This window comes from Melanotaenia boesemani, chromosome 16, assembly GCF_017639745.1.
Source record: "Melanotaenia boesemani isolate fMelBoe1 chromosome 16, fMelBoe1.pri, whole genome shotgun sequence".
NCBI classification, from domain to species: Eukaryota; Metazoa; Chordata; class Actinopteri; order Atheriniformes; family Melanotaeniidae; genus Melanotaenia; species Melanotaenia boesemani.
In genome coordinates this window covers 33262514-33399699 of record NC_055697.1, presented here as the reverse complement: position 1 = coordinate 33399699, position 137186 = coordinate 33262514, and the positions used below count along the sequence as shown (strand labels likewise).

Here is a 137186-nt window from a genome sequence, read left to right as displayed (position 1 = left end):
TGGTTATTTGTGCAGGTCAGAAAGAACACTGCCTGTGTGCAAGCTGGAAGCTTTTCTTTAACACTACAACATCATCTTAAACTTTTAAAACTAATCTTAAGTCAAAAAAAAAAAAACTGTTTATGTTTTTAGCCCACAAGCAGGATTTTACTTTGATGCGATTTTCCACATGACAGGAGCCGGTTTCATCATACAAATGTTTGGGTTTCATGCTGGAAGAGGAGCTTTCTCTTCAACAGAAGCGGAGGTTAAGCTGGGGTTTTACACAACTGTAGCTGTACACAACATGCAGGGAAAACAGTGGACGTGATGCTTGATGCTTCTGGGATTGGGAGGGACTTCGTGTTAGTACTGCATGTGGAAAGGACTGGTGTTACAGCCAGTCACTCCACTCCTCCATCTGCACTTCCTGATTTCGTCCACACTCGTGTCTACTCCAATCAGGCCCAACCAGCACCTGTTGCCTATTGTTTCACCAGCACCACAGTCATTACAGGACATAACCTATGCACTACATGACTTTGCCTCGTCCCCAACCCAGCTCACGATTCCTGTTCCTCAGTCTGTTCCAGCGGTTAACCTCCAACAGTAGCTCATTCTTAGTATCACAGTCTGTTTAATAAAGTCTTGGTAATCATTCTGTCCCCTCCAAGGAGTCCATGTATAACAGAATGTCCGACCAAAACAAAATGTGCTGGAGACAGTGGCGTATCTAGGACATTTTTAATGGGGTGGCCAAGGCAGGAAGAACCTTAATGATCTGTACATACTGTGTAAATATAATCCTGCCTTTCATTTTACATACACATGGCCTAGAATTTTTAAAAACACAGAGAAACTCATGTTTACAGTTACTGAACTGTTTTATTTTTTGAATTACTATGTTGACATTCTCTGAAAGTATTGTCAGAGCCATGGAAAACATAAAAATACACAGATACAAAAATAAAAAAAACATATCTTTAGTCTTGCACTGACTAGATTTCTTCTGTCATCACACTTTCACAAAGACCATACTAGACAGATTGTGTTTGTCCATCCTAAAAGAGATGAATCCTCCTGTCCTTGTGATGACTTTAATGACCTGTCCATGTGGAGCGTCTTAGCTCTTCTTGCCTCAATGCTAAGGACACCCAAGTTGCTCAGATCTGTTGTCTGACATAGTTGTCTGCAAATGAGTTTTGATAAGTTTAAGAGCAGAGAAGCTTCGCTCACATGCTGCAGGTACTTACTGGTACAGCTATGGCTATCTTACACAAACGAAAAAGCTCATGAAAAAATGTCCTTATGAGGCTCAAGGAATACTGCAAAGTCAACAATACCCGACAATGTCTGCATTCCACTTTGCTCTTTTCTTTGCAAAAGTCTCTTGTTTGGTGGAGCTCATGTCTGAGATCTTCAATCACTTTCACAAAATCATCCAAAGCGAAAGAGCACCTCATCTTCAAGGAAACTTGTGCTTTTTGGATCCAAAGCTTGTATTTCCTCTCATTATGTCACAGTTGTCTTTGGAGAAACGCTTATCTAACTCTCCAAGAATGGTGTCTACAATGGGGTAGAAGCTAGTGTTGCTGTGGGGGCTAAAAGATAACATGTTAGCACATACCATAAGGTCCTGGTGGGGCAGCATGTATTTTGCAGAAGAAAGGAACTCTGGATCATCCACCTCAGCATCATCTTCTGACACACCATATGGAATCACTTTCACCACTGGTACCTAAAATATTAAAAACCACTAAATTTTATATATTGGTCATAGAAACACCAGTGTTTCCTTATCTTTTAATGTTTTGTAATAAAATCAAAACAATGTGTGGATACTAAGATCTACAGTTTACTGTGTATTAGCAAATTAATATTAACAAAGATTAATACAAAACAGTTTGAAGTAACTGTCGATGACAGATCAATCAGGATAAGAGAACTGAACTTATTCCCGGTTAGAGTGACACTTCACAGACCTGCGGCTGGCTGAGTGAAGTTCATGTTCCTTCACCTATGATCCAGAAGGTGACACTAGGCTACGTTTTTTTGTTTGTCTTTGTTGTTTTTTTTCATGAATTTTTAGATGGACGGTGAAAACAATGACATAGCTCTTATATGTATGTGTTCTATTATTTTGTCTTTAAAATTATTTTAAAATTCGTTTTCTTCAGAGAACTTAAATTCAGTCAACTTATTTGTAAAAGAACAAATCCATGGACAAATCCATCCATCTTCATCCAGGACACATAGAGCTACCTGAACATGACCTACATGCTGTGCAGAGGGAGCTGATTGCTCTTCATCACTGCTGCTATGCCTATATGACCTGGCTGGCTTTCTCCCTGCTGCTGGCACCTGACTCTGATGACACTTTTCTTTTTTTGAAGAAACTTTTATTATCCCCGTATCTCTTCATTGCTACCTTTTATCATGCCTGCAGAAAATTATATCAGTCACTAGATATCATTCATTGCAACATCCATCAGGATCATTGTTATCTTTGGTTAAAATCAGCATAAGAAATACGGGGAATCTTCCAGAAATGGGAAATCTTAAACAATAGCTTTAACTCTTTCCAGTGTCAAAAACAAAATTGTTAGATTTTTATTATTATTATTGTTGTTATTTTAAATAGTTTCAAGCATTGAAACCACTGCTTTGATAATGTTTTTTAATATTGGATGGGAAAAATGCAGATTAAGCAACTTTGAAATTTAAATTGCACTCTGTTACTCATTTTTAAAAGAATATTACAAAAGACATGAACTTTGAAAAGAGCTAAAGAAAAAAAAGGAGCCAATTGATACTCAGTCAATTATCAGGTATTAACAAAAGCTTGAAACATTACTCATATGCAAAGTAAATCACACAAATATCAACTAAACACATTTACAGCGGTTCGTTTTCTGTAGCTAGAAACTATTAGCTAAACTGGTGTAACGGTTCTCCACATTCACCTGCGACTGTTTGAGGCTCAGCCACAAGGTGTCTGTCAGGCTCCGCGGCATGTGGACATGTTTAAGGCCAATAGTGTTACACACAAACCCTCACTACATGTTAATATTAACTCTGGCCAAAGTTGAAAACTTGCTAAATGCTGAGTGGTTTGCAACAAGCTAGTTAGCAGCCTGTTTACGTAGCTACGTAGCCTGTTTCACACCGGCAAACTAAGGCAGTACTTTATGTTTTAAAAAAACAAACAAAAAGCAAAGCACTAGCTTGGAGTGAAGTTATATTTTAAACAACCTACCTTCAAATCTTTAATCTGCAAGTTCGCGGTGACTCCAGTGATACAGAAAGGCTTCCTATGTGCTGCTAGTTGTACGGCACGCAAACGGCAAATGCAACTTTAAGGGTTAGGGGGCTCATACGTTGGCTCTTAAGACGCTTTTGGTTCATTGTGATCCAACAGACCAGAAATCAGCTGTAGGAGCTTCAGCATGAGCATTACTCAGATAGTTTGACACATACAACTGATCCTGAATCAGCTAATTATCCACACTGCATCGTTGATTGACAGGCATTTCTTTTTGATAGACTTTGCCAAATTACCACTCAGAATTGGGGTGGCCACAAGGGTGGCCAATGAGATTTCAGGGGTGGCACTGGCCATCCCTGGCCACCCCCCCAAAATCGCCATTGGCTGAAGAGAACGTATCTTTGCAGAATTGATGCCAGACCTGGCGATCCTTCTTTTCCCACAAGATTTCAGAGCAGTTCTCACATCAGTGCAGACTTATGTGGACACACTCGCCAAGCCCCCTGGACCCCTGGTGAGGATCCGGGTGGCAATGGATCTTGTGACCCAGCTGGAAGCCAGACCAACCCTCCTCCTCACGTTCCCGGATTAGACCCAACTGGTAGAGGAGGCTTGGGAGGTGTATAAGGAGGCTCACTTGGAGAGTATGGGGTTAAGAATGCCAGTGTCTCCCCCAGCTTCCACGCCAGTGTCTCCAGCGTCATCTCAAGTCCCCTGAGCCGACGCCTGCTTTCCCGTCCTGCCCGGCTCTACAGTGTCCGACGCTACAGCCACGGTCCTTTCCTGTCCTGCAGTCTCCTGTGCCTGTTCCCCGGTCTTCACCGGCTCTCCCACGTCCGACGCCGATGCCACGGCCTGCCCCGGCTTGGCCTCCGACGGCTGCTCAACGGGCTGCTCCAGTTCTGCATCCGACGCAAGCGCAACGGTCCTGCCCGGCTCTTAAATGTCCGAGGTCAGCTCCAAGGTCCACGCAACCTCTGTCGATTCCTGTCTCCAAGGAGGTCGTTGGTCTCGACGCTCCTCTCCAGCCAGTAGCTCCAGTCTCCTAGGGGGTCTCAGAGCGAGATGCTCCTCTCCAGCCCCTGGTTCTTTCCAGCCTGTCAGTTCCTGTCTCCAAGGAGGTCAGCGGTCTCGGCGCTCCTCTCCGACCAGTGGTTTCAGTCTCCGTGGGGGTCTCCAAGCGGGACTCTCCTCTTCAGCCTCTGGGTCCTTCCTGTTTCCCTCTCCTGTCTGTGCGACCTACTGGTCACCCTCCAAGGACTTAGCTCCTGTCTGTGTGACCTCCTGGTCGCCCACCAGAATTATTAACATGTCTCTGTCTTCCAGAGTTCCAGACAGCGCACCTTCCTGTGCTCCAACTTCAGTCAGTGCGCCTCCTTGTACGTCAGCAGCTCCAACCAGCGCGCCTCCCGGAGCTCCAGCTGATCTACGCAGCACTCCTCTCAGAGACTCTAGACCAAACACAGCGACCGCCTGGTCGTCCGCAGAACATTATATTACCATCTGTTTGTTCTCCAGAGTTCCAGTCAGCGCTGCAATCAACATGCATCCCTGAGTCCCAGCTCCACTCTGCGCGCTTGCCAGTGGACCAGCTCCACTCCGGCCGTCCGCCTGAGCTACAGCCTGCACAGCCCTCCGGCCGCCGGAGATCCAGCCTGCTTGCCCGCCCGAGATCCAGCTCCAGTCAGTGCGCGCCTGCCAGAGATCCAGTCCAGGTCTGCTCGTCCTCCGTGTCCTCCTTCCGTGACCCGGCCCTGGTCTGCTTGTCCTCCTGGTCACCCTCCAGTGGTCAGATCTTGGCCTGCTCGTCCTCCCAAGATCCGGTTCAGGTCTGTTCGGCCTCCAGAGATCAGGTCCAGGTTTTCCCTGCAACCAGTCGGACATAAACCTATGCACTACATGGACTTTGCCTCTTCCCCAACCCAGCTCCACGATTCCTGTTCCTCAGTCTGTTCCACCGGTTAACCTCCAACAGTAAGCTCATTCTTAGTATCACAGTCTGTTTAATAAAGTCTTGGTAATCATTCTGTCTCCAAGGAGTCCATGTATAACAACTGGCTTCACTTATCAACGCTGAGAAACACCATGACTTCACCTTTGATTGCAGTGCATGTAGCTCTGCAACTCCTTGCAGGTCATTCCGGACATTTTTGTCCTTTCAGGATTATTTTTCCTACACTTTTGGCTCCATTTTGCTTCTTTGTTGTTTATTTGAATCCCTCAGCACTGCTACTCTTCCGGGGGTCCAAATAATTTACATCAGGCTACATTAGTCCACCAAATCCAAGTGCTCTTACTGCAGGAGAGATGTTTTTTTGTGTTTTCCTTGACAAACTTTGAGTTTCCAAATTCAGTTTTTTCTTAAAAGCCAACAGGTCAGATTTCCCCTTTCAGGTCATTAGCGTCGTGGTTTATGGATTCTTGCTCTGGTTTTATTTCTGTTGTCCTTAACTCTTCTGTTTTTTGGTTTCTTGTCTTATTTTGTAGAGCTGCAGCCTTGTATGTTCTGTCCTCTTTACTTCCTGTTCAGCACACCTGGTTTAATTAGCTGATTCGCTTCACCTGCTCTTCGTTAGTTATCCTCAGTGTATTTATACCCCCTGATTTCGGTTGCTTGATACCAAATCATTTTTTTTCTCTTGCTCTATGTCAGTTTATCAGTTGTTGCCATTAAACCCTGGACTGTTGCATTCATCCGCCTCCTGCCTCTTCAGTCCGCTGTTGGGTCCACTTCCTTCTAGATGGGTCCACTTTATGCAGTTGGGCTCATTTTCTCAAATGGTGACAATTAGACGACAAACACTCCTCTCCTGAAATCTGCTCTAAAAGCGTTAGATTCTTTCTTTTGTTTTGTTGCTAAAATACTTGAAATCAACTTCAGTTCTTTTAATGTCTACTTAAATGCAAATAAAGGGTTTAAACAATTATTATTGTTTATATATATATATATATATGTATATGTATAATATATATTTTAAAGGTCAAAATTAATGGTTTTTACACATTTTTAGAACATTTAAGATTCATAAAAAGGAGAAGAAATCCCACATCCTAACATGTCTTATTGAAAATAACTTTAATTCTATAAAAACAGTATTGACATGAAAGTAAATTGGCATTTAAAGGGTTAAAAGTGTTAAAATTTGGTAGTTTTGATGAAGAGTCAAGTTGATTGAAAGATTTGAGCAAAGAAACTGAGAAAAAAAATCTACCTGTAATGTTCCTTGGGAGAGGTCTTTTTTGACTCTCCCACTAAAATTTGGACCATTACGGCCCACTCCCACCGACCCATGTATAGGCCAACCACAATAAGTGTAGATGCTGTTTTATTAGAACCATTTTATCAGTTGCACTACATATAAAAGAAGAATGCATCAAAGTCTGATGAATCACAATCTTCATATAAACTGAGCCAAAAACTGTAAGATGTGTAAATATCTGCAGTTATTATAAAAACAAGAGCAAATTTATTTAAAACATATATAATATCACATTAAATTTTAATAAGAGCTGAAGAGAATAAATCAGATTTTCTTTCTTTAAAGAAAAACCCAGAATTCATCACCTTTGTGAGGCTGAAAGAGCTGGCCTTCCATCTGATGCCGAAAACAGACCCTTCTGGTCCTGGAATATACCAGCTCAGGTCGGGGAGGCCTGACTAAAGGCCTCTCTGCAGAGTTAGAGGTGGTACGGTGGAGGGGCTGCAGAATAAGTGGCCTCCCGTTCTTCTCTTCACATCTTAAGTGAGCAGGAAGATGAGGGTACCCTTCGTACCAGGAGTAAAACCAAAGATCCCCTAAAACCTCATGTTTTTAGTTTGGTGTTTAAGATTTCATTTAGTGACAATAATTTTGGTTTAATTGTCCGTTTGTCTCAGTTCAGGATCCATTCCTGCTGTACAAAGCTGGACTGAACTGAAATAGGCTTCATTTGTGGGGAAACAAAGAAAGTCCAGATCCTGTATCAGCAGCATCAGACTGACTGTGTGAGAGAGGAAAAAGGCTTAAAATAGACATGTACATTAAAAAGGACATCCATATCCCCTTGTTGGGATGCTGGGACTTCGTTTCAGGCATGGAGGAGATTACAGGGAGATTATGGATTGTTTATCATCCGAGGTGTCAATCAGAGATACCTTGTATGAAGAGTCATCGTAAGTTACAGCAGGTGCTGGGTCACTGCGCTGACCTTCACCACTGCTTTTATGAGGGTGATCCTATGAACTCATGTAAACCCCTACACAGAACGCCATGACGGCGAGCAGTAAATATATCTGATATGTTGCTCTTATCCAGGCCTCCACTCGCCCTCTGGCTAATTAGTGACATTAAGCTCTCTGTGTATTTTAATACGCCTCAAGAACAACTCCGGTAGTCCTCATGGAGAAAGTGTTTATATCTGTCGCCATGCTTTGGTGGCCGGAGGGTGGAAGCAGTCAAGGCTTCTTATTCTTTGTACCTTTCTTGGGTGGCACATGAGTTTTAGTGCTCAACACTGCCCCCGTGGTTTCAGGTGGTACTGCTCCGTTTGCTTCATCAGGTACGCATCTGCAGAAGAGACGACATTAAGAGACGACGATTCACATAACATAAGTGGTCACAATGGTTTCAGAGATATTTTCAGCTTTACATGAATTGTTTCAGCTTAAAGACATGAACAGACCTGAATTCTGTCCTAACTTTGTTAAAACTAAGATTCTGCTTTGAGTAACCCTCTTAATTTAGCTCCAAACTACCAGAACCCGTTGGCTGAGTTTACTTAACAAGCTTTGCAGCTGATCGCTTCACGTTTTAATGTTAATTCAACGTTTTTACAGTGTTGTTGCAGATTTCTTTTTCATTCTGAATAAAATAATAACAATTTTATATGAGACTGTAATTCATCAGGATATCTGACACACGCCAGTCATCCATGTTAAACCATCTGTCTCCTTCCCCTCATCAATGCAACAAACTACCTTCAGATTTCTACCCTGTCAGAGATACAGCTCTTCCAGACATGAGTAGAGGGCAGCCTGGGGGGCTCTGGTCTTACCGGATGGTTTGTCTTACCAAGTGAGGGGTTATCTTCATACGATGACACATTCATAAGCCATTTAGAGGCACTGCACTCAATTTCACAGCTGCAGGACTCCCCAACCTACCACCTTCAAATGAGGATGTGGGGTGAGAGAGGATTTATGGAACTAATAATAGACCGAACTAAATATATTTTCAAGGAAGAATCCTGCAGGGGCCTATTTATAATTACAGAATCCAATGAAACATCCCTCGGGGTTTAGCACCAAACCGACTACTGGCAGACCAGGTGGCTCACACACATCTTTGTAAAGATATTATTATCTTTATGGTGTCCTTCAGACGGATGACAAATATTCTAGAGGTGTGAGCTGAGAGGGTGTGTCAGCTGAATAAGGCAAGTGGGGCTTTATTTCCGACGATGGCGCCCATTTTTTGGCTTTTGTGTTCCTGATTGAGCTACTGAACTGTCAGCAAGGCGGTCACACACTTCATCGTGGAGCAAAAATAACGGGATGAAAGGTTGTTGCTTTAATGTCCAGTTGCAGCAGAGCTGCAGCTCCTGAAAGAGGACCACCAAGTCACGCGAGGCAGTGGTCTGCTGGGAAGCTTTGGGTGCTAGAGAGAACTCGGAAACAGGAACACACCCATATGGTAGCAACCTTCCAAACAGGAGAAACTGAGCAGAGAAACAAGTCAAAAACATGGTGAAGAGCTGAAGATATTGGTCTGGAACTCCGCTTATAGGAACTAGTTGTGTTGCAGTTTCTCCACCTAACCTGAAGGTGGCAGCAGGGGTGGTATCGGCCAGTAAACTCCCTGGGTCGAAGTTCTTTTGATGGTTCATTTCGGTAGGGATTTCCTGTTTTAAAACAGCAATGGCCTCCAGCATGGTTCAGTGTCTTCATGAACTTGTGGATGCAAACAAAGACAAAATTCAATCAACCTCTCATCAGCTTCATCCATTGGGTGTTGTTTTTTAAAATGGCGGTTGCTGAGAAATTCAGTGAGAAGATCCAGAAATCTGGAAACTTATAATGCCAAACCGACCAGTCACAAGGGAGTACTTCTGCATACACATCTTTTACATCTTGTACATCTTTTACATCTTTTTCATCTTACACATCTTTTACATCTTACACATCTTTTACATCTTACACATCTTTTACATCTTACACATCTTTTACATCTTACACAGCTTTTACATCTTTTACATCTTACACATCTTTTACATCTTACACATCTTACACATCTTTTACATCTTACACATCTTACACATCTTTTACATCTTACACATCTTTTACATCTTTTACATCTTACACATCTTACACAACTTTTACATCTTTTACATCTTACACAACTTTTACATCCTTTACATCTTACACAACTTTTACATCCTTTACATCTTACACATCTTTTACATCTTTTACATCTTACACAGCTTTTACATCTTTTACATCTTACACAACTTTTACATCTTTTACATCTTACACAACTTTTACATCCTTTACATCTTTTACATCTTACACATCTTTTACATCTTACACATCTTTTACATCTTTTACATCTTACACAGCTTTTACATCTTTTACATCTTTTACATCTTACACATCTTACACATCTTTTACATCTTACACGTCTTTTACATCTTTTACACTTTTTACATCTTACACATCTTTTACATCTTTTACGTCTTACACATCTTTTACATCTTTTACACCTTTTACATCTTACACATCTTTTACATCTTTTACATCTTTTACATCTTACACAACTTTTACATCTTTTACATCTTTTACATCTTACACATCTTTTACATCTTTTACATCTGACACATCTTTTACATCTTTTACATCTTTTAAATCTTACACATCTTTTATATCTTTTACATCTTACACATCTTTTACATCTTACACTTCTTTTACATCTTTTACATCTTACACATCTTTTACATCTTTTACACCTTACACACCTTTTACATCTTTTACATCTTACACATCTTTTACATCTTACACATCTTTTACATCTTTTACATCTTACACATCTTACACATCTTTTACAGCTTTTACATCTTTTGCATCCTACACACCTTTTACATCTTACACATCTTTTACACCTTTTACATCTTTTACATCTTACACAACTTTTACATCTTTTACATCTTAGACATCTTGCACATCTTTTACATCTTACACATCTTTTACATCTTTTACACCTTTTACATCTTACACATCTTTTACATCTTTTACGTCTTACACATCTATTACATCTGACACATCTTTTACATTTTTTACATCTTACATATCTTTTACATCTTTTACATCCTACACAACTTTTACATCTTTTACATCTTTTGCATCTTACACAGCTTTTACATCTTTTACATCTTACACATCTTTTACATCTTACACAGCTTTTACATCTTTTACATCTTACACATCTTACACATCTTTTACATCTTACACGTCTTTTACATCTTTTACACTTTTTACATCTTACACATCTTTTACATCTTTTACGTCTTACACATCTTTTACATCTTTTACACCTTTTACATCTTACACATCTTTTACATCTTTTACGTCTTACACATCTATTACATCTGACACATCTTTTACATTTTTTACATCTTACATATCTTTTGCATCTTTTACATCCTACACAACTTTTACGTCTTTTACATCTTTTGCATCTTACACATCTTTTACATCTTTTACATCTTACACATCTTTTACATCTTTTGCATCTTACACATCTTTTACATCTTTTACATCTTACACATCTTTTACATCTTTTACATCTTACACAGCTTTTACATCTTACACATCTTGCACATCTTTTACATCTTACACAGCTTTTACATCTTTTACATCTTACACATCTTTTACATCTTTTACATCTTACACATCTTTTACATCTTTTACATCTTACACAGCTTTTACATCTTTTACATCTTACATATCTATTACATCTTACACATCTTACACATCTTTTACAGCTTTTACATCTTTTACATCTTACACAACTTTTACATCTTTTACATCTTACACATCTTTTACATCTTTTACATCTTACACATCTTCCACAACTTTTACATCTTTTACATCTTACACAACTTTTACATCCTTTACATCTTGCACAACTTTTACATCCTTTACATCTTACACATCTTTTACATCTTTTACATCTTACACAGCTTTTAAATCTTTTACATCTTACACAACTTTTACATCTTTTACATCTTACACAACTTTTACATCCTTTACATCTTTTACATCTTACACATCTTTTACATCTTACACATCTTTTACATCTTTTACATCTTACACAGCTTTTACATCTTTTACATCTTTTACATCTTACACATCTTACACATCTTTTACATCTTACACAGCTTTTACATCTTTTACATCTTTTACATCTTACACATCTTACACATCTTTTACATCTTACACATCTTACACATCTTTTACAGCTTTTACATCTTTTGCATCCTACACACCTTTTACATCTTACACATCTTTTACACCTTTTACATCTTTTACATCTTACACAACTTTTACATCTTTTACATCTTAGACATCTTGCACATCTTTTACATCTTACACATCTTTTACATCTTTTACACCTTTTACATCTTACACATCTTTTACATCTTTTACGTCTTACACATCTATTACATCTGACACATCTTTTACATTTTTTACATCTTACATATCTTTTACATCTTTTACATCCTACACAACTTTTACATCTTTTACATCTTTTGCATCTTACACAGCTTTTACATCTTTTACATCTTACACATCTTTTACATCTTACACAGCTTTTACATCTTTTACATCTTACACATCTTACACATCTTTTACATCTTACACGTCTTTTACATCTTTTACACTTTTTACATCTTACACATCTTTTACATCTTTTACGTCTTACACATCTTTTACATCTTTTACACCTTTTACATCTTACACATCTTTTACATCTTTTACGTCTTACACATCTATTACATCTGACACATCTTTTACATTTTTTACATCTTACATATCTTTTGCATCTTTTACATCCTACACAACTTTTACGTCTTTTACATCTTTTGCATCTTACACATCTTTTACATCTTTTACATCTTACACATCTTTTATATCTTTTGCATCTTACACATCTTTTACATCTTTTACATCTTACACATCTTTTACATCTTTTACATCTTACACAGCTTTTACATCTTACACATCTTGCACATCTTTTACATCTTACACAGCTTTTACATCTTTTACATCTTTTACATCTTTTACATCTTACACATCTTTTACATCTTTTACATCTTACACATCTTTTACATCTTTTACATCTTACACAGCTTTTACATCTTTTACATCTTACATATCTATTACATCTTACACATCTTACACATCTTTTACAGCTTTTACATCTTTTACATCTTACACAACTTTTACATCTTTTACATCTTACACATCTTTTACATCTTTTACATCTTACACATCTTTTACACCTTTTACATCTTTTACATCTTACACAACTTTTACATCTTTTACATCTTACACATCTTTTACATCTTTTACGTCTTACACATCTTTTACATCTTTTACACCTTTTACATCTTACACATCTTTTACATCTTTTACGTCTTACACATCTATTACATCTGACACATCTTTTACATTTTTTACATCTTACATATCTTTTGCATCTTTTACATCCTACACAACTTTTACGTCTTTTACATCTTTTGCATCTTACACATCTTTTACATCTTTTACATCTTACACATCTTTTACATCTTTTGCATCTTACACATCTTTTACATCTTTTACATCTTACACATCTTTTACATCTTTTACATCTTACACAGCTTTTACATCTTACACATCTTGCACATCTTTTACATCTTACACAGCTTTTACATCTTTTACATCTTACACATCTTTTACATCTTTTACATCTTACACATCTTTTACATCTTTTACATCTTACACAGCTTTTACATCTTTTACATCTTACATATCTATTACATCTTACACATCTTACACATCTTTTACAGCTTTTACATCTTTTACATCTTACACAACTTTTACATCTTTTACATCTTACACATCTTTTACATCTTTTACATCTTACACATCTTCCACAACTTTTACATCTTTTACATCTTACACAACTTTTACATCCTTTACATCTTGCACAACTTTTACATCCTTTACATCTTACACATCTTTTACATCTTTTACATCTTACACAGCTTTTAAATCTTTTACATCTTACACAACTTTTACATCTTTTACATCTTACACAACTTTTACATCCTTTACATCTTTTACATCTTACACATCTTTTACATCTTACACATCTTTTACATCTTTTACATCTTACACAGCTTTTACATCTTTTACATCTTTTACATCTTACACATCTTACACATCTTTTACATCTTACACAGCTTTTACATCTTTTACATCTTTTACATCTTACACATCTTACACATCTTTTACATCTTACACATCTTACACATCTTTTACAGCTTTTACATCTTTTGCATCCTACACACCTTTTACATCTTACACATCTTTTACACCTTTTACATCTTTTACATCTTACACAACTTTTACATCTTTTACATCTTAGACATCTTGCACATCTTTTACATCTTACACATCTTTTACATCTTTTACACCTTTTACATCTTACACATCTTTTACATCTTTTACGTCTTACACATCTATTACATCTGACACATCTTTTACATTTTTTACATCTTACATATCTTTTACATCTTTTACATCCTACACAACTTTTACATCTTTTACATCTTTTGCATCTTACACAGCTTTTACATCTTTTACATCTTACACATCTTTTACATCTTACACAGCTTTTACATCTTTTACATCTTACACATCTTACACATCTTTTACATCTTACACGTCTTTTACATCTTTTACACTTTTTACATCTTACACATCTTTTACATCTTTTACGTCTTACACATCTTTTACATCTTTTACACCTTTTACATCTTACACATCTTTTACATCTTTTACGTCTTACACATCTATTACATCTGACACATCTTTTACATTTTTTACATCTTACATATCTTTTGCATCTTTTACATCCTACACAACTTTTACGTCTTTTACATCTTTTGCATCTTACACATCTTTTACATCTTTTACATCTTACACATCTTTTATATCTTTTGCATCTTACACATCTTTTACATCTTTTACATCTTACACATCTTTTACATCTTTTACATCTTACACAGCTTTTACATCTTACACATCTTGCACATCTTTTACATCTTACACAGCTTTTACATCTTTTACATCTTTTACATCTTTTACATCTTACACATCTTTTACATCTTTTACATCTTACACATCTTTTACATCTTTTACATCTTACACAGCTTTTACATCTTTTACATCTTACATATCTATTACATCTTACACATCTTACACATCTTTTACAGCTTTTACATCTTTTACATCTTACACAACTTTTACATCTTTTACATCTTACACATCTTTTACATCTTTTACATCTTACACATCTTACACAACTTTTACATCTTTTACATCTTACACAACTTTTACATCCTTTACATCTTACACAACTTTTACATCCTTTACATCTTACACATCTTTTACATCTTTTACATCTTACACAGCTTTTACATCTTTTACATCTTACACAACTTTTACATCTTTTACATCTTACACAACTTTTACATCCTTTACATCTTTTACATCTTACACATCTTTTACATCTTACACATCTTTTACATCTTTTACATCTTACACAGCTTTTACATCTTTTACATCTTTTACATCTTTTACATCTTACACATCTTACACATCTTTTACATCTTACACATCTTTTACAGCTTTTACATCTTTTACATCTTACACAACTTTTACATCTTTTACATCTTTTACATCTTACATATCTATTACATCTTACACATCTTACACATCTTTTACAGCTTTTACATCTTTTACATCTTACACAACTTTTACATCTTTTACATCTTTTACATCTTACACATCTTTTACATCTTTTACATCTGACACATCTTTTACATCTTTTACATCTTTTAAATCTTACACATCTTTTATATCTTTTACATCTTACACATCTTTTACATCTTACACTTCTTTTACATCTTTTCCATCTTACACATCTTTTCCATCTTTTACATCTTACACATCTTTTACATCTTTTACACCTTACACACCTTTTACATCTTTTACATCTTACACATCTTTTACATCTTACACATCTTTTACATCTTTTACATCTTACACATCTTACACATCTTTTACAGCTTTTACATCTTTTGCATCCTACACACCTTTTACATCTTACACATCTTTTACACCTTTTACATCTTTTACATCTTACACAACTTTTACATCTTTTACATCTTAGACATCTTGCACATCTTTTACATCTTACACATCTTTTACATCTTTTACACCTTTTACATCTTACACATCTTTTACATCTTTTACGTCTTACACATCTATTACATCTGACACATCTTTTACATTTTTTACATCTTACATATCTTTTACATCTTTTACATCCTACACAACTTTTACATCTTTTACATCTTTTGCATCTTACACAGCTTTTACATCTTTTACATCTTACACATCTTTTACATCTTTTACATCTTACACAGCTTTTACATCTTTTACATCTTACACATCTTACACATCTTTTACATCTTACACGTCTTTTACATCTTTTACACTTTTTACATCTTACACATCTTTTACATCTTTTACGTCTTACACATCTTTTACATCTTTTACACCTTTTACATCTTACACATCTTTTACATCTTTTACGTCTTACACATCTATTACATCTGACACATCTTTTACATTTTTTACATCTTACATATCTTTTGCATCTTTTACATCCTACACAACTTTTACGTCTTTTACATCTTTTGCATCTTACACATCTTTTACATCTTTTACATCTTACACATCTTTTACATCTTTTGCATCTTACACATCTTTTACATCTTTTACATCTTACACATCTTTTACATCTTTTACATCTTACACAGCTTTTACATCTTACACATCTTGCACATCTTTTACATCTTACACAGCTTTTACATCTTTTACATCTTTTACATCTTACACATCTTTTACATCTTTTACATCTTACACATCTTTTACATCTTTTACATCTTTTACATCTTACACAGCTTTTACATCTTTTACATCTTACATATCTATTACATCTTACACATCTTACACATCTTACACATCTTTTACAGCTTTTACATCTTTTACATCTTTCACAACTTTTACATCTTTTACATCTTACACATCTTTTACATCTTTTACATCTGACACATCTTTTACATCTTTTACATCTTAAACAGAGTGTTCACGTACGACTGATATTGAGGTACTTTTTTCCTACTGTTTTTATTTTAAATGACATTTATAATCTATTTATTGAATTTATTCTCATTTTACTAAATCAATTTGATATTTTATTATATTATTAGGGTTGGGACTTCAACTTTTATTAATTAATTACAAAAGAATTAATGCATTTAATCGTAGTTTTCATTCCAGACATGGAACGATTGTCAGTGCACGAGTTCCAGTACGCCGATTAGAGCGACACACACTTCAGAGCTCGGCTAAATCAGTGATGCTAACATAGCTACGCTGGCGCTACATTTAGCCAGTTTTCAGACTAGTGACTGTTTCCAAGAAGCAACTAGCAACACATCTAGAGACTTTTTTCTGGTTATTGGAGACTTTTGGAAACTGAGGTGAAAGAACTTTTACTTCTTCTCAATGAGCAGCCACCGCCCCGCCTCCTTCCACAGGCTCCTCCCCTGTCCACCGGCCCCTCCCCCTTCCATTAGCTCCCTTCTCTTCTAGTCCAGGACCAGACGGGAAGCTGCTGCTGGCTGAGCATGTAGAAACATGTAGAAACATGTAGAAAGTTAAAGTTCTGGAACATGTTGTAGACTCTGAACCAGAGAACAGCTGCAGCTGCTGGTTAAAGGACTGAAAATGACTCTTTACCTTTAGCTCTGATCATTCTGGACCAGGGATGTTTTCTAGTTTTTTCTGCTGTTTGGAACTGAAAAGCAGATAAATGTGTGTTAATGTCTGTCAGTTATCTGATTCAGTCGTCCATTAAAATCCATTTAGATAAAAAAGGTTGCTTTTTCAGGCAAATATTGTTATTCAATTAAAACGCGATTATTGGGATTAATTAATTAGAAAGCCTGTAATTAAGTAGATGAATTCTTCTAATCAAGCCCCGCCCCTAATATTTATTTACTGTGTGAAGGTTTTATGTTACATTACGAATGTCCTTCTGGATTAATGAAGTTTATCTCGTCTCATCTCGTCTCGTCTCGTCTCGTCTCGTCTCGTCTCGTCTCGTCTCACCTCGTCTTGTCTCGTCTCGTCTTGTCTCATTGTGTCATTTTGTTTCTCATTTCATCTCATCTCAGCCCATCATGGCTCAGCTGATCGTACGTATGCAGCTCTTTGGTCATGATTCTCATCATGTTACATTAATGCTCCCCAGTGAACAACAGCTGGGAGTCATGTGACCTGCTGCACATTTTCTGGAGGTTCATTGGATGCCCCTGTCCCCAGTCCTGTCCCCAGTCCTGTCCCCAGCCCTGTCCCCAGTCCTGTCCCCAGCCCTGTCCCCAGCCCTGTCCCCAGCCCTGTCCCCAGTCCTGTTTCCAGTCCTGTTCCCAGTCCTGTCCCCAGTCCTGTCCCCAGCCCTGTTCCCAGTCCTATCCCCAGTCCTGTCCCCAGTCCTGTCCCCAGTCCTGTTCCCAGTCCTGTCCCCAGCCCTGTTCCCAGTCCTGTCCCCAGCCCTGTCCCCAGTCCTGTCCCCAGCCCTGTTCCCAGCCCTGTCAGGTCCCCCAGACTTCCTCTAACCCTTCTTGCATCTGTGCAGGACAACGTGTCATGAGGGCCGATCTGCCTCGCCTGCAGCTCATGCAGTCAGGCTCATCTGATCCACCTCGGCCTCATCACCCTTTTTAACCTCCCCTCAGTCTCTGCTTCCCTGCCAGATGGTAAGCAGTAATCATTGTTTGATATCCAGCATTCTTGTCTTTAGATTCCAGTGTTCGACCCTGCTACGTTTCCTGGACTCTCTGCTGCCTGATTCCCTATCGGATTTTCCTGCTCTCTGCCTACCTGGATAACAACCCCTGTTTGGACTGACCACCGATCTCTGTCTGACCCTGTTGAGTATTCTTTGTGTTGGATTTGGAAACCACTCTGGTTATTACCTCAGCTGGACTAATACAGAGTGGCTTCCTTACCTTCCCTGTGCTCAGTAAACCCTGTTAAAACCTCAACCGCTGTGTGTGGCTGAATTCCGGCTCCTCCTACGTTAATCATTACACAACGAGGCTGTAGCTGCGATGCATGCGGGTGTAGTAAAGGTGAAGGTCTCCATGCAACACAAGGTCCGATTCAAAAATAGCTCCAGCTACGAATTCCAGCTTCAAATGAATGGAAAGACGGAACGCTGGCATCATCATTATCACCATCATCATCATCAGAACCTTTTCATTTTTCACTTCATGTTTTATAGACAAACATCTGGTTTATAACCGGAGCTCAGAGAAGAACTGTTGTTGTACGGTGGTTAGATTAAGAAACATCTTTCATGTGGATTTTATTACGACAGATTCCTGGAGAACAACGACAAAGAAAACGTTTTAAATACATAAGAGCTCATGGGAAATGAAGAGGCATTCAACTGGTTCATGGCTTCATGCTCTCGTCCCGTAGCAATCCACCGTCACACATGACAAAGTAATACTTCATTACAGAAAATGACCTACAATAACCTCCTGCACCAGCATGTATTATTATTTACCTACACATGATATTCTGTTATTATTTATTATGTTATTTTTTTCCTTTTTCTTGGATTTTTGTTTTTATATAATTGAAAATGAACTCCGGTAGCAGGAGGTGAAGTCTCTAGTTCTGGTGTCACACACACCGATAGAAGCTCTCCAGCATTTTGCTGCTACACACTGACGGACCTGAAGTTCTGTTAAAGTTAAATTTGGCTTGTTCCAGTGTTGCAGCTCCAGTTCAGCCTTCTGCCCGGTTAAACACCCCAGCATCCACCCCTAATTCCCTCTGCTGTGCTTCTTCCTGGTTCAATCGTCTCCTTTCAGACAAGCAACTTTTCACTAGGACATAAACAATGATGGAAAAGGATTTACTTTACTTAGTCTGAATTTATTTTATTTTGTTAGTTGTTTTGTTATTTAGTTATTTATTGATTCATTGACTGGATTTTTATAACAAAGAGCAAAGTTAAAGCTAAGTTAGCTGAAGATGGCACCTCGGTACCGCGCTCTCCAGGACTGTGTGTGTGGTTTTTGGTTTTTTGTGTGTCGAAGCTCATCACTTTCAGCAGGGATGAGCTTCTAAACACCAGACAGCTCAGTCTGGACACGTTTCCACCCTTCTACTCAGGCCCGGAAGGTTTTCTAGAGCTTTCCAAGGTCCCCTTGGACACCCGGACCATCAGCACGGTGCTCCCCAGGGATGTGCCCTCACTCCACTTCTCCCTCTGCACCAATGACGGCACCTCCTCGGCCCCTCTGTGAAGCTCCTGAAGGTTGCAGATGACAATACCATCATCAGTCCTATCCAGGATGATGACGAGTCTGCATATTGACACCAGGTAGATCAGCTGGAGGTCTGGTGCAGTCAGAACAATCTGGAGCCATTTTGCTGGGATGTTGGTTGCCCCTCAGGACTTAATCAGGATGAATAAAGTCTGGCATCCTTCACCCTCCGGCCTCTGATTGGTTAACGGTGAACTCACGCAGCATGTGAACATCTTGTGTCATCTGTCAGCGTGTGTTGCGTACGTCGCTGTGAGATGTGGAAAATGCAGCATGACCACATTTACCAGCAAGAGAAAAAGGCAGCTGACACGTCGGCCGCCATCGGACCGCCGGTCAGTGGATATACACATGTGACCGGACGCCAGGCATCCACAAGGTGTTTGGAAGTGTGACTATTTATTCCTTCATCTCCATAAAACTGTCTCCTCACAGTGACATCACTGCACTTCTTTTTGACTGCATGCCCTGTTTGACAAAGACTGTCTGTTAGGGAAGATGCAGCACTCTGTATGAATGAACCTGTCTGTAACTCCTCCGGTTTCGCCAGATTTCCAGCTGTTGGGAATCACCTTGTTGCTGAATTCCTGTTTTCTGTCAGACTGTCGGATCTTTGCTGGTTTCACACATGAAACAAAGAAATGGGAAAATAATATGTGTGTCAGTAACAAAAGCCTAAAAATCCTCTTTTTTCCTTTAAGTTGTTCATGTGTGGACAGGAGCTAAGTGACTTCTTGTATTTTAATGATTAATATGTTTGTGTTACATTAAATAAATTTAACAGTTGAGTTAAAGTCAGTGGAGGAAAGTTGGATTTTATCCCCATTTATCTAAAAATATTTTCTTTTCAATACAACAAGTATAACAAAGGTAGTATCCAACTTTATGTACATGAAATACCATTTCTCTGTTAATTTAATTTCATTTAGTTCAGTTTATACTGATGATCCTTTCTTAGTTCTATTAAACTTAACCTTGTCTGGAAGAAACTGCAGCTTCTTTGTGTCTCTGGTTTCCTCTTTACTTGAACAAAAGCATGAAATATTTTATAGAAATAGTTATTTAGATGAAAATATACAGACAAAAATATAGAAATCAGACAAGACTTTGGATCGGTGTCAAATTCAACTAGTCAGTCGGTAAGGTGAAGTATCCGTATGTTTAGTTTTCATAAACAGAGTGACACCTCGTATTTCTCTACTATCTTTGCATGCTGACAGAGATGCCCATACTGGGCAGTAATGGGGGTCGGGGGGCTGGAAGGGGTGGGATTCTGAGGTGTTGAAGGACTGTAATGTGATCTAAGATGAGTGACAGGTCCTTTTTTCTTTTTTTGATTCTGTCGGGGCTATAAAAGAGGCCGAGGCTGCAGAGGCAGGCAGACAGGACGGACAGCGAGACGCTGCAGGACAGACAGCTGGACTTACACCTGCCGTCAGGAGCCCAGAGAAGCTTCACATCCAGCAGAGGAATGGGGCTGCACAGCGTGGAAGACCTGGTAAGATCTGCTGGCTACGGGTGCAAATGATGAGCGGCATCAGAAACAGAGGGAGGATATCTAGCTGGGAAATCTGCAGCTTTACAAGAACAAGACATTCATAGCTCGTTCATGTGATTCCTGGTAACGAGTCGTTCATGTGATTCATGGTAACGAGTCGTTCATGTGATTCATGGTAACGAGTCGTTCATGTGATTCCTGGTAACGAGTCGTTCATGTGATTCCTGGTAACGAGTCGTTCATGTGATTCCTGGTAACGAGTCGTTCATGTGATTCCTGGTAACGAGTCGTTCATGTGATTCATGGTAACGAGTCGTTCATGTGATTCCTGGTAACGAGTCGTTCATGTGATTCATGGTAACGAGTCGTTCATGTGATTCATGGTAACGAGTCGTTCATGTGATTCCTGGTAACGAGTCGTTCATGTGATTCCTGGTAACGAGTCGTTCATGTGATTCATGGTAACGAGTCGTTCATGTGATTCCTGGTAACGAGTCGTTCATGTGATTCATGGTAACGAGTCGTTCATGTGATTCCTGGTAACGAGTCGTTCATGTGATTTATGGTAACGAGTCGTTCATGTGATTCATGGTAACGAGTCGTTCATGTGATTCCTGGTAACGAGTCGTTCATGTGATTCCTGGTAACGAGTCGTTCATGTGATTCCTGGAAACGAGTCGTTCATGTGATTCCTGGTAACGAGACATTCATGTGATTCCTGGTAACGAGTCGTTCATGTGATTCCTGGTAACGAATCGTTCATGTGATTCATGGTAACGAGTCGTTCATGTGATTCATGGTAACGAGTCGTTCATGTGATTCCTGGTAACGAGTCGTTCATGTGATTCCTGGTAACGAGTCGTTCATGTGATTCCTGGTAAAGAGTCGTTCATGTGATTCCTGGTAACGAGTCGTTCATGTGATTCATGGTAACGAGTCGTTCATGTGATTCATGGTAACAGGACGTTAATGTGATTCATAGTAACGAGACATTCATGTGATTTGGATGATTCACAGACTGTAAATGATTAAATATGAAGTTATGAAGTGTGTGTTTCTGTCTTAATGTTGATGCTGCAGTGTGTTTACATCCCTCCATTATGAGCTTTGTGGCTCCGCCTCTCCTACTCAGGTGACCAGGAAGAGGTCAGAGGGCAAAGAGGTTGAGGGTTTCCAAGGCGGCGTTTATGAGGCGGCTGTCAATCAGGAGAAGCAAGATGACCTCAGGTCACACCAGGAGCCAGGAGCATCCAAGGAGGAGGTCAGCGGCGGCGAGCAGGAGGAGGTCAACGTGGTGGCTCTCAATGTAAGAGCAGCAACTTCTTCATTTTTTTATTCCCAATATCTCCTTCAGTTCAAAGGCAAATTGTATGAACCTTGGCCAGAATATTTCTTCTATTATTATTCTAAACTAGCAACCCTGATTTAGCCGCACTCTGAGGTGTCCATCAGTTTAATCAGTGTACTGGAAACTGTGTGCTGATGAATGTTCTTTTAACCCGGTAATTTTTTTGTTATTAATTATAATTAATGCGTTAAAGTAATAAAAATATAACTAAAACTTTTTTTTTAATCTATGGTTAGGCCTTAAAAAGGTCTGATGTGAAAAAGTGAAATAAAATATGACTGCGTTACATTTTTATGGCATTTTATGAGAGGTGCCATTTTGGTACCTAAGGGTGTAAAATGTATGTTTTTAAAAAAGGTGTCTCTGAAAAGGTTTAAGAAACTCTGTCTGGGACAGTGTTAGATGTAGAGTCTCATAATAACCAGCAATTGGGTTTAAAGTTATCATTAATTTGAAGGAAAATAAGCATAGAAGCAGCTTCACTGTAAAATGTGTCAGTGTTGGTGAAGTAAAACTGATTCATATGCATATCTTGGTGCGCGAGAGAGAAGTTCACTTAACTTCCACTCTTGTTAAACTTTTCTGTGGAGAACTGAGAAAACATCCATCACTCTAATTCCCAAGTTAAATTCTAGAAAAATTAACAGTTTTCTTCTCCCTGCTCAGCTCTGCAGAATTAAACCCATCAGAAAATCCTCCTTTTGGACATTTCTGTCCCAATTTAACAAAAATAAACCTTAAATGTTGAAATAATCAGCAACAGATCATTTTCAGTCTCACTGCATTTAAGCAAATATTTGGTTAAAACTGCACTGATAGTCATAGTGGCAGGTTTATTTAGGTTTATCAATAATATTAAAGATTTAATCTGACAGTGAAGGTTTTATTAATAATATATATGTGAAATAAAATATTATGATGGACGCAGATGAATGGGTCTGAAGTGTTACAGTAAATGTAATAATATAATATTTGCTTATATTCAGTAAATGATCATTAACCGGTTAAAAGTGAATGTTTTCTTTGTGTGTGCTGCCACCTGGTGGTGAATAAATGTAACACTGTTTTTTATCGTTAGACTGAAACTTGATCTCAACCTAAACATGTTTAAATCTGTATTTTTCAGCTACAAAACAAAAATAGTTGCATGTTTTCCTCTTTTAATGGACTGTGAGTTTTGTCCATGTTATTACCAGACCCAGTATGAACCTACCAGAACCCTCAGGTCATCTGGATCCAGGTTCTTATCAGTTCCAGAGTCAGAACCAGACATGGAGAAGCTGCATTCAGCTTCTATGTTCCACATGTCTGGAACAAACTCCCAGAAAGCCTCAGATCAGCTGAAACCCTCAGTTTATTTAGATCCAGGTTAAAGACCCACCTGTTCTCTGCTGCATGGACTAGTTTTTATTTACAGTCCAGATCTGGATCTGGTTCTTTAAGCTGGAATCTTTAAACATTTCATTCATCCATTATCTTGACCGCTTAGCCCATTACAGGTCTTGGCTAAGCTGGAGCCTATCCCAGCATTTAACAGGTGAAAGGCAGGTACACCTGGACAGGTATGGACAGGTAACCAGTCCATCGCAGGGCCAACACATAGGGACAAACAACCGCTCACACTCACTCCCAGGGGGAATTTAGAGTCACTTAACTTAACATGTCTTTGGACGGTGGGAGGAAGCAGGAGAACCGGCAGAGAACCCACACATAACCTCCACACAGAGAGGCCACGCCCCCCAGGTTCGAACCTCCCCCAGCCGAGGCTCGAACCAGCGACCTTCTGGCTGCGGTGCTAACCACCACACCACCATGCAGCCCATCTTCTTTAAACCTTTAGATCTTTAAACGTGATCATGTTTTGATGCTTTTTATCTGATGTTTCTCTTCTATTTTAATGTTAAATGATGCTTTTTATTTTCTGTGAAGCATTTAAAGTCGTTGAATCGTGCGACAGATAAACCTGGCTTTCCTCTTCAGACTGTCTCTGTCCTCGTGATGAAGGCCTCTGTTTCGTCTCTTCCTCATCAGACGGATAAAAGCGGCAGACTGAAGCTGGAGACGGTGGATGACCTGTTCAACATCCTGCAGCTGAGGAAGAGGAGGAGGGAGAGGAAGGCTCCCGTCCATAAGAAAACCCAGCCAGAGCCGGACCCTGTGGTAAAGGTTCAGACCGGTCTGCCTGTTGCTGTGGGGTTTGTCAGTAGCTTGTCTGATAAGCTGGTTTTGCTTCTTCCAGCCAGAGACGGTGGACGAGCAGCTGTTCCTGACGGCAGCCGTGGAGAACAAGCTGGCGGTGGTGGAGAAGTACCTGGCCGACGGAGGAAACCCAAACGCTGCAGACAGTGTAAGACTCATGGCCAAATCTCCCCTTCAAACATCTGAATCTGAAGGAATCTCTGTAGGAATTCTCTGCCTGCTGTCAGTTCCAGAGAACGGCTCTGCACAAAGCTGCTTTCAGAGGACACGTGGAGGTGATGGAGCGACTCCTGGAGGCCGGAGCTGCCATGGAGAAGAAAGACAAGGTGGGCGCTGCCTCTGCTTCCGGTACTGTGGCTGTTCAGCATCATGAACACACACTAGCTGACAGTGTGGTGTGTGTGTGTTTCAGCTGGAGGCCTCGGCCGTCCACTGGGCCTGCAGAGGAGGCAGCCTGCCGGCCCTGCAGCTCCTCCTCCATCAGGGAGCCAAGATCACCTCCAGAGACAAGGTTGGTGGGAGTGAGATGGGCGGATCCTTCCTGGTATCCATATCGATCAACAGCAGTGTGGTAGCGTCGGTACTTTAATGTAAGGGTTGGACAAACTGTCAGAATCTTCACAAATAAGGAGGATTAAGGTGGTTTTTGGTGGACTCAGCTCACCTCTGTGTGGGGAGTGGTGGTTACAGAGGTGGACTTGGGTCTGGAGAGCCCGTGTTTGAGTCCCTGGTGTGTCCCATGAGCAAGGCCTTTTACCCCTCCACTGCTCTCTGGTCCATCCAGACGTGTTCAAATGCAGAGCTGTTTTTCCCAGTTTGGATTAATAAAGTAAAAATGATGATTATTATCAGCTTCTTTCACAGATTTATGTATCTGTAACAACTGTGTTGAGCCTGAATTCTGCAGATTCATCTCTTTGCATTAACGCTTAGTTTTTGCCAACCCTGTTGTAGCTCTCTGGCGCCATCCTGTGGTTCGGGACACAACACCGCCTTCATTTTTCAGCTCTTTTTTCTTGTGTAATAAACTAAAACTGGCTGTTTTCTTCTGCTGCTGCTCAGCTGCACAGCACTCCTCTGCACGTGGCTGTGAGGACCGGACACTGCGAGTGTGCCGAGCATCTCATCCACTGTGGAGCGGACGTCAACGCCAAAGACAGGGTGAGCATGGAGTCCCCCAGAAAGACGTCCAGACTTCCTCCAGTAACATGAAACTGCTGCAGGGTTTCATTTCACATCAGAGAAACGTGATGCTACCAAACAGCTCAGATCAAATATGATCATCTAAAACCGCTTCACGTTGTTAGGAATCATTTGGACATTTTTCCGTTTTAACCTCCAGTCTGACTGGTTTCTAGTCTCTGTTCTCATCACTTTTCCTCTCTGGCTGCAGGACGGAGACTCGCCGATGCACGACGCCGTCAGAATAAACAGATTCAAGATGATCAAACTGCTGATGATGTACGGGGCCAATCTCAGCGCAAAGAACTTGGTAGGAACCGTTCTGGCCCTGAAGCCTCAGTCCCCAGGCCAGCCACCTCCATCCACCCGAGTAAATCAGCTGGTTTCTGCATGTCAGAGCCAGATTCACTGAGAGCCAGCGTAGGGAACAACAGCAGGGCCACAAACACCTACAAACCTGCAACAGAAGGAAAAATGAAGGGGAGGACGTAGACAAATAAATACCAGCATGGAAATTCAAAAACCAAAGTAACTGTAATCTGTACATCTGCTCTGTAAAATAAAACACAATAATAAATAAATAAAGACACACATAAATCAAACTGAGTAACATTAAATGTTTTCATTTATTTCTGTCTTTATTTTTTGTTTTATTTATCTACATACAGTATTCCCACATGTATTTTCTTATTCTTAACTTATTGTTCCATAGCTGTAGAAAAAGAGTTAAATGCTGCCCAAAGAGATGGTGGTTCCCCACATTTAAGGTTCCACTTTTCCAGGTCTCATTCCCGGCTTCTGTCTCTTCCATGCAGGAGGGAAAAACTCCCCTGGAGACGCTGAACTCCTGGCAGAGTGGAGCGAAGAGCCTGCTGTGCAGCTCCAGCGGAGAGAAAGCTGGAAAGTAGACTGGAACAGTCCAAACGAAGCCTCGGCCACTGGATCCGCTGGAAGAACTGGGAGGAAGACCAGGCCACTGGATCTGCTGGAAGAACTGGGAGGAAGACCAGGCCACTGGATCTGCTGGAAGAACTGGGAGGAAGACCAGGCCACTGGATCTGCTGGAAGAACTGGGAGGAAGACCAGGCCACTGGATCTGCTGGAAGAACTGGGAGGAAGACCAGGCCACTGGATCTGCTGGAAGAACTGGGAGGAAGACCAGGCCGATCTCTGACCTAAACAGAAACTGTGATGGATCAGGTGGAGGAGAAGCTTCGTTCAGGGACCTCTGACCTATAACGTGGAATCTAATCCGGGTGCTGTCTCTGGAGTCATGTGGTCATTGGATCTGGCAGATTCGCTGATCGCCACATATTGCTGGACAATGTCTTGGCTAATTTCTTTTCTTAATTTGTATTAGAGGCGGAGCTGAAGTCAGCGATGATGCTTCCAGATGGTGACTTATTTATTGATGAATGACATCACTGTCAGATTGATCGTGTCTTTAACGTTTAACTTTTCACGCTGCTTTGTCAAGTTTATATCATTGATTCATTTTGAACCAGACTTGTTAGATAGACCTTAGTTTTCCAGGTTTTCCAGGATTCCAGGTGTGATCGGAACTGAGCCAGAACCTGCTGGGAGACGGGTTTCCTTCCACTCACACATTCAAAGCCCTTAACCCGATTTTTAACCCGAACGACGGAGACATGAAGCAGGATGGAGGGAGTTTTATGGCAGGTGGAAATGAATCTCCTCACTTTCTCTTTTTAAAACAAAGTGATGGGAGAGAAACAGCGGAGGTGTAAACCAGGAGCTGAAGTGTTGCTGATGGTTCTGAGGATGTTTAACGAGCCTTAAAACAGGTCCTGATGGGTTTTTAAAATGTTTGTTTATGATGATTTTTATTTATGGATTGTAATAATAAATGAATAGAACTGATTTTATGTTGAAACTTTATTAATTATATATACTTTAACATATAATTTCATATGTTAAAGAAGAGATTTCTATCTATCTATCTATCTATCTATCTATCTATCTATCTATCTTTTTTTTTTTTTTTTTTTTTTTTTTTTTTAACCTGTCTTGTCCAGCATTGTTGCAAACAGAATGATTGTCTGGCTGCCGTCTGATGCTGGGCAATTTTACTCTATCAAGCAGGGATTTATACTACATGTATAAAGTCCCTCTTGATGACATGAAAAACTTTATTAAATCAGACTCTTAATGCTGGACTCGACCGGAGGGGACAGAGAGAGAGAGAGAGAAAAGAAGGGAGAGAGAAGAGGGAGGGGAGAGAGAGGGACAGAAAGGGTGTGGGGAGTGCGGGTGGGGACTTGAAACATCATACAGAAGACCGTGTAATCCATACTACTTACAACATATATAGCTAAGATCATCCTAGCCAGTAGGCCATTACACAACTAGTTGGTAATAGTAACAATAATAATAATAAGAGTAAGAGTAATAATAATAAGAAGAACAGAAATAATAAAAAAAAAAAAAATAAAAAAAAAAAAATATGATAATAGATATAAGTGAAACTGCTGTATTCAAGAACACGCGCAGAGAAACCTGTGTGGATGTGTTGGAGAACTCGGCCACACGGCGACGCAAAGACTGTGTGGAGACGTTCAGGAAGGAGTGACCATGCAGAGTGATCATGCAGATGCCACCTCACTTGAACAGAGGCCAGAGTCAGGCCAGCGGTCCCGAGACCCAGGCCACCAGCCCCCCCGCAGGCAACAGATCCCGACCGGTCCACAGAGACGACCACTCGCCCGCCCAGGAAGGCAGCAGCAGGAGACCCCAGCAGGAGCCGCCCCGCGGACCCAGGGCACCGGCCCCGGCGGGCCGAGGCCAGCAGTCCCCGACCCCCCCGGGCACCGGCCGCCCGGGACAGACGGGGCAGAGGGCCCGGGCCCAGGAGCGCAGGGACACCCCCCCCCCCCCCCCCCCCCCACAGGCCGAGGGCCAGCACGCCACCCGGGGGGACCCGGCCCGCCCAGACGGCCACCACCAGAGGCCAGCCCCACACCCCAGCGCCCAGCCGCACACCCCGAGAACCAGTCCTGCCCCCCCCCTAGACTAACACACACACACACAAACACACACACTCTCCTTCCACTCCTCCATTCATCCTCCCACGCATACACCATTCAACCCTGACATACTCTGTTCTCCCACACACACACACCATCCTTCCACCATCCATCCTTCCACACACACACCATCCTTCCTCCCACACACTCACCATCCTTCCACCATACACTCTCCCACACCTACCCCATCCTCCCACACACACATCATCCCTCCACCACTCATCCTCCCACACATACACCATCCTCCCTCTCATACACCATTCATCTACCTTCACACCTCCCACACACACACACACACCATCCTTCCACTACCCATCCTCCCACACATACATCATTCTCCTACACATACACCGTCCTCCCTCTCCTACACCAAACATCCACCTTCACGTACCCCATCCTCCCACACACACACACCACCCCTCCATCACCCACTCTCCCAAACATACACCACTCCCCCACACACACACCATCCTCCCTCCCATACACCATCCATCCTCCCGCACACACACCATCCTTCCACCATCCATCTTCCCACACACTCCCCCATCCCTGCACCATACATTCTCCCACACATACCCCATCCTCCCACACATACATCATCCCTCCACCATTCATCCTCCCACACCCACACCACCCCCCCTCCCACACACCACGCATCCACCTCCACACACCCCACCCTCCCACACACCATCCCTCCACCACCCATCCCCCCACACCCACACCACTCTCCCACCCACACCCCCCCCCCCCAACACACACACACACAAACACCATCCCCCCACCACCATCCTCCCGCCACCCCACGCCGCGGGGGGACAGCCCCAGCCAGGAGGCGAGGAGACACGAGCCAGGCACCCACCCCCCCACCCCGCCCCCGCCCCCCACTCCCCACCCCCAAAACAGCACCTTCCCCCCAGGGCCAGCAGCCAAAACCCCCCGGGACAGCCCGCCTACGTCCCGGGCCAACGCGACAGGCCACCCGGCCCGCCCCGCCCCCGGGCCATCCATGGAGACAGGGGCGCTTGAAGACCCCATCCCCCCTCCCTCCCCCACTAGTGATGGAATATATTATGTGCTGTTTGCAATTAAAAAAAGAGGGTTAAAATTGGGGGGCAGTAACTGCATTGAGGAGGGGGCGGGGCCACCTGAGCAGTCCCACCCACCTGACCTCGCATGTTCCACCCCCCAAAACGTGTTTGTATGTTGCAAATGTTATTTGTGCTCAGTGACTAAGTGGAATTAAAAGCTGGGAGGCATGCTGCCGCTCGGCGAAGCAACGGGGCCACTATGATGACCCCCCTGCCCTGCCCAGCGCAACAAGCACACCTCCCACAGCCCTACCTGTGTATGTAGTGAAGAGTGGGGGAGGGGAGGGGTCAGGAGATGTAGGTCCAGAGGGGAGTAGGCCTCCCCCCTGGAAGACGACCCGCCAGTGGCCTAGGGCGCCCCCGTCCCCCGCCGGCCCCGAAGGGCGTCACAGGCCCGGAGCAGGCACCCCAACCCAGGCACGCCACGAACCCCCCCAGGGGCCAGCCACCAGCCCAAGGGGCCACTTTGCTCTTTCTGAGTGGGAGGGGGGCGAGGCAAAGGGAGGGAACCCCAGGCCCACGCCCCCAACACCCGGCCAGGGCGCCCCCCAGAGGACACGTCCTAACCCCCTGCAAACGCACACATACTCTTTTTTTTTTTTTTTTTTTCCCCCCCAGCCACTCACACACCCTCTCACACACCTCTATACACCAACACCTCAATACGTGCACATACCTCCACACACACACTTCACGCACATACCTATAAACACACACACCGGTGCCCACATACACACACACTCTCATACCCCTCCATACACATACACCACTACATACGCACTCACATACATACCTGCATATACACACAAGCACCTCCATACATACTCACGCCTCCACCCACTCCTTCACTCCTCCACACACACCTCGACCTCCACGTGCACACACTCATCTATACACACCTTCACACACACCCACACACACCTCCCACATAGACCTCCACACACACACCCGCACACCACTCACACACACATACACGCACACACCTAGACCTTCATACACACCCACACACACATACAGCACACACATCCCTCTACACCCACCCACACACCAGCATACCTACAGACACACACACACACACACCCACCTATATACAAACACACCCCCACCCAGGTTCCGGGGCTGCGACCAAGCACCAGGGCACGGACCAACCCCAGGCACGGCACATCCGGACGGGCCCAGCCCCCCCCAGCAGCGGCAGACCCCCCACCCCCAGGAGCGGGGGGAGACCCGACACCCCAGAGCCCGGGGCCCCCACCCGGCCCACCCCGGGCCCGACCGGCCACCCGGCCAGGGGCCAACGGACACCGACCCAGGCACCCCGGCAGCCACCCCCCACCGCCACGAGGCAGCCCCACCCCGGGGCCCACCCAATGCCGCCCGCCCAGACCGGAACCCCCAGCCGACCCAGCAGCGGAGCGGCCGAGATCCCCACCCAGGAGACAACCGGAGACCCGAAGCCACCAGGGACCCCCCACCCATATCCACCCCCATCCCAGCGAAGCCGCAATCCTCCACCTACATTAGGTGATGTAGCCAGTCACAGGGGACCAGAGGGAATGAAAGTCATCTGATTGGTTCCTGGAGGAGGCAGACATTGTCTCAATGCTGATGTGATCTAACAGGAGATTTCTAAACTGCTGGATAGACAAATTATTCTTATCTTTCCAGTTCACAAGAATAGTTTTCTTTGCGATGCATAAGACTGCGAGGACCAAGTTTATGGAGTGTATTCCTATGTTAGTGTCACCCAGGTCGCCCAGTAGGCAAAGTGTGGGGTTTGCAAAAAAAACTGGTTTTAAACCATTTTGAGAGATCTTCACACACCTTAATCCAGAACCTTTGGACAGGTGTGCAGGACCACAGCGCATGGATGTAGCTATCAGAAGTGTTGTCAGAGCAGTGTGGGCAGATATCTGATGGTGAAAGGCCCATCCTGAACATCCTGTGTCCTGTATAATGAGTTCTATGGAGAATTTTGAATTGTATTAGTTGTATATTTGAATTCTGAGTCATTTTAAACGTGTTTAAACATATTTGTGACCATCTTTTCTGATCAAAGTTATTAGATAAATCATCTTCCCATTTTGAAGTTGGGAGAGATATCCTGCCTTCTAGCTTTGCAAATAATCTATATATTTTTGATAATAATTTTGGAGTATTAAGATTCAAGAATTCTGCTATTCTGACATAGAAGCTGCAAGTCTAACTGTACAGTATACTTCTTACATATAATTGATTTTAGTTGGTGGTACTCTAAGAATTTATTGCTGATGATTCCATACTGTGAGACAATTGTGTTGAAAGATACAAAGTTTCCATTTTCTATTATCTGTCCTAACTGTTGTATTCCTTTAGTCTTCCATTGAGTGAAGTTTATCATCTTTTTGTTCTGCAGGATGTCAGGGTTGTTCCAGATGGGTGTAAGTCTACATGGAAAGAGGGAAGATCTGGTTATCTTACAGAATTCCCACCAAGCCATTAAGGAAAAACGGATGTTAAGGCTTTTAAAGCACTTATATGGTTTAATGGTTGAGCTGATGAACGGCAGGTCAGAGATGACTAAGTCCTCACACAAAGCCTGCTCCACATCTAGCCACGGCTCATCCAGATAACTGGGTTTGAGCCACTTTGAGATGTACTGCAGCCTGTTAGCTATAAAGTAGTGATTAAAGTTTGGTAGATCCAGTCCTCCTCTATCTTTAGTCTGCTGTAAGGTTTTAAGACTGATACGTGACGGCTTGTTTTTCCAAAGAAACTTGGATATGAAAGAGTCCAGAGATTTAAACCAACTGGTGGAGGGTTTAGTGGGTATCACTATTGGTTATTGATTGGTTCTTAAGATCTAGGCTTGGGGGACTACAGATTAAATAGAAACAGCATGTTGGCTAATTCTGGCATTTTTAACTCATGTATGTCACGTGTTTAATAAATTTGCACTGTCCCTGAATTAAATAAACCTAAACCTAGTGCACAGAAAAATGCTCTAACCAAGTCTTACAATCTTCTATCTAAACCAAACAAACCAATCCATCCATCCATCCATCCATCCATCCATCTTCCTTACTGCTTAGTCCAATTCAGGGTCAGCAATTAGCAGGCGAGAGACAGGTACACCTGGACAGGTCTTTAGTCCATCCCAGCAAACTAACTCTAACCCAGAATTTAAATCTAATTCATTACTGTCATTTTACAAACAAGTAAAATAAAAAAACGGGTCTTCAGCGTTCCAGATTTTATAAAACTACTTAATCCGCAAATAATACAAAATGTAATAAAATATTTTATTAATTAAAAGCTTATTTCACATCATATTCCAGCGTAACTGGATGCTTTTGCTGTTGTTTTGTTTCAATTTCTTCTGAAATTCCGAACACCAAAGTATCCATGAACGCGGCAGAGAAAGACGCATGCGCAGTTCCTACTTAAATCCGATTGGTCTGTTTCAAACTCAGACCGCGGCTGTGTTTTTAGTTTAACGTTAGCTAGCACCGTAGACTGTATATGGTTAGCACACAAAGGGGCGTTTTATCATTACAACCCAGAGTCAAGCTGAAAGGTGAGTATCATCGGTAGGTCTGATATACCGAATGAGATATAAATAACGAGTCTTCTTTCAAAAAATGAACGAAGTTTTGTTAAAGTATTGTTCACCTTGTTAGTTGACAAGTGTCCCTGCTAGGTGAAAGATTCCAGCTAACCTGTTAGCTTGTTAGCCAGTTTGACGTTTAACTGACGTGAAGTTTAGAAAGATGAGATGATTTTAAATTCTGCTCTGCTGCTCTTAGACACATGGTCAGCAGGAGTTTGGTGGGATGCTCGTTTACTTAATTTGCAGTAATTTCCCGAATATCCAGATTATTTTAAGGCAGAGATTTGCTGCCTTAAAAGGTTGGTACCTGCTACAATAGGGAACAACTGTTGGCGTTCCGCAACACAGCGGTGCTGTTCGCCGGAACGGACGCCGAGCCAGGAGAACATGCAGACCGTTTCTCCCCTCTGTTATGATGGGGAAAGTTTGATCGTTTTCCAATAAGATGGACGAGCTAACGGCGCTAACCTGACATCAGCAGGAGTATCAGACGTGCATCATGGTGTTTACTGAGACATCTGGCTAACTGGCTAATGGTGTAACCTCGGCACATCACTATCAAAAATAGTACCTGCCATGCCATCAATAACAGCATGAATCCCTCCAGCTGCCAACGCTGATGCAGCTTGTGACATCTTCCACCCACAAACCCTCCTTCTGATGTCTGGAACTTCAGTCATGCCTCCCCATCTTCACTCGGTGTGTTACATGCTGTACCAGAAGCAATAAAACACTGGACTTATTATGTGCCAATTCCAAGGAAGCACATAACTCATCACCACTCCCCCCACTTGGAACGTCAGACCACAACCTGGTTCATCTGCTGCCTGTTACAAACCTCTGGTGCACAGCTGTGACCCGCACGTGGAAGCTGAAGAAGCTCTGAGGGACGGCTTCCACCAGAATGTGTGGGAGAAGCTTTGCGCTCCCCATGGGGAAGACGTCGACAGTATCATGGACTTCTGTGTTGAAAACACTGTACCCATGAGAACTGGGCGGTGATAAATCCTTACAAGGCACTGGACTCTGAGTACAAGGAGTCAGGAGAGGGCAAATGGTCTGAACAGGTTCTTTAACAGGTTTGACCAGTCATCTGCCCCCCAGTCCCGTCCTCTCTGCTGCAGCCCGTCATTAACACCTCTAGTACGATATGGCCTACAACTGATATCCAGATCTTTTTTTCCCTATCCGGATACACAATATACATCTGGATGTTTAGAAATCTCCTCTAAACTCTGTAAATGATGAATTCAACACTATCAGCATAAAAACACACCAGCAGGATTTAAGTAAACTCTGCTGAATTTAAGTATTTATTCTGTACCAGGAACCTGCTCTCATAAACTAAATGAAAACCACCCCTCAACATCAACCCCACCACCCCTCAACAACAACCCCACCACCCCTCAACAACAACCCCACCACCCCTCAACATCAACCCCCACCACCCCTCAACATCAACCCCCACCACCCCTCAACAACAACCCCCACCACCCCTCAACAACAACCCCCACCACCCCTCAACATCAACCCCACCACCCCTCAACATCAACCCCCACCACCCCTCAACATCAACCCCCACCACCCCTCAACATCAACCCCCACCACCCCTCAACAACAACCCCACCACCCCTCAACATCAACCCCCACCACCCCTCAACATCAACCCCCACCACCCCTCAACATCAACCCCCACCACCCCTCAACATCAACCCCACCACCCCTCAACATCAACCCCACCACCCCTCAACATCAACCCCCACTTCCCCCTCAACAACAACCCCACCACCCCTCAACATCAACCCCCACCACCCCTCAACATCAACCCCACCACCCCTCAACATCAACCCCCACCCCCCACCACCCCTAGAAGACCTAGTTTATTTTATATAATCACTCAACATCTTATATATTTTTCATTCAATTATTTTAAATTTAAATATTATTATTTAGGTTTTTCTCTATTTTGTACCAGCTCACAACAGCAGCTATCCAGCGTTATTCTCATGCTGACACTTAATTACGTTGCGTCATGTCTCTACCTCCCACCTGCACACACACAGGTGAGCTGTGCTCCCACCTGCACACACACAGGTGAGCTGTGCTCCCACCTGCACACAACACACACAGGTGAGCTGTGCTCCCACCTGCACACACACACACACACAGGTGAGCTGTTGAGGATGAGAAGCAGGAGGAGGAGATGCCGGTGGAGGAAAGGCAGGAGGAGGAGGAAAGGCAGGTGGAGGAGAACCAGGTGGAGGAGAAGCCGGTGGAGGAAAGGCAGGAGGAGGAGAAGCCGGTGGAGGAGAAGCAGGAGGAGGAGAAACCGGTGGAGGAAAGGCAGGAGGAGGAGAAGCAGGTGGAGGAGAAGCAGGTGGAGGAGAAGCCGGTGGAGGAAAGGCAGGAGGAGGAGAAGCAGGTGGAGGAGAAGCCGGTGGAGGAAAGGCAGGAGGAGGAGAAGCAGGTGGAGGAGAAGCAGGAGGAGAAGCAGGAAATAATAAACAGATTTTTTATTTTATTTCTTAATTCTTTTTATGTATGAACATCTCATCAGCGCCTTTTTTTTCCTCTGTGGCGTTTCCTGCTGGACCAGCTCATCCTGCTGCGAATCAAACTTGCTAGTCTGGCTGCAGTTATTTGTCTGGAGGAGCGATGGTCTATTTTTTATATGTTGTGTTTTTTATTTGTTGCAGGATGACGGACTCGTGCCTGGTCGGCAGAGCCGGAGCTGATGACGATGTGGAACGGGACTTCTCATCTGAACCAGAAACACAGGTAAACCGGGTCTGTCAGCGTTTATGAACCTCTGCTTGAGATAAGAAACCTTTCTAAATGCAACTTCGTTGAGTAGTTTTAAAATTAATTTTATGTGTACAAATACAAAGAATTGACTGAGTGATCAATCACAGAAAATGAACAAATGTCAGTTTTGGTTTGGCAGGAAAATGATGAAGAAAAATTCGTGAAGAAGAATTTTGCAGCTTTCTATCTGATTCAGCTTATTTGTCCACCTCAAGGCTCTTTTAGTCCAGTTCATTCCAGTTCGTTATAATCCAGTTAAATCCCATATATCAGAGGCGTCCAACTCATTTTAGTACGTCCAGCAGAGTCTGATCTGATGTGGGAGTAATCAGATTACTTTAATCTGATCTGACACGTCTACATGTATTTCTGAAATTCCAGATTAATCCAGTGTTTCCCAGATTCACAGCCAGAAAAACGCTGTAATTAACACTCTGGACAGAAAAGGTGGTCAACAGTAACACGTTAACGGCCGTAACTCATCGATGTCACGTGTTAAAAGTTTTAACGCATGCGCAGCGTCCGACACATGGAGGCGTCTACAGGCATGGAAACAGGTGGCTGCTCGCACCTGTGTGGGGTGAGGGTGTTTCCTGGTGGCAGGGTTTAGCTCCTGCAGTAGTTTCCCCCTGTTCCCTGACTGGCGGTCTTGGTGTCCATTTTTTTTTTTTATGAGTTGATTTGGATTTATAGAATTTGAATCGATTCAAATTGATTTTTAAAATTTTTTATTTTTAAACTCAGCTCTTAACTACATACTTCAGAGCAGAGTGTCTGAGGCAGCATTTTCCAGGAATTAGACTCACTCACTGTTTACTCTGCTCCTGAAACTTTAACCTTTACAAGTGCTTCAATATCAAGCTTCAAACCCTGAGTAGCAGATCGTTTCAGGATGTCATGAAGCGCTGGGTGAGTGCAGCTTAGTTCATTGTTCATAACAGAAAACTCTGGCTCACCGATGCAGGAGGTACCCCGGCTAGAGATCCTGATAAAATGTCTCCAAACCCACCCACACAAATTTGTCCTTCCAAAGTTCATCACGCTGCACGTCGGTTATTTCAGGTTGAAGGTCAGAAGGCAGATCAGAAGCCTGGCGAGCGAAAAAAAGCAAGTTCTGTCTCAAGTTTGCCAAAGACACGAACTCCTGCCACCATCCTGCATGTTTGTCTGGATGCTGACATGAGTCAGGATAAACTCCGTCACACACACATCTAGCGGAGGAAAATGACACCATCTGACAGTCTCCACAACGCTGCTTCAAGCTGAACACCACGTTGTCATGGGTGACAGCTCTTTTGCTTGCAGCTGTTTGCTCAGATGATTTAACTGCGCTGTAACATCCACCATAAACTGAAGATCCTGAGACCATTCTAGGGAGTGAAAATCTGGGACTGGCTTACCAGGAATTGTCTAAGTTCCTGTCATAGGTCACAGAAGGACTTGAACACGGTACGTGGACCTAAGCACCATACTTCAGGGTGGTATGGCAGGCCGTGGGTACCGTCTTTATCTTTCAGAAGGCTGTTAAAGTGGCTGATCCAGATAACCACCTCCATTTGTAACGTGCAAAATGCAGTGAAGTTTCTAAAAACCATGTCCTCCATCTGCTGCTTGCTCTTCCTCTCACACCTGCTTTTTCCCCGCTCATTGATGGCGCTCCATCAGTAGCCAGGCTGACAGCAGGAGACCACTCCGACGCCGTCCAGCGCTCCAGTGACGGCACCAAAAATGTCACCAGCTGTGGTGTCGATCAGTGGCACTAGTTTGGTCACAAAGTCTCATCGACACCACAAATGAACATGTCCGGTTGAGCAGCATCTGGAAAGTCAGAGCTCTGATCGGCTGCAGCTGAAAATAAAACAAATGACTTGCAAAGTCATCCCGCGGGCCAGATTGGATCCTCTGGCAGGCCGGTTCCGACCTGCGGGCCGCATGTTTGACACCCCTGCCTTATCCACATTAGCCTAATTTATAACTTCCGTGTTTATATAAACCATCCATCTGTTATCTGTACTGCTTCGTCCACTAATGGACATCATGGGACGTCCCCCAGCGGAGAGAAGCTCAGTGCATCATGGGACGTCCCCAATCGGAGAGAGCCCAGTGCATCATGGGACGTCCTCCGTTTATACCTAATTGTGACACCCTCACCTGCCACCAAATTATCCTCTGATTTTTCAGAAAATGTCACTTCTCTGAACTATGAAGCGTTTCCTTTGTTTTTAGCTCTCCATGTTACACATTGAGCTCAAATGATATTTTGACTTTTGAGTGTTGGTAACTCAAAATTGTATTGAGGGAGGCAACGTTTTCTTTATTATAAATAATATCTTCCCTCCTCGATGCAGCCATACGGTCTTTCCTGTAGTGGAATTTACTTTAGTGCTCTAGTTTTTCCATCACTGGCTGACTGAGCTTCAGCCTAATTAACAAAGTGTTTTCCTTTAGCTTCATCTTTTTGTTTCTTATTGAACACCCCTGTGTCCTGCAGCATTCCTGCATTGAGGAAAGAGAACACCTCCAGGTGTACCTCAGGATCCGACCTTTCACCTCTGCGGAAAGAAGCGATGGAGAGTCACAGGTAAAAGTTAAAAAAGAAAAGACTAATGTGCAGAAATGATTCATACATGACTGACTCGGAAGCTCTTTGAGGGGCTGAGTGTATGAAGATGAAATGTTTTGTGTTTGTGATGTTTGCAGGACTGCGTAGCCATTGAGCCTCCTGACGTGGTTCTGCTGAAGCCTCCCAGCTTGTCCCTCTCAGCAAGACTCAGCACAGACAGATCCCTTCCCCAGACGGGACAGCACTTCCAGTTCTCCCAGGTTGGCAAAGAGCACCACCTGCTGGTCTAAAACAGGGTGACAGGGTGGGAGGAGCTGGAATTCCTGATTCAGACCTTCTCTCACGGAGTCTCTTTATGCAGGTTTACGGTCCTGAGACGACGCAGAGGGAGCTGTTCGAAGGCACCGTTAAAGATCTGGTTAAAGACGTTATGGAAGGAGGGAACTCTCTGGTTTTCACATATGGAGTCACCAACGCTGGCAAGACCTTCACCTTCTTAGGTAGGCTTGCTCATGCATGTTCATCATGACGTAACTGCTCTTCGGAGCCACAGATGTTGTCATGTTATTCTCTAAACTGATTCGTCCCCATATAGTTTAACCCCTTCATCCCTGCATTTTTGCAACAGATCACAATATTATCTTTTTAATTTATTATTTTATATATTTATTTTATGAATGAATATATATATGTATATATATATATATATGAGCTGCTCTATGCATGAAGAGTGCTTTATAAAGATTGTCTGTCAGCTGTGTTGTTGACTTTGCTCTTCTGTTTCTGTGGCTGAAGGTCCAGATGCGGATCCCGGTGTCCTTCCCCGGTCTCTTGATGTGGTCTTCAGCAGTATCGGTGAGCAGATTTTCTCCGGTATGAGCATCAAACCGCAACGCTGCAGGGAGTTCGTGAGACTCAGCGAGGAGCAACAGGCTAAAGAAGCAGCGTTCAAAAGAAACCTGCTGAGACAGTTTAAAGAGGTAAAATCAGCTCGAGTCCTCCACCTGCACACACACCTGGACTGTAGACGTTCAGCTGGATGTACCTCCACCTGCACACACACCTGGACTGTAGACGTTCAGCTGGATGTACCTCCACCTGCACACACACCTGGACTGTAGACGTTCAGCTGGATGTACCTCCACCTGCACACACACCTGGACTGTAGACGTTCAGCTGGATGTACTTCCACCTGCACACACACCTGGACTGTAGACGTTCAGCTGGATGTACCTCCACCTGCACACACACCTGGACTGTAGACGTTCAGCTGGATGTACTTCCACCTGCACACACACCTGGACTGTAGACGTTCAGCTGGATGTACCTCCACCTGCACACACACCTGGACTGTAGACGTTCAGCTGGATGTACCTCCACCTGCACACACACCTGGACTGTAGACGTTCAGCTGGATGTACCTCCACCTGCACACACACCTGGACTGTAGACGTTCAGCTGGATGTACTTCCACCTGCACACACACCTGGACTGTAGACGTTCAGCTGGATGTACCTCCACCTGCACACACACCTGGACTGTAGACGTTCAGCTGGATGTACCTCCACCTGCACACACACCTGGACTGTAGACGTTCAGCTGGATGTACCTCCACCTGCACACACACCTGGACTGTAGACGTTCAGCTGGATGTACCTCCACCTGCACACACACCTGGACTGTAGACGTTCAGCTGGATGTACCTCCACCTGCACACACACCTGGACTGTAGACGTTCAGCTGGATGTACCTCCACCTGCACACACACCTGGACTGTAGACGTTCAGCAGGATGTACCTCCACCTGCACACACACCTGGACTGTAGACGTTCAGCAGGATGTACCTCCACCTGCACACACACCTGGACTGTAGACGTTCAGCAGGATGTACCTCCACCTGCACACACACCTGGACTGTAGACGTTCAGCAGGATGTACCTCCACCTGCACACACACCTGGACTGTAGACGTTCAGCTGGATGTACCTCCACCTGCACACACACCTGGACTGTAGACGTTCAGCAGGATGTACCTCCACCTGCACACACACCTGGACTGTAGACGTTCAGCTGGATGTACCTCCACCTGCACACACACCTGGACTGTAGACGTTCAGCTGGATGTACCTCCACCTGCACACACACCTGGACTGTAGACGTTCAGCTGGATGTATGCTCGCGTGGCGTCTGCGTAACGAATTTCCACCGGGTCGGTGAAAGCCGCTGTTTTGATCTGACCTCTGAGGTGCGTCAACTCACTCTGGGAGCGTGTCAAACGTGGAGCGCCCGCGTAGCTGAATAGAATAGAATAGAATAGAAATTTATTGTCATTGCAATATGGATCCGTGAGGTCACAGGGAGAAATGTCTCATCGTTCATGATGGAAAAAACTCTCCTGACCTCCTCCTGGTTGACTCCTAACAAGGTGTCACTAGTTCATGACGTAATTTTAAACGGTTCAGCTGCACAGATCTGCAGGGGCTTTTATTTTGAAATAACTGGAGTCTTTTACACTGCCCCTGTGTCTAACTTCCTGTCTGGCCCTATTTGAACTGCTGAGTTTGATGCGTTCTGGACGCATCACATTCACACACTGATGGCGGAAGGCAAGGCGGTAACCACAATCCATCAGGAGCAATTTGGGGTTCGGGGTCTTGCTCAGGGACACCTCGACATGAGCTCGATAGGCCGAGGATCGAACCGGCAACCCTCAGGCTACAAGACGACCGCTCTACCCACTGAGCCACGCCGCCCTGTAGCGGAGAGCCGCAACAAGGCGCTTGGCGCTCCCGGCGTGAATCACTGGCGTGCACCCCTGCTTGCAGCATGGTTATGCAGAAGTACTCCCTTGTGATCGGTCGGTTTGTGATTACTTGTTTCCGGGTTTCCAAAGCAACACGTTCATGGAGATTTGCTTCTCGATGAACGTGTCTGCCACCTAGTGGTAAAGTGGTAACAGGTTTGTGTGTGTCTGGAGATATGCCATGTCCTCTGAAGCAGTGAAGCTCGGTTGGAAAACGTGGAATATGGTGGAATTTTTCATGTGTGTGTGGTCCGTTTTCTCCACCAGTTTAAAGGGTTTTTCAGTTCCTGAGCCAAATAAGATGGATTCATCTGCAGCATGGTTTTTACAGATGATATTTGACCTCTGCAACCCCCGTAAATGTGTGACTACTTCTAACTTTAATATGACAACAAACGACTGTTTTTAAGTGTTAAAAGTTGTGGAGTAACGGTGTCATTTGGCTCCATGTGGCCTGTCTGGCTTCAGGTGTCCAGCAGCCTGCAGCAGACCAGCTCACAGATGTTCCACTAAAGAATAAAAATGTTGATAAGAAAGGATATTTTCATGTTTGGCTGTTGCTGGTCGTTATTCTGCTGCTGTGGTTGTTTCTGACGTTTGTGTTTTACCAGGATTAAAACGAGCATCTTTCTGTTTCAGAGTGAGAAGAGTAACGTCGGCCTGCTGAACGGGAATAGTAAGACTTCCTTTGAAGGCAAGATTCACATTTGACTCATAATTAATTATGTTTGTGTGACTTCTCCGTCCCAGTCCAGCTTCAAATCTGCCTGAATCCTTTTAATGACAATTCTAATTTACACTGGGTTTCAGGAATGATTATTTATGAAGAAAACTCCAGTTCAGTGGAAGAACTTTGGTTTTAAGGCTGGTTTGTGGTCGTGTGTTTTGCAGTCTCCTCCGTGTCGGGAACAGCTGAAGCAGCCGAGGACAAAATCAGCCTGAAGGTTAAAACGAACACAAAGTTCTCTGTTTGGGTTTCTTTCTGTGAAATCTACAACGAGAACATCCACGACCTCCTGGAGGTGACCCCGAGTGTGGGCCTAAGAAGGGCCGCACTGCGCTTGTCACAGGACGTCAAGGGCAATGCCTTCATCAAAGGTCTGAGTCCGGTCTTCAGCTGCTTTTTTCTAACTTTATTCCAGTGTTTTAGCTCATATTTGAGCTGCATAGAAACTGGCTTCTCTCTGTCTACAAAACAGCACTTTTCACTGACTTAATGTGAATATTCTGATTTTGTGTTAAGATCTCAGATGGGTTGAGGTAAAGTGTGCAGAAGAAGCGTACGAAGTGTTGAAGCTAGGCAAGAAGAACCAGAGCTTCTCCTCCACCCGACTCAACCGTCTGTCCAGCAGGAGGTGAGCTCGTCTCTGAACCCTGAAGGCCCATTTATGCTGGACGCAGACTCACGGGCACGTCGACGGACGAGCGTGTGTGCGGACGGGTGCGCGGACGGACGGACGGGTGCGCGGACGGACTGACGGACGGACGGGTGAGCGGACGGACGGACGGGTGAGCGGACGGACTGACGGACGGACGGGTGAGCGGACGGACGGACGGGTAAACGCACGGACGGACTGACGGACGGACGGGTGAGCGGACGGACTGACGGACGGACGGGTGAGCGGACGGACGGACGGGTGAGCGGACGGACTGACGGGTGAGCGGACGGACGGACGGGTAAACGCACGGACGGACTGACGGACGGACGGGTGAGCGGACGGACGGACGGGTAAACGCACGGACGGACTGACGGACGGACGGGTGAGCGGACGGACGGACGGGTAAACGCACGGACGGACTGACGGACGGACGGGTGAGCGGACGGACTGACGGACGGACGGGTGAGCGGACGGACGGACGGGTGAGCGGACGGACGGACGGGTGAGCGGACGGACTGACGGACGGACGGGTGAGCGGACGGACGGATGGGTGCGCGGACGGACGGACGGGTGAGCGGACAGACGGGCGTGCGGATGGTTGACGGACGGGCGCGTGGATGGACGGACCATTTCGTCCGTCTCCTGTGTCGGTTACGTACATAATTTGGTCCGTTTTCAGGGAGCTTAGCTATCCGTCGGTTGATGCAGGGGGGCAGTGCTGAGCAGAATAGCTGACATGTGACCAGGGAAAGACAAACCAGAGAAGAAGAGGATCAGGAAGGGAACACAAAAGCAGAAGAAGAATGAAGACGAGGACAACTGTAAAAATTGTGTAAGTTTGAATAAAGACTGTAAGTGATTGTTTGAGGCGTGTTGAGTGGTTGGAAACATCTTCATAGCGACGCGTTACTGCCGCTAAACGACGTCTGAAACTGACGTCGGCTCGTCAGTGAACTCTGAACTCAGCACTGCCCCCTAGTGGAGGAACAGGCTAAACAACCATGGCAACTCGCAGCATGCATGGAAGCATGAGGACGTCGCTGTTTACGTGCGTAAGGGAGCAGAAATGGGCCTTAAAGCTGAGAGTAAATGTGCTTTTACACGTGTGTGTTTGGTAGCTGTTCACGGTTTCTATGCAACAATTTGTTTGTTGGCGGGCTGGGCCAAGTCAAAAATCAACTGAAACCTGAGACTTTGAGTCCATATCTGAGTGGGTCCACACCATTTATCGGCCGGGTGACCCGGGTGGGCGGAGTTTTGACTCCATTTAAAGCAGGCAATCAGCTGGGGCATCAGCTGATGGCTTGTTCGGGGAGAACGTGGAACAAACCAGTCAGAGTCTGTCTGTATAGACAACATGTTCTAGCCTTATAAATAAGGTCTTTATTTGTACGTCGCATTAATATGATTCCCCAGATGACTTCTGCTATGATGCTTTTCTGCTGCTTTAGGCAGCGAGTTTTTCTTATACGTTAAAAGACCTCCAACAGACAGTAGCTGTGTTTCCATTACAGTTTTTCATAAAGGAGATAGTTCCAAAGTTTTGACAGTGTAATTGCGATTTGCAGGCATTTCCATTGAATGTTCATCGCATTAGCCGCAATTCTTGTAAAATCTCGTCCCGCGAGACTCGGCTTTGAGGAGGGAGATTCTGATTCCTTGTAGAACTCTGGTTTTCACTGTTTGCTATCAAGGATGGCGGTTTTATCTTATTTTAGTTATTTGTAAAAAGATTTCCGTCTGCTCGTATCGCGCCATCTTTACTCCAGATGAACTGGTCACGTGACCCACTACGTCACACCCGGGCCGTGTAAATGCACAGTGTTGCCGTTACTCTTTTGCGATTATCGACACGTCTGGAAAAACCTCCTCATGAGAGCGTAAATATGTTTTAGCCATATTTGAGAGGTTTTTAGAAAGATAAGTGTTTCCGATACCACTTTTTATTGTGATATTTAAGTTTTGCACAGTTCTAGGGGCGATTGAAACGCAGCTGTAGTTGCTCTTTGCAGACAACAACCTGGAAGAAATGTGTAGAGAATTCTGGCTTATTATCTTTAACTTTTTATTTTTCTTTATTATCAATTTCGCCTGAAAGGTCCACACTTCTTTTGCTTTGGTGAAGCCTCTGTCCACTGGAAACTTTAACAGTCCTCCGCACATTTCACTGACTTGTCTGTGGATTTAATTTTCTCTCTTGCAGTCACAGTATTTTCTCCATCCGGATTCTGAGGATTGAGGATGTTGGAACTCCACGAGTCCATGCAGTCAGCGAGTGAGTGACCGTGGCTTTAACTGGCTTCATGTGTAGAGCTGCTCTGCAGGCCCTTGTTGTGTTTTTGCTTCAGGTTGTGTCTGTGTGACCTGGCCGGCTCCGAGCGCTGTGCCAAAACTCAGAATCAAGGGGAGCGTCTGAAAGAAGCCGGAAACATCAACACCTCGCTGCTTATTCTAGGAAAATGCATCAACGCACTACGACACAATCAGCAGGCCAGGTGAGAATTTCTCTTCATGCCGTCCCTTCACTGGGATTTTCCACCAGAGACTTTTCAGGCTAAGAGAAGCCGGCTGTGCTCGAGCTGACAAGCTCTTTCCTGGAGCAATAGCTACTTGATACAGTTTTCCAGGTTATGCTGCAGCTGCCTTTGTTTCCTTCCCCAGGCTGCTTCAGCACGTTCCCTTCAGAGAGAGCAAGCTGACCCACTACCTGCAGGGCTTCTTCTGCGGCCGCGGTAAAGCCTGCATGATCGTCAACATCAACCAGTGTGCCTCCATGTACGACGAGACCCTCAACGTCCTCAGATTCTCTGCTGTGGCCCAGAAGGTTCGGAGTTTTATCTGGTTTCTTTTTAGTTTTTGTGTTACTTTATTGAGCCCGAAAAATTCCAGTTAAAGGTTAAAAGTAGCCCCATTCTTCACAATCCAGCCATACAAGGTAAATGAAATAATTAGATCGACTGCTAAGCCACATAACGTTGCTTCAAATTCATTTAGTGAGGCCTTAACTGTATTTATTTATTTATTTAGCTGGTTTAAGCTAGCGCTATCGGAGTTGAAGCCTTGCTTGGTATGTCAGCCTGTTAAAGATCACGTTACACGCTTACACACACCGCTAAAATAACAACAAATCTGCGTATCAGTCACTTTAAGAGAGGCCAAATAAATCAACTGCAAAGTTTGTTATCACGCTTGAAAAACGGGCTCAAAGGCAGTCCCCACCATCATCCCTTCTTTTGAAAACTTTATTTTACTGTATCATAATGTCCTGAAAACATGGCTGTGAACGTTGCACCGAAGTCTGTTCGGAAAGTTATCAAAGTGTCTGGTTGCACGTTATAAATACCACCGAGTTCCGTCATCTGAGGTCCGTTGTTTTTCTTTTTTACCTGTTAATCTTATGACAAAATGACGAGCATGACTTCACAAAAATTAGCCACACACCTGCTAAACTGCTCTGTTCAAGTGGTTTGCTGGCAGCCAGCCCAGCGATGGAGCGCTGTATGCATGTTTTCAGGATGGGAGAAAAGCATTTTGTTTGTTTCTGTGGTACCAGAGAGGACGGTGGCAGAACAGGCAGTGCAGAGATTTAAGCTAAAGACTGAGGTTCGTCATTGTTCTGCTACAGTATAGTTGTTTATATATCGTGTTGTATTGTCATGCTTTGACTTGCCAAGAGACTGAAGAGGGAAATGAACTTTGGTTATAGATGTTTATTAACTGTCCCTTTATAAATAAGTTAACTTCAAGCTAACGCGCTTTGACAGAGACTACAGCCACTTCACCAACATCAACATAAAACAAACCTGGAAAAGTGAAAAGGCACCTTTATTTCAGAAAGCGGCTGAAAGAGATAGCAGCTGTCACACGAGGAAAGAATATTCAAGTCCGTGTGAATCTTGAACTTGTGAATCTGTGGAGAAGGCCTGTGAAGCAAGATACCACCTCACGCAGCAGGGTCGACTCACAAAAGATGCTCCTCAGCATCCGGACTCTGTGAGAGGGCCCTGAATGTGGTACCAGACCAACTGTTCAACTTCGGCACCGATGGACGGTTGCTCTTACAGAACAGTGCTCTGGTCGTCACATCAACTAGCCTAACTACTAGCCTAACTAACTACCAGCCTAACTAATTACTAGCCTAACTAACTACTAGCCTAACTCCCAGCCTAACTGACTACTAGCCTAACTAACTACTAAGATGTACAATTATCAGTTCACAAACACCAAACATGACATCCCTTGTAGAAGTGAGCAGCATGTAATAAAATGAGCAAATGAGTTATGCTTAATGACATTTCTATTATCTGACTGAGGTTTACCACAGAGGAGCATGTTTTTAGATCATTTCCTTCTGTTCTCTCTGTCTGGCTTTACATTATGGTAACACCAATGAAATCCACTAAATAAACCCACCAGTAACGCTAATTATACAGACGCACCGCGAGTGCGTGGCTTAGCTCTCAATGACGGACGCTGGCCAGCTGACAAATTACCACCAATTTCACACCATTTTCAATGAATAAAGTGATATTTTTTTCCAGAAGAACAGCCAGAGATATTGAAATACAGATTTAGGTCTCTTTTGTTTAATATAATTAACTGATCAATTAATCGAGCGCAAGTTATTAGCAAGACCCGACATTTACACAAAATAAACGTCTACATAAAATAAAAAGCATAGCTAGCACTTTCTAGTAACTTTGATACTTACCTACACGTAGAAGCAGCTTCTTTAGCTCATGATATTTAGGTTTTTCTACGTGTCCAACTAGCTGATTATGAGCTTAACAGCTGGTCTCCGCTTAGCTATGTCTGACTGGCCAAATAACGTCACGTGATTTGTGTCTTTGGGGTGGGGTCTTCCGTTGCCGCCGCGGTTGGTCTGGGGTGGTCTTCATGGTGGGGGGGCTTGGGTTGGTGCTGATGGCCAAGTCTCTGGGCCACCCTAGTCTGCCACTAGCCTCCGTAGAGGCGTGGTCACATCTGCAGGATCACACTCATCTCTGATCTTCCTCCTTCCTCATCCTCTGCATGCTGACTCAGCACTGAGGTTTCTAGTGTGTTTATACACTAAGAGATGCTTTGGTTCAGGTGTGTGTGTTTCTGGTTCTTTGGTTGTTGTTGTGATGCATGCTGTTGTTGTCTTGGTTATTTTTTAGGAACTCCTGATGATTGTCTGCTTAGTTTACCTGTAAAAGCTGCAGGAAATTCTCTGTTGTTTCTGTACAGGTGTAGCTGCTGCTTGTCTGCTGTTAGGTTGGATTTAAGCTCGTTGCCTCTTTTGTTTTGGTAAGGTCTCTTTCCACCAACAAACACTTTCCTTTCCAGTTCAACAGCAAACTCCTCCTCCCCGCTCGTCATCACTTTTGTGCCCCTCCATCCAAATAAACCCTCAAATTTTCTCTCTTTGAGGGCGGTGGCTCCTGGGCACCAGGATTGAATCCTGTCAATGGCCATATTGATTGCTTGTTTTCCTCTGGTCTGCTTTCAGGTGGTGGTTCTGCCGTCCAGACCCGTCACCATGAAGCCACAGACCTCCACCAGTGATGCGTCCTTCATCCTCGACGCTGAAAGAAATGCTCTTCGGAGCAGCAGGAGGAGCTCCCTGATTGGCTGGGAAAGCAACCTGGAGGATGTACAGGTAGGATGATCTCATCCCCCTTAACCCTCCGTGAATCTGAATCATGACTAGACCACATTCCTCTCCACATAAACTCTTTACTGAAAATCTTCAGGAGGATGAGGATGATGAAGATGATGAAGAAATCAGCCTGACTGAGGACTCCGTGGACCAATCTGGCAACCGTGAAGATGATAAAATTGTTATAGAAAGAAAGACTCACCAGGTCAGTCCGTTTTTATTAAAGTCTTTCACCGATTAGCTGAAGGAAAACTGAGCTGAATCTTCTGAAATACCAGGAGCTTCTTTTCTAAACCTGAGCGCAGCGAAGCCGAGTACAGGTGTCGTTCGCAGGGAAAACAGGAAATGAGGCGCACAGAGACGTCCAGATTTATAAAAGCGTGCGCCTCACGTCCCACGCCTGTTTCTGTTTATAAATCATAATCAACTCTAAAGTTGGTGCACCTGAGGGAGCGTCTTGCCCCGCCCACATGGTGGCTATAAAAGGTCAGGTGACCACCTGTAATAAATATTCATCACATCATTCCCATGATGGCTCAGGAGGGAAAAAGAGGGAAGAAACAGATTTTTTCAAAATGTGAGACTGAGATCCTGATGGACCACTAGAACAGGTTTTATCTGGTGGGGACGGCGTGGTCATCACCAGGTCAGAAAGGCGGAGGAGGGCAGCAGGTGGAGATGCTGTCAACGCCGTGTCAGAGGGAAGACAGGCCAGAGAGGAGGATCAGCTCATTTAGACATCTGAGACTGGTAGCAGTTTATTTAGTGGTAAATAATATTTCTTTCTAGTTCCAGCTGGGTGGGCGGGGCTGCAGCTGTGGGTGGAGAGGGTGAGGCCAGAGACTCCGCCCATAGGGCTCGTATCGCCACTAATTTCCCGATTCAATTCACAGCAGTCTATTTCAATTCGATTTAGTTTAAATCTGGTTTGATATCGATTAATTAACAGCTAATTATGTAACATCACCTATTTTTCTTGACTATTAAAAACCCATCTTCAAGTTTGGGGATACCACAGACATCAGTAACTATCGACCAATAAGTCTAGTTCCAGTGATATCAAAATATTGGAAAAAATAGTTTCAGAACAGCTAACTCAAAATTTAGAAACACATCGCTATGTACATCCACAACAGTATGGTTTTAGACAGAATCATTCAACTGAATCAGCCGTTTGCACATTACCAGAAAATATTGTGCAGCCACTTGATAAAGGAAACATGGTGGGTGCAGTTTTCCTGGACTTGAAGAGGGCATTCGATACCGTAAACCAGACGTCTTATCTCAAAACTGTCATCCTTCAATATGTCACACCAGGCACTCTCATGGTTCGAATCATATTTACAGTCGAGAACAATGTGTAGTCATTGATAATGTAAAATCTGCCTCATGTAAAATTAATACAGGAATCCCTCAGGGAACCATACTGGGGCCTATTCTTTTCAGCCTGTGTGTGAACGAGCTGCCTGATGTTGGCCTTCAAATGTACGCCGACGACACTGTGGTTTATGTGTCTGGGAAAACTCCTGCTGCTATCGGCAGTACATTGACAAAAAGTCTTGAGAAAGTGTCAACATGGCTAAACAACTCATATTTAACATTAAATGTAAAGAAAACTAAATCTATTTGGTTTTCCATAAAAAGAATTCGAACATCAAATAACCTAAATATCAAAATGAATGAATCGAACAAGTAGAGCAAGAAAAATATTTAGGAGTCATATTAGATTCTCAGCTAAACTTTAAATATCACATCAAAAGCATCTGAAATAAAACGAAGGCCAGTCTAAACTGTTTCAGGATGATTAGGAGCTGTCTGACATTTGAATGTGCTCATGTTTTTCTGAACACAATGATCCTGTCTCATCTGTCGTACTGCACCACTGTTTGGTCTCAGACCCGTCAAACCGCCTTAAAGCCTATTGAGAGGCTTTATAATAGGGCCTTCAAAATTTTAGATAAAAAGCCCATTCAGTTCAATCACTGCAATATTTTAAATAAACACAAAATCTTAAACTTTGTGAGTTTTGTTTATTTTAGCCATTTAAAGTTGTTCTTTAAATGTTTGACTCCGCCACTTTGTAAATCTGTGAACAGACTGGAAACCTCCAGAGCAACAAGAGCAGCTACATGTGGAGACGGTAAAGTTCCATTTTATAAAACATCTTTTGTCCAGAATGTTTTTTCTGTGAAAGGAGCCGATCTGTGGAACTCTCTCTCTGCTAATATAAAGACAATAACTAAACTGTCCACCTTCAAAATACAAACCAAATCCTGGCTCATGGAGCAACAGCAGTGTAACCATGTCATTTGAAGTGTGTACGTGTGTGTATGTGAGGTGTGCATATGTGTGAGCTTGAGTATGTGTGTATATATATATACCGCATGGATTTTTACTAGTGCTAACTGGTCTCAGGACATTTTATTGTATTTACTGTTAATTTTCACTTTTCATTCAGTCTTACTGTTAAAAGCCCTTCTAGGGACAGGTGCTGCGAATCAGCCATGGCCATAAACACTGTGATGCATGCACCAGATTATTTTTACACAATAATCTGTTTATTGTATCTGAATAAAATTCTCAGACAACTTTTTAATAACATTTACTTGACAATAAAAATCAGTTATGTCAGAGTAATCAGATTACTGCAATAATCTGATCTGACACAGCTATATTCATTTTTGAAATTCCAGTCCGATCCAATCCGGTGTTTCCCAGATTCCCAGCCAGAAACGCTGTGAGAAATCCTCCATCTGCTTCTCGCTGGGGCGAGATGATTCAATCTCCACCTGCTGTCCTCAAAGGTCTCCCTGTCCATCAGACAGCTGCAGGGAGTCCAGAACGCTGCTGCTCCAGTCCTCACCAAGTCCAGGAACGTAGATCCTAGAACTCCAGTCCTCACCAAGTCCAGTAACGTAGATCCTAAAACTCCAGTCCTCACTAAGACCAGGAAAGTAGATCCTAGAACTCCAGTCCTCACTAAGACCAGGAAAGTAGATCCTAGAACTCCAGTCCTCACTAAGACCAGGAAAGTAGATCCTAGAACTCCAGTCCTCACTAAGACCAGGAAAGTAGATCCTAGAAGTCCAATCCTCACTAAGAACAGGAAAGTAGATCCTAGAACTCCAGTCCTCACTAAGACCAGGAAAGTAGATCCTAGAACTCCAGTCCTCACTAAGACCAGGAAAGTAGATCCTAGAACTCCAGTCCTCACTAAGACCAGGAAAGTAGATCCTAGAACTCCAATCCTCACTAAGAACAGGAAAGTAGATCCTAGAACTCCAGTCCTCACTAAGACCAGGAAAGTAGATCCTAGAACTCCAGTCCTCACTAAGACCAGGAAAGTAGATCCTAGAACTCCAGTCCTCACTAAGACCAGGAAAGTAGATCCTAGAACTCCAGTCCTCACTAAGACAAGGAAAGTAGATCCTAGAACTCCAGTCCTCACTAAGACCAGGAAAGTAGATCCTAGAACTCCAGTCCTCACTAAGACCAGGAAAGTAGATCCTAGAACTCCAGTCCTCACTAAGACCAGGAAAGTAGATCCTAGAAGTCCAATCCTCACTAAGAACAGGAAAGTAGATCCTAGAACTCCAGTCCTCACTAAGACCAGGAAAGTAGATCCTAGAACTCCAGTCCTCACTAAGACCAGGAAAGTAGATCCTAGAACTCCAGTCCTCACTAAGACCAGGAAAGTAGATCCTAGAACTCCAATCCTCACTAAGAACAGGAAAGTAGATCCTAGAACTCCAGTCCTCACTAAGACCAGGAAAGTAGATCCTAGAACTCCAGTCCTCACTAAGACCAGGAAAGTAGATCCTAGAACTCCAGTCCTCACTAAGACCAGGAAAGTAGATCCTAGAACTCCAGTCCTCACTAAGACCAGGAAAGTAGATCCTAGAAGTCCAATCCTCACTAAGAACAGGAAAGTAGATCCTAGAACTCCAGTCCTCACTAAGACCAGGAAAGTAGATCCTAGAACTCCAGTCCTCACTAAGACCAGGAAAGTAGATCCTAGAACTCCAGTCCTCACTAAGACCAGGAAAGTAGATCCTAGAACTCCAATCCTCACTAAGAACAGGAAAGTAGATCCTAGAACTCCAGTCCTCACTAAGACCAGGAAAGTAGATCCTAGAACTCCAGTCCTCACTAAGACCAGGAAAGTAGATCCTAGAACTCCAGTCCTCACTAAGACCAGGAAAGTAGATCCTAGAACTCCAGTCCTCACTAAGACAAGGAAAGTAGATCCTAGAACTCCAGTCCTCACTAAGACCAGGAAAGTAGATCCTAGAACTCCAGTCCTCACTAAGACCAGGAAAGTAGATCCTAGAACTCCAGTCCTCACTAAGACCAGGAAAGTAGATCCTAGAACTCCTGTCCTCACTAAGACCAGGAAAGTAGATCCTAGAACTCCAGTCCTCGCTAAGACCAGGAAAGTAGATCCTAGAACTCCAGTCCTCACTAAGATCAGGAAAGTAGATCCTAGAACTCCAGTCCTCACTAAGACCAGGAAAGTAAATCCTACAACTCCAATCCTCACTAAGACCAGGAAAGTAAATCCTAGAACTCCAGTCCTCACTAAGACCAGGAAAGTAGATCCTAGAACTCCAGTCCTCACTAAGACCAAGAAAGTAGATCCTACAACTCCAATCCTCACTAAGACCAGGAAAGTAAATCCTAGAACTCCAGTCCTCACTAAGACCAGGAAAGTAGATCCTACAACTCCAATCCTCACTAAGACCAGGAAAGTAAATCCTAGAACTCCAGTCCTCACTAAGACCAGGAAAGTAAATCCTAGAACTCCAGTCCTCACTAAGACCAGGAAAGTAGATCCTAGAACTCCAGTCCTCACTAAGACCAGGAAAGTAGATCCTAGAACTCCAGTCCCCAGATCTTTCCCATGGATTTCTGCTGTCAGTTTACAAAGACCTGAATGGTTTAGGACCAGAATCAATTCAGGGTCTTCTGGTTGGTTATGAAGCAACCAGATCCCTCAGGTCATCAGGGTCAAGTCTACTTTCTGTTCCCAGAGTCAGAACTAAACGTGGAGAGGCAGCTTTTATGCTCCTCACATGTGGAACAAACTCCCAGAAACCTGCAGGTCTGCTGACTCAGCAGTTTTACATCAGAGTTAAAACTTTTCTATTTGCTGCCTTTTATCAGAACAGCTCTTAATTCCCCACACTGGAACTTTATTTCTATTTTATCTATTTTATTTTAGCTTTTTATTTCTGTTTTTATTTGATGTCTATTATATCTTTAAAAGTCTGTTTTAATGCAGTTGTTACTGCTTCCTGCTGCGATGCTTTTAATGTTTTATGTGAGTTTTTTTGTACATAAAATGTGACGTCCAGATAAACCTGCCTTGCTTTAAACGATGATGCATTAAACCCTAAACCAGCTGGTCCCTGCTCCTCCGTGATGATGTGTTACCTGGTGGTTCTCAATCTGTGTGTTCCTCAGAGGCTGCAGCTTCTTGTGAAGCAGCTTCAGATTCAGCTGAAGAAGGAACGAGCTGAGAATCTGATCCTGGAGGCTGAAATCCGAGAAGAGATGACCCAAGACTTCACCCGGCTGTTCTCCAACATGCAGAATTACTACGAGTGAGACTTTATTATTTCCCCTTTTTTCATTCTTTTTCCTTTTGTCTCTTTTGCTTTTACAAGATTTTTCTTGTAGTTTTTTTGTCTTTGTGACGTTTTATTATTATTTTGGTTTTATTTATTTCTTCATTATTCTTTGTGTATTATTTTAGTTAGTCTTTATTTTATTTTGTGTTGTTTTATCCACGAAGGATTTTTATGTGATGTTATGTTACAGACTTTTTCACTGCAGACATTTTAACTAAAAGTAGTGATCAGGTCGGTTCTCCATCCTCTGAGCCAGGGATGCAGCCTTTACACTCCTAGGAGCCGTCTTTCCCTCAGCCAGCCAGATAAAACTCCTCTAGACGCAGACGTTATCAGACCTTTTGACGGAAGTTTTTAAAATAAAGTATAAAAATTTGGCAGTAGACAGACTTTCTTCTATTGGATGTAGATATTTATGGAAAATTATAGATTAAAAATAGCCTATAGTTTCCAATCTAATGACAAGAAAGATAAAAAGAAAACATATATACTTTGTGTATTTATATATATATATACAGATACTTTTAATGTTGTGGAAATTCAATGTAATTATTCCATAAAAAAAGCTGAAAAATAGCTAAAAACCTGCATTTGTTCTTATATCGAATTAAAAACATGAGCTAGTTTGTTAGCATGGTTAGCCATGTATTAAGGGCCATTGTGGAAGCTCCAGAGGGCCACTTGCTTCTCCGGAGCCGCAGGCTGAACACCTCTGCTGTTCCTCCTGGGGCTTGTGGTTCTGGTCCTGTCACATCCAGAACGGATCTCTTCATGTCGCCGCCGAAGCTTTGTGGGGTTTTTCGTTTAGCCTGAGATGATCAGAGCTTCTCGGTTCTTCAGGCCTTCCTTCATACTGACTTCAGGATTTTTGTCTTTGTGTCAGGGAGCGTCTGGCGAGGGAGGGAGAAATCTTGGAAGAGCGAGCTGAAAGAAGGCTGGAACTTTTCAGGAATCTCGTCAAGAAAATGTCCGGGGCCGATGAGGATGCAGACGCCGTGGTAACCGTGTCTTCTTCTGGGGTCACAGTGGTCGCTCATTCAGTGTTTGTCTGTCCTGCATGTTGATGAATTTCTGATTTTCTCTGCCGTTCTCCAGGGCGGAGTTCTGGACTCTGATGCTTCTCAACTGGCAGACAGGAAGTCCCTGCAGGCGGCGCCGGCGTGTTCGAGCCGAGCTGTTCCTCAGGCGGAGATGAAGATGCATGAACAGGAAGTCCTCAAGCACATCGGTAAGCACACGGGGCAGAAATATGTTTGACCAGCCTGGAAGCTCCAGACACATACTCGTTCATTTCTATAGATTCATTCAGAAGTGATGGAACAAAACTCCATTTTCATGGTTACTGAAGAGACACGACAGGTGAACAACAAATATCTGTCACCACCAGGCTTCCCTGCTTTATTTCTTACATTTGAGACTAGTATTTGTAGTGATGCCAGTTTTCTGAAAGGTTATTTAAATATGCAAATGAGGTGTTATATAGACAAAGATGCACTGTTGCATAATTTCTTGGGAAAAAAGCTGAACCCTGGATTAAACGAGGTTTAAAGTTCTTGTTTTGTTGACATAGTCCAGTCCACGGTTTTTACAGAGGGCATCTATTTATCATCGCAATTTAGGAACGTGGTCAGCGACCGGAAAAACGTGATTTTGGATGTAACGTTCGACACATCTGGCTGTAAACGAGACGTAAAAACAAAAACTTGTGGAAAATCTTTACAAACACAGACAGGAGCACAACGTTTGGAGTCTCTAAGTTCTGCTGAAGTGGAGATTTTAGACCCAACGAATGAAGGAAAAAATTATTTTAAACCTCCATCAGGTCTCCCTGAGCTCCATCTCCTCCACCAGCAGCGGTGGTGTGTATCTCTGTGGGGTGAATGTGATGGATATTTTAACCTTTAGCTGATCTACTGAGGTTTTCCAGCATTTCTATCCCGTCCAGGAGGTTTACAATCCAGCCACTAAATGTAGTTTTATTCAGAGACTCTATCTGGTAAATCCACAATGATCCATGATAACAGCATTATTTATCACATTTCACCATAAAAACATCACCATCACTACTATGTTGCTAAGAGACCTCTATTTAGACCTGGACATGATGATGAAGCCACTTCCTGTCAGACTTTCCACCAATCAGAGAGCTTAGATTGACGGTAACGTCCAATCAGGAGCAGCCAAAGATCAACCAGTGAGCAGAAAGTTCTATGTGTGTGTGAAAAGAAGAAAAATAATGCTCCTCTATGGCTGGAATAAAGCCAAGAAGACGTTTCTGATGCACGGTGGCGCCACAAAGCAGCTGAGCTGGAGTTGGTTTAGTGAGGATAGCAGGTAAATAGTAGCAGGAATAACTGGAAATGAGGAAAAAGTGGAAACATGGAAATAGTTTCTGTTGTGTGTTTGTTTCAATAACAATATTTTTTCTCCTGAAAGCCAAGACTTGAGAGAACGATGAGATGAGAAAAGGTTTGGTCACTGTTGATCTGTGTGTTATTTCTACAAAGTTCTGTTAGTAATAAATTCTGCTTTCTTCTTCTGGTCGACCTTTATGCTGCTACATATATTCATACATTCATTTTACATCATTTTACCTCCCAGTCTGACAGCTGCTACACACTGGTTTATACTGGGATTAAAAGCTGCTACACACTGGTTTATACTGGGATTAAAAGCTGCTACAGGCTGGTTTATACTGGGATTAAAAGCTGTTACAGACTGGTTTATACTGGGATTAAAAGCTGCTACAGACTGGTTTATACTGGGATTGAAAGCTGCTACAGACTGGTTTATACTGGGATTAAAAGCTGTTACAGACTGGTTTATACTGGGATTAAAAGCTGCTACACATTGGTTTATACTGGGATTGAAAGCTGCTACAGACTGGTTTATACTGGGATTAAAAGCTGCTACAGACTGGTTTATACTGGGATTAAAAGCTGCTACAGACTGGTTTATACTGGGATTAAAAGCTGCTACAGACTGGTTTATACTGGGATTAAAAGCTGCTACACACTGGTTTATACTGGGATTAAAAGCTGCTACACACTGGTTTATACTGGGATTAAAAGCTGCTACACACTGGTTTATACTGGGATTAAAAGCTGCTACACACTGGTTTATACTGGGATTAAAAGCTGCTACAGACTGGTTTATACTGGGATTAAAAGCTGTTACAGACTGGTTTATACTGGGATTAAAAGCTGCTACAGACTGGTTTATACTGGGATTAAAAGCTGCTACACACTGGTTTATACTGGGATTAAAAGCTGTTACAGACTGGTTTATACTGGGATTAAAAGCTGCTACACACTGGTTTATACTGGGATTAAAAGCTGTTACAGACTGGTTTATACTGGGATTAAAAGCTGCTACAGACTGGTTTATACTGGGATTAAAAGCTGTTACAGACTGGTTTATACTGGGATTAAAAGCTGTTACAGACTGGTTTATACTGGGATTAAAAGCTGCTACAGACTGGTTTATACTGGGATTAAAAGCTGCTACAGACTGGTTTATACTGGGATTAAAAGCTGTTACAGACTGGTTTATACTGGGATTAAAAGCTGTTACAGACTGGTTTATACTGGGATTAAAAGCTGCTACAGACTGGTTTATACTGGGATTAAAAGCTGTTACAGACTGGTTTATACTGGGATTAAAAGCTGCTACAGACTGGTTTATACTGGGATTAAAAGCTGTTACAGACTGGTTTATACTGGGATTAAAAGCTGCTACAGACTGGTTTATACTGGGATTTAAAAGCTTCATATTCTACAGACTGGTTTAAGTTAAAATAGCCAAACAAAAAATGTTTTGAACTTTGAAGGTGTTAAAGCAAAATTAGAACAAAATTTGAGCTTTTTCTGCAGTGAGATGATGATAATCCTGCGTTCGGTCCGGGGTCGTGGTTGTTTCCGGTCAGGTCTGCAGTCCAGTAGCGAAATAAAATGAACGACGTCATTCTGCTTTTTTCTCTTTCATTGATTGGGTGAAGCTGCTGAGGTAGATGATGATGGAGAGAAACGACGGGTCCTCCTCCTGCTCCAGGAAAAGTCGTCTGAAGTCGCTCGACTGGAGAAACAATTGAGAGAACAGAAGACAGTCGAAGCCGACCCGCATCAGACAGATGAGCTGCAGGTGAGACACCGGAGGAGGGGGAGGAGGATGAGGGAGGGGGAGGAGAGTTAAGAGGAGGAGGGGGGAGGAGGAGGGGGAGGAGAGGGAAGAGGAGGAGGGGGGGGGAGGAGGAAGAGCGAAGCCTTATCATCTTTGTAGCATCTGACCAGAAATCAGAACGAGTTGAATGTTTGATTGAATTCACCGTCAGCACATTTTGACATGAGCCAGCGAACACAGCCAGGCTCTGGTTTTCACCCTGAATGAGACTCCACTTCATCACCAAATGCTCCAGGCTTTTCATGTCGGGCCTGCAGCGTTCCAGACAGGAACGAACGTCCAGTTTTCGGTTTTATTTATTGCTTTCAAACATTATTCTTCCTTCTGCATTGGTTCCAGTAGAGCTTGTGCTGGTGTTTCTGGGCTCAGAGGTCTCATCCATGTTGAACTTGGTGTAAATAAACTACAAACATCACATGTTTTTGTGAATTAGGGGCCGTATTCCTGAAGATTCTTTGTGCAAAGAGTTCCTAGCGGCCAAATTGTAAGAAAATCATGATGTTTTCTTAGAACTTAGATCCCAGTAAAGATGAAGAATCCAAGCTTCAGAGAGCTGCTAAGGTGAGATCTGTTAGGAGCCGGGACGAGGACTTTTAAGTTTTCTAGGAGTTCCCTGAGTAGAGGACAGAATGGTGGACGAAGAGGGAGGAGAGAGTTTCTTCAAACATTGGATAGCAGTGAATTAATTAAACGTTCCAGACTGGATGGTGCAGGAACCATGCCACTTTTCTGCTCATTGACCAACTGATCCAGAAGCAAACGCTGCTCCTCTGTCCAGCTGGTTTCCTTCTTTTCTCCTCCATCGCTGTTTTCTGGTCTGTGGAAGATCTGAACGCCAAGCAGCTGCTTCTTATAGACCTTCACCAACACACAGCGATGGAAGCTGAGCCTTGTTAATACAACATGAGATGAGACGTTCAAAGTACAACAACTACCAGCACGGTAAATAAATAGAACTACCAGCGCGGTAAATAAATAGAACTACCAGCATGGTAAATAAATAGAACTACCAGCGCGGTAAATAAATAGAACTAGCAGCACGGTAAATAAATAGAACTACCAGCGCGGTAAATAAATAGAACTACCAGCATGGTAAATAAATAGAACTACCAGCACGGTAAATAAATAGAACTAGCAGCACGGTAAATAAATAGAACTACCAGCGCGGTAAATAAATAGAACTACCAGCACGGTAAATAAATAGAACTACCAGCACGGTAAATAAATAGAACTACCAGCGCGGTAAATAAATAGAACTACCAGCATGGTAAATAAATAGAGGAGAATAAATAGAACTAGCAGCACGGTAAATAAATAGAACTACCAGCGCGGTAAATAAATAGAACTACCAGCACGGTAAATAAATAGAACTAGCAGCACGGTAAATAAATAGAACTACCAGCGCGGTAAATAAATAGAACTACCAGCGCGGTAAATAAATAGAGCTACCAGCGCGGTAAATAAATAGAACTACCAGCATGGTAAATAAATAGAACTACCAGCGCGGTAAATAAATAGAACTACCAGCATGGTAAATAAATAGAACTACCAGCATGGTAAATAAATAGAACTAGCAGCACGGTAAATAAATAGAACTACCAGCGCGGTAAATAAATAGAACTACCAGCATGGTAAATAAATAGAACTAGCAGCACGGTAAATAAATAGAACTAGCAGCGCGGTAAATAAATAGAACTACCAGCGCGGTAAATAAATAGAACTACCAGCACGGTAAATAAATAGAACTACCAGCACGGTAAATAAATAGAACTACCAGCGCGGTAAATAAATAGAACTACCAGCATGGTAAATAAATAGAGGAGAATAAATAGAACTAGCAGCACGGTAAATAAATAGAACTACCAGCGCGGTAAATAAATAGAACTAGCAGCACTGTAAATAAATAGAACTAGCAGCACGGTAAATAAATAGAACTACCAGCGCGGTAAATAAATAGAACTACCAGCGCGGTAAATAAATAGAACTACCAGCGAGGTAAATAAATAGAACTAGCAGCACGGTAAATAAATAGAACTACCAGCGCGGTAAATAAATAGAACTACCAGCGCGGTAAATAAATAGAACTACCAGCGCGGTAAATAAATAGAACTACCAGCGCGGTAAATAAATAGAACTACCAGCACGGTAAATAAATAGAACTACCAGCGCAGTAAATAAATAGAACTACCAGCACGGTAAATAAATAGAACTACCAGCACGGTAAATAAATAGAACTAGCAGCACGGTAAATAAATAGAACTACCAGCGCGGTAAATAAATAGAACTACCAGCACGGTAAATAAATAGAACTACCAGCACGGTAAATAAATAGAACTAGCAGCACGGTAAATAAATAGAACTACCAGCGCGGTAAATAAATAGAACTACCAGCACGGTAAATAAATAGAACTACCAGCACGGTAAATAAATAGAACTAGCAGCACGGTAAATAAATAGAACTAGCAGCACGGTAAATAAATAGAACTACCAGCGCGGTAAATAAATAGAACTACCAGCATGGTAAATAAATAGAGGAGAATAAATAGAACTAGCAGCACGGTAAATAAATAGAACTACCAGCGCGGTAAATAAATAGAACTACCAGCACGGTAAATAAATAGAACTAGCAGCACGGTAAATAAATAGAACTACCAGCACGGTAAATAAATAGAACTACCAGCACGGTAAATAAATACAACTACCAGCACGGTAAATAAATACAACTACCAGCACGGTAAATAAATAGAGGAAAATAAATAGAACTAGCAGCACGGTAAATAAATAGAACTAGCAGCACAGTAAATAAATAGAACTACCAGCACGGTAAATAAATAGAACTACCAGCGCGGTAAATAAATAGAACTACCAGCACGGTAAATAAATAGAACTACCAGCACGGTAAATAAATAGAACTACCAGCACGGTAAATAAATAGAGGAAAATAAATAGAACTAGCAGCACGGTAAATAAATAGAACTAGCAGCACAGTAAATAAATAGAGGAAAATAAATAGAACTAGCAGCACAGTAAATAAATAGAACTAGCAGCACAGTAAATAAATAGAACTACCAGCGCGGTAAATAAATAGAACTACCAGCACGGTAAATAAATAGAGGAAAATAAATAGAACTAGCAGCACGGTAAATAAATAGAACTAGCAGCGCGGTAAATAAATAGAACTAGCAGCACGGTAAATAAATAGAACTAGCAGCGCGGTAAATAAATAGAACTAGCAGCACGGTAAATAAATAGAACTACCAGCGCGGTAAATAAATAGAGGAAAATAAATAGAACTACCAGCGCGGTAAATAAATAGAGGAAAATAAATAGAACTACCAGCGCGGTAAATAAATAGAACTAGCAGCGCGGTAAATAAATAGAGGAAAATAAATAGAACTACCAGCGCGGTAAATAAATAGAACTACCAGCGCGGTAAATAAATAGAGGAAAATAAATAGAACTACCAGCGCGGTAAATAAATAGAACTAGCAGCGCGGTAAATAAATAGAGGAAAATAAATAGAACTACCAGCGCGGTAAATAAATAGAACTAGCAGCGCGGTAAATAAATAGAGGAAAATAAATAGAACTACCAGCGCGGCAAATAAATAGAACTAGCAGCACGGTAAATAAATAGAGGAGAATAAATAGAACTAGCAGCACGGCAAATAAATAGAGGAGAATAAATAGAACTACCAGCATGGTAAATAATTAGAGGAAAATAAATAGAACTAGCAGCTTGTGGAAACTGTGCACGTGGGTCTGAGTTTCTACATTTTCTGTAGGATCATTTTAAAGTACAGTTTACGTTTATATAATAGATTTTCTTTGTATGTATTTATTTACAGTTTTTATACAGACCAGATTCTATGATTGAGTTACTGATGTGACGTCCACTCTATGCCCTTTTACACCAAAGGTGTGTCTAGTTTTTAGGATCAACCAATCACAGCTTCTAAAATGATGACTCATGCCTAGCAACGAGGTCGACCACACCTCCTCACTAAGACAGGAGTTTCTGTCCATTCCTGGTTCGGCGTTCTCTGGGAATGTGCTTGTTAGGACGTTTTAGGGTAAGTAGGAGCTCTGAGAGGATTCTCAGAATCTCTAGGAACACCAGCCCAGATGTTTGTCGTCCTGATGCAAAATCCTGATTTCATCAGTTTTATTCAGAGTATCTTTCAGCTCTGGGAAAGATGGCAGATAATGAGCTAAAACAGGATGATGGGAAGACTTTTTCCTGGAGGAACCATTTTAAAACTGGTTTTAGTCGACTGCTCAGTTTTTAGTTCTTAACCACACACAGATTAATCATCACTCCAATCATTCAGGAGGCTTTGGCTGCCCTGGAGAAGGAGAGGAGACTGAGAGAGGACACCGTGGCTGCTTTGCAGTACCAGACTCTGGGAAAAGAGGAGGCTCTGGCCTCCTTGCAGGAGGAGAAGAAAGCTAAAGAGGAGGCCATCGTCACTCGTGAGGAGCTGAGGCAACTTAAAGAGGAGACAGTAACATCGCTTGAGGAAGAGAGAAGAGACAAAGAAAAAGCTCTGGTAGCTCTGGAAGCTGAGAGGAGGGCCAAAGAGGAGGCTGTTGCTGCTCTGGAGGAAGAGAAAAACAGCAAAGAGGAGGAAGAGGAGGACGTCTGCAGGCTGCAGGAGGAGGAGGAAGGTGACGAACTCAGACAGCTGAAGGACCTGCTGGAGGCTGCAGAGTGTCAGGTGGGCTGCATGAGGGTTTCAACCAAGGCCGGCTTTACGCAGGGGCAAGAGGGGGCAGTGCCCCCTCAAACAAACATTCTGCCCCCTCAATCAAATGCGCCGAAATGGGCAAATCTCTCCAAACGCTCTCTCCCCTCTGTACTGAACTCTGTGTGTCGGAGCTTCACAGGATCCATTGTACTGTCTTCAACAAGTCCTTCCCACCACCACAGAAAACAACCAATCAGTGTTTAGTATGCAAATGAGTTGACATACAGCCTGATCTTGCGGTGTCATATTTCTCCCCCTCGTAGAGAGAGCGGCTGCTGAGCTCCAGCGGTAAAACTTATAGAGTAAAGCTCTGTTAAATGTGTTGTAGCGATACTGAATAAATACTTATAATAACAGACGTATTTATTGCATCTATTCTGTCAACTGGGGTTTGTTTCTGTTCTATTTAAACGTGTCTACGCCTGTTAGTAGGAGCAGTGATCAATCACGCACGGGCCATAGATGTGACTGCCTCCTCGGTACTAGACTGAGGGAAAACGAGCTGCGCATATGAGACCCCTCAAGCTCCGCCCAGCCTTTAGTTCAGCATGCTAGTTTGAAGAAAAAAATAACAGAAAGTTTCACTCTACATTCCCGCTGCTTTCAGCAGTTCAGCTCAGAGCTTCATGTATGCCTTGTTGGTTCTTAAAATTTTGATGAAGGATCATTTAGTTTTTACTCATTTTCATTTATTATTATCATTATTTCCCCCTGAAGGTTCACTGTCTTATTTTGGTAGGGGGTTTAATTTTTTGCTCTGTTATTGTTGTGCTTGATAGTTATGATTCTTTAATCATTATGGTCTATATACAGACAGAAACAAACACACAGATAGTTGAGTTTATTGTTATTAGTTTCAAATTTATTCAAAATGCTTAGACATCTAATGGCTGTCCAATAGGGCAATTGTTATTTTGTTGGTTGTTAAAGCTTTGATAATGGATCATTCTTTTCTTTTTTCTTACTTCATTTTGTTATTGATATTTTCTGTTCCCCCCCTGAGGGATTGCCACCTTATTGTGGTCAGGGGGTTTGCGTGCCTCAGTGACTCTAAGAGCTATACCAGCAGGAGCTTTGGTTTCAGGTGGGACACCCAAGCTGGACAGGTCTTAGAGTAGAGGCCTGACAAAGTGCAATCCATTTCTTTGAAGTTGGACTCCACTAACAGCACAGTTCCGTTAAAGAAACACTTAAAAAACAACAACAAGAAAATGCTGAAGTATGTACTCATAATGCCCCCTTCAAATTTATGCCTGCCCCCTCATGTATGCATTCCTAGAACCGGCCCTGGTTTCAACCCGTTAATTTAACCCTTAAAACAGGTTTTCCTTTTTTATATAAATATATCTAATATAAACCAGTGTGTAGCAGCTTTTAATCCCAGTATAAACCAGTCTGTAACAGCTTTTAATCCCAGTATAAACCAGTGTGTAGCAGCTTTTAATCCCAGTATAAACCAGTCTGTAGCAGCTTTTAATCCCAGTATAAACCAGTCTGTAGCAGCTTTTAATCCCAGTATAAACCAGTCTGTAACAGCTTTTAATCCCAGTATAAACCAGTCTGTAGCAGCTTTTAATCCCAGTATAAACCAGTCTGTAGCAGCTTTTAATCCCAGTATAAACCAGTCTGTAACAGCTTTTAATCCCAGTATAAACCAGTCTGTAGCAGCTTTTAATCCCAGTATAAACCAGTCTGTAGCAGCTTTTAATCCCAGTATAAACCAGTCTGTAACAGCTTTTAATCCCAGTATAAACCAGTCTGTAACAGCTTTTAATCCCAGTATAAACCAGTCTGTAGCAACTTTAATCCCAGTATAAACCAGTGTGTAACAGCTTTTAATCCCAGTATAAACCAGTCTGTAACAGCTTTTAATCCCAGTATAAACCAGTCTGTAACAGCTTTTAATCCCAGTATAAACCAGTCTGTAGCAGCTTTTAATCCCAGTATAAACCAGTGTGTAGCAGCTTTTAATCCCAGTATAAACCAGTCTGTAGCAGCTTTTAATCCCAGTATAAACCAGTCTGTAACAGCTTTTAATCCCAGTATAAACCAGTCTGTAGCAGCTTTTAATCCCAGTATAAACCAGTCTGTAGCAGCTTTTAATCCCAGTATAAACCAGTCTGTAGCAGCTTTTAATCCCAGTATAAACCAGTCTGTAACAGCTTTTAATCCCAGTATAAACCAGTCTGTAGCAGCTTTTAATCCCAGTATAAACCAGTCTGTAACAGCTTTTAATCCCAGTATAAACCAGTCTGTAGCAGCTTTTAATCCCAGTATAAACCAGTGTGTAGCAGCTTTTAATCCCAGTATAAACCAGTCTGTAGCAGCTTTTAATCCCAGTATAAACCAGTCTGTAACAGCTTTTAATCCCAGTATAAACCAGTCTGTAGCAGCTTTTAATCCCAGTATAAACCAGTCTGTAGCAGTTTTTAATCCCAGTGTAAACCAGTCTGTAGCAGCTTTTAATCCCAGTATAAACCAGTGTGTAGCAGCTTTTAATCCCAGTATAAACCAGTCTGTAGCAGCTTTTAATCCCAGTATAAACCAGTGTGTAACAGCTTTTAATCCCAGTATAAACCAGTGTGTAACAGCTTTTAATCCCAGTATAAACCAGTGTGTAGCAGCTTTTAATCCCAGTATAAACCAGTCTGTAGCAGCTTTTAATCCCAGTATAAACCAGTGTGTAACAGCTTTTAATCCCAGTATAAACCAGTGTGTAACAGCTTTTAATCCCAGTATAAACCAGTGTGTAGCAGCTTTTAATCCCAGTATAAACCAGTCTGTAGCAGCTTTTAATCCCAGTATAAACCAGTGTGTAGCAGCTTTTAATCCCAGTATAAACCAGTCTGTAGCAGCTTTTAATCCCAGTATAAACCAGTCTGTAACAGCTTTTAATCCCAGTATAAACCAGTCTGTAGCAGCTTTAATCCCAGTATAAACCAGTCTGTAGCAGCTTTTAATCCCAGTATAAACCAGTCTGTAGCAGCTTTTAATCCCAGTGTAAACCAGTCTGTAGCAGCTTTTAATCCCAGTATAAACCAGTGTGTAGCAGCTTTTAATCCCAGTATAAACCAGTCTGTAGCAGCTTTTAATCCCAGTATAAACCAGTGTGTAACAGCTTTTAATCCCAGTATAAACCAGTGTGTAACAGCTTTTAATCCCAGTATAAACCAGTGTGTAGCAGCTTTTAATCCCAGTATAAACCAGTCTGTAGCAGCTTTTAATCCCAGTATAAACCAGTGTGTAGCAGCTGTCAGACTGGGAGGTAAAATGATGTAAAATGAATGTATGAATAGATGTAGCAGCATAAAGGTCGACCAGAAGAAGAAAGCAGAATTTATTACTAACAGAACTTTGTAGAAATAACACACAGATCAACAGTGACCAAACCTTTTCTCATCTCATCGTTCTCTCAAGTCTTGGCTTTCAGGAGAAAAAATATTGTTATTGAAACAAACACACAACAGAAACTATTTCCATGTTTCCACTTTTTCCTCATTTCCAGTTATTCCTGCTACTATTTACCTGCTATCCTCACTAAACCAACTCCAGCTCAGCTGCTTTGTGGCGCCACCGTGCATCAGAAACGTCTTCTTGGCTTTATTCCAGCCATAGAGGAGCATTATTTTTCTTCTTTTCACACACACATAGAACTTTCTGCTCACTGGTTGATCTTTGGCTGCTCCTGATTGGACGTTACCGTCAATCTAAGCTCTCTGATTGGTGGAAGTCTGACAGGAAGTGGCTTCATCATCATGTCCAGGTCTAAATAGAGGTCTCTTAGCAACATAGTAGTGATGGTGATGTTTTTATGGTGAAATGTGATAAATAATGCTGTTATCATGGATCATTGTGGATTTACCAGATAGAGTCTCTGAATAAAACTACATTTAGTGACTGGATTGTAAACCTCCTGGACGGGATAGAAATGCTGGAAAACCTCAGTAGATCAGCTAAAGGTTAAAATATCCATCACATTTACCCCACAGAGATACACACCACCGCTGCTGAGACATTCATGGCAGAAGAACTTCAGATATCTAGTGTTTTAAAGGTTATTCAAGGTAATCCAAGTCAATTAAGAAAGCTGTTTTTTCTGGTGATGACGTGGAGCTGCAGATGTAGCTGGAAATGTTGTTATGGCAGATTTCAGACTAAACTGATAAAATCTCCACAGGTGATGAGGATGCAGAGTGCTGAGCAGTGTGCTCAGGCCCGGCTGGAAGAGCAATCCAAGCAGATCCAGGAGAAATCCTCAGAAATCAGCACTCTGATGCAGGAAGTTCAGAGGCTGAAGCAGGAGCTGCAGACCGCCATGGAGGACGGGACGACTCGGCAACACTACGTCCTGGGCTTGGAGTCCGAGCTGGAGCAGTTCAAACAACAGCTGGCTCACAAAGAGCTGCTCTCTGAGCAGCAGCTGGAAAACCTAACGGAGAAGCTGAATCAGACTGAAGCAGCTTCAAAGCAGCAAGTCGATGAGCTGAAAAAGAAGCTTCTGGAGCGAGAAGAGACGCTGCAGGAAGAAGATGCATTATCAAAGCAAAAACTGGAGGAGCTGGAGCAGAAACTGAGAGAGCAAAAGGAAACCTCCAGCAAAGTCTCGGAAGAGGCTGAAGATGTCAAGAGGATGAACTCTGATCTCCAGACGGAGCTCACATCCCTGAAAGCAAAGCTGTCCAACATGGAGGGAACAGAGGAGGCTTCTAGAAAGACGGCGGCTGCTCAGATGGAGAAAATGAAGGAAATGGAGAGACAGTTGGAGGGGACGCTCGCAGAGCAGGAGCAAGCGTCTGCACTAAGGGAGGCGGAGCTTCAAACCAAGCTGCTGGAAATGGAAACACAGATCACATCTTTACAGAAGAGTCTGAAGGAGGCGCAGGAGCGACAGGAAGAGGAGGAATCCCAGGCAGTCCAGGAGGCCCGACGTCGAGAGGTGGAGAGGCGAAGGGAGCTGCTCGCCGTGGCCCACGAAGCCATCGCTCAGAAGGATGAAGAGCTGGAGAAGAAAACCCAGGAGATCAACAGGTGAGCAGGAGATCTGGGAATGTTCCGGCTTCAGGCTTTTTGTTTTCACTAGGCAAGGCAGGTTTATTTTATTAATGCGTTTCATGTACGAAGCGCGGCTCAAAACATCCCTACGATGACAGCGAATCATGGACCCAGGTTTCCCCTGCCCAGATGTGGGTAATCGGGGCCCCCCTCTGGAGTCAGGCCTGAAGGTGGGGCACAGAGGCGAGCGCTTGGTGGCCCGGCCTTTGTCCATGGGGCTCGGTCGGGCTCAGCCCAAAAGGGTGACATGGGCCCCTCCTCCCGTGGGCTCTCCACCTGCAGGAGGGGCCATAGGGGTCGGGTGCAGTGTGAGCTGGGTGGCTGTAAATGAGAATCTTTTCCGGTGCGGTTTGGACTCCGCCAAGGCTGCCCTTTGTCTCCGATTCTGTTCATAACTTTTATGGACAGAATTTCTAGGTGCAGCCGAGGTGTTGAGGGGATCCGGTTCGGTGGCCTCAGGATTGGGTCTCTGCTCTTTGCGGATGATGTGGTTCTGTTGGCTTCATCGGGCCGTGATCTTCAGCTCTCACTGGAGATCACAAATACAAGCGGCCGAAATGAGTTTTCTCCGCAGGGTGGCCGGGCTCTCTCTTAGAGATAGGGTGAGAAGCTCGGTGATCCGGGAGGATCTCAGAGTAGAGTCGCTGCTCCTCCACATCGAGAGGAGCCAGATGAGGAGGCTCGGGCATCTGGTTGGGATGCCTCCTGGACGCCTCCCTGGTGAGGTGTTCCGGGCATGTCCCACTGGAAAGAGGCCGGGAGGAAGACACAGGACACGCTGGACGGACTGCATCTCTCGGCTGGCCTGGGAACGCCTCGGGATTCCTCCAGATGAGCTGGTGACTGTGGCCGAGGAGAGGGAAGTCAGGGTTTCCCTGCTTAGACAGCTGCCCCCACGACCCGACTCCGGATAAACGGCAGAAAATGGATGGATGGATGGATGGATGGATGGTTTAATGTACAAGAAAACTCAAACTGCTTTCCAGATTATATTAAAATCAAGGCGCAAAAGAAACATATTCATTCTCTGTACTGCTTAATCCATTAAGGGTCACAGGTGAGCTGGAGCCTATCCCAGCATTAACAGCTGAGAGGCAGGTACACCTGAACAGGTCACCAGTCCATCGCATGGCCAACACACAGGGGACAAACAACCATTCACACTTGCACACACTCCTAGGGAGAATTTAGAGTCATCAGTTAACATCATGTCTTTGGATGGTGGGAGGAAGCCAGAGAACCCGGAGCGAACCCACACATACACGGGGAAAACATGCAAACGTCACACAGAAAGGCCACCGCCCTCAAGGTTCGAACCTCCCCCCAGTCAAGATTCGAACTAGCGACCTTCTTGCTGTGAGGCTGCGGTGCTAACCACCACACCACCATACAGCCCAAAAAGAAACATAAAAAATAGATTTTATTTAGAATGTTTAACATAATCTAAAAAGAATAAAAAGTTAAATAGACACGGAACAAGCTTAAACACAGAAGCAGACAACAGTACACACAGTGAGACACCAGCAGTATTCTGGAGTAGTTGCAGTTGTCTTTTTACAGAACTAAGTTTTTCTAAATCATGCTGATCCATCAGTCTCTTATTCTATTCTTCAGGTGGTAAAGGCTGATCTGGTTCCTGCTTTAATATGGATGTTAAAATCTAGCTTAGAGTCTAAACTGACACCAGGATTTCTGGATTGATCCGTTGGTTTTAACTTTGCTAACTGAAGCTGGACGCTCATCTTTGGTTTTAAACGCAGTAATTCTAGATTTCTTCAGCTAAATAAAGATAAACTTCTGAGACATCCAAATATTGATTTGACCGAGACACAAACTGAAGCTTCATCTGGGACCAGAACCCCTGGTTAAGCAGTAATATAGAGCTGAGTGTCGTCAGCATAATTATGACCAGATATGTGGTTTCCGTGGTTCTGAGCTGGTGGGTGCTTGTAGATGCTGAGCAGTAAGGGACCCAATACGGAGCATTGTGGGACATGTTGATAACCCTAATGTTGATTCTGGTTTTGCTATTTATTGGACTGGATCATTGAATTCTGAAGAAACAAGACATGTTGGAAATTTAACTATTTCTTAATTAAACAGACAAGCCTACAGCATGTGGACGAACCTCCCAGGAAGACATTGGAGCTACTGGTCTCTGTAGCCGGCTTTGAAAACATCATGTGTACAGGCATGATTTCTCAAACCAGTTTTGAATTTCAGTGAAGGCAGAGGAGAAAGATTTTTTTATTAATGATATTATTAGATGATGCGACGCTGTTTCCATGAGGAGTAAGAGCCAATCAGAGGTCAGCTCCTCCTATACAGTGGTTGTTGTCCTTCACAGCAGGTGGCTGCTGGACCAGGGGCGTTGCTAGGCATAAAGCTCTACTGGGGCACAAGCCCCCTACCACATATCCCCCTTCTCCTATACACACGCACGCCCACACACACACACACACACACACAAATTGTCCTGTGCCACTGCCACATTCCTACCAAAATAGTAATTGAGATATTAATGAGTGTAAGAACATATTTAACAAACATGAAGACTTTCAACATGGCAGCAAAAGCATAAACGCCTTAACAAACGATGGCAGAACTCTTCATACACACTCCACAGTAATGTTGGTACCTGGGTTTCAGGGTTCAACTCATTCTGAACAGTTAGTTTTATTTTTTAGCATTAAAGTGTACTGCCTATTTTATCTCCACAAAGTGGTCGATCATTGTCACTCAGCTTTAAGAAAATCAGGAAGATCATCTGCTTCCATTCAGCTGTGTTTAGAAGCTGAAAATAGGCCTCCAATAGCAATTATTTATTATTTTACTAATATTAATATAAAATATGACAAAAGATGACGAAAATCAGGAAGAGTTGTGTCTTGTTTGGATGGTCATCTGCTTCAATTCAATTATTAAATTCTCAATTAAAATTTGAAGCCACTGAGAAAAAAAAGGAGTTATTTCTCTCCGCTTTTCTTCAGTATGAAAATATTGTTTTATGTCCTTTGTGAGAATTTCCGTTTCACGGAAAGCCTGTCATTTGTTGATGGTCCCTAAACAAGGCGCTGGTCGCTCCAGTTCAAATATCCGTCGAAGATCCAACCTAAACCTGATCCACCGCAGTCTTACCGCCCTCTGTCTCATCTCTCCTTCCTGCTTCCCTGTCTCTGCTTCGGCTGAAGAATCTCCTGATGTCCATCTACAGAAGTCACATATGTTCCAGTTAGTCTGAAGTCATTTGGTTTCATTTAGAATATGAATATAAAATTGACTGTTCCTCAAACTTTGCTGTGCGCTCACCCGACCCTCACGGACAGCTGTGTGTGTGTGTGGGGGGGGGGGGTTCACTTGCTGCTCATGCACGGTGACATGCAGAGGCAGAATCTGCCCCTGAGCTGGATCCTCTATTTGGAGTTAACACTCTTGTGTGTGAGTTTAAATCTATATCTTCTCCCATCTGAATTAATGTATGATTTATTTATTTATACTGGGACACAGCTCTTTTATACTGGGACACAGCTCTTTTATACTGGGACACAGCTCATTTATACTGGGACACAGCTCATTTATACTGGGACACAGCTCTTTTATACTGGGACACAACTCAATTATAATGGGACACAACTCATTTATACTGGGACACATCTCTTTTATACTGGGACACAACTCAATTATAATGGGACACAACTCTTTTATACTGGGACACAACTCATTTATACTGGGACACAGCTCATTTATACTGGGACACATCTCTTTTATACTGGGACACAACTCAATTATAATGGGACACAACTCTTTTATACTGGGACACAACTCATTTATACTGGGACACAGCTCCTTTACACTGGGACACAGCTCAGTTATACTGGGACACAGCTCTTTTATACTGGGACACAGCTCTTTTATAGTGGGACACAACTCATTTATACTGGGACACAACTCTTTTATACTGGGACACAGCTCTTTTATACTGGGACACAACTCAATTATACTGGGACACAGCTCTTTTATACTGGGACACAGCTCTTTTATACTGGGACACAACTCAATTATAATGGGACACAGCTCTTTTATACTGGGACACAGCTCTTTTATACTGGGACACAACTCAATTATAATGGGACACAACTCATTTATACTGGGACACAGCTCATTTATACTGGGACACAGCTCTTTTATACTGGGACACGTGTCTCAGTAAATAGGGTCTGGCGATGCCTCAGTGCTGGACTGCTGTTCTCTACCAACATCACACACTGTTTATAGGCATGTTCATCTTTCATCTGAGATGACCTTGCTGTTAGAGGACATAAACTGCTCACCTCAGCTTGTCTTGTTGCTAACGTCTTTCCATTGTCTCTTCATCATCATCTTCCTGAATCCCAGCGTTAATCCAGATTCTGCATCAGAAACTGTTAAATGGCTTGGCTCTGGTCCAGATTACAGGTATAGTTTTACATCGTTACAGATGGCTTACGGTTCTTTGTTTTCTGCCAGACTGAAGGAAACCAGCCAACAGGATGCAGAGAAAGTGAAGAACCTCGAGCTCCATCTTCAGAGGAAAGAGGAAGACTCCTCAGACCTCCGAGAGAAACTGGCAGACTACAAGAAGCAGATCCAGCAGGTCCAGAAGGAGGTAGACTGGGTGGTAGACTGGGTGGTAGACCGGGTAGTAGACTGGTTGTATACCGGATGGTAGTCTGGGTGGTTGACTGGGTACTACACTGGTTGTAGACCGGATGGTAGACCGGGTAGTAGACTGATTGTAGACCGGATGGTAGACTGGGTGGTAGATCGGGTAGTAGACTGGTTGTAGACCGGATGGTAGACTGGGTGGTAGACCGGGTAGTAGACTGGTTGTAGACTGGTTGTAGACCGGATGGTAGGCTGGGTGGTAGACCGGGTAGTAGACTGGTTGTAGACCGGATGGTAGGCTGGGTGGTAGACCGGGTAGTAGACTGGTTGTAGACCGGATGGTAGGCTGGGTGGTAGACCGGGTAGTAGACTGGTTGTAGACCGGATGGTAGGCTGGGTGGTAGACCGGGTAGTAGACTGGTTGTAGACTGGATGGTAGACTGGGTGGTAGACCGGGTAGTAGACTGGTTGTAGGCTGGATGGTAGAACGGGTGGTAGACCTGATGGAGACCGGTTTACATCGACTGGTGTACAGACGTGTTTCAGGCTCTCTGAGGAGACATTAGTTGGACATCTACTGTAACTCTGGAGTTGGTTGCTTGTTTATTTGTTGTTTTTCGCAGATATCGGCCACCAGAGAAGAGGAGAAGGTTCTGAGGCAGAAGTTATGTGATTTGGAGAAAACTAAGAAGCAGCTTCAGACTGACCTGGCCAGCAGAGACAGAACTATCCAGCAGCTCAAAGTGGTAAAATCAGCTTTGAGTATCCATAAGAACAAGGCTGGTCCAGATGTTTCTGCTGGGCTTGTTACAGACCAGCAACCTTCCTTCCTGTAAATATTTGCTGTTTTCTCCTCCTTTCAGGAACAAACCAGCACAAAGTCTGACGACACACTCCAGCTTTACCAAAAGACCTGTGAAGGTAGACTTTCCTCCTCCTTCCTGTACAATGAAATCCCTTCTCTGTCGCAGTGAGTGCCTGAAAAAAACATTTAAACATGAGCATGAAGCAAAAGGATTAAAAACTACAACGATAGAAAGTAAAGACTACAGATCGGCTCTGGATCAGAAGAAGCTGTAAATGAGCCATAGACACGACAGCAGCCTAGAAGACGACGCAGCCAACAGATGAACCTGCAGCAGGTTACACTCCTGCTGGCTGCCCAGCAATCTGAAGGCAGTCGGGACAGATCCGATCCCAAAGCGGTGTCTGGCTCCAATATTTACTTCTTCCATGGCACGGATATGTGGCTACCCCCATCCGCAGAGGCAGCTTTCTGGTCCCGTGTTTGCTAACGATAAGTATTATGCAGGTTTTATATGCAGCGAATAATGGTATATAATGGTTTATTGCTAATGAAGCTGCATAAAAAAGCAAGACAGCATCTTGAAATGTGTGTGCAGGCTTCCAGGGTAAAACGTTCAGCTAAGAAGGGAAAATAGTGCAGCAGACTCTCCTGAAGCGTTCCAGGCAAACTTCCAGCAGACAAGGTGAAAACTGACAGCATGAGTCCACAGAAAAGTAGCTGCAGTTCATCGTTCTGGTCAGTCTGTCTGGAAGAGTCTGCTAGCTAAGATGCTGTAATCCTGCTTGACATGACCCAAGAAGAAGGTGAAGGAGGACGTGGGAAAGTCCAGCTTGGGCCGTTCTGCTCCTTGGGCATGTCGGATCATTTCACGGCGCTGCCTCAGCCGTGCTTTCTGACTAGCTCAGTCTGAACTGAAGTCATGCTATCGGCTCCAGGCTCAGACTGGCTTCTGAAAAACGAAACGCCTCCTTCACAGATGAAGGTGACGCAGGTATAGCTGATGCGTGTAAACTGAACTGTTGCTGGTTGCGTTTTGTTGGTTTTATAGATCTGAAGGCCAAAGAGCGAGTGATGGAGGACATGCGTCTGGCTCTGACGGAGCAGGAGGATACCCAGCAGCAGATGGAGCAGGTCCTGGACGAGAAACTGGGCCTTATCCAAGAACTCTCCAGTGGTGAGAAGAGACCGTTTATAGCTCAGCTTCTTTACGAGAGAGATGGATGGATAGAACTTTCTGTCCCGAGTGGTGACAGAAATGGCTGGCTGAAGGGTCCTCGTTTAAAACGTTTAACACAAAGCGTTTACAAAGAGAAGGGCTAGAGACGGCAGATGGCTTGTGTCTGTCATTCATCAAGATTGTAAAGGTGCTAAAATATGCCTCAGTGTTTCTGAAAGGAATGTCCTCCATGTTTCAGAGGTGGAGAAGCTGAAAGGGCTGCTGCTGCAGGAGCGTGGAAACACGCCACACACACACGTGGACCGCTCATCAGATGAACTCAGACGGGCTAAAGAGGAAACTTCCCGAGCTCAGGAAGACTTGAAGGTGCAGAAGACATGAGATGCTTCAGCGGGTGGAAGCAGAAATTAGAATCAGGGCTGTCAGAATAACAGCGTAACTAATTCATGAAATGAATAGTTAATCATGATTCATTTATTTGAAAACCGTGATTAAGCTAATTAAAAATTTTTATAATTTCACAGCCTTAAAATATGTATGTGTGAGTATATGTATATATATATATATATATATGTATATATATATATATGCATGTATGTATATATATTTGGCAAATGATTTAATGCAGTGAAAGTGTAAAATAATATTGATATTTAATATTTCTTTGCATCGAGTGTAAAAAATACTTTTTTCTGGAGGGTTTCTGGAGGGAAGATGCTCTTGAACCATGAACTACCGCATCTACTAGAAGTGCAAGATTTATGTTAAATAAACACTTTGACTTCAGGTGTTGACGGAGAAACATCAGGCTGAACGCAGGAAATGGCTGGAGGAGAAGCTGCTTCTGATTGGACAAGCTAAAGAGGCAGAGGACAAGCGCAACCAGGAAATGAAGAAGTTTGCAGAAGACAGAGAACGTTGCACCCGGCAGCAGAGCCACTTGGTAAGAAGGAGGAGGAGTGAAAAGGCGTCGGTTACTTCACATTTCTCACTCATTCCCCTGTTTTCTGATGAGGAGGCGCAGCTCCTCGAGAAGGATCAGACCATGGAGAAGTGGAGGAAGGAGAGAGACGCTCTGGTCGCAGCTTTGGAGGTCCAGCTGCAGAAACTTCTTTCCAGCCAAGCAGAGAAAGACAAAGTCATCCAGCAGCTAGGCCTGCAGCCACCACCAGAGGTCAGTGTAACACCGCTCGTCACATCCCAGACAGCAAGTCTGGTAGAAAACCAGCCTGTCAGGATGGAGAGGAGACATCCGTCCCAGAGGGGGGTTAAAATCTACAGATGCTCACATTAAATCATTCATACGCCAACAATTACTCAGTTTTCATTAAACAATTAAAGGTCCCATATTATGCAAAATTCACTTTTTAATGGTTTTGGAACAGTCCTACTGGTCCCCCCGCATGTGTAGGAGACCCGTAAGTGTGAAACTCTTTCAGGCGCTCTCTCTCCCCCCTGCTCCACCTCTAGGGAAGTAAGCGCTGAAATGAGCTTGTTTGAAAGCGTGTACGTTATGACGTCATAAGGGACAATAACCACTCCCCACAGAGCGATGGACCCGTCTACCGGCTCTCAAAGCCCGCCCTCTAAAAATCACCTAGCGCCCAGTGTTTTTCCATCTTCGGCAACCCTCGTTAGCGGACATGGCTAAGCGACAGAAGCACTGTTCTGTTTGTGGCTGCATAAATGAACACGAAAACGTTTTTTTACTTCCATCCACTGAACCCACGAGGACTGAGTGGATTAATTTTATTTTTGGAGGAAATGTACCCGGAAAACTTCCAAAGGTTTTGCATGTCTGTGGCCAGCATTTCAAAGAGGACTGTTTCCACAACATGGGGGCATGGAAAGCAGGCTTCGCCAACCGTTTGAAGCTGAAGCCAGGTTCAATACCAACTGTCCGTGACACAGCTGGAGAGGTAAGAGCTGGCAGTTATTTTATCGTTTCGGCCTTATTAGTCTGATAGCTTGAAAATATATTAACCTGTCAATCACCTCATGACGGGCGATGCGATGGGCGGAGCCAACAGCTGAGCTGCTCCACCAGGGTTCCGCCCACCATAAACGGCACATTTCTGAAGCTGCTAAAAAGAGGGAGGTGAAGAGAAGCCGCTGCACTCAAACTGAGGGTCGATTTGTCCATACCATGGCGGAAATATTTCATTTAGATATTAATGAATGGTCTCAGATTGGGAATAAAGTGTATAATATGGGACCTTTAAAGGGTAGTAACTAAGTTTTAGTTTTCCCTCCTTGTGCTTCCTGATCTGCCTGCAGAAACACGAACAAATCAGCTGATGTTTGTGTAAATGACTCCACTGTCGCCTCATAGGAACAAGTTAAAGATTCACTGCAGGTTTAGTTTTTAAAAAGCTCCGTTATGTAACCGACGGTGGTCTCAGCCCCCCTTTTTTTTTCTCGCTCTATTATTAGGGTTATTAATATTCATAACATTTATAATAATAATAATAATAGTTTGTAGAACCAGTAATGAGTTCAGAATTAACTGCAGGGAGGTGTTGGACGGTATATGCTACGCTGTCAGATAAAACCCAGAAACGTCACGTTTTCATGGATCCACCTGCTTTAAAGGCGTCGGGAAAAGCAAGCAGCTCTTTCTGTGTGGAGTTTCCATGTTCTCCTCGTCTATGCAGGTTCTCCGGCTTCCTCTCACCATCCAGAGACACAACGTTAGGCTGGTTAGAGTCTAAATTCTCCCTTAAAGTGAGTGTTGGTAGTTGACTGGCGACCTGCCCAGGTGTACCCTGCCTCTCACCTGGTAGCTGCTGGGATAGGCTCCAGCCTCCTGTACAGCCCGTGGAAGGATTGCAACATCATGACAGGTCCAGGACCAGAGCGACTGGATCTGTCCCCAGAGCAAAATCGTGTTGGCAGCAGGTCTGAACTGGTTCTCATCGTTGTCATGGCAACCACTCCTGCTTCATCAGTTGTGACATGATGGATCAGGGTTGAGGAAAAGAAACCTGGTACCACTTCCGGTTTAAACGGGATTTATTAAAAAGCTGAACTTTAAGTTAGAAATGGGAAGAACGGGAGAATCTGCCATCAGCTGACAGGAAGCATCCATGTTGTCACGCTGCCCGGTGACTCGTCAGTGACGCTGGTTTGATGCCAAACAGCCGAGTCAGCGGAGACTTGCTGGAGGTGAAAGTGTTGCACTAAAGGTCAGTGGTGTAGAAGGTGAAAGACGACAGTCCCCTGAGGGCCGCCTCGTCAGACAGGACAAACAGGATTAGTCTGGACTCCAGGAGACCGTGGACCCGCGGACTCCATCCCCCGCGGCTTCGCACCCATCGAACCACGTTTTAAACCGTCGCGATGAGACGAAGTCCGCGAACCTGCATCATTATCATCATGTTTCTCACATGCAAGGCTGATTTTAGTGCCTGTAGACGTTTCCATGGCAACGCAAAATGTTGTAGGTTTTCCTGTGTAGTATGCCGTCTTCATGTCTGTGGATTTAAGAGAGTCACCGGTTACCAGCGTCTGATGGGTGTGTTCCAGGTGGATGGCGGTCCCAGCGTGGCAGAGCTGCAGGAGGCTCTAAACCGGAAGGAGGTGGAGATTCTCCACCTGAAGGACGAGCTGAAGGCTTCAGCAGCCAAACAGGACGACACGGTCACACAGGTCGGTCCCAAACATCCCATCCATTAGCGTAGAAAGAAACAGCCGCTGCTGCCTGACCCGCCGGCTGCAGCTCAGGCCGAGTCATTTTAAAGTAAAACAAACTAAAAAAGGACAAAGATTTTTTCAGTATGAAATTTTCCTTACGAGTTAAATAAGTTTAATAAATGTATAAAATGAAAATGCTCTGTTTTTCACATGATGAAACACAGAAGCCTTTATCTCGAAATGTTCAGCAGGCTGCAGAGTCTGCAGAAAACTTCACAAACAAACTAAAAGCCTGGGTTTGGGTTTGGTCGCGTCCATACAAACCGAGTCAAATTTAAATCTAAATAATGAAAGAGATGTAGATCTTTAAAATGTGTATTTAAAAATTTTTTTGTTTGGATTTCTTGTAATAAAAAATGAGTGAATTGTCCTCGAACCATCGTCATCATCATGGTTTTAACGGCAGCCAGGGCTTCAAGGAAGCGCTGCACATCTGAGACCGGTCAAATAAAAGCAAACTACATAAAACTTCAAATTAACAAAGTGAAATAATAACAAACAAAAAGATCAGCTCTCAGGTTGGGTTGAAGGTCATCAAGTAAAATTCACCCAACCCAAATAAAACTGGTCTGAGATAAAAAAAAAAAAAAAGCTCCACTAAACAACGATTTCAGTGGTTTGTGTTTGACTTCATGTCTCGTTATTAACGGACTAACATCCCAGTGAGATGGACTCTGGAACGTTGTCCTATGCCTGGAAAACAAACATAACAGGAGGGATAAAGGGAGGGCTGGACGATAAAGCATATCAGTTTCAAAAAGATCATATTAATCGATAATTATGGATAATTATGAAAAATTTATTTTAAGTTCAGCCTTGGCCATTTTGTGCTACAGCTTAATGACCAACTTTTACAAGGCAAAGCAGTTTAAATATACAACACGTGTACAGGACAATTCAAAGAGCTTTACATAAAACAAAGACATTACAGATATTTAAAATAGTAAAAGGCATCAACACATAACAACAATAAAATAATAAATTACATTAAAATGATTAAAAGCAAGATAAGTTAAAAAACTTAACATATAGATTTCATGCATAGACATGAGAAAAGAAATGTTTTTAACCTGGATTTAAAAATGTCTACATTTGGGGAAAGTTTAATCTCCACTGGCAGTTTGTTCCACTTGTTTGCAGCATAACAGCTAAATGCTGCTTCTCCATGTTTAGTCTGGACCCTGGTCTGGACTCTGGTCTAGACTCTGGTCTGGACTCTGGTCTGGACTCTGGTCTGGTCTCTGGTCTGGACTCTTGTCTGGACTCTTGTCTGGACTCTGGTCTGGTCTCTGGTCTGGACTCTTGTCTGGACTCTTGTCTGGACTCTGGTCTGGTCTCTGGTCTGGACTCTGGTCTGGACTCTGGTCTGGTCTCTGGTCTGGACTAGCTGACCAGAGTCTTTGGACCTAAGAGCTCTGCTAGGTTTATATTCTCTGAACATATAACAGATGTATTCTGGGCCTAAACTGTTCTGGGATGTAAACAAGCAGAAGGGTTTAAAATCTATTCTGTGACTGACTGGAAACCAGTATAAACTGGAAACCAGTGTAAAGATTTTAAAACTGGTGTGATGTGTTCAGATCTCTAAGTCCTGGTACTAAAGAACACAAACGCTGAGCTCCTGTCCAACCACGTTTTAACCATCACGGAAAGAAATCAGAGAACTGACAAAGAATAACGTCTCCTGAAAATCTGATAAATATTTAAATGACCTTATGGTGAAAATAAATAAGACAAAAAATGAAATAAACAGAAGGGCTTCTTTTGGAGTAGCACACTATCAGTTTTACCCCCACTCTCCACTCGGTGTGTGTGCACTGCGTTCGTTCCGACCTCCGTGGTGGGTCAGTCCACGCCGCAAGCTTTTCATCCGCCCTCTTTTTTTCCTGTCGCACCACACGATCGATATATTGATCAATGTACATGGTTATCGAAGTATCGCCCATCTCTAGTTAAAGGTGGCTTGTAGAGGTCCGTGTTCCTTCTGAACACATGTTGCACCAACAAGCCTCATCCAGAGACTACGTATAAAGATGGGATGCATTACTCAGTATTCCTGATTCCTCCTTTCAGACCTGCATTCTGCTTCCACAGCCAGAGATGAACGTGGAAAATACACGTCTGAAAATCAAAATCTTTTCAAAAAATATCTTTTCTGTTTTGTTTTTCAAGGTTTGGATGGGTGAAGCTGAAAAGATGTTTTTAAGAGCTGGGAGATGGGAGTTTTATTCTGTTTTATTCTGATTCTCTTTGAGTTTATTCTGATTTGTTCGGATTCTCCATCCATCCATTTTCTGCCGCTTATCTGGAGTCGGGTCGTGGGGGCAGCTGCCTAAGCAGGGAAACCCAGACTTCCCTCTCCCCGGCCACATTCACCAGCTCATCCGAAGGGATCCCGAGGCGTTCCCAGGCCAGCCGAGAGATGCAGTCCGTCCAGCGTGTCCTGTGTCTTCCTCCCGGCCTCTTTCCAGTGGGACATGCCCGGAACACCTCACCAGGGAGGCGTCCAGGAGGCATCCCAACCAGATGCCCGAGCCTCCTCATCTGGCTCCTCTCGATGTGGAGGAGCAGCGACTCTACTCTGAGATCCTCCCGGATCACCGAGCTTCTCACCCTATCTCTAAGGGAGAGCCCGGCCACCCTGCGGAGGAAACTCATTTCGGCCGCTTGTATTCGCGATTTTGTTCTTTCGGTCACTACCCACAGCTCATGGCCATAGGTGAGGGTAGGAACGTAGATCGACCGGTAAATCGAGAGCTTTGCCTTTTGGCTCAGCTCTCTCTTCACCACGACAGACCGATGCAGAGTCCACATCACCGCAGACGCTGCACCGATCCACCTGTCCCCAAAAAAAAGGCCCGATAGGAGTCCTTCTTCAGCTGGACGGCATCCCTTACTGCTGGTATCCACCAAAGAGTTCGGGGGTTGCTGCCACCACGACAGGCACCGACGACCTTACGGCCACAGCTGCGGCTGGCCGCCTCGACAATAGAGGCACCGAACACAGCCATTCGGACTCAATGTCCCCCGCCTCACCCGGGACATGGTTGAAGCTCTGCTGGAGATGGGAGTTAAAACTCTTTCTGACAGGGGACTCTACCAGACGTTCCCGGCAGACCCTCACAACACGTTTGGGTCTGCCAGGCCTGACCGGCATCCTCCGCCACCATCTGAGCCAACTCACCACCAGGTGGTGATCAGTTGACAGTTGATCAGTTATTCTGATTCTGTTTGAGTTTATTCTGTGAAAACAAAAGTGAAACCAGAACGGATTTCTTACTGCAGAGCAGAAAAGCTTCTGTTCTAGTTTTGGAGTACAATCTGAGCTCAGGAATTTGTGTCTAAATAATCGGAAATTCCAAATAATCTCCTGTAAATGTTCATCAAACAGGAATAGTATTTTCACATGAACATTTTAGACTGTTCCGTTCTCAAGCAAAATTACAGATATTTATTGGACAAATAGAGCACATAAAAAACTATCTGTAAAGAAGAACATAACCTAAAGCTCGAGAAAATACAGCAGCTTGCCTCCCTGACTAACAACACAGGAGAAACGTGGAAGGAAAATGGCTGCCCATCCCTACAAACTCCTGGAAACCACACAGATGACCTGCGGTGTCCAGGTGGAAGATGACTCCTTTGCTCCTGATCCAGGTCTTCATAGGGAACCACTCTGTCCACATCCAATCACTGAAGAGCAGCAGGCGCCTGCACCAATCCTGGCCCGGCACCTGCGTGCTCAGATTTACATAATTAACCGACGGATTCAGCTCAGTCTGGGTTAGAGATGAAGATCTGTGGGTAGGAACGTTTCCTTCCAGCTCCTGAAAAGCGGATCATTTCAGGAAACGTTACGTGGACATGAGCTCCACCCACTCACAACCTGCAATGATCCGACCGATGAGTCTAAACCTGCAGCTCTGAGTCATTTCCATCTGTGGATGAACTGCTGCTTTCTGAGGCCACAGGCAGTAATTTCCCTCCTTTACCAGGATAACAGGGCTGGTCAGCTCATTATCAGACTGATTATTTCTGAAATTAAGCTTCAAGAAAGAGAACTACGGCCTGTGGCCTCTTTGGCAGAAAGCAGCTTCTTTGTTTTCCCCCACCGTGAGCACTAAACAGAGGACACCCGTCCTCGTCCTGTCTCCAGATGAGGCCGTCATAACTCAGAGTGACAGCTGTGCAGAGAGGTCGATGCATGACACCATCCATCAGAGACTGAAGTTCAAAGTTGGGGTCCGGGCGGCGCCGGAGACGCTGCGCCTGCAGGGCATGTCTCTGATTCGTCCCCGGCACAATTTAAATATCAAGGTTTAGTTTCCTACAAACGGCCGTTTCTCTTTTTTCCTGCTCGTTTCTGTCAGACCTGAAACACACAGAGGTCAGGTCTGTCCCCCGTTTCCATGGTTACTGAGAGAACCGTTTCTGACCACATGATTGGACGTCTGTGTAACGTGATGCGTCTGGGATTAATATCCAGATTCCTTCCCAGAAACGCCGGGCAGAACGTTGCAAAACAGGTCATAGATAAAACAGTCAGCAACCACAACCTGTAACAGTTAACTAATAAAATAAATATGACTAAAATACCCATACAATGTATAATAAACATTTCATTATATTGCACTTAAAACGTGTAAAATGATGCGTACATGTGTAAACGTGGCTGCTGGTTTTGCTGCAGACTAAAAGCAACGGGGGCTCTGTGAGATGTTCTCAGCAACCAAAGGATGAAACCATGAAAACCGAGTCAGAAAGGAGGGAAACCAGAGCGTCGGTCAGCAGTCGGGTAAGACCACGACCCCCACACACTACTCACAATTACAGAGGAGCTAAATAAATACAGGGACAAAGAAAAAAGGTTCACCACAGAAATAAGTCATGTACATTAAATATGAATAGTTAAAGATAAATAAATAATATAGATTAAAAAAAGTTCAGACATGGTCTGTAGCACGTTTGTGACAACAGGCTTGAATGAGTCAATAATATGACAGCTGTCCTCATTAATCTGGAATATTCCAGAGATTTGGCTCATCGAACAGAAAGACGGTTTTCACGTTGAGGACTTCAGACGTCACAATTCTGCAGATAATGTTGGTGAAGTTTCACATCTGACCTCAATATTACAGTTAGTACCACCACACAGACACAAAGGTAGTTAAATTAATCTTATTTATACAGCGCTGTCACATACCAAGAGGAACCCAAAGTGCTGCACAGATAAAACAACAATACAAAATACAACATCAGACAACAATGAAATGAAAGACAAGAGAGAAAAGATGCAAGGCCTGGTCTGACGATGGCGCTCTCTGGAGCTAAAAGCCAGTGTACAAAGATGAGTTTTAACTTCATTCAGGGTTCTGGCAGACCTGTCAGAAAGAGGGAGACCATTCCCGAGTTTAGGGGCTCTGTCTCCCTGAGTCACGGGTCCAGTCCTAGGTACTACTCAGACCTCTACCAGGACGGTGATGGTGCAGAAGCTCAGACAAATAGGGAGGAGCCAGAACATTTTAACAATTAAAAGTCAAAAGTACCATTTTAAAAGAAATTCTGAAAGAGAGGCAGCCAGTGAACGAAGAACTGGAGCCATGTTCTCCCACCGTCTGCTCGCGTTAGTAGGCGGGTAGCTGTAGACGGCGCAGGAGACGGGCCCATTCCAGAATAAAGGGAGCTGCAGTAGTCCGGTCTAGAAAAGGTCGTCCTCTTCACCAGGTCCTCCTTCTAGTACCGGGCCGTCCTCTTCATCAGGTCCTCCTTCTAGTACCGGGTCGTCCTCTTCATCAGGTCCTCCTTCTAGTACCGGGCCGTCCTCTTCATCAGGTCCTCCTTCTAGTACCGGGCCGTCCTCTTCATCAGGTCCTCCTTCTAGTACCGGGCCGTCCTCTTCATCAGGTCCTCCTTCTAGTACCGGGCCGTCCTCTTCATCAGGTCCTCCTTCTAGTACCGGGTCGTCCTCTTCATCAGGTCCTCCTTCTAGTACCGGGTCGTCCTCTTCATCAGGTCCTCCTTCTAGTACCGGGTCGTCCTCTTCATCAGGTCCTCCTTCTAGTACCGGGTCGTCCTCTTCATCAGGTCCACCTTCTAGTACCGGGTCGTCCTCTTCATCAGGTCCTCCTTCTAGTACCGGGTCGTCCTCTTCATCAGGTCCTCCTTCTAGTACCGGGTCGTCCTCTTCATCAGGTCCTCCTTCTAGTACCGGGTCGTCCTCTTCACCAGGTCCTCCTTCTAGTACCGGGCCGTCCTCTTCATCAGGTCCTCCTTCTAGTACCGGGCCGTCCTCTTCATCAGGTCCTCCTTCTAGTACCGGGTCGTCCTCTTCATCAGGTCCTCCTTCTAGTACCGGGCCGTCCTCTTCATCAGGTCCTCCTTCTAGTACCGGGCCGTCCTCTTCATCAGGTCCTCCTTCTAGTACCGGGCCGTCCTCTTCATCAGGTCCTCCTTCTAGTACCGGGCCGTCCTCTTCATCAGGACCGCCTTCTAGTACCGGGCCGTCCTCTTCATCAGGTCCGCCTTCTAGTACCGGGTCGTCCTCTTCATCAGGTCCTCCTTCTAGTACCGGGCCGTCCTCTTCATCAGGTCCTCCTTCTAGTACCGGGCCGTCCTCTTCATCAGGTCCTCCTTCAAGTACCGGGTCGTCCTCTTCATCAGGTCCTCCTTCTAGTACCGGGTCGTCCTCTTCATCAGGTCCTCCTTCTAGTACCGGGTCGTCCTCTTCATCAGGTCCTCCTTCTAGTACCGGGTCGTCCTCTTCATCAGGTCCTCCTTCTAGTACCGGGTCGTCCTCTTCATCAGGTCCACCTTCTAGTACCGGGTCGTCCTCTTCATCAGGTCCTCCTTCTAGTACCGGGTCGTCCTCTTCATCAGGTCCTCCTTCTAGTACCGGGTCGTCCTCTTCATCAGGTCCTCCTTCTAGTACCGGGTCGTCCTCTTCATCAGGTCCTCCTTCTAGTACCGGGTCGTCCTCTTCATCAGGTCCTCCTTCTAGTACCGGGCCGTCCTCTTCATCAGGTCCTCCTTCTAGTACTGGGTCGTCCTCTTCATCAGGTCCTCCTTGTAATACCGGGTCGTCCTCTTCATCAGGTCCTCCTTCTAGTACCGGGTCGTCCTCTTCATCAGGTCCTCCTTCTAGTACCGGGCCGTCCTCTTCATCAGGTCCTCCTTCTAGTACCGGGCCGTCCTCTTCATCAGGTCCTCCTTCTAGTACCGGGTCGTCCTCTTCATCAGGTCCTCCTTCTAGTACCGGGTCGTCCTCTTCATCAGGTCCACCTTCTAGTACCGGGTCGTCCTCTTCATCAGGTCCTCCTTCTAGTACCGGGTCGTCCTCTTCATCAGGTCCTCCTTCTAGTACCGGGTCGTCCTCTTCATCAGGTCCTCCTTCTAGTACCGGGTCGTCCTCTTCATCAGGTCCTCCTTCTAGTACCGGGTCGTCCTCTTCATCAGGTCCTCCTTCTAGTACCGGGTCGTCCTCTTCATCAGGTCCTCCTTCTAGTACCGGGTCGTCCTCTTCATCTACGAGTGTTTATGTCTGTGCAACAGGGAGGGAAAATGATACAGATTCTGGTAGTTGTGGACAAGGTTCGAGTGACGGTCTTCAAAACTATCCGCCATTGTGTTTACTTTAGACCTGTTGTGTTCATGCTTTTGTTTGCATGAGTGCATGCGACACGTTACGACACACCAAGGCCTACGTGCTAAACCAACGCTAGGAACGCGTGGCAGCCATGATCCATTCGTGGACGTGTCGCTAACAGGTAGTATGTCCCGGCCCTTGGCGTATCACTGCTTAAAATAGATGTCTCGTATTTAGCTTCTGTCTTTTAAGCTCGTAGAGTAGCTAGCGAGCTACCTGCATGCTTTTTACTGTCTGTCCCGAAACAACACGCATGAGTGCAGGCCAGTTTTCTGGATTCGGGGGAGAACCCCTAAAATTCCCCTAAAATGCTGTGATAACAGTCAGACGTCCCATACTGCTTTCAGACTCCGTTACCCTAATCAATGCGACCATCATCGTATCAATACCCTGTATATCGTTGAAAAGCTTTGCTTCTCAGCTTTCAGAGTTACGTTCATTGTTTCGGTAATTTAAATCGAGCGCGTTGGTGTTGGTCAGTGGCAACAGGATGTGACTAAAATTATGAGTCAGCTCTTCTGACCATAGTCATTCCTCCCCGTTGAACGGATGGTTTTAATGAACAGCTGATCGAGGTGGTGAGAAAGTACCTAAACGAGTACAATATGTGGGATTAAAGGACACGGACAGCCCCGCCCTCCTGCCATGGTTGGAGTTTTACGTGTTACACATGAACTCACGGGTCATTGGACATAAAATAAGCCTGTGTTCTGCGTCTTCTCTGTCTTTCTTTGTTCTGAGTCTGAGGTCGTAAAACCAAACCCTCAAAGAGAAGTTAGTAGTGCAGTTAAAGAGAAAAATCCAGACTTTTATGAGAACAAATTTTAATAACCTGCTAATTGGAATTAATTGATCAAATTGATTTGTCATCCAGACCTAATAGGCTCTGTGTTTTCTACTCTGATGCCTTGTTTCTGGTTTAAGTCTTTAGTTTCGCAGGTGTTTTAATGGTGATTTTAACGGCTTCTGAATAACTGGGATGTAACCGCTGAACTGACCTGGTCCTGGTCCCACAGGCCTCAGCAGGCTTCCCGTCAGTCCTGGACTCCTCGGAGATTTCCACAGAGAACGGCAGAATGAGTCGCTTCCCTCGACCAGAGCTGGAGATCTCCTTCAGCCCTCTGCAGCCCAACCGGATGGCTCTGAGGCGTCAGGGGGAGGAGAGCGCCGTCACCATCAAGATCCCCCAATCCGGTCGCAAGAGGAAGAGCAGCGAGATGGAGAAGGTAGGAGTCGGTGGAGATGAGGTCCATGTGTTAACATGGGAGGGGGATGAATACACAGAGCAGCAATTACTTTATTTATAATTATTTTTATGACTTATGAGCGTCCCAAATGTCAGGTTTTAGCCTAAAGAACTAAACCTGGTTTGAGCCAGTAGGGGGCGCTATGAGACGCCTCCAGAGAAGGTCTGAAATGTGCAAACACATGAGGAAAAGCACCATGATGAGTAGATATCGTCCCAGTCTGCTGGAACTGCTGAACAATCACATTATAAATGAGTCCGTATGTTAGAGCTGGCCGATTAGTCAAATTTTATCAAGAAATTAAATGATCTGATGTTTTGCTCCTTCTCAGTTTACTCGTGTGCTGTTTTCAGCTGCAAATCAAGCGCCGCTGGCATTGCAGCGCTGTGCTGCAGACTCCTCCCACAGGCTGCGCTCTGCTGCAGGCTCCTCCCACAGGCTGCGCTCTGCTGCAGGCTCCTCCCACAGGCCGCGCTCTGCTGCGGGCTCCTCCCACCGCCTGCGCTCTGCTACAGGCTCCTCCCACCGCCTGCGCTCTGCTGCAGGCTCCTCCCACAGGCTGCGTTCTGCTGCGGGCTCCTCCCACAGGCCGCGCTCTGCTGCAGGCTCCTCCCACAGGCCGCAGCGCTGTGCTGCAGACTCCTCCCACAGGCTGCGTTCTGCTGCGGGCTCCTCCCACAGGCTGCGCTCTGCTGCAGGCTCCTCCCACAGGCCGCGCTCTGCTGCGGGCTCCTCCCACCGCCTGCGCTCTGCTACAGGCTCCTCCCACCGCCTGCGCTCTGCTGCAGGCTCCTCCCACAGGCTGCGTTCTGCTGCGGGCTCCTCCCACAGGCCGCGCTCTGCTGCAGGCTCCTCCCACCTCCTGCGCTCTGCTGCGGGCTCCTCCCACAGGCCGCACTCTGCTGCAGGCTCCTCCCACAGGCTGCGTTCTGCTGCGGGCTCCTCCCACAGGCCGCGTTCTGCTGCAGGCTCCTCCCACAGGCCGCGCTCTGCTGCAGGCTCCTCCCACCTCCTGCGCTCTGCTGCGGGCTCCTCCCACAGGCCGCGCTCTGCTGCAGGCTCCTCCCACCGCCTGCGCTCTGCTGCGGGCTCCTCCCACATGCCATGCTCTGCTGCAGGCTCCTCCCACCGCCTGCGCTCTGCTGCGGGCTCCTCCCACAGGCCGCGCTCTGCTGCAGGCTCCTCCCACCTCCTACGCTCTGCTACTGGCTCCTCCCACAGGCCGCGTTCTGCTGCAGACTCCTCCCACCGCCTGCGCTCTGCTGCAGGCTCCTCCCACAGGCCGCAGCGCTTTATAGACCTCCAGAAGTCGAAACAATGGAATAGTCTTGTGTTTCTATATAAAATTGAGTAGCCTCGTTCTAGAGCATCTCCAGCAACACGAGTGGAGGAAAACCTGGTCGGGAGGAGGATTTGAGCCTGGAAAGAGGACAGGTTGCAAAGATGATCCTGTTTATTTATACAAGCAGCAGAGAGCCCGGTTTGATCTCACTGAGAGGGAGGAAGCCACGTCTGCCAGCCTCAACATGCATGCAGCCCAGACTCAGACAGTACAGCTCAGACCGAATCAGAGCTGCAAGCTTTATGTTACTTCCTGGGCTCAGTGAGGGAAGTTGTGATGGAGGTCGCCATCGCAGCAGGACACCCAGGTGGTCAAATACACAACATGCAGGAAAGATTCGAACATTTAGGATTCTTGTTTTCCCCATGTTTAACAGCATGGTGCAGGAAATGTGCCATCTGGACGTGGATCAGAGTTTCATCCAGCTAGCCCGCCAACAACACCAATAACAACACCAGTGTTCTGCAAAACCATCTGCAGATCACACGTTGTCTTAGAAGCCCGCCACAGATCGGACCACAGGGCCTTTCCAAAAATAAACCCGACTGAGGCTTAAAGTGGTGCTGCACTGCGAGGTGAAGAGGGGAAGGGCTGTTTTCAGGTCACGGTCTCGCTGGATTTGATTCAGTGCAGCAGCTCTTATGCTAATTTGTTTGCCAGCTAAGGAGGTAAACTCCTCCGGGGCTTCTGTTTCCCCCTAAAGGCAAGTGACACATGGAGCAGCATGTGTGTGTTTGACATCTGCACAACCCTGAGAAAAAGCTTTTTACCACAGAAAGCTCTTATTTATATTTATTTATTAAAAGTACAGAAGCGAGACGCGAACCAGCCTTCACCCCAGCACGAAGTAGTTAGATTTCAGTAGATGCTGAATAAGTTAAACATGAGGATACAAAGAGCCGTGAAGGATGGGAGCAGGTTTATGGGTCAAAGTCGTGGCCTCAGGACGGAGGCTGTTCATGTCACCGTTTAAAAACCAAGGTTTTTCAGAAAACCAGTGATCCTCACAACTTCACATTTCTGTGGGAGACGTCTGAGAAGCCGTCTTTGTTAAAACCTCTTCAGCTCCCCCACAGACCCGACGAGCTCCGCTTTCCTGACCGTCATCGCAGTCCTGAAAAAGTTTGAGTTGTTGGCTCCAGTTTTTCTGCATCCAGCCCAGTATGGTACTGGTTTTATGGAGAGACTGAAACTAAAAGTTTGCAGTTTGCTTTGGTTCAGTTTGCCACTGAGAACTGAGACCTGTGATGTACAACCCCCCCCCCCCCAGTCTGCTCATTTACCAGATGTTTTTAGACCCATATTAATGTTGTTTTGCTGGCTATCAGGAACTAGTGGAGAAGCAGACGCAGCAGTCAAACAGACATCGGTGTTTACTGCACGAAGTCAGATCTGTGTCCCATCAGATAAACATGGATGGTTGGAGGTGGAGGTGCATGACACCAGCACCATGTTGGCTTTAGAACGAACTATCGGACACCAGCCATCCCACCGATGTACTTACACGATAAAATAACAGAGTATGCAGCGTAGTACTGTATTTTTATTCCAGTACAGATCATCTCTGCCATTAGGAAAGTGGAGGAAACATCGGTACTGGTTACCCATTAAAGAGCCAAAGGGAGAAAAAAACAAAGCAAAAATAAATTTAACGACATATGAATAAATAAAAGTAAAAAAAAAGAGAATTAAACGGATAAAAACATTTTAAAAGATGGATAAAAACTACATAAAGAAAAATGTAGAAAAGGGTTAAAAGATAATCCCATGTGTCCTGTAGCAGGATGCTTATTGATTAACCAGCTAACAGTATCAGTAGTAATGTTTTAAACCTAGTTTATATTATATGATTCCCTCAGCCCTGCAGATGTTTCCCTCTAAATAAACTGAATTAAATGTTCAAAGCCAGGTCTTCTGCTTCGTGCTGTTATCGTTCATGTTGTTCCACAGATGAAAAGTCTGGACAGGAAAAAGGTCACAGGCATGACCTCTGTTTATGGCTGTCTTTACCTACACTGAACCATATGTCATCATCACACTTCACACCCCCAGAGAGCGCATTAAACAAGCCTTCTGCTCATAGATGCCAACATTTACCGCCTTTACGGTTTGGCTGTTTCATGCTCCTGAGTATCGCTCTCATCACCCAGCAGCAGACTTGGAGCACTGATGCATGAAAATACCTCGTGTCAGAGGTTTATCGTAACTTTAAAAGCAACTGTAAAAGAATTCAACAGTGAAGTCGTCATTTCTGAGGATGATAAACCAGAAGGAAACATGAGATGTAAGATAAACCCCAAAAGGAGACTATGTAGAATGTTCAGCACTGAGATCAGTGTCGAGTGCAGCAACTGGAATTAAGGCCACAGTCGGCTGGAAAAGACGTTCATCTGCAGACGTGTTTGAAGTTTAGGGTGTGTGATTGTGTCCAAACACACCAAAACACACCAGTTGTTTCACGGGATTAACTCCACCAGACTGGAGCAGCTTTTTAGAGCTGAAGACGTTTAAAACTAACTCTGGTCAGAATGAAACTAAAATGAAATATATATATATAGTTAGTGGTAACGTTAATGAACATGACACATAAAGAAAATCTAAGACGACTAATCGGATTGTTTTAGATTTATATCCTTGAAAGTGTTTTCATCAGAAAACATGTTGCAACCATTTGGTTGTTTTTCATACAAATAATTAAAATTCAGTGTTTTTGAAAGAAGTTTTTCAGGCTGCAGTGATGGAAGGAGTCGCTGCATCAGATAATTCAGCTTGTTAATCAGAATAAATCTGGTGTTTATTGTGTCTACTGTGGCTAGTAGCACAAATTTGATGTCAGTATTTTTCTCTAGTATCAGAAACTCCCGCTGGGGACCTTTGTGGCCAAAAATGTCCCATTGACTTCCATTAAAACCCCATTTTTTAATCTTTACCGTTTTAATAATTTATTCTTTAATGTCAGTTTTTCATTTGGAAGGAAAGTGGTGATTTCTGACTTTCTTACCGGATTCCACCAGATTCTGCTGGTTTCTCTTCGTAGACACATGCAGAAAGTTTTTATTACCCGTTATGGTGTCGTATGAGAAATCCACCATTAATATGTAGGATGGATTTATTCTGCACACAGCAGAGCAGATTTAGATGGAATTTATTTTACTTGCCTGTTACTAAAAAATAAAACTTGAAGACCTATAAGGAGTGTTAATGTGCTTCTACACATTTATAGCAATGAGAAATTAAGTAACGCTGAATAATCCTGATCATTTTTCTTAGAATTATCATACGATAAACATCTAGAATCGTACCATCTCTAGTCCCAACACACACACACACACACACACACACACACAATGTTGTCCTTTGCTTTAATCTGGTGTCCTCCGCCGAGGTAAGAGATGAGCAGTGTTGTGGTCTGAGAGGGTTTTAGAGACTGACCTGTGGTGCATCAGCCCTTCAATCTGTCTCTCTGCGGGTCTGCCTGCCAGCAGGATCTTGGCCTCTCCTTGATCCAGCCTGGAGTCGGCAGGAGCTCCGGCAGAGCAGTGTCGCCACTGATTAATGGGACCATACTTCACGGAGGTCAGGGAGACGATGGGGTGGAGGGAACAGACACACTGGGATGTCCTCCGAGCTTTAAACCTGAATTACAGATCTACATCGTTTGGGTCAGTCATCTGACAACAACACATCCCTCCTAATCAGGTTTGCTGCCAAATGTGGGCGATGGGACAAGGGATGAAAGAGAAAGTGTGGCTTTAAATGATGTTTGTAGTCTTTCTGCATCAGTGCTCATGAAAAGATTATCAGTCCAGGCTGTTTGCAGTCATGCAACGTCCGGCTGTCCGGCCCATATGGTCTCACAGGGAGGATAAAATCCCAAAACAATTGGTCTCTAAATGTGTAAGAGGTGGATCTGAGCAGGAAAGGGTGAACATTTCTAGAGAGAAAACTTTTATTAAAGTGGAAAAGCCATTTCGCTGCAGCACACTGATGGAGATTCACTAGTTAGTGGAGCTCATTGATCTATTAAACTAATAATATCTATGAATTTCTACGCTGCGGCAGTTTTTACTGATCCAGCTGCAGGTTAGATCCACTCAAGTCCCAGACTGATACGACGGAGCAGGCGATGGTGGATAGGTGTAAACGTGGGCTACACTGCACCAGCTTTATCGGAGGGATGGAGGGGACGTTTGTGAAGCTGGTTATTGTCTGTTATTTACGCCGCATGCTCTGTCTGCTGATGGGAGTGTGCTCGCCTGCATGTGTCTTTGCATATAAAGCAGGAGAACTGTGAACACGTGACCATGTAGAGTCAGAAATAACATCATTTAAATAAGGTAAATACCATCAGGCTGGCGCCGAACCTGGGGAAAGGCAGCCTGGTGTTGCTGAAGTTGGCTTCTGAGTTGTCATGTACAAACAGGGCGGGGCACTACTTTTTGGGAACTTTGACCACATTAGACCAGGTCCTGCTGAAAAACGATAAGACTTAAGATTCCTTAAGACACAGTTCAGATTATGATTTGTCAAACATTTATTTGTGAAAATGCTAATAAATGATATCTTTAAGGGACTCAGACCAGTCCTGATCTTCTATATAAGGCTTGTTTGATTAGTTTTGTGTTGTTTGTGTCTAAGCCACACACAGGTTCAGTTCGACATTTCGAGTTTGTTTCTGGTTCCAGCTTGTCGGTTTCGTTTTTTGACCCAGTGTTGCGTTCGCTTGCGCGGGAACAGATTGGACATTCTGGTTGTCAGAAATGATCTTTGCGGTGTGTTCATGTGCTGCGTTTTAACACCAGCAGGGAGGCTTGGACTGCCTCTGGTTCTTGGTGAGTTTGGTCTTCTCACTCCAACAGCTGTTAGAAGCTGACCTTGTGTGTCTCTAGAGCCTCCTGCGCTGTGTTCATCGTAGACATGCTGCCTTCATTATCAGTTTTATTCTCTAATTGGTGCTGAAGACCTTACTGTAGGAAAATGGACGTGAAAAAGCTCCTTTTTCCTCACTGTTTGCCATCGTATCCCAGCAGGGGAAACAGAAGCTCGTCACGTCTGTCTGGAGTTTCCAAATGGAAGAGCACGTGGTTTTGTATTTTTAATAGGCTTTGGATGACAGCTGTGATCTATTAGGCTTAAATATTAAGACCAGTCCATCGCTGGTTGTAGCGTCTCTTTTTATTTTATTTATTTCGATCGACTGATGAGTCTCTAGCTGGCTCATAGGTTGCGACACAAAATGGGAACAGACATCGAAACTAAAATGAATCTAAATGCTGTGATCATATTCACTATATTAAACTCTATTAATGGTCAATTATTTATTCAGCAGGCCAGTCAAGCCTGAAGGAAACAAACAGAACCTGTTTACAGAACAATTTTATTTACATTTCAGCGGAAGTTCTGAATTTAGTCCCACGAAAACCAAATCCAGGTTTATTCTGTGTTTTTGTTAAATGTCTTCAAGGAGTTGCAGCTTGTTTCACCTTCTGTGATGCTAAATTCCAGATGTTTGGGTTGTTTTCAGCTACAGGACGGCAGGTAAAACCAAAGCAAAACCTTAAACGTTCATCTACATCCGTTAATATTCAGCCTTTAAACCGTCTCTGACCTCTGCTAGCTTAGATTGTCCATCATCGGTTTTTCCACGTGGTGGTTTTCTGTGTTTGGGGGGTGATGCTCTGCTCTGAATAAATACTGTTGAACTCTGACGGCACATAACAGGTGTGTTTCTAACCAAGCTGTTTCTTTTTTTCAAGTCTTTTCTTTTCAGGAGGAGTAAGAGACGAACTACACGTGAGGTACCAATTTTGTGTTCTGTTTTTACTAGACTCATTTTCAAACCATTTGAATCATGTGATCACAGACAATTTCCATCAAAGTCACCACATTTCTCACCATCGTTCATTAACATGCTAGAATAGTCTCAAAGGGCACATGCCCACCAGGACTTGGTTTGTTCGGGCTGAAATGCAGAAAGATTTCACACCTGAGTTTGGTTCGCTTTCACGCTGAGCCAAACACCTCCACCATGTCACAGACTTACAACATGTGCTTGTTCGGGGCGTTATTACCCAAAACCACCACTGACCAAGCAGAAGGGAGACGAAAATCTGGCTCATTGATTGGCCAGGCCAAATCTGAAATTCAAAGTATTTAAACAACCAAACTAGTCTCAGACCGCTCTGAGTCATCGGGGTTCGGTTTGAGTTTAAAGTCAGTTCTGCTGATGAATCCCTTTTACCACTCAGTAAATCATATTTTCATTTGGAACTAACCTACTTCTGTCGGAAGTCTGATGAAAAGGGGAGATCTAAACATTTACTCCCAAGTGTAAAATAACAGATCGTATTCTCTTTGTCTCGCAGACATTTACGTAAGAGGACGTCCCCTTATTTTTGACCTGTGTATGACCCAGAATAAGGTCTGTTAAAAACGTCGGAGCATCAGTTTTAATCAGATATGTAACTGGTTGCCATGGTAATTCCAGTGTTACATCCAACTGCACCTGCTTGTTAATGTTGCTATGACGACAGAAGAATTCTATCGCTGTTAGCCACAGATGATGTTACACACACACACGCTGCCACACACAGATGTTATATCCATGATTCTGCAGCGTTCTGTGTTGTTTTTATGAAAAGTTGAGTCGAGGAATAAAGCCGGAGATAAAATGGAGCCAGCAGGGGGTGACGCAGGGTGAAGCCTGGGAAAATACCTGCGTTTTGATATAAAACTTGTGCATATACAGAAAAAACCGGGCGTCAGAGGTTTGTTTGAGAAAGTTTCTAAGGATCAGATTTAGAATGGTAAACTCAAACTGATGTGTCAAAACCATAAATGATATTAAAGTGTCCTTTGAGATGGTAGAAGTTTTCCATTTCATGACCTATTTAAAGTTTGAAGGGTGTTTCTGTGTGGAAAAAAGCCTGAGTTGTTGGGCTCCAACCTTGGATTTTATATTCTTAAGGGAGAATTTTCAGTTTGGGGCTTTTTTTTGGTAAATCTTTTGTACATTATTCACTTTTCCAGGCCATGTGGTAAATTTTCTTTGGGGGAAAAAAACGTAAAGACATGTCTTGAATCGGCTTATGTACGATGCTGAAACCTGTTTCGATTCTTTTCCTTTCTGGCAGAATAACTTGGCTCTTTTTATGCCTGCAAAGAGAAGTTGGTACTACATGGTTTTTCATGTCCGCTGCCCGGGTGGGGGAGGGGGACTGAATCTTCACTGGTCTCGCGATTGATTTGATTGAGATTATCTTGTGTTGGATTCGATGCAGTGATGCATCACGTTGCATCACTGCATCACATCCTTCATTTTCTCTGTTACTGCTTCTTTCTTCATCAAGCAGTTAGATAATTATAAACTCGGTTTGTTTGTAATTATTTCAGAAATCAATCTGACTGTCCTGATATTGACAGGCATCATAAACATGGAAATAATGATATTTTCAGCATCATTATTGAACTTTATTCTTCGGAAAATCAAGAAACACCATTACTACGCTGACGTTCTGGTTAGGCAGTGAAGGTTAGATTTCTTGCAGTAAAGAAGTGTGTTTTGTCACACATCACATAGAATTGCAAGATGTTTTTCATTTTATTCTTTAAGGCCAGAAAATATTTGCCTGTACGTATTCTTGTCCCTTTGTAATTAGACACAGAGAATATTCTTGAGGTCAACGTTTGATGTACAGAGTTGTTTTACTCCCTTTATTTCGTTCGTGGATACTAACCGTTAGCCTGCCATTGCTATTTTCCATAGTTGTTAGCCTTAAGCTAATCATCGGTTTTCATACATTTTGATGTGCAACGTTACGGGACTTCACTGGGACAATGAATGTATTTCCAGTGAGATACTGATGTATTTTTTCCTATGTCTGCCTAGTTTTACAGTTTTGCTAAAGGTTTGAAAACGGATTCAGCCTCGGATCTGCCGAGCTGTTGCAACGGGCTAGATCAGGCAAGCGGTGGCCAAATATATACGTTACATTATTATAATCAATTGTTTTGCTGCTGCATTGATGCAGACATGAAAACGATTGAAGAGATTTCCAGAGGTGTGGCCACGCCCACCGCCATGTGGTGATCTCTGGAGACGGGAATCCCAGGTGTGTGAGAGCAGGTACGCCCCCTTGTCCCGGTTAATGGAGTTGCTAGCCCGCTTCCTGATCTCGATTACCTCCTTAATCCAACGTTTTAATTAGTTTTCCTCCGATCCGACAACCCTTGCGCTGTCTCAGTCCATGATGTGGTTGTTCCTCCTGCAGCAACTGATTTTAAATTCTCCTGTTCTTCCTTTTACTTCTGTGTTCTAGCGAGTCGTCCGGCTGTGAGTTCCTCAGCTTGTCCGTGTTTTATTTTTTCCAAACTGTCCTCCACGTATGTCTTCCGAAGACTGGGTGCAGTGGGTGCGGTATGGATGGCGTTTTCTTCCAGGTCCGCCATAAAAAACAACTTATCGCTGAAAGTGGATCTCCCGTTGTAAAGCCGTCTTTTTGTCTGTAGATTTTGTTTTTGAATTGGAAATCTGTGGATTTTGCAACAAACTGCAGAAGTGTGATCGTGTCTTCATCTGTGAGGTGTGTTTTCTGAGTGTCCGGTCATTCCAGAGACGTTCCAGTATGATGTGTAATGTGACGTTGACGGGCTTTTTGTGAATAATGACAGTACATCGAGTGAGATGATTATTTCATCTGCTTTGACTTTCATGTTGTTCTTGTGCCAGCTGTTTAGAGTTTTTTGATCTGGTGGGTTTTGGTTGCTGAGGGTAAAGGAGCGGACCCACTTCATCCCGGGTCACCGCCCAGCTGAGGGTAAAGGAGCGGACCCACTTCATCCCGGGTCACCGCCCAGCTGAGGGTAAAGGAGCGGACCCACTTCATCCCGGGTCACCACCCAGCTGAGGGTAAAGGAGCGGACCCACTTCATCCCGGGTCACCGCCCAGCTGAGGGTAAAGGAGCGGACCCACTTCATCCCGGGTCACCGCCCAGCTGAGGGTAAAGGAGCGGACCCACTTCATCCCGGGTCACCGCCCAGCTGAGGGTAAAGGAGCGGACCCACTTCATCCCGGGTCACCGCCCAGCTGAGGGTAAAGGAGCGGACCCACTTCATCCCGGGTCACCGCCCAGCTGAGGGTAAAGGAGCGGACCCACTTCATCCCGGGTCACCGCCCAGCTGAGGGTAAAGGAGTGGACCCACTTCTCCCCGGGTCACCGCCCAGCTGAGGGTAAAGGAGTGGACCCACTTCTCCCCGGGTCACCGCCCAGCTGAGGGTAAAGGAGCGGACCCACTTCATCCCGGGTCACCGCCCAGCTGAGGGTAAAGGAGCGGACCCACTTCATCCCGGGTCACCGCCCAGCTGAGGGTAAAGGAGCGGACCCACTTCTCCCCGGGTCACCGCCCAGCTGAGGGTAAAGGAGCGGACCCACTTCATCCCGGGTCACCGCCCAGCTGAGGGTAAAGGAGCGGACCCACTTCTCCCCGGGTCACCGCCCAGCTGAGGGTAAAGGAGCGGACCCACTTCATCCCGGGTCACCGCCCAGCTGAGGGTAAAGGAGCGGACCCACTTCATCCCGGGTCACCGCCCAGCTGAGGGTAAAGGAGCGGACCCACTTCATCCCGGGTCACCGCCCAGCTGAGGGTAAAGGAGCGGACCCACTTCATCCCGGGTCACCGCCCAGCTGAGGGTAAAGGAGTGGACCCACTTCTCCCCGGGTCACCGCCCAGCTGAGGGTAAAGGAGTGGACCCACTTCTCCCCGGGTCACCGCCCAGCTGAGGGTAAAGGAGCGGACCCACTTCATCCCGGGTCACCGCCCAGCTGAGGGTAAAGGAGTGGACCCACTTCTCCCCGGGTCACCGCCCAGCTGAGGGTAAAGGAGCGGACCCACTTCATCCCGGGTCACCGCCCAGCTGAGGGTAAAGGAGCGGACCCACTTCATCCCGGGTCACCGCCCAGCTGAGGGTAAAGGAGTGGACCCACTTCTCCCCGGGTCACCGCCCAGCTGAGGGTAAAGGAGTGGACCCACTTCTCCCCGGGTCACCGCCCAGCTGAGGGTAAAGGAGCGGACCCACTTCATCCCGGGTCACCGCCCAGCTGAGGGTAAAGGAGCGGACCCACTTCATCCCGGGTCACCGCCCAGCTGAGGGTAAAGGAGCGGACCCACTTCTCCCCGGGTCACCGCCCAGCTGAGGGTAAAGGAGCGGACCCACTTCATCCCGGGTCACCGCCCAGCTGAGGGTAAAGGAGCGGACCCACTTCTCCCCGGGTCACCGCCCAGCTGAGGGTAAAGGAGCGGACCCACTTCATCCCGGGTCACCGCCCAGCTGAGGGTAAAGGAGCGGACCCACTTCATCCCGGGTCACCGCCCAGCTGAGGGTAAAGGAGCGGACCCACTTCAACCCGGGTCACCGCCCAGCTGAGGGTAAAGGAGCGGACCCACTTCATCCCGGGTCACCGCCCAGCTGAGGGTAAAGGAGTGGACCCACTTCTCCCCGGGTCACCGCCCAGCTGAGGGTAAAGGAGTGGACCCACTTCTCCCCGGGTCACCGCCCAGCTGAGGGTAAAGGAGCGGACCCACTTCATCCCGGGTCACCGCCCAGCTGAGGGTAAAGGAGTGGACCCACTTCTCCCCGGGTCACCGCCCAGCTGAGGGTAAAGGAGCGGACCCACTTCATCCCGGGTCACCGCCCAGCTGAGGGTAAAGGAGCGGACCCACTTCATCCCGGGTCACCGCCCAGCTGAGGGTAAAGGAGTGGACCCACTTCTCCCCGGGTCACCGCCCAGCTGAGGGTAAAGAAAAATCTAAGGAAAATCACAGGAAGAACGGGGAAGGTTTGTGGGTTCTGCTGTTGACTCTTCTCTTCCTCTGCAACACTTCGCTGTTTGATAATGGCTGCTCAGTTCGGAAAAGCAGAAACTAAGATGGAGCATGTTCACACATTTATGAGTCCAACACCGAAGCATGTGCAGCCTGACGAGCTGAATCTGTAAGTCTGATGCGTGGTTTCCATGTGCTGCTGTGTGGAACTCTTCCCTCTGTTTTTCCTGCTCGGTGTCACCTTGCGAGTGTTATTTCTCCAGGGAGGGAATTCTTCCTACAGGGAGGTCAGCGCTGAGGTTGGGCTGTGCTCATGGACTCTGTAAGGATTCAGGTCTTTGTTTAAGGACACTTGAGCGGGTAACGTGGGTCAGAGTCCCCGCAGGCCCACTGTGCTCCCTGCTGAGCGTCGAGTCGTCATCGATTCCTTCTAGAAAAATTCCTTGGACCGATGAAGCCGAGCTGGATGAAGCTCAGATGAAGTTTCCTCTAACCCTGGAATTAAGCAAAACCTAAATATCGCAATAAAATGGAAACGCCCACGTTTCTAGAAACCTCAGAAATATGGCGAAAATTTTACGAGATTTTATGACGGCTACAGCTTACACTCAACACCATTCAATGGAAACACCTGCAAACCACAAGTCGTTCATTTTATGAAAAATCGTCATGGAAACGCTGCTGCTGATATGAAACGTGCTGCGTCTGGATCCTGGTCAGAACCCAGACCAAATTAGACCAGGTCCTACCACTTAGTGCAGGGTCTGCAGCCTTTCCAGTCCATTTTTCCCTCAGCCAGCTAAATAAAACTCATTTAGAGACGCAGATATTACCAGAACTTTTTAAAAAACAACTTAGAATTCACGATAAATATGTACTTTAGGAAATTTGTCGATTTTGATGAACCAAATTTTTATTTATCCATCCATCCATCCATTTTCTGCTGCTTATCCGGAGTCGGGTCCTGGGGGCAGCTGCCTAAGCAGGGAAACCCTGACTTCCCTCTCCCCGGCCACATTCACCAGCTCATCCGGAGGGATCCCGAGGCGTTCCCAGGCCAGCCGAGAGATGTCGTCCGTCCAGCGTGTCCTGGGGCTTTACCTGGGCCTCTTTCCGGTGGGACGTGCCCGGAACACCTCACCAGGGAGGCGTCCAGGAGGCATCCTAACCAGATGCCCGGAGAAAGCACTCCACCCTTTTCCGGCTGAGGACCATGGTCTCGGACTTGGAGGTGCTGATTCTCATCCCAGCCGCTTCACACTCGGCTGCAGATCGCTCCAGTGAGAGCTGAAGATCACGGCCCGACGAAGCCAACAGAACCACATCATCCGCAAAGAGCAGAGACCCAATCCTGAGGCCACCGAACCAGATCCCCTCAACACCTCGGCTGCACCTAGAAATTCTGTCCATAAAAGTTATTTGCAGACGGAGCAAGACGGAGTTTCAGTTTCACCGAAGCGCCTCTATCCCAACGTCAAGCACATGTTTGTTGAGGCAAACTACCTGTTCATATTTTAATCTGATGGATCCACAGCTATCCCGTCATTAATAGATTAAAAACTTTTTTGGTGTTACAAGCCTAGAAAAAAAAAACTTAATTTCCCCACGAGATGTGTTTGTGCAGTCGTGCTTTGGTCCAGTAGGGGGCAGTAAAACACCAGGAAATAGAAAAAAGACGTACCTCACATCACTTAATTGACATTTCTAGGATTACTTTACTCATTCCTGGATAATTGGGCTGAAATTTTCTGGTTTACACTGATAGTAATGTGATTTTCTTTTTGGAGATATTTCCATTTTTTACGGTGTTCCAGGTGAATTTATTCTGACACGGTAACCTGTATCCTGATTCCGATACTTGTGTAGTAATCTGTCACGTCTCAGCGTTCTGTAGAAAGCAGGATTCTACATCCAGTCCTTGTAGTTATAAACATATGCGTACATGTCATGTCAGACTGGAGGCAGGAAAGTTAGACCTAAGAAGAGGTTGAATGTAGTTTTAACTTTCTGGTTTTGGTATTTGACAGCTTTGATTGGTATTTTAGTCCACTATGTCAGCGCTGTGAGCTAGATGTCATCATTTAGATCCATAGATTTAATGAAATTTGTTTCTACTTTACTTCACATGAAAGGTCATAACTAGAAGTAGAAGCAGTGAGAGGCTGCAGTTCACACGTCAACTTGAAGCGGATCTGAGTTTCTTAATCTCCTCTGGGTTTGTCTTTGCTCATCATTCCCATCATCTCATGTCTCATTTACTTTCCTTACACACACACACACACACACACCTTGTTTACTTTCTCCACACGTTCCCATTACAGTTAATCATCATTACTGTCGCTGCTTATCTTCTTTACTCTGTTCTCGTTCTGTTTCATTCATCCCCAACGTGTGTCCTCTTCCCTTCGTCCTCTTCCCTTCATCCTCTTCCCTTCGTCCTCTTCCCTTCATCCTCTTCCCTTCATCCTCTTCCCTTCATCCTCTTCCCTTCGTCCTCTTCCCTTCATCCTCTTCCCTTCGTCCCCTTCCCTTCATCCTTTTCCCTTCATCCTCTTCCCTTCGTCCTCTTCCCCTTCGTCCTCTTCCCTTCGTCCTCTTCCCTTCATCCTTTTCCCTTCATCCTCTTCCCTTCGTCCTCTTCCCCTTCGTCCTCTTCCCTTCGTCCTCTTCCCTTTGTCCCCTTCCCTTCATCCTTTTCCCTTCATCCTCTTCCTCTTCGTCCTCTTCCCTTCATCCTCTTCCCTTCGTCCTCTTCCCGTCGTCCTCTTCCCTTCATCCTCTTCCCTTCATCCTTTTCCCTTCATCCTCTTCCCCTTCATCCTCTTCCCTTCGTCCTCTTCCCGTCGTCCTCTTCCCTTCATCCTCTTCCCTTCGTCCCCTTCCCTTCATCCTTTTCCCTTCATCCTCTTCCTCTTCGTCCTCTTCCCTTCATCTTCTTCCCTTCGTCCTCTTCCCGTCGTCCTCTTCCCTTCATCCTCTTCCCTTCATCCTTTTCCCTTCATCCTCTTCCCCTTCATCCTCTTCCCTTCATCCTTTCCCGTCGTCCTCTTCCCTTCGTCCTCTTCCCCTTCATCCTCTTCCCTTCGTCCCCTTCCCTTCATCCTTTTCCCTTCGTCCTCTTCCCTTCGTCCTCTTCCCGTCGTCCTCTTCCCGTCGTCCTCTTCCCTTCCTCCTCTTCCCTCGTCCCCTTCCCTTCGTCCCCTTCCCTTCGTCCTCTTCCCTTCGTCCTCTTCCCCTTCGTCCTCTTCCTCTTCGTCCTCTTCCCTTCGTCCTCTTCCCCTTCGTCCTCTTCCTCTTCGTCCTCTTCCCTTCATCCTCTTCCCTTCGTCCTCTTCCCTTCGTCCCCTTCCCTTCATCCTTTTCCCTTCATCCTCTTCCCTTCGTCCTCTTCCCCTTCGTCCTCTTCCTCTTCGTCCTCTTCCCTTCATCCTCTTCCCTTCGTCCTCTTCCCCTTCATCCTCTTCCCTTCGTCCTCTTCCCGTCGTCCTCTTCCCTTCATCCTCTTCCCTTCGTCCCCTTCCCTTCGTCCTTTTCCCTTCGTCCTCTTCCCTTCGTCCTCTTCCCTTCGTCCTCTTCCCCTTCGTCCTCTTCCTCTTCGTCCTCTTCCCTTCGTCCTCTTCCCTTCGTCCCCTTCCCTTCATCCTTTTCCCTCGTCCTCTTCCCTTCCTCCTCTTCCCTTCGTCCTCTTCCCTTCGTCCTCTTCCCGTCGTCCTCTTCCCTTCCTCCTCTTCCCTTCGTCCCCTTCCCTTCATCCTTTTCCCTTCGTCCTCTTCCCTTCGTCCTCTTCCCCTTCGTCCTCTTCCTCTTCGTCCTCTTCCCTTCGTCCTCTTCCCTTCGTCCTCTTCCCCTTCGTCCTCTTCCTCTTCGTCCTCTTCCCTTCGTCCTCTTCCCTTCATCCTCTTCCCTTCGTCCTCTTCCCCTTCATCCTCTTCCCTTCGTCCTCTTCCCGTCGTCCTCTTCCCTTCATCCTCTTCCCTTCGTCCCCTTCCCTTCGTCCTTTTCCCTTCGTCCTCTTCCCTTCGTCCTCTTCCCCTTCGTCCTCTTCCTCTTCGTCCTCTTCCCTTCGTCCTCTTCCCTTCGTCCCCTTCCCTTCATCCTTTTCCCTTCGTCCTCTTCCCTTCCTCCTCTTCCCTTCGTCCTCTTCCCTTCGTCCTCTTCCCGTCGTCCTCTTCCCTTCCTCCTCTTCCCTTCGTCCCCTTCCCTTCATCCTTTTCCCTTCGTCCTCTTCCCTTCGTCCTCTTCCCCTTCGTCCTCTTCCTCTTCGTCCTCTTCCCTTCGTCCTCTTCCCTTCGTCCTCTTCCCCTTCGTCCTCTTCCTCTTCGTCCTCTTCCCTTCGTCCTCTTCCCTTCGTCCCCTTCCCTTCGTCCCCTTCCCTTCGTCCCTTTCCCTTCGTCCCCTTCCCTTCGTCCCCTTCCCTTCGTCCTCTTCCCTTCTTCCTCTTTCCTTCGTCCCCTTCCCTTCGTCCCCTTCCCTTCGTCCTCTTCCCTTCGTCCTCTTCCCTTCGTCCTCTTTCCTTCGTCCTCTTTCCTTCGTCCTCTTCCCTTCGTCCTCTTCCCCTTCGTCCTCTTCCTCTTCGTCCTCTTCCCTTCATCCTCTTCCCTTCGTCCCCTTCCCTTCGTCCCCTTCCCTTCGTCCTCTTCCCTTCATCCTCTTCCCTTCGTCCCCTTCCCTTCATCCTTTTCCCTTCGTCCTCTTCCCTTCGTCCTCTTCCCTTCGTCCTCTTCCCGTCGTCCTCTTCCCTTCGTCCTCTTCCCTTCGTCCCCTTCCCTTCATCCTTTTCCCTTCATCCTCTTCCCTTCGTCCTCTTCCCCTTCGTCCTCTTCCCTTCGTCCTCTTCCCTTCATCCTTTTCCCTTCATCCTCTTCCCTTCGTCCTCTTCCCTTCGTCCTCTTCCCTTTGTCCCCTTCCCTTCATCCTTTTCCCTTCATCCTCTTCCTCTTCGTCCTCTTCCCTTCATCCTCTTCCCTTCGTCCTCTTCCCGTCGTCCTCTTCCCTTCATCCTCTTCCCTTCATCCTTTTCCCGTCGTCCTCTTCCCCTTCATCCTCTTCCCTTCGTCCTCTTCCCGTCGTCCTCTTCCCTTCGTCCTCTTCCCTTCGTCCCCTTCTCTTCATCCTTTTCCCTTCATCCTCTTCCCTTCGTCCTCTTCCCCTTCGTCCTCTTCCTCTTCGTCCTCTTCCCTTCATCCTCTTCCCTTCGTCCTCTTCCCCTTCATCCTCTTCCCTTCGTCCTCTTCCCGTCGTCCTCTTCCCTTCATCCTCTTCCCCTTCGTCCTCTTCCCTTCGTCCTCTTCCCCTTCGTCCTCTTCCTCTTCGTCCTCTTCCCTTCGTCCTCTTCCCTTCGTCCCCTTCCCTTCATCCTTTTCCCTTCGTCCTCTTCCCTTCCTCCTCTTCCCTTCATCCTTTTCCCTTCATCCTCTTCCCTTCGTCCTCTTCCCTTCGTCCTCTTCCCGTCGTCCTCTTCCCGTCGTCCTCTTCCCTTCCTCCTCTTCCCTTCGTCCCCTTCCCTTCATCCTTTTCCCTTCGTCCTCTTCCCTTCGTCCTCTTCCCCTTCGTCCTCTTCCTCTTCGTCCTCTTCCCTTCGTCCTCTTCCCCTTCGTCCTCTTCCTCTTCGTCCTCTTCCCTTCGTCCTCTTCCCTTCGTCCTCTTCCCGTCGTCCTCTTCCCGTCGTCCTCTTCCCTTCCTCCTCTTCCCTTCGTCCCCTTCCCTTCATCCTTTTCCCTTCGTCCTCTTCCCTTCGTCCTCTTCCCCTTCGTCCTCTTCCTCTTCGTCCTCTTCCCTTCGTCCTCTTCCCTTCGTCCTCTTCCCCTTCGTCCTCTTCCTCTTCGTCCTCTTCCCTTCATCCTCTTCCCTTCTGTCCTTTCTAGGATTTCTTTGACAACCTTTGCTGAGTGCTTGACTCCTCGTGTTGTGACCTGTTTCTTCCTCTGCCACGCCCACTCCTCTGTGCAGCTACTGAGCATGCTCCTCAGGTCGGCCTCACCCCCAGCGGCCCCTCCTGACTCAGAAGTACCAAAAATATGTCTGTTTATTTGTTGCTCTGAAACTGATGCAGGAGTAAATGGTATCAGGTTATTCTGACCTGCTGACGTGTTCTCACATCGGACTCTCGCTGCTGGACTTTTATGTCGCCGCTCCATCAGCAGGTGCATATCTTTGCATATAAATGCTGCCGTCTCGTCTGGGAGGGCGTTTTTATGAGCCTCCGATCCGCATCCGGCAGCAGGAAGACGACTGAACCCCACATGTGGAAAATAATTCATGCTTCATTCAGGTTGCATGCAGCACATGTCTCCTCCTCAGAGCTGAAGGGACATTTTTATTCTTTCAAGCTTGTCGTCGTTTCTAGAACGAACAGTCAAGGTTGGTGAAAATGATCCCTGGAAAACTGAGAAACGGAAACTTGTGAGAGGCACATCTGTGAAACTGTTGTGAGGAAACGGCTTCCAGTCTCTGGTTCAGTCTGAATGGAGGGTTCATTTTCCTCCACCCTGTGCTGATTTCTGTCTGGTGCCAGTTTAACTTTTTAAAGCTTTGAGCTCCTCGTCCAGACAAACAGCTGGAAAAAAATAAGCTGGTTTTCTCTCCATGAAAACGATCCAGCCTCAGCAGGAAGATGGTGGAAGCGTCTTCCTGCTGAGTCTTAGAGCCACCTGTAGACCATCCTTCATATCCTTCCACCGTATCTTGGCTTCGGCTGCTTGTTGGCCTGTTGTTACTCCTTCATCTCGTCGCTGTGTGTGTTTACAGGAAGAAGTTGAGACAGCAAACAGAAGGAACACAAAAACCAAAGTTACGCCAAAGCGGACTCCACACAAAGAGGAGGTAAGAACCGGAGAGACGAACACACTCCATACACAAACACCCTCATGCAGACATGCATGTAACACACCGGCTTTCAGCGCAGCTATCCTTCAGCTTACTTCTACAGATCACTACGTGTGTGTATCCTGGTAAATCTGCATCGTATAAACATTCCGGTGATACATGAATCAGAATTTTCCAGGTAAATATTCTTGATATGGTCTCAGACTACAGTCAGCGCTGTCCTCACTGAGACCAAAGCTGCTGGAAATGAAGCCATGCATCACGTAGAAAAAGAAATTCTGGAAAACAAGAGGTTCTCTTCGCATTTTTAGCTTTAAATTCCAAAGAAATGTAAAGAAACGTAGCTGCAGTGTGAATGTCAACACATCCACCATCCTCTTCTTCAGCTCTACCTGTTCAGCTTCCTGTTAACACAAATATCTGACCGGCCAATCACGCGGCAGCAGTGTGGACAGTTGTCTGGACAAATTGTCTTGTTGAGGTCAGAGGAGAATGTGCAGACTGGTTGGAGATGATATGAAGGCAACCGGAAGTCTAATCAGCAGTGGTGCCGACCAAAGTCTGCAGAACAGCATCTCTGAACACACAACACGTCCAGCCTGGAAGCAGATGGGCTGCAGCAGCAGAAGACACACCGGGTGCCTGCTGCCAGCTAAGAACAGGAAACTGAGGCTACAATTCACACACACTCACCAACACTGGACAATAGAAGATGGAGAAACGTTGCTGGTCTGATGAGTCTCCATTTCAGCTCCACATTCAGATGCTCGGCTCAGAATCTGCTGGAAACATCATGAAAACATGGATCCATCCTGCCTTGGATCAACGCTTCAGGCTGCTGCTGGTGTAATGGTGGGGGGAGGTTTTCTTGGTCCACTTTGGGCCCCTTAGTACCAACGTGGCCTGGTTTAACCAGCACAGCCTACCTGAGTATTGTTGCTGACCATGTCCATCCCTTTATGACCACAGTGGAGCATCTTCTGATACTACTTCCAGCAGGATAATGCACCATGTCACAAAGCTCAGATCATCTCCACCTGCTTTCTAGAACATGACGATGAGTTCACTGGACTCCAACGGCCTCCACAGCCACCAGATCTCAGTCCAGTAGAGCAGCTTTGGGATGTGGTGGAACGGGAGATTCTCATCATGGATGCAGCCGACAAACCTGCAGCAACTGTGTGATGCTGTCATGTTAATATGGAGAAAACCTCTGAGGAAGGTTTCCACCACCTGCTTCATCTATCACACCAGGATTAAAAAGGTCCGACCCGGTACTAGAAGGTGGTCCTGATGAAGAGGACGAGAGGTACTAGAAGAAGGACCTGATGAAGAGGACGACCCGGTACTAGAAGGTGGTCCTGATGAAGAGGACGACCCGGTACTAGAAGGTGGACCTGATGAAGAGGACGACCCGGTACTAGAAGATAGATCTGATGAAGAGGACGACCCGGTACTAGAAGGTGGACCTGATGAAGAGGACGACCCGGTACTAGAAGGTGGTCCTGATGAAGAGGACGGCCCGGTACTAGAAGGTGGTCCTGACGAAGAGGACGACCCGGTACTAGAAGGTGGACTCGATGAAGAGGACGACCCGGTACTAGAAGGTGGACCTGATGAAGAGGACGACCCGGTACTAGAAGGTGGACTCGATGAAGAGGACGACCCGGTACTAGAAGGTGGACTCGATGAAGAGGACGACCCGGTACTAGAAGGTGGACCCAATGAGGAGGACGGTGGGTGGATGTATATTTAGTAAACAGCTGTAATGGTGTTTTTGTCGGTATTAATAAAGTTGACTCAGACTAAACATTAGACTCTGGTCTGTTGTCCAGCTGGCGGCTCTCAGCTGCTTTCAGGAGTTTTACCTTCATCCAGCAGAACCATATTGATACGATCAGCATGTTCCACACCGGCAGACTAACCACGTCCATGTTCTGTGATCAGAGCTCTTCCCCAGCAGGTTGCCATGACTCCCCAAACAGCATCCGCAGCAGAAAGGATGGGGCGCTGCTGAAGATCGGAGACTTCCTGCAGAGCTCCCCCACGCTGTTCAGCTCCAAAGGTCAGTGTGGAGAATTTCTCTTTGCTTAGACGTTAGATATAAATCTGGTTTTTGGCTGGAGGAAAATCGAGGGTGAAGACCAGAGGCTGCACATGCACTTAACAATATAAAGAGTTGTTTAAAGAAGCAGGGTGACACATCATAGACGAAACACTCCAGCTTTCTGGACAACATAAAACTCATCTTTACTACAGCAAAAATATTTAGAGCCCTTTGAAGCAAAATGAGCTTTAGAGAAAAAAAAGATCAGAAAATGAAAGCAGATGAAGCTGCACAAACCAGACTTTGAAGTCTGTCTATATTCACCAAGGATAAACAGAGTTTTCCTAATTTAATAATATTGATCCCAACCTTTGCATGAAAAGGAACGGCCAACGACGTAATTAAAACATCTGCTAGGTTTATTTATGCAGCTTTTTTACCTGCAGATCAGCAAAGTAACAACATTAAAGTGAGCAGTAATAACTTATAAAAGTTCAAATTATGTCAACTATAAAAAAGTATATTTTGCAAAATAAACACATAAAATGTAAAACACCAAAACGTTTCTAAATGTACAAAAACAGACAATGGTTCAAACTATCCTGTATCTATTGTTCTACATCTAAATGGTAAATAAATGGTCTGTACTTATATAGCGCTTTAATCCAAAGCGCTTTACATATACGTCACTTTCACCCATTCACACACACATTCACACACTGATGGCAGAAGCTGCCATGCAGGGCGCTAACCACGACCCATCAGGAGCAAGTAGAGGTTCGGTGTCTTGCTCAGGGACACCTCGACATGAGCTCTCCGGGCCGGGATCAAACCGGCAGCCCTTAGGTTACAGGACGACCACTCTACCCATTGAGCCATGCCGCCCCCGCATCTCTTGTTCTACATCTGTTGTTCTACATCTATTCTGCATCTACTGTTCTGCACCTACTGTTCTACATCTACTGTTCTACATCTGCTGTTCTACATCTATTGTTCTACATCTGCTGTTCTACATCTGCTGTTCTACATCTTTTGTTCTACATCTGCTGTTCTACATCTACTGTTCTACATCTGCTGTTCTACATCTGCTGTTCTACATCTACTGTTCTACATCTACTGTTCTACATCTGCTGTTCTACATCTGCTGTTCTACATATGTTGTTCTACATCTTTTGTTCTACATCTGCTGTTCTACATGTGCTGTTCTACATCTGCTGTTCTACATCTAGTGTTCTACATCTGCTGTTCTACGTCTGCTGTTCTACATCTGCTGTTCTACATCTACTGTTCTACATCTCTTGTTCTACATCTACTTTTCTACATCTGCTGTTCTACATCTGCTGTTCTACATCTACTGTTCTACATCTGCTGTTCTACATCTGCTGTTCTACATCTACTGTTCTACATCTGCTGTTCTACATCTACTGTTCTACATCTGCTGTTCTACATCTGTTGTTCTACATCTGCTGTTCTACATCTACTGTTCTACATCTGCTGTTCTACATCTATTGTTCTACATCTGCTGTTCTACATCTATTGTTCTACATCTGCTGTTCTACATCTTTTGTTCTACATCTACTGTTCTACATCTGCTGTTCTACATCTAGTGTTCTACATCTAGTGTTCTACATCTACTGTTCTACATCTGCTGTTCTACATCTATTGTTCTACATCTGCTGTTCTACATCTGTTGTTCTACATCTGTTGTTCTACATCTTTTGTTCTACATCTACTTTTCTACATCTGCTGTTCTACATCTGCTGTTCTACATCTAGTGTTCTACATCTAGTGTTCTACATCTACTGTTGTACATCTGCTGTTCTACATCTGCTGTTCTACATCTACTGTTCTACATCTGCTGTTCTACATCTACTGTTCTACATCTGCTGTTCTACATCTACTGTTCTACATCTGCTGTTCTACATCTATTGTTCTACATCTGCTGTTCTACATCTACTGTTCTACATCTACTGTTCTACATCTAGTGTTCTACATCTGCTGTTCTACATCTGCTGTTCTACATCTACTGTTCTGCGTCTGCTGTTCTACATCTGCTGTTCTACATCTTCTGCTCTACATCTACTGTTCTACATCTTCTGTTCTACATCTGCTGTTCTACATCTGCTGTTCTACATCTACTGTTCTACATCTGCTGTTCTACATCTACTGTTCTACATCTGCTGTTCTACATCTATTGTTCTACATCTGCTGTTCTACATCTGTTGTTCTACATCTTTTGTTCTACATCTGCTGTTCTACATCTACTGTTCTACATCTGCTGTTCTACATCTGCTGTTCTACATCTACTGTTCTACATCTGCTGTTCTACATCTATTGTTCTACATCTGCTGTTCTACATATGTTGTTCTACATCTTTTGTTCTACATCTGCTGTTCTACATGTGCTGTTCTACATCTGCTGTTCTACATCTAGTGTTCTACATCTGCTGTTCTACGTCTGCTGTTCTACATCTGCTGTTCTACGTCTGCTGTTCTACATCTGCTGTTGTACATCTGCTGTTCTACATCTGCTGTTCTACATCTGTTGTTCTACATCTTTTGTTCTACATCTGCTGTTCTACATGTGCTGTTCTACATCTGCTGTTCTACATCTGCTGTTCTACATCTTCTGTTCTACATCTGTTGTTCTACATCTGCTGTTCTACATCTACTGTTCTACATCTGCTGTTCTACATCTGCTGTTCTACATCTACTGTTCTACGTCTGCTGTTCTACATCTGCTGTTGTACATCTGCTGTTCTACATCTGCTGTTCTACATCTTCTGCTCTACATCTGCTGTTCTACATCTGGTGTTCTACATCTGCTGTTCTACATCTACTGTTCTACATCTGCTGTTCTACATCTACTGTTCTACGTCTGCTGTTCTACGTCTGCTGTTGTACGTCTGCTGTTCTACATCTGCTGTTCTACATCTTCTGCTCTACATCTGCTGTTCTACATCTGCTGTTCTACATCTGCTGTTCTGCATCTGCTGTTCTACATCTGCTGTTCTACATCTGTTGATCTACATCTTTTGTTCTACATCTGCTGTTCTACATCTACTGTTCTACATCTTCTGTTCTACATCTGCTGTTCTACATCTACTGTTCTACATCTTCTGCTCTACATCTATTGTTCTACATCTGCTGTTCTACATCTGTTGTTCTACATCTTTTGTTCTACATCTGCTGTTCTACATGTGCTGTTCTACATGTGCTGTTCTACATCTGCTGTTCTACATCTGCTGTTCTACATCTACTGTTCTACATCTGCTGTTCTACATCTGCTGTTCTACATCTACTGTTCTACGTCTGCTGTTCTACATCTGCTGTTGTACATCTGCTGTTCTACATCTGCTGTTCTACATCTTCTGCTCTACATCTGCTGTTCTACATCTGGTGTTCTACATCTGCTGTTCTACATCTACTGTTCTACATCTGCTGTTCTACATCTACTGTTCTACGTCTGCTGTTCTACGTCTGCTGTTGTACATCTGCTGTTCTACATCTGCTGTTCTACATCTTCTGCTCTACATCTGCTGTTCTACATCTGCTGTTCTACATCTGCTGTTCTACATCTGCTGTTCTACATCTGTTGATCTACATCTTTTGTTCTACATCTGCTGTTCTACATCTACTGTTCTACATCTTCTGTTCTACATCTGCTGTTCTACATCTTCTGTTCTACATCTTCTGCTCTACATCTATTGTTCTACATCTGCTGTTCTACATCTGCTGTTCTACATCTATTGTTCTACATCTGCTGTTCTACATCTGTTGTTCTACATCTGCTGTTCTACATCTGCTGTTCTACATCTACTGTTCTACATCTTCTGTTCTACATCTGCTGTTCTACATCTGCTGTTCTACATCTTCTGCTCTACATCTATTGTTCTACATCTGCTGTTCTACATCTACTGTTCTACATCTGCTGTTCTACATCTACTGTTCTACATCTTCTGCTCTACATCTATTGTTCTACATCTGCTGTTCTACAACTACTGTTCTACATCTGCTGTTCTACATCTGCTGTTCTACATCTGCTGTTCTACATCTGCTGTTCTACATCTGCTGTTCTACATCTTTTGTTCTACATCTACTGTTCTACATCTTTTATTCTACATCTGCTGTTCTACATCTGCTGTTCTACATCTATTGTTCTACATGTGCTGTTCTACATCTGTTGTTCTACATCTACTGTTCTACATCTACTGTTCTACATCTGCTGTTCTACATCTGCTGTTCTACATCTGCTGTTCTACATCTGCTGTTCTACATCTGCTGTTCTACATCTACTGTTCTACGTCTGCTGTTCTACATCTGCTGTTCTACATCTACTGTTCTACATCTGCTGTTCTACATCTACTGTTCTACATCTGCTGTTCTACATCTATTGTTCTACATCTGCTGTTCTACATCTATTGTTCTACATCTGCTGTTCTACATCTGCTGTTCTACATCTATTGTTCTACATCTGCTGTTCTACATCTTTTGTTCTACATCTACTGTTCTACATCTACTGTTCTACATCTGCTGTTCTACATCTAGTGTTCTACATCTACTGTTCTACATCTGCTGTTCTACATCTATTGTTCTACATCTGTTGTTCTACATCTGTTGTTCTACATCTTTTGTTCTACATCTACTTTTCTACATCTGCTGTTCTACATCTGCTGTTCTACATCTAGTGTTCTACATCTAGTGTTCTACATCTACTGTTCTACATCTGCTGTTCTACATCTGCTGTTCTACATCTACTGTTCTACATCTGCTGTTCTACATCTACTGTTCTACATCTGCTGTTCTACATCTATTGTTCTACATCTGCTGTTCTACATCTGCTGTTCTACATCTATTGTTCTACATCTGCTGTTCTACATCTGCTGTTCTACATCTACTGTTCTACATCTACTGTTCTACATCTAGTGTTCTACATCTGCTGTTCTACATCTGCTGTTCTACATCTACTGTTTTACATCTGCTGTTCTACATCTGCTGTTCTACATCTACTGTTCTACGTCTGCTGTTCTACGTCTGCTGTTGTACATCTGCTGTTCTACATCTGCTGTTCTACATCTTCTGCTCTACATCTGCTGTTCTACATCTGCTGTTCTACATCTGCTGTTCTGCATCTGCTGTTCTACATCTGCTGTTCTACATCTGTTGATCTACATCTTTTGTTCTACATCTGCTGTTCTACATCTACTGTTCTACATCTTCTGTTCTACATCTGCTGTTCTACATCTACTGTTCTACATCTTCTGCTCTACATCTATTGTTCTACATCTGCTGTTCTACATCTGTTGTTCTACATCTTTTGTTCTACATCTGCTGTTCTACATGTGCTGTTCTACATCTGCTGTTCTACATCTGCTGTTCTACATCTTCTGTTCTACATCTGCTGTTCTACATCTGCTGTTCTACATCTACTGTTCTACATCTGCTGTTCTACATCTGCTGTTCTACATCTACTGTTCTACGTCTGCTGTTCTACATCTGCTGTTGTACATCTGCTGTTCTACATCTGCTGTTCTACATCTTCTGCTCTACATCTGCTGTTCTACATCTGGTGTTCTACATCTGCTGTTCTACATCTACTGTTCTACATCTGCTGTTCTACATCTGCTGTTCTACATCTACTGTTCTACGTCTGCTGTTCTACGTCTGCTGTTGTACATCTGCTGTTCTACATCTGCTGTTCTACATCTTCTGCTCTACATCTGCTGTTCTACATCTGCTGTTCTACATCTGCTGTTCTACATCTGTTGATCTACATCTTTTGTTCTACATCTGCTGTTCTACATCTACTGTTCTACATCTTCTGTTCTACATCTGCTGTTCTACATCTACTGTTCTACATCTTCTGCTCTACATCTATTGTTCTACATCTGCTGTTCTACATCTGCTGTTCTACATCTATTGTTCTACATCTGCTGTTCTACATCTGTTGTTCTACATCTGCTGTTCTACATCTGCTGTTCTACATCTACTGTTCTACATCTGCTGTTCTACATCTGCTGTTCTACATCTGCTGTTCTACATCTACTGTTCTACATCTTCTGCTCTACATCTATTGTTCTACATCTGCTGTTCTACATCTGCTGTTCTACATCTGCTGTTCTACATCTACTGTTCTACATCTTCTGCTCTACATCTATTGTTCTACATCTGCTGTTCTACAACTACTGTTCTACATCTGCTGTTCTACATCTGCTGTTCTACATCTGCTGTTCTACATCTGCTGTTCTACATCTTTTGTTCTACATCTGCTGTTCTACATCTACTGTTCTACATCTTTTATTCTACATCTGCTGTTCTACATCTGCTGTTCTACATCTATTGTTCTACATCTGCTGTTCTACATCTGTTGTTCTACATCTTTTGTTCTACATCTGCTGTTCTACATCTGCTGTTCTACATCTGCTGTTCTACATCTACTGTTCTACATCTGCTGTTCTGCATCTGCTGTTCTACATCTGCTGTTCTACATCTGCTGTTCTACATCTGCTGTTCTACATCTGCTGTTCTACATCTGCTGTTCTACATCTGCTGTTCTACATCTAGTGTTCTACGTCTGCTGTTGTACATCTGCTGTTGTACATCTGCTGTTGTACATCTGCTGTTGTACATCTGCTGTTCTACATCTGCTGTTCTACATCTGTTGATCTACATCTTTTGTTCTACATCTGCTGTTCTACATCTACTGTTCTACATCTTCTGCTCTACATCTATTGTTCTACATCTGCTGTTCTACATCTACTGTTCTACATCTGCTGTTCTACATCTTCTGCTCTACATCTATCTTTCTACATCTGCTGATCTACAACTACTGTTCTACATCTGCTGTTCTACATCTGCTGTTCTGCATCTGCTGTTCTACATCTGCTGTTCTACATCTATTGTTCTACATCTGCTGTTCTACATCTGTTGTTCTACATCTTTTGTTCTACATCTGCTGTTCTACATCTACTGTTCTACATCTTTTATTCTACATCTGCTGTTCTACATCTGCTGTTCTACATCTATTGTTCTACATCTGCTGTTCTACATCTGTTGTTCTACATCTTTTGTTCTACATCTACTGTTCTACATCTGCTGTTCTACATCTACTGTTCTACATCTATTGTTCTACATCTGCTGTTCTACAACTACTGTTCTACATCTGCTGTTCTACATCTACTGTTCTACATCTTCTGTTCTACATATGCTGTTCTACATCTGCTGTTCTACATCTACTGTTCTACATCTGCTGTTCTACATCTACTGTTCTACATCTTCTGCTCTACATCTGCTGTTCTACATCTACTGTTCTACATCTTCTGCTCTACATCTACTGTTCTACATCTTCAGTTCTACATCTGCTGTTCTACATCTGCTGTTCTACATCTACTGTTCTACATCTACTGTTCTACATCTACTGTTCTACATCTACTGTTCTACATCTGCTGTTCTACATCTGCTGTTCTACATATGTTGTTCTACATCTTTTGTTCTACATCTGCTGTTCTACATGTGCTGTTCTACATCTGCTGTTCTACATCTAGTGTTCTACATCTGCTGTTCTACGTCTGCTGTTCTACATCTGCTGTTCTACATCTACTGTTCTACATCTCTTGTTCTACATCTACTTTTCTACATCTGCTGTTCTACATCTGCTGTTCTACATCTACTGTTCTACATCTGCTGTTCTACATCTGCTGTTCTACATCTACTGTTCTACATCTGCTGTTCTACATCTACTGTTCTACATCTGCTGTTCTACATCTGTTGTTCTACATCTGCTGTTCTACATCTACTGTTCTACATCTGCTGTTCTACATCTATTGTTCTACATCTGCTGTTCTACATCTATTGTTCTACATCTGCTGTTCTACATCTTTTGTTCTACATCTACTGTTCTACATCTGCTGTTCTACATCTAGTGTTCTACATCTAGTGTTCTACATCTACTGTTCTACATCTGCTGTTCTACATCTATTGTTCTACATCTGCTGTTCTACATCTGTTGTTCTACATCTGTTGTTCTACATCTTTTGTTCTACATCTACTTTTCTACATCTGCTGTTCTACATCTGCTGTTCTACATCTAGTGTTCTACATCTAGTGTTCTACATCTACTGTTGTACATCTGCTGTTCTACATCTGCTGTTCTACATCTACTGTTCTACATCTGCTGTTCTACATCTACTGTTCTACATCTGCTGTTCTACATCTACTGTTCTACATCTGCTGTTCTACATCTATTGTTCTACATCTGCTGTTCTACATCTACTGTTCTACATCTACTGTTCTACATCTAGTGTTCTACATCTGCTGTTCTACATCTGCTGTTCTACATCTACTGTTCTGCGTCTGCTGTTCTACATCTGCTGTTCTACATCTTCTGCTCTACATCTACTGTTCTACATCTTCTGTTCTACATCTGCTGTTCTACATCTGCTGTTCTACATCTACTGTTCTACATCTGCTGTTCTACATCTACTGTTCTACATCTGCTGTTCTACATCTATTGTTCTACATCTGCTGTTCTACATCTGTTGTTCTACATCTTTTGTTCTACATCTGCTGTTCTACATCTACTGTTCTACATCTGCTGTTCTACATCTGCTGTTCTACATCTACTGTTCTACATCTGCTGTTCTACATCTATTGTTCTACATCTGCTGTTCTACATATGTTGTTCTACATCTTTTGTTCTACATCTGCTGTTCTACATGTGCTGTTCTACATCTGCTGTTCTACATCTAGTGTTCTACATCTGCTGTTCTACGTCTGCTGTTCTACATCTGCTGTTCTACGTCTGCTGTTCTACATCTGCTGTTGTACATCTGCTGTTCTACATCTGCTGTTCTACATCTGTTGTTCTACATCTTTTGTTCTACATCTGCTGTTCTACATGTGCTGTTCTACATCTGCTGTTCTACATCTGCTGTTCTACATCTTCTGTTCTACATCTGTTGTTCTACATCTGCTGTTCTACATCTACTGTTCTACATCTGCTGTTCTACATCTGCTGTTCTACATCTACTGTTCTACGTCTGCTGTTCTACATCTGCTGTTGTACATCTGCTGTTCTACATCTGCTGTTCTACATCTTCTGCTCTACATCTGCTGTTCTACATCTGGTGTTCTACATCTGCTGTTCTACATCTACTGTTCTACATCTGCTGTTCTACATCTACTGTTCTACGTCTGCTGTTCTACGTCTGCTGTTGTACGTCTGCTGTTCTACATCTGCTGTTCTACATCTTCTGCTCTACATCTGCTGTTCTACATCTGCTGTTCTACATCTGCTGTTCTGCATCTGCTGTTCTACATCTGCTGTTCTACATCTGTTGATCTACATCTTTTGTTCTACATCTGCTGTTCTACATCTACTGTTCTACATCTTCTGTTCTACATCTGCTGTTCTACATCTACTGTTCTACATCTTCTGCTCTACATCTATTGTTCTACATCTGCTGTTCTACATCTGTTGTTCTACATCTTTTGTTCTACATCTGCTGTTCTACATGTGCTGTTCTACATGTGCTGTTCTACATCTGCTGTTCTACATCTGCTGTTCTACATCTGCTGTTCTACATCTACTGTTCTACATCTGCTGTTCTACATCTGCTGTTCTACATCTACTGTTCTACGTCTGCTGTTCTACATCTGCTGTTGTACATCTGCTGTTCTACATCTGCTGTTCTACATCTTCTGCTCTACATCTGCTGTTCTACATCTGGTGTTCTACATCTGCTGTTCTACATCTACTGTTCTACATCTGCTGTTCTACATCTACTGTTCTACGTCTGCTGTTCTACGTCTGCTGTTGTACATCTGCTGTTCTACATCTGCTGTTCTACATCTTCTGCTCTACATCTGCTGTTCTACATCTGCTGTTCTACATCTGCTGTTCTACATCTGCTGTTCTACATCTGTTGATCTACATCTTTTGTTCTACATCTGCTGTTCTACATCTACTGTTCTACATCTTCTGTTCTACATCTGCTGTTCTACATCTTCTGTTCTACATCTTCTGCTCTACATCTATTGTTCTACATCTGCTGTTCTACATCTGCTGTTCTACATCTATTGTTCTACATCTGCTGTTCTACATCTGTTGTTCTACATCTGCTGTTCTACATCTGCTGTTCTACATCTACTGTTCTACATCTTCTGTTCTACATCTGCTGTTCTACATCTGCTGTTCTACATCTTCTGCTCTACATCTATTGTTCTACATCTGCTGTTCTACATCTACTGTTCTACATCTGCTGTTCTACATCTACTGTTCTACATCTTCTGCTCTACATCTATTGTTCTACATCTGCTGTTCTACAACTACTGTTCTACATCTGCTGTTCTACATCTGCTGTTCTACATCTGCTGTTCTACATCTGCTGTTCTACATCTGCTGTTCTACATCTATTGTTCTACATCTGCTGTTCTACATCTTTTGTTCTACATCTACTGTTCTACATCTACTGTTCTACATCTGCTGTTCTACATCTAGTGTTCTACATCTACTGTTCTACATCTGCTGTTCTACATCTATTGTTCTACATCTGTTGTTCTACATCTGTTGTTCTACATCTTTTGTTCTACATCTACTTTTCTACATCTGCTGTTCTACATCTGCTGTTCTACATCTAGTGTTCTACATCTAGTGTTCTACATCTACTGTTCTACATCTGCTGTTCTACATCTGCTGTTCTACATCTACTGTTCTACATCTGCTGTTCTACATCTACTGTTCTACATCTGCTGTTCTACATCTATTGTTCTACATCTGCTGTTCTACATCTGCTGTTCTACATCTATTGTTCTACATCTGCTGTTCTACATCTGCTGTTCTACATCTACTGTTCTACATCTACTGTTCTACATCTAGTGTTCTACATCTGCTGTTCTACATCTGCTGTTCTACATCTACTGTTTTACATCTGCTGTTCTACATCTGCTGTTCTACATCTACTGTTCTACGTCTGCTGTTCTACGTCTGCTGTTGTACATCTGCTGTTCTACATCTGCTGTTCTACATCTTCTGCTCTACATCTGCTGTTCTACATCTGCTGTTCTACATCTGCTGTTCTGCATCTGCTGTTCTACATCTGCTGTTCTACATCTGTTGATCTACATCTTTTGTTCTACATCTGCTGTTCTACATCTACTGTTCTACATCTTCTGTTCTACATCTGCTGTTCTACATCTACTGTTCTACATCTTCTGCTCTACATCTATTGTTCTACATCTGCTGTTCTACATCTGTTGTTCTACATCTTTTGTTCTACATCTGCTGTTCTACATGTGCTGTTCTACATCTGCTGTTCTACATCTGCTGTTCTACATCTTCTGTTCTACATCTGCTGTTCTACATCTGCTGTTCTACATCTACTGTTCTACATCTGCTGTTCTACATCTGCTGTTCTACATCTACTGTTCTACGTCTGCTGTTCTACATCTGCTGTTGTACATCTGCTGTTCTACATCTGCTGTTCTACATCTTCTGCTCTACATCTGCTGTTCTACATCTGGTGTTCTACATCTGCTGTTCTACATCTACTGTTCTACATCTGCTGTTCTACATCTGCTGTTCTACATCTACTGTTCTACGTCTGCTGTTCTACGTCTGCTGTTGTACATCTGCTGTTCTACATCTGCTGTTCTACATCTTCTGCTCTACATCTGCTGTTCTACATCTGCTGTTCTACATCTGCTGTTCTACATCTGTTGATCTACATCTTTTGTTCTACATCTGCTGTTCTACATCTACTGTTCTACATCTTCTGTTCTACATCTGCTGTTCTACATCTACTGTTCTACATCTTCTGCTCTACATCTATTGTTCTACATCTGCTGTTCTACATCTGCTGTTCTACATCTATTGTTCTACATCTGCTGTTCTACATCTGTTGTTCTACATCTGCTGTTCTACATCTGCTGTTCTACATCTACTGTTCTACATCTGCTGTTCTACATCTGCTGTTCTACATCTGCTGTTCTACATCTACTGTTCTACATCTTCTGCTCTACATCTATTGTTCTACATCTGCTGTTCTACATCTGCTGTTCTACATCTGCTGTTCTACATCTACTGTTCTACATCTTCTGCTCTACATCTATTGTTCTACATCTGCTGTTCTACAACTACTGTTCTACATCTGCTGTTCTACATCTGCTGTTCTACATCTGCTGTTCTACATCTGCTGTTCTACATCTTTTGTTCTACATCTGCTGTTCTACATCTACTGTTCTACATCTTTTATTCTACATCTGCTGTTCTACATCTGCTGTTCTACATCTATTGTTCTACATCTGCTGTTCTACATCTGTTGTTCTACATCTTTTGTTCTACATCTGCTGTTCTACATCTGCTGTTCTACATCTGCTGTTCTACATCTACTGTTCTACATCTGCTGTTCTACATCTGCTGTTCTACATCTGCTGTTCTACATCTGCTGTTCTACATCTGCTGTTCTACATCTGCTGTTCTACATCTGCTGTTCTACATCTGCTGTTCTACATCTAGTGTTCTACGTCTGCTGTTGTACATCTGCTGTTGTACATCTGCTGTTGTACATCTGCTGTTGTACATCTGCTGTTCTACATCTGCTGTTCTACATCTGTTGATCTACATCTTTTGTTCTACATCTGCTGTTCTACATCTACTGTTCTACATCTTCTGCTCTACATCTATTGTTCTACATCTGCTGTTCTACATCTACTGTTCTACATCTGCTGTTCTACATCTTCTGCTCTACATCTATCTTTCTACATCTGCTGATCTACAACTACTGTTCTACATCTGCTGTTCTACATCTGCTGTTCTGCATCTGCTGTTCTACATCTGCTGTTCTACATCTATTGTTCTACATCTGCTGTTCTACATCTGTTGTTCTACATCTTTTGTTCTACATCTGCTGTTCTACATCTACTGTTCTACATCTTTTATTCTACATCTGCTGTTCTACATCTGCTGTTCTACATCTATTGTTCTACATCTGCTGTTCTACATCTGTTGTTCTACATCTTTTGTTCTACATCTACTGTTCTACATCTGCTGTTCTACATCTACTGTTCTACATCTATTGTTCTACATCTGCTGTTCTACAACTACTGTTCTACATCTGCTGTTCTACATCTACTGTTCTACATCTTCTGTTCTACATATGCTGTTCTACATCTGCTGTTCTACATCTACTGTTCTACATCTGCTGTTCTACATCTACTGTTCTACATCTTCTGCTCTACATCTGCTGTTCTACATCTACTGTTCTACATCTTCTGCTCTACATCTACTGTTCTACATCTTCAGTTCTACATCTGCTGTTCTACATCTGCTGTTCTACATCTACTGTTCTACATCTACTGTTCTACATCTACTGTTCTACATCTGCTGTTCTACATCTGCTGTTCTACATTTAGTGTTCTACATCTGCTGTTCTACATCTACTGTTCTACATCTGCTGTTCTACATCTATTGTTCTACATCTGCTGTTCTACATCTGCTGTTCTACATCTCTTGTTCTACATCTACTTTTCTACATCTGCTGTTCTACATCTGCTGTTCTACATCTGCTGTTCTACATCTGCTGTTCTACATCTACTGTTCTACATCTGCTGTTCTACATCTACTGTTCTACATCTGCTGTTCTACATCTATTGTTCTACATCTGCTGTTCTACATCTACTGTTCTACATCTGCTGTTCTACATCTATTGTTCTACATCTGCTGTTCTGCATCTGTTGTTCTACATCTTTTGTTCTACATCTACTTTTCTACATCTGCTGTTCTACATCTGCTGTTCTACATCTAGTGTTCTACATCTATTGTTCTACATCTGCTGTTCTACATCTACTGTTCTACATCTGCTGTTCTACATCTATTGTTCTACATCTGCTGTTCTACATCTACTGTTCTACATCTACAGTTCTACATCTAGTGTTCTACATCTGCTGTTCTACATCTGCTGTTCTGCGTCTGCTGTTCTACATCTGCTGTTCTACATCTTCTGCTCTACATCTACTGTTCTACATCTGCTGTTCTACATCTGCTGTTCTACATCTACTGTTCTACATCTGCTGTTCTACATCTACTGTTCTACATCTGCTGTTCTACATCTATTGTTCTACATCTGCTGTTCTACATCTGTTGTTCTACATCTTTTGTTCTACATCTGCTGTTCTACATCTACTGTTCTACATCTGCTGTTCTACATCTGCTGTTCTACATCTACTGTTCTACATCTACTGTTCTACATCTGCTGTTCTACATCTATTGTTCTACATCTGCTGTTCTACATATGTTGTTCTACATCTTTTGTTCTACATCTGCTGTTCTACATGTGCTGTTCTACATCTGCTGTTCTACATCTGCTGTTCTACATCTGCTGTTCTACATCTAGTGTTCTACATCTGCTGTTCTACGTCTGCTGTTCTACATCTGCTGTTCTACGTCTGCTGTTCTACATCTGCTGTTGTACATCTGCTGTTCTACATCTGCTGTTCTACATCTGCGGTTCTACATCTGTTGTTCTACATCTTTTGTTCTACATCTGCTGTTCTACATGTGCTGTTCTACATCTGCTGTTCTACATCTGCTGTTCTACATCTTCTGTTCTACATCTGCTGTTCTACATCTGCTGTTCTACATCTACTGTTCTACATCTGCTGTTCTACATCTGCTGTTCTACATCTACTGTTCTACGTCTGCTGTTCTACATCTGCTGTTCTACATCTGCTGTTCTACATCTGCTGTTCTACATCTGCTGTTCTACATCTGGTGTTCTACATCTGCTGTTCTACATCTACTGTTCTACATCTGCTGTTCTACATCTACTGTTCTACGTCTGCTGTTCTACGTCTGCTGTTGTACATCTGCTGTTGTACATCTGCTGTTCTACATCTTCTGCTCTACATCTTCTGCTCTACATCTGCTGTTCTACATCTGCTGTTCTACATCTGCTGTTCTGCATCTGCTGTTCTACATCTGCTGTTCTACATCTGTTGATCTACATCTTTTGTTCTACATCTGCTGTTCTACATCTACTGTTCTACATCTTCTGTTCTACATCTGCTGTTCTACATCTACTGTTCTACATCTTCTGCTCTACATCTATTGTTCTACATCTGCTGTTCTACATCTGCTGTTCTACATCTATTTTTCTACATCTGCTGTTCTACATCTGTTGTTCTACATCTGCTGTTCTACATCTGCTGTTCTACATCTACTGTTCTACATCTTCTGTTCTACATCTGCTGTTCTACATCTGCTGTTCTACATCTGCTGTTCTACATCTACTGTTCTACATCTTCTGCTCTACATCTATTGTTCTACATCTGCTGTTCTACATCTGCTGTTCTACATCTACTGTTCTACATCTTCTGCTCTACATCTATTGTTCTACATCTGCTGTTCTACAACTACTGTTCTACATCTGCTGTTCTACATCTGCTGTTCTACATCTATTGTTCTACATCTGCTGTTCTACATCTGCTGTTCTACATCTACTGTTCTACATCTTTTATTCTACATCTGCTGTTCTACATCTGCTGTTCTACATCTATTGTTCTACATCTGCTGTTCTACATCTGTTGTTCTACATCTTTTGTTCTACATCTACTGTTCTACATCTGCTGTTCTACATCTGCTGTTCTACATCTGCTGTTGTACATCTGCTGTTCTACATCTACTGTTCTACGTCTGCTGTTCTACATCTGCTGTTGTACATCTGCTGTTCTACATCTGCTGTTCTACATCTTCTGCTCTACATCTGCTGTTCTACATCTGCTGTTCTACATCTGCTGTTCTACATCTACTGTTCTACATCTGCTGTTCTACATCTGCTGTCCTACATCTAGTGTTCTACGTCTGCTGTTCTACATCTGCTGTTGTACATCTGCTGTTGTACATCTGCTGTTCTACATCTACTGTTCTACATCTTCTGCTCTACATCTATTGTTCTACATCTGCTGTTCTACATCTGCTGTTCTACATCTATTGTTCTACATCTGCTGTTCTACATCTACTGTTCTACATCTTCTGTTCTACATCTGCTGTTCTACATCTGCTGTTCTACATCTACTGTTCTACATCTTCTGCTCTACATCTATTGTTCTACATCTGCTGTTCTACATCTACTGTTCTACATCTGCTGTTCTACATCTACTGTTCTACATCTTCTGCTCTACATCTATTGTTCTACATCTGCTGATCTACAACTACTGTTCTACATCTGCTGTTCTACATCTGCTGTTCTGCATCTGCTGTTCTACATCTGCTGTTCTACATCTATTGTTCTACATCTGCTGTTCTACATCTGTTGTTCTACATCTTTTGTTCTACATCTGCTGTTCTACATCTACTGTTCTACATCTTTTATTCTACATCTGCTGTTCTACATCTGCTGTTCTACATCTATTGTTCTACATCTGCTGTTCTACATCTGTTGTTCTACATCTTTTGTTCTACATCTGCTGTTCTACATCTATTGTTCTACATCTGCTGTTCTACAACTACTGTTCTACATCTGCTGTTCTACATCTACTGTTCTACATCTTCTGTTCTACATCTGCTGTTCTACATCTGCTGTTCTACATCTGCTGTTCTACATCTTCTGCTCTACATCTGCTGTTCTACATCTTCAGTTCTACATCTGCTGTTCTACATCTGCTGTTCTACATCTACTGTTCTACATCTACTGTTCTACATCTATTGTTCTACATCTGCTGTTCTACAACTACTGTTCTACATCTGCTGTTCTACATCTACTGTTCTACATCTTCTGTTCTACATCTGCTGTTCTACATCTGCTGTTCTACATCTGCTGTTCTACATCTACTGTTCTACATCTTCTGCTCTACATCTATTGTTCTACATCTGCTGTTCTACATCTACTGTTCTACATCTGCTGTTCTACATCTACTGTTCTACATCTTCTGCTCTACATCTATTGTTCTACATCTGCTGATCTACAATTACTGTTCTACATCTGCTGTTCTACATCTGCTGTTCTGCATCTGCTGTTCTACATCTGCTGTTCTACATCTGCTGTTCTACATCTATTGTTCTACATCTGCTGTTCTACATCTTCTGCTCTACATCTATTGTTCTACATCTGCTGATCTACAATTACTGTTCTACATCTGCTGTTCTACATCTGCTGCTCTACATCTGCTGTTCTGCATCTGCTGTTCTACATCTGCTGTTCTACATCTATTGTTCTACATCTGCTGTTCTACATCTGTTGTTCTACATCTGCTGTTCTACATCTACTGTTCTACATCTTTTATTCTACATCTGCTGTTCTACATCTGCTGTTCTACATCTATTGTTCTACATCTGCTGTTCTACATCTGTTGTTCTACATCTACTGTTCTACATCTACTGTTCTACATCTTCTGTTCTACATCTGCTGTTCTACATCTACTGTTCTACATCTTCTGCTCTACATCTACTGTTCTACATCTTCAGTTCTACATCTTTTGTTCTACATCTGCTGTTCTACATCTACTGTTCTACATCTGCTGTTCTACATCTACTGTTCTACATCTATTGTTCTACATCTGCTGTTCTACAACTACTGTTCTACATCTGCTGTTCTACATCTACTGTTCTACATCTTCTGTTCTACATCTGCTGTTCTACATCTGCTGTTCTACATCTACTGTTCTACATCTGCTGTTCTACATCTGCTGTTCTACATCTGCTGTTCTACATCTACTGTTCTACATCTTCTGCTCTACATCTGCTGTTCTACATCTACTGTTCTACATCTTCTGCTCTACATCTACTGTTCTACATCTTCAGTTCTACATCTGCTGTTCTACATCTGCTGTTCTACATCTACTGTTCTACATCTACTGTTCTACATCTATTGTTCTACATCTGCTGTTCTACAACTACTGTTCTACATCTGCTGTTCTACATCTACTGTTCTACATCTTCTGTTCTACATCTGCTGTTCTACATCTGCTGTTCTACATCTACTGTTCTACATCTGCTGTTCTACATCTATTGTTCTACATCTGCTGTTCTACATCTGCTGTTCTACATCTGCTGTTGTACATCTACTGTTCTACATCTTCTGCTCTACATCTACTGTTCTACATCTGCTGTTCTACATCTACTGTTCTACATCTGCTGTTCTACATCTGCTGTTCTTTGGGTCGTAAACATGGAAACAATGGTGCCCTTTTTTCTAGATTTATTCTGGGGTCATTTCAGGTTGACTTTGGGGTCTGGTTCCATGTTTACAAAATCTTCAGGTGATAAAAACTTGAGCAGATAAAAGAAACTTTTCTCCTTGTACATATAAAAAGCTCCAGATTAAAACACACCGTGTTTGGATCAGTTTTTATAGATTTAACACAGCAAACCAGATAATTAACTGAATATATTCATCCGCCTCAAAAATTAATTCAAGTAAACCATTTTACTCTGAGTTGGTTGCTTGAAGGGGCTTTTACTTTTTATTGGTCAATGATAGAAAAACCCTCTGAACACGTAAACACAGTCTAATGAGCAGCAGCTGGTTTTAACAACAGACGTCGGATCATTCAGGTTGGTGCGTAACTGGGCAAGTGGGACACTAATGATGTCTGAGAGGTGAAACAGAAGAATGGGGCAAAGTCGTCTATTTTCTCCTCCAGTTGCGACGTTGCGCTCATTAGTTTTTGCTCAGAGCTTTAAAAGATGGATGCTGTTTTCTGACCCTCCGTCTTTGATCTGCCTTCATCCATCCCTCCCCTGCAGCCTCCTCCTCTTACCTGCACCGTAAATAACAACCATGTTACTGTGTTGGCATGACTACATCTGTTTTACAAGGATAAGACTCACTTTTTCTCAGTCACTGATAACTGAAATCTGCTTAGTTTCAAATATCCCATCGTGTTGATGGTAATACGTCTAATGCTTTAACTGTTTCTAAGTTTCTAGTGAGGAAAAAGCTTGTAAATGAACATGTTTGTCCTCTGGATTAGAAGCTCTACGTTCATCTTCTTTTACTGTCCCATTAAATGATCTGCAGCCAAGAAGATGATGAGTCTGGTGAGCGGTCGCAGTGAGGCAGATTCAGCAGCCTCCTCCTCCTCCCTCAGTCTGAGAGGCAAGAAGGGCAAAAAGAAGCTGTACAGACCTGAAATCTCCTCCCCCATGGATATACCGGCCCCAGTGAGTCCCCTTCTACATGACCGCTGCACACGTTTATCAAGGTTCACTAAAACAAGAAGTGATAAACTAAACTGTCCAGGTTTGTTACCTGAGATGGAGATGATACATGGGCAGCCATGATGGAACTGTTTCCCTAAGAAATCAGGCTGCTGTCCAGGTCGCTGGGACGATTTCATTAAAACGCACTGAACAGAGCCTGATCGTTAATGTTGCCACGACAACCATGTCTTCTGACTCTCAAGAGACACTGAAGAACTGATTGGCTACCAGAACATGAAGTTAAGAGCTGATTGGCTACCAGAACATGAAGTTAAGAGCTGATTGGCTACCAGAACATGAAGTTAAGAGCTGATTGGCTACCAAAACATGAAGTTAAGAGCTGATTGGCTACCAAAACATGAAGTTAAGAGCTGATTGGCTATGAAAACGTGAGGTTGGGAGCTGACTGGCTATGAAAACGTGAGGTTAAGAGCTGATTGGCTACCAGATGGCTACCAGAACGTAAGATTGTTTCTGCTAACTGGTGAGAGGTGGAACAGCTGGGTGTGTAAACGGCGTTGCTGATGGTTGTAAATCCGTAGCAGTACTTGTTTCTAACAGGAAACCAGAGCTCGTATCTCTCAGTCACTGCTCGTTTTTCTTTTGCCTCAGAAAACACTTAAATGGCAGCTGTGGAAATAAGTTTCCAACCTGTCAGTGGGATTTGAGGAGGTGGATCTTCCCTACGCTGACGCTAACATTTGCTTCTGTCCTGTTTTAGATCATCAGCAGAGAGCCGGAGGAGAAGGAGAGCCATCACGAGAGCATCAAGAGGCGTCTTCGCACCAGAGTGGCAAAATAATCACATCACTACTTTTTATCTCCCGTCTGAAACAATAAAGCGAACTTTTAGTTTCTATTCAAGCTAATTTAGCACAACTTTCTAAGTAATCGTATTTAATCCTAACATTTAGTTTTAGAGTAAGTATCTTGATCAGAGAGGTGGCTGTTAGCTTCATTATCAGTAAGCAACGCCTCCACAGTCAGTGATTCACCTTCAGTCTGAGTTGATCAGAAACTCTCCTGCTGCCTGACCCGGATCGGTAGCCCACGTTCCGCATTAAATGACTCCAGACTCACTACAATGTTGTCAAGAACTGAGAGCACTCGGGTTTATGTACCTGCGACCTGTAAACTTCATGTCTGAATGTTTTAATGTGCAATTGTTTCTCCAGAATTTGGTGGAATTATTTATGTTGTTGTTCTTGGAGCTGCTGATGCAGCGTCGGTCCACTGTGTTTGGATTTAATGACTTCCTGCAGCTCTGATCCAAATGTTTATCATTACGTTTTGAGGTTTGGGCCTCGGAGATAAATTTCATCATATTTGTGGTAAATTCCTCATTTTTCACTTGATTATGTGACAATTCAATCACTTAGTTCAGGAGTTGTGCATAAAACCCAGAACCTGGTTAGAATAATGGGTAATGTTTGTTATGCAGGTTTATCATAAAATCTGGCGTTGAAGGTGCTTCATCTGTCCAGCAGGTTCCTAATATGGACTTTAATAATCAGCTTCACTACAGTTTAGTAGTTTATTATCAATTAATTAGTACTTTTTTCCCTCTTTGCCTGCTTTAAATCAGAGCAGAGAATCAGCCACTCCCCGATGCTCCGTGATCGAACTGTAAAGTTTCCAGATGCTTTGGCTTCTTTATTCTTTGATATTCTGGTATGAGCGGGATTAATTCCTCACCAGGTAAACACCGTTTTCTGATCCATTTAACCCAGGTTAGAAACAAATGAACATCACATCTGGTGAAACAGTTGCCAGATCTGCTTTTAAGACACTTTAGGCTTGTTTTGGCTACCAGATCTGGCAACCCAGCTCCAGTAACAGCTGGTAGAACAGGCTGGCGGCCAGTTAAACCTGCAGAGGTTAGTGCTGATCCCATCTACAAACAGATGATAAAACGACCAAACCTGGAACTTTCTCTACGACCATTTTTGTTTGATTTATTTTCAGAACGTCCAGTTTTGTTTTGTTTTTAGTTTTTTTTTTTTTATTGTTATTTCTAACCGTTTAAGTCCAACCGCACTTTATTCCCTCCAGAGGCGGCGGCGCCTTCAGCCTCGTACCAGATGGATGAAACGACCACTACGCCCGTTAGTAAAACGCGTTCCTGTTCGTCTCGGTTCTGAACAAACCGTTCTACTTTCATATCAAAGTTCTCACGTTCATCATGTTTTGTTTTTTGGCACCTTTGTCTCACAAGCCAATAAAAAAATACTGATTCAGAAAAATGACCATTTCCTGACTTCATTTCTGCAGTTTTTTCCCTCCACGTTGATGAAAATGTGTTGCACCTGTTCCTGCAGACCCAGGTGATGCTGGAAACTTCCCAGCTGGAATCTGCCACTCATCGTCTCCTCCCAGCACTCATCACTCCCTCCGAGGGCGAAATGAGGCCATAAATCCATCCTGATGCCAGAGTGCTGGAACGCTGTCAGACTTCTGGTTTTGCTATAATTACCCAGTACAAAGGTGAGAGAGAAGCTTTAAACTGTTCCTAAGGCTTGTTGCACAAATGTAAAAATGAGAAATAATTGTGGATCAGAAAGATCTCCGACCTCGACTACAAAGATATCAATCTGAACTCCGACGTCAGCTGTTACACGAGAGACGGAGGCTGATCGCTGAGCCCTCGGTTCACCGGAAGCGTTGCCAGGCGGAAAGTTTGCCGTAGCAACACTTCTGCCTTCGGTAGAACCGAGGGCTGAGTCTGGCCTCAGAGGACGTGTCCCCTCAGAGGACGTGTCCATCGCCAGCTGGTTAAAAAGCTCCCTGGCAGCAGACGACTGGCGGTGGAAAAGAAGCAGCTGCTACCCGTAAGGAAACAATCGCCTCCAACATCTACCAGAAAACAAAGCTGACAATCATCAGGAGCACCTAACAAAAGACGAGCTGGAAAATAAATCATGAATCACACAAAAAAAATTGTTGGTGATTAAACCCACAGAACGACCCAGTAACTTCATCAGCAGGTTAGTGAAGGCGGGGACAGAATAACGGGAATCAGTCGTGATCAGAGGAAATCCCTCCGGGCCCAAAACAAAGATCAGAGGCAGATCAAGGTCCCCAGGACTCGGGAGACCAGCAGCCACCTCGGAGCCAAACTCCCAGCCAGCCAGCCACAGGGAAGGCCATGCATCCACCAGAGGAAGATCCCAGGCCAGAGGAGGACAAGTCAGAAAAAACTAATCATAAAAACTGAAAAGTGACTTAATGAAGCGATAAAATAAGGGGAATGTTTTGCACTTTGAGGTCCATCCTTTGGTTCCTACCTCAGATAGTTTAATAATTCCTGATTAAAAAAAACAGCATTCAAGCAAGTTTTTCCTCACGTTTTCACACTGTAGGCGTGAAAGCTGCAGCTGCTCCGAGCGTGGACTGAATGGGTGGAACGGCAGGAAAATGCCGTATTCTGAGGGCAGCAGCTCGCAGCAACATACTGAGAAAAAGATGAACTAGTTCATTTTTAGAACTGGGAACTTTGTTAAAAAATTTAAATTAAAAATGAACTGAACCAGCTCATTTTAAAATGTGTGAACTGAACTTTGAACTAGTTCATGTAGAAACTGAGTGAAGGTTTGGCTGTTCTGAGGAAGAAGTTGGTCTTCATATGGGAGCAGAGGTTCTGTGGAGAAGTCCAGTGCCTTTCACGTAGGTGCCATCTACTAGGGGGGCGTCACACTTACAAGCCAAACCAGCCAGCAGCTGTTCATGAGTGAAATGTCTGCATGATAAAAACTGTAGCAGATGCACCTACACCGTCTCAGTACTCCTATAAAAGGCTGAGTTTGCTCCAGCTGATGCAGGACGTTCACTCCTTTTTCTCTAGATTATTAGTTTTAGTGTCAAAGATACACACACATATACACACAGTGTGAGCGTCGCTTCACAGCAAGATGATTACATGTATGACTCCCGTCATGGCCGTTACCTCCAGCCCTCGCTGTGATGGCGGTGACGTGGATGTGGAGCGGCGAGCAAGCGACAGCAGGCGTAGTTGTGTTTTCCAGCCCAGATAATCTGTGGGGGTGTTGAGTGTTTTCAGAGGCTTTTACTCTGTTTTCCAAACCAGCCGCCAGGATTGATCTTCTTGTTCTGGCTTCAAATCCATTTTCTTTCTGTAGAATCAGCGTTTTGGAGCCGAACAGTTTCTCCTCCGTCATAGATGCAGAGGTCTGAAGCGTCAGGACTCCATTTATCACATGAAAGCCTGACAGCAGAGGCAGATCTCTGCCAGACAAAACCAGACGCTGATGAAGAGGCTGCACCGCGCCAGCACGGCCTCATTAACGTGGACTAATTTCTAATGAATCTGGATATGCTGCATCCTCAGCATCGGCTGCTGCTGCAGGCCGAAGCTGGATTTAACCCTTCGGTTTACCAGTCTTCCATGTCATTAGAGGACAAAGAAAAGTCGTCCAGATATGTGATTATTTAAGTTATTTTAACTCTTTAATGCCAGTGTTCAGGCATGATGCCCCGCCCAGTAAGAAGCCAGGCCCGCATGCCCTCGCTGTGAAGCTCCACCAGCAGATCATCACCAGCACTGGTCCTGCCTTAAATTTGTTGTTTACTTCTTAAAGTAAAATGTTTCACCCCCATTCCCACATCTGCACTGTTTGGGTTCATCCCTGAATTTCACCCCCTTCCAGGTGTAGTGGCTAAACCTTTCAAACAAAAAACTTTTTCTCGCCACTCTTGCAGGACGCGAAGGTTTCTGACGCGTTTAACTTGGTCCAAAAACTGAAGCAAAACGGATATATAAAATGACTTCGGTTTATTACAAAAGCCAAGGTTTACAAAAACTGGTCACATCTCTGAAAACCTGTAGTGACGGCAGGGCCGGTTCTAGGAATGCATACATGAGGGGGCAGGCATAAATTTGAAGGGGGCATTATGAGTACATACTTCAGCATTTTCTTGTTGTTGTTTTTTAAGTGTTTCTTTAACGGAACTGTGCTGTTAGTGGAGTCCAACTTCAAAGAAAGACCTTTGACCTACTCTAAGACCTGTCCAGCTTGGGTGTCCCACCTGAAACCAAAGCTCCTGCTGGTATAGCTCTTAGAGTCACTGAGGCACGCAAACCCCCTGACCACAATAAGGTGGCAATCCCTCAGGGGGGGAACAGAAAATATCAATAACAAAATGAAGTAAGAAAAAAGAAAAGAATGATCCATTATCAAAGCTTTAACAACCAACAAAATAACAATTGCCCTATTGGACAGCCATTAGATGTCTAAGCATTTTGAATAAATTTGAAACTAATAACAATAAACTCAACTATCTGTGTGTTTGTTTCTGTCTGTATATAGACCATAATGATTAAAGAATCATAACTATCAAGCACAACAATAACAGAGCAAAAAATTAAACCCCCTACCAAAATAAGGCAGTGAACCTTCAGGGGGAAATAATGATAATAATAAATGAAAATGAGTAAAAACTAAATGATCCTTCATCAAAATTTTAAGAACCAACAAGGCATACATGAAGCTCTGAGCTGAACTGCTGAAAGCAGCGGGAATGTAGAGTGAAACTTTCTGTTATTTTTTTCTTCAAACTAGCATGCTGAACTAAAGGCTGGGCGGAGCTTGAGGGGTCTCATATGCGCAGCTCGTTTTCCCTCAGTCTAGTACCGAGGAGGCAGTCACATCTATGGCCCGTGCGTGATTGATCACTGCTCCTACTAACAGGCGTAGACACGTTTAAATAGAACAGAAACAAACCCCAGTTGACAGAATAGATGCAATAAATACGTCTGTTATTATAAGTATTTATTCAGTATCGCTACAACACATTTAACAGAGCTTTACTCTATAAGTTTTACCGCTGGAGCTCAGCAGCCGCTCTCTCTACGAGGGGGAGAAATATGACACCGCAAGATCAGGCTGTATGTCAACTCATTTGCATACTAAACACTGATTGGTTGTTTTCTGTGGTGGTGGGAAGGACTTGTTGAAGACAGTACAATGGATCCTGTGAAGCTCCGACACACAGAGTTCAGTACAGAGGGGAGAGAGCGTTTGGAGAGATTTGCCCATTTCGGCGCATTTGATTGAGGGGGCAGAATGTTTGTTTGAGGGGGCACTGCCCCCTCTTGCCCCTGCGTAAAGCCGGCCTTGAGTGACGGTCAGATTAACAAAAAGCGTTCGAGATAAAATAAAATATCAACCGTGACGACGACGGTCAGAAAACTGTTGCTCCTCGTCCTGCTCTATTAATTAGCCTTTTTTCCCTAAGCATGCGCACTACTAAAAGCGGAACTGTGTGCCTCACCCTCATCAAATGCAGGACATTTAAAGGGAGCTTAATTTAGTGACCAAGAATAAACACTTAACATATAAAACAATACAAAATATAACCAAATGCCTCTTAATAAAGCAAATAATGAATTACTCCTAATAACTAAATTTTTCTAATCAGATGTTATGTACAGAATAAACATAATTTTTATATGGCTCTAACACCAGGTAAAGTTACAGCATTTACTGCTCTGACTGCGAGAAAAAACGCCGCCAGCTTCCAGACTCGATGCAGTTTCTCTATCTGGAGAAGATCAGATGCAGCCTGACAGGCTCCTTGCAAACATATGACTTGGAACTACTTTCTGGAATATTAGTATCCTAACACGTACTTATGGCCCTCTCCCACTAGTACCCACTTAGCTCAACACCACCCCTCCCAACATGCTGGGGAACCGACTCCGTCGGGGTCAAAAACCATGATGTGTTGATAGCAGGTCACTGTTGGCCAAAATATGACATCATGGAGTGAGTCATGAGAGCGACTTCCGACCCCACCATCTTTAAAACCCCAAAGCTGTGACTGCGGGTAACCGCACTGGTGTTACAGAAACAATTACCGTGGTCCAACACAGAGGTCCAGACCTGGTTTTACTTGTTAGCCAACAAAAAACTGCAGAGCGAGCTGGACGGTGCAACTCCAAACAAATGACCTCACGATACTTAGCCGCCATGCTAAGACGACCCGCCCACACTGAACGCAGCCTCGGTGCCCGCTGTGGTAACGAGAACAATGGAAACCTGGTGGTGTCAGCTGAATTAAGGTAGGGCGAAGTGGGAAAGGGCCAGTAGACTTATCAGGGACAAATGGGGAGGGTAAGGCATCCATTATGTCAATATGATGCAGGGCCTCTTTTTTTTGCTATAAACATATTTACTTCCAGAAATGTAAGGATGTTTCTACCCTCAGTGCGAATAGAAATGACGGATGCAACGCTTGGCTGTATGAAAATCAAACAGATGACAGTTGCTTTGCTGTATTTATAACAAACATTTCCAAACATCTTCATCAGGAGGAAGGATGATAATCACAGGAAAACTGCCAGGCAGAGAAAAGAAGATGGTAAAAATAATCAGGGAGGAAAATATCACAGAGCTTCCAGAACTTAAATGAGTTGAAGGCGGCGGCAGAGGTGAGAATGTAAATAAACACACATCCACCTGCAGATGAGAAATAATTTTGCTTCCAGCTCGGAAGGTTTTTCAGAGAAATAAGAAGCAGAAGAAGAAAAAACAGTCATTGCTTGGGTAAAGTTGGAGGGACGACCATGACGCAGTCACATCCCACACAGCTGCTCCATTTATGTCTCTACCAGGTTTCTACCAGGTCTCTACCAGGTTTTAACCAGGTCTCTACCTGGTCTCTACCAGGTTTCTACCAGGTCTCTACCAGGTCTCTACCAGGTTTTAACCAGGTCTCTACCTGGTCTCTACCAGGTTTCTACCAGGTCTCTACCAGGTTTTTACCAGGTCTCTACCAGGTTTCTACCAGGTCTCTACCAGGTCTCTACCAGGTTTTAACCAGGTCTCTACCAGGTCTCTACCAGGTTTCTACCAGGTCTCTACCAGGTTTTAACCAGGTCTCTACCTGGTCTCTACCTGGTTTCTACCAGGTCTCTACCAGGTCTCTACCAGGTTTTAACCAGGTCTCTACCAGGTCTCTACCAGGTTTCTACCAGGTCTCTACCAGGTTTTAACCAGGTCTCTACCTGGTCTCTACCAGGTTTCTACCAGGTCTCTACCAGGTTTTAACCAGGTCTCTACCTGGTCTCTACCAGGTTTCTACCAGGTCTCTACCAGGTTTTTACCAGGTCTCTACCAGGTTTCTACCAGGTTTCTACCAGGTCTCTACCAGGTCTCTACCAGGTCTTCACAAGGACTCTACAATGAGAACTCCACGAGAACTTTACAAGGTCTCTATGAGGTCATCTGTGTGTACAATGAAAACATTGAATAAACTGAACTTTAATCAAAATAAGACATACATGACTCGTCTCAAAACGACCTGGGGTGAGACCTACAACAAATAAAAACTTTCTCCTCGTGTTGTGATGACAGCGAAACTGATTTGTGCCTCTCAGATAAGGTTTTTTGAGGGGCTGCATGATGAACCCTTCAGTACTCTCTCTTTTCTACTCTTTATTATATATTTTACACATCTCCTATTTATTTGCCAGCATTGTCAGTCTTGCTCTGTCACGTGAAGATGAACGTGCATGTGGGTAGGGGTGTGCTGGTGTTAAACCAAAATCTGTGACCTATCAGAATCTGTGACCACAGGGGGCGATAGCGTACATTTCTATGCATGTACGTCTTAGATGAGGGAAGTTTTGAAAACTTGGACTATAATACATCTTTGTCTGTGACAAAGATGTATATACATATATATATATGTGTATGTATATACATATATATATATGTGTATGTATATACATACACATATACATATATATATATGTGTATGTATATACATATATATATATGTGTATGTATATACATACTGTACACATATATATATATATGTATATACATACACATATATAAATATGTATATACATCTTTGTCTGTGACAAACTGTAAAGTTTTGAAGTTTATTACTAATCCTTTATTAATTTTCCTCCTGTGGGGATGCAGGTCATATTTGACCTGCTTAGCTAATGAAATTCAGCTATAATTTTATGCACTGCTGCATTTTTTGGGTCCTGCTTTTTACTTCTTAAATCAA

At 44.0% G+C, this 137186-nt stretch overlaps 2 protein-coding genes across 7 annotated transcripts; both read left to right on the top strand.

The window, feature by feature from the left end:
- Positions 1 to 18432: 18432 nt before the first annotated feature.
- On the top strand, positions 18433 to 27237 carry ankrd1a (ankyrin repeat domain 1a (cardiac muscle)). Its single transcript, XM_042010639.1, has 10 exons — positions 18433 to 18549; positions 21318 to 21458; positions 22591 to 22764; positions 24838 to 24966; positions 25046 to 25153; positions 25233 to 25331; positions 25418 to 25516; positions 26068 to 26166; positions 26399 to 26497; positions 27003 to 27237. Exons 2-10 carry the CDS (start codon positions 21432 to 21434, stop codon positions 27093 to 27095), a joined length of 927 nt encoding a protein of 308 aa, XP_041866573.1. The 5' UTR covers positions 18433 to 18549; positions 21318 to 21431; the 3' UTR covers positions 27096 to 27237.
- Positions 27238 to 33794: 6557 nt separating this feature from the next.
- kif20ba (kinesin family member 20Ba) lies at positions 33795 to 130395 on the top strand. 6 transcript variants are annotated; one of them, XM_042010635.1, is made up of 35 exons: positions 33795 to 33875; positions 36602 to 36686; positions 39205 to 39294; positions 39414 to 39536; positions 39638 to 39776; positions 40072 to 40256; positions 42718 to 42772; positions 42970 to 43176; positions 43322 to 43433; positions 45661 to 45732; positions 45806 to 45952; positions 46119 to 46281; positions 48949 to 49098; positions 49202 to 49303; positions 54562 to 54701; positions 55612 to 55726; positions 55824 to 55956; positions 58726 to 58868; positions 63238 to 63624; positions 67832 to 68682; positions 73213 to 73351; positions 73974 to 74096; positions 74214 to 74271; positions 75207 to 75332; positions 75574 to 75701; positions 76123 to 76278; positions 76351 to 76509; positions 78861 to 78983; positions 83719 to 83823; positions 87687 to 87896; positions 95016 to 95057; positions 106829 to 106903; positions 108854 to 108971; positions 127966 to 128108; positions 128869 to 130395. In XM_042010635.1, exons 2-35 carry the CDS (start codon positions 36606 to 36608, stop codon positions 128947 to 128949), a joined length of 5181 nt encoding a protein of 1726 aa, XP_041866569.1. In that variant the 5' UTR covers positions 33795 to 33875; positions 36602 to 36605; the 3' UTR covers positions 128950 to 130395. The 6 variants fall into 6 exon arrangements, with proteins under 6 accessions (XP_041866569.1, XP_041866570.1, XP_041866568.1 ...); XM_042010636.1 differs by having other exon boundaries at positions 49193 to 49303; positions 73213 to 73339; XM_042010634.1 differs by having other exon boundaries at positions 49193 to 49303; positions 76354 to 76509.
- Positions 130396 to 137186: the final 6791 nt, after the last annotated feature.

Coding starts and splice junctions, on each gene's coding strand:
- kif20ba (XM_042010633.1), top strand. CDS start 36,606: ATGACGGACTCGTGCCTGGTCGGCAGAGCCGGAGCTGATGACGATGTG. Junction 78,984..83,718: donor AGGACGACACGGTCACACAG/GTCGGTCCCAAA, acceptor GTTTTGCTGCAG/ACTAAAAGCAACGGGGGCTC. Junction 95,058..106,828: donor AGAGACGAACTACACGTGAG/GTACCAATTTTG, acceptor GTGTGTTTACAG/GAAGAAGTTGAGACAGCAAA.
- ankrd1a (XM_042010639.1), top strand. CDS start 21,432: ATGGGGCTGCACAGCGTGGAAGACCTG. Junction 25,517..26,067: donor AGATCACCTCCAGAGACAAG/GTTGGTGGGAGT, acceptor GCTGCTGCTCAG/CTGCACAGCACTCCTCTGCA. Junction 26,498..27,002: donor ATCTCAGCGCAAAGAACTTG/GTAGGAACCGTT, acceptor TCTTCCATGCAG/GAGGGAAAAACTCCCCTGGA.